General features: G+C 40.5%; 3 protein-coding genes across 8 annotated transcripts; 2 read left to right on the top strand and 1 right to left on the bottom strand.

Moving 5' to 3' along the window:
- Positions 1 to 9599: 9599 nt before the first annotated feature.
- On the top strand, positions 9600 to 29892 carry TWF1 (twinfilin actin binding protein 1). 2 transcript variants are annotated; one of them, XM_086610367.1, is made up of 9 exons: positions 9600 to 9624; positions 12968 to 13045; positions 15539 to 15717; positions 16997 to 17092; positions 22382 to 22486; positions 26979 to 27104; positions 27303 to 27453; positions 27893 to 28014; positions 29722 to 29892. In XM_086610367.1, exons 1-9 carry the CDS (start codon positions 9600 to 9602, stop codon positions 29890 to 29892), a joined length of 1053 nt encoding a protein of 350 aa, XP_086466493.1. The 2 variants fall into 2 exon arrangements, with proteins under 2 accessions (XP_086466493.1, XP_086466492.1); XM_086610366.1 differs by having other exon boundaries at positions 22382 to 22525.
- A 5730-nt stretch (positions 29893 to 35622) lies between these two features.
- Positions 35623 to 53908, bottom strand: IRAK4 (interleukin 1 receptor associated kinase 4). Of its 4 annotated transcripts, none has more exons than XM_086609830.1 (12): positions 53848 to 53908; positions 53350 to 53519; positions 51936 to 52081; positions 51413 to 51610; positions 50451 to 50611; positions 49691 to 49755; positions 49251 to 49365; positions 42091 to 42200; positions 39368 to 39551; positions 38448 to 38510; positions 36145 to 36303; positions 35623 to 36054 (listed from the first exon to the last, which is right to left on the bottom strand). In XM_086609830.1, exons 2-12 carry the CDS (start codon positions 53508 to 53510, stop codon positions 36022 to 36024), a joined length of 1395 nt encoding a protein of 464 aa, XP_086465956.1. In that variant the 5' UTR covers positions 53511 to 53519; positions 53848 to 53908; the 3' UTR covers positions 35623 to 36021. The 4 variants fall into 4 exon arrangements, with proteins under 4 accessions (XP_086465956.1, XP_086465958.1, XP_086465957.1 ...); XM_086609832.1 differs by lacking the exon at positions 53848 to 53908 and adding an exon at positions 53758 to 53805; XM_086609831.1 differs by lacking the exon at positions 53848 to 53908 and adding an exon at positions 53763 to 53805.
- A 491-nt stretch (positions 53909 to 54399) lies between these two features.
- On the top strand, positions 54400 to 68990 carry PUS7L (pseudouridine synthase 7 like). Of its 2 annotated transcripts, XM_086609910.1 has the most exons (9): positions 54400 to 54636; positions 54739 to 55320; positions 56128 to 56287; positions 60279 to 60474; positions 62514 to 62612; positions 64180 to 64261; positions 65745 to 66022; positions 67692 to 67745; positions 68379 to 68990. In XM_086609910.1, exons 1-9 carry the CDS (start codon positions 54423 to 54425, stop codon positions 68700 to 68702), a joined length of 1989 nt encoding a protein of 662 aa, XP_086466036.1. In that variant the 5' UTR covers positions 54400 to 54422; the 3' UTR covers positions 68703 to 68990. The 2 variants fall into 2 exon arrangements, with proteins under 2 accessions (XP_086466036.1, XP_009981640.2); XM_009983338.2 differs by having other exon boundaries at positions 54400 to 55320.
- Positions 68991 to 103937: the final 34947 nt, after the last annotated feature.

Genomic DNA, 103937 nt, shown 5'->3' with positions numbered 1-103937 from the left:
GATACACTGCTACGCCTAGACAGCGGGTTTTTTGCCGTCAGATTTTTAGTTCTGGACAAGTGATGAGAAGACCAAGCTTTGTGACCTTTCTTTAAAGCTTCTTCTCATCACGTATAGGGATATGCATTATCTATTATGCAAACAGATATTTTTTCAATGGCCAAAGAATAGCCTGTGACAAATGCCTGTTATTTTTAGCTCACACTAATGCACTGTGAAAAAGCATAGTTATGCAAAAAAAAAGAAATTACAATGATAAATGTAATAATTTATTTAGCAGTTGGAAATCTATTGAAAATGGACAGGCACTTTGAGTAAGTGCCTGAAAGAACAAGTAAGAACATACCGTGCAGTCAAAACGTCCTTTACTTGTTTACTAATCTTTTTTCTCATTTATAAGAAGAGCGGTGAGTGCACTGTAGAATCTTTTGGAACGCAAATGAAGTCCTGGAGACCTTCAGCTTATGCTGAGACATAGCATATATATGAGTTTGTGCGTGTCTGTCTGCTGGAGACTCAGTGCAAGGAGCTGAGCGCTAACAGAGCAGTCTCAAATACTAGAAGGGAACAATGCAACTACTTCAGGTTTCACTGCAAGTCTTCCTCCTACCCTTCCTCTGCATCTCTGCCTATTTAAACAGTAAGCACTACAGAGCAAGGTTCTATGGAAGAGTTTTATTCCGTCACATCTCAGAATGCTTTCTGCAAACAATTAGTAATAAAATCCCCAGTTGGCCTCATGGAGACCTTTTGGGATGAAACTTCCCATGTTTTCTTGCTACTACTTTTTAATAGTAATTTATGAGTAGAAACAGGGTGTCACTTGTGAGTGACTCAGGAGAAAGGCGTGTCTGACTGAATTCCTCTACTGCAAGTGGAACCCCATGAGTAGGAGGAATTTTTTGTCCTAGGTCCTCCCATTCTTTCACCCCAGCTTCAACATCTCTCAGAAGGTCTTGGCTGCCCTCATGATGCCTACATCTAAAAGTAGAATTATATAACAACAGTTTAAACCTTTTCTTATTCTCCTTGGGAATTTGGATAAGACCATAAAACAGCAAGGAGAAGCACACAAGGAACCACTAGAGGGAACCTGATTTTCAGTGGATAAAGAATTGATTGGATGGTTGTATCCAGAGAGTCGTGGTCAATGGCTCAATGTCCAGATGGAGATCAGTGGCAAGCGGTGTCCCTCAGGGGTCCGTAATTGGACGGACCAGTACTGTTTAATATCTTCATCAATGACATGGACAGTGGGATCAAGTGGACTCTCAACAGGCTTGCAGACGACACCAAGCTGAGTGGTGTGGTTGACACACCTGAGGGAAAGGATGTCGTCCAAAGGGACCTGGAAAAGCTTGAGAAGTGGGCCCATGTGAACCTCAGGAGATTCAACAAGGCCAAGTGCAAGGTCCTGCACATGGGTCAGGCCAACCTCCAGTATCAATGCAGGCTGGGAGATGAAGGGATTGAGATCAGCCCTCCAGAGAAGGACTTAGGGGTACTGAGGGATGAAAAACTGGACATGAGATGACAATGTGCACTGGCATCCCAGAAAGTCAACCATATCCTGGGCTGCATCCAAAGAACTGTGGTCAGCAGGTTGAGGGAGGTGATTCTGCCCCTGTACTCTGCTCTCATGAGACCCCACCTGGAATTCTGTGTCTAGCTCTGGAGACCTCAGCACAAGAGAAGGACATGGACCTGTTGGAGCAGGTCCAGAGGAGGACCACAAAAAGGATCTGAGGGATGGAATATCTCTCATATGAGGAAAAAGCTGAGAGAGTTGAGGTTGTTCAGCCTGGAGAAGAAAAGACTCCAGGGAGACCTTACTGCAGCCTTTCAATACTTAAGGGAGGTTTACAAGAAATATTGGGACAGACTTTTTAGCATGGCCTCTTGCAATAGGACAAGGGGTAATGGTTTTAAACTAAAAGAAGGTAGATTCAGTCTAGATAATAAGGAAGAATTTTTTATGATGAGAGTGGTGAAACACTGGAACAGATTTCCCAGAGAGGTAGGTGGTAGATGCCCCATCCCTGGAAACATTCAAGGTCAGGTTGGATGGGGCTCTGAGCAATCTGATCTAGTTGAAGATGTCCCTGCTCATTGCAGGGAAGTTGGACTAGATGACCTTTAAAGGTCCCTCCCAACCCAAACTGTTCTGTGATTCTATGACTCTATTAGATCTAATATGTCCACAGCCATACATGCCATGAAGAAACAGGCAGGAACCTGGGATCTCATGAATGATAGGCAAAATGTCAAAGAAAACATAAGACAAAAGACTGAATTTTTCAAATATTGATACTCCTAGGCTACAAGGTAAACAATCTCAGCAAGGCCCAGAGGCTCTGCAACACTCTAATTAAGAAAGGAAGTGACTTAGGACTTCCCGTCTTCAACATAGAGTACAAACAATGCCTTGGCCAGAGTTGTGTCTGCTTCATCTGATATTAGTTTGTACTAACTGTACCTCATCAAGAAAGGAACCACCATCTCTGTAGTGACGGAAAACAAGATAAACAATTGCACATAATCAGCATTGTGCTGGTGTTTCAGCTGATAGTATTTCATAATGACTCAATGCACTCATCTAAAGTAAATACTAAAAGAAAGTGGAAATAGTTACGAAAGGAATGCTGCCCAGCATCTCTCTTTTGAGTTCACCAGGAAAGTGACTGGATCCATGCTAGTGCAGTGTATCATCCTAGACGATCTGTCATTAAAAGCAGTTCATGTACTCCCTACTAGTAAAGCCCTGTCTGTATCAAAGTCAGTGAGAGAATTCTTAATGATTTCAATAGGGTCATGATGTAATGTTAGGAAATACAGAAGTATAATTTCTATTTTTTGTAATATGCATTTTCACCACATCACTGTATCTGTTTTGTTACTATTTTTTAAATATTTCTAATAACAGGAATATTTGAGTGAGGAAATCTTTGAGAAAATGACTACTTCCCAGAATACTCAAAACTACCTACCAGCTCGTTAGATCATGCAAACTTTGAATACTGCTGTATGCTCAGACAGGACTACTGGCCAGACGAGCCACCCACCTGCAGGAGGTAATTACCAATCTTGGCAGATAAGGTCTACTCTAAATCTAGACAGCATTGTGTTTGGTGGCTCTCTGCCAGGACTCACTAGCTTTCTAAAAGGGGCCCTTCTACAGTCACCATGTGCTGGGCTGTCAGTATGATCATCCAAAGGGGACTGAAACAGTCCCCAGCATATTTTCTTTCTCATCAAGAAATAGCTAGCAAATCCAATGGAGCAGAAGGTAGAGTCGCCCTAATTGACATGAAAACGTGAAAGGAGAGGCTGGTGAAAGACATTGAATGTGTCCAGTCTCTTCAAAAATAAATGGATACCAGAATGATTTTTCTAGACTGAGATCCAGAGGAAAGTTTTTCATGAACACAAACGGCAGGTCATGTTTGCCTTGAGTTTTTTCCAACACAAAATTTCATTTTTAATGTAAGTGTTACTTAAGTGGAGCTTCTTCTCGGTGGGAAGAAGATTTCATTCTTGTTGAATGAAGATAATGATATGGCTTCAGTTACTGCTTTGTTATCATCTTCAGTCTGGGCTACAGCAATGTAATACACCTTGCTGTACAAGTAAGCACATCTCTTTAGCCACTCACCCTGCTGAAGCAGATCATGTCCTGCTTCTGCCTTCTGTGCAGTCTTCCCCTAGAATCCAGTAAAATTTAAAATCTTGGTATTTATGGCCAGGCATATGATGGTCTGGGAAGAGGGCACATGTGCACTAGCTTAGTCTTGATAGCTTGAAATGGAAATTGTGACTTATAAATCTGTTCCAAAGGCCTGAGGGAGCTGTCCACGTTTTAGCAAAGTTTTTCTTGCTTTCTTTGACACAAGAATCAATTTGCACGTCATATAAGATGATTCCTAAAAAGCTCTTGTGCGCTCTACACATAAGGAAACTTCTTGGAACCTGCCATCAATAACTGACAAAGCAAACATAGGTTTTAAATAATTAAAATAATTTTTCCCACTTGAGAGAAAAGGCAAAATCGAGAACCCCAGATACCAGTCATACTTCTTAATGCACTTCAGAAGTGCATTCAGGTAACACACCATGGAGGTAGAAGAGAGAATCTGAAAAGAGTGGCTGAAAGGGTGACTTTCATCTTGCACTATGATTTTGCAGTGGTATTTACATGTTGGTTTGTGTTGGGTTTATGTGGTGGGGTTTTGGTAGCGAGGGAGGGGCTACAGGGATAGCCCCTGTAAGAAGCTGCTAAAAGCTTCCTCGGCTCTGACTTGGACCCGCCTCTGGCCAGGGCTGAGCCCATCAGCGCCTCTGGGAATAACATTTAAGAAGGGACAAAGAAACTGGCACCGTATGGGACCTGCAGTGGAGAGAGGGGTAAGGTGCGGGGGGGCCTGGTCCCCAGCCTCCCGCGTGGGCAGCTGACCATGCTGGGCCACTGCCGTTCGACTGGTGATGGCCGTGGCAGTGCGGCTTGGAGAGCTTCGGCAGCTGACCATGCTGGGCCACTGCCGTTCGACTGGTGATGGCCGTGGCAGTGCGGCTTGGAGAGCTTCGAAGCGCCCTGCTCCTGGGGTGCCCGCTGGGTGGAGTTCATCCTGCTGCGACTGCTGAGGTTCATCAGGCCTGTTGGGCCCAGAGTGGCTGCAGCAAAGAGAGGACTGAGATCTGAGAGAAATGGCTATGCAGATACCAAGGTTAGTGAAGATGGAGCAACAGGAGGTGTGCTGGAGCTGAGATTCCCTTGCAGCCTGTGGTGAGAAGGCAGGCGGCCATCCTGCTGCCTGGGCAGATTAACAGTGGAGAAGAGACCCACCTGGAGCCCGTGGAGGATCCCATGCCAGAGCAAGTGGCTGTGCCCAAAGGAGTTCGTAGAGAACTGTCTCCTGTGGGAAGGACCCCATGTTGCTGGAGATTAATGGTGAAACAGAGATGCATCCGCAGTCTGCGGAGGACCCCACACTGGAGCAGGTGGCTGCACCCTTAGAAGCTGTGACTCCATGGGAACACTCATCCTAGAGCTGTCTGATGGGTAAGGACCACATTCTGTGGGAAGGGCTCATGTTGGAGAAGTTCATGGAGACCTGTGTCCTATGGGAAGGGATTTCATGTTGGGGCAGGGGAGGAGCATAAGGAGTCCTCCCTCTGAAGAGGAAGGAGCAGCAGAAACAATGTGTGACAAACTGACCTGCAACCTCCCATTCCCTGTCCCCCTGTGCCACTGGAGGAGAGCAGGTAGACCTGGGAAGAAGAGAAAGGTGGAGGGAAGGTGTTTTTAAGATCTGGCTTTGTTTCTCGTTACCCTCTCTGATGTGATTGGTAATGAATTAAACTGATTTTTCCCCAACTCGAGTCTGTTTAGCCCATGACCAAAATTGGTGAGTGAGCCCTCCCTGGCCTTGTCTCAAGCTTCGAGCCTTTTGTTACATGTTTCTCCTCTCCATCTCACTGGGGGCAAAGAGTGAGCCAGCGGCTCTGTGGTGGCTTAGCTGCCAGCTGGGGCTGAACCATGACATAGTTAATCACTACTATTGGTGTAAGTATATGAAAAAACAAACAACATTGGAGAAATTTCATAATTTAAAAACTACTGAGAGTATGAAACAATTTGACCATCATATTGCCCGTTACGCTGTGCATAGAAAATGCAGAGATGCCATGTCTAGAGTCTACAGATTTTACAAGATCAGAATAAGGACTAGAAGTGGACTTATTATTATCAAAGCATACTAAAACATGACAAGAATAAGTCGTCTACAACTTTTAGGATGGCAAAACTTATTGCTGCAAATCTGGTTTTGTCTATGTCAGTGGGTAGGAAAACCCCAGTAACTCAGACTTGGCTATCTACTATATCGTAATTCAGTTTAAAATAGTTGTCCATCTAGCACGTTCCTGGGCACCCACAGACAACGCCTACTGTGTCAGCTGTTTAAGTAGCCGGAAAGAAAAGTCCCTCAGATTATGAATATTAAGAGACAAGAGTTAGATGGTTTATTTGCTCTTTTATGAGAAATGAACAGAAATACCTCAGAGCATAAAGAAATTATGAGATATATTCATACTGTTGTAAAGACTGATGAATATAAAGTGAGAGCTGTCCATACTGTAATAAAAACCACTTGTTATAATGGCAAGAGAGTGACAAGTTCTCATAGCAATACTTCTTGATAGCAGACTATTCAGGAGCTTCAGCTGTGTGTTGGTTGATTGAAGCTACATATACTGAGACTTACAAACAGGTAACACGGGCATGCTCAGAAATCAAAGTCCATTTTGCCAGGAGCACCTTTCGCACATGTCCTTAAAGCTACAAGCACATTTGACTCTAGGAGTGGTGTGATTTCTGATTTCTTTGTTTAGCTACCTATGGATGTATGGGAATGTAGATTACTGGAAGCAGAGTTGAAGAAATTAAAACTTCACGTATTTCTGAAGGAAGTAGTTGATATTCCTTCTTATTCCATATTGAAGAAAGTTCACCTTGCTGATGGACTAACTCTCTAATACTATAATTATCTTGTGAGAATACAGTTATTTTTGAAGAACATGTTGATAGGGGAAAAGAATAATCTAAACTGGGGCTTTGAAGAGTGTCAGAGTAGAGATCCACAGCCAATGGAGCTCCACAGCAAGAAAATGACTTGTAATATTGCCCAGTAAAAAGGTTTTCACTCTTCAGCTATTGGAAATGTGTTTAGTGTTTGAAGTGTCACCTCAAAATAGGTATGGACTGCAGTAGTAAAAACTGTTTGTAAAAAAAATTTATGGATTTCCATTGTCAAGTGGACAATTATAGTCAAACAGGCCTCCCTGGCAACATCACAACAGGAGAAAATGTTTGCACACCACTTCGGAACTACAGTTAACTGAGGATTCCATAGAGATTATAACCACAGCATTCAATAAACTAGCATAAGTGAATAGAGCAGTTAAATCAATGAAGAAGTAAATATATAGAGAAAGACAAGACAGACACTGAAAATGAAAACAAGACCCAGAAGTCACATAGGAAACGCTGTACCAAAGTCTATTAAAATTATTTCCATTTTTTAAATGTCATTTATTATTCAGCTAAAAGAATCTTACTAAAATTTGGGAAACTGCAATATGCTCTCTCTACCAAAACAGCCTTAGTTAGATACGAAACCTAATGTATACTAGAAAAAATAAATTCAAGTACAGGGAAGAAAATATAACTAATAAAAAGACTTTCAGTTTGTCTTTTTGGCAAAAAGGTGCTATGAAACGCCAATGCGTACCAGCCTTGTTTCATATGAAGCAGCTGTTAAGATTCCACTTCTGTACTTTAGAGCCCTGTGACAGATTGGTTGGAAATGATGTGATGTGACATGAGCTAGTCTAGGTGATCCCAATAGGATGTCAGACCATATATGACAGACGATTATAGACTCATATCACTCTGATATTTCTAGCCTAAGCATGGGTTTCTGTTGAAAGCACAGTTCTGCAGTCTTAGCTACACATCCTTGTTACCACATTGTGCCAATAGCAGTGCTCCTGGGGACACACAACTAACAGGATCAAGGAATTGATCTTTTTAGGACATCTATTTATCAAGGAAAACTTCCTCTCCCTTTAAATTTTCAAGCAAATCCATCCTTTACAAACACTAATACCAACACAGGGGAGGAACTAGGAACATATGACCTGAGGCAGACTTAAGCTCAAATGGTTTAAAGTAATTGTGATAGCACCACATCTTTGGTTGCCACTCTGGCTGGATCTCTAAGACTTCTTTCCTCTTGGAAAAGCTGTTCTCCAAGGGTTGCTTTATTTTTTTTGTAGCCTCTGTGCTCCTGGAGGCTGATAATAAGAGGAATTACAGCTGACTTCTGGGTACCTGGGAGGCCCCTCCTGTCTCTTGTTTCTCGGTTTCACATAAAGTCTTTTCCTTGTGTCTTTCAACCTGCTTGCTAGAAGAAAGACAAACTGCAGCTTCTCTGTTTCCCTGGCTGCCGCAGTCCTCACAGTTAGTCCCAGCTCCCTATCTAGTGACGTGTCTCCATAGTGACTTTGAGTTTGCTGGACTAGCATTACACAGCACAGCTCACATACTACAGTTACTGTGCTATTTCACATTTCCCAAATAGGACACTAAATCCCTCTCCTGATGTCTTGAAACTGGGGATCTGACAAAACGCAGGCATCCACATGCATCAACACAGCTGACTTCAAAAATTCCTGAGTTGCAGCGTGCTGGAGGCTGGGAAGGTGAGCCAGGGAAGGATTATCGTGTGCTTGCCTTACTCTTCTATTCTTGCCTGGTCCACTGGGCTAGATATTTGGTATGCCCTGTTTCAGCATTTCTTATGTTCTCAGGTTGAACAGCGACCCATAAAACCCCTGCTAACTCCCAGGAATCTGAAGGAATTGTCAGCATCAGGACATTACATTAAGTGCCCACAGCCCTGTTACATCTACAATTGCCTGCACGTTTCGCCTGTGCAGTCTAATCCAGACCACAGCACAGATTAAAAATGCTGGCTACAGGACACGGAAGACATTTTTAAAGAATAGATAGTAGCTGTCTTTTTGTTGTTAGAGGCTGGTGCTTCCCAACCTGCAGACAGATGTCCCTGTGAAAGCCAGCTAGCAAAAGCAAACCTACCTTCAGAGCATGCTTAAATTCCTGACACAGGACTCTGATTCACTAGGGACTTTAAAAGAAAAAGTTGAGGGAAACTTTGTCAACACAGGTTGAAAAGGTGAAAAAGCCTTTGAGTGCACAGCCAGGCGGCTCACAGAGAAGCAGGCGCACCCTTTCCCTGCCTGGATCCATGCCGCACCAAGGCAGACGAGCATCTCAACCGCCAGATCCGTGCTGAAAGTGAAAAAAATCTTCACTATTTCTGTTGATGCAGTGCCACCAAGTAGCAAACAAGATAAAATTAGCAGGGAAAGGCTGCCTGGGCAGGGGCTTGAGCTGAAAGAGATGCGGTTCCAGCTCTGCCCCCGGATTCTGGGCTCTTTATCAGGTGACTGTTAATTGCAAACCTCACAGTCCCACCCTGCGGCCCCAGGCGAGAGCGGGAGGTCTCCACGTCAGACTCCCAGAGAGCAACTAAATTCACCTCAATGATTCTCCGGCGCTTCGGCCAAGAAACCACCCCTGCGGGGCACTCGTCCCCTTCCGCCAGGGAGAACGACGGCAGGCGCAGGGCCGGCCGTGCCCCGCTGCCGGTCGCGCCACACGCTCTGGGACGGCAGGTGAAGGCGGGGGGAACAGACATCACAGGAGAGGAGAGGGCGGCACCGCGCCCCCGTTTTAGAGCACCCAGAGGAGCCGCCCGGGGGCGCCGAAGGGGGTAGGCGGCTCGGGGGAGGCGCGGCGCTGCCGTAGGGGGCAGCAGCGGAACAGCCGCTACCCCCGGCCGGGCCCTGGAGCTGGCTCGGGCTGACGGGGCCCGGAAGGCGCCGCGCTCCCTCCCGGCCGCTGAGTGGCGGCGGCGCGTCACGTGTGCACTGCCGGGCCGGGCCGGGTTGGGCTGGGCCGGGCCGGGCTGGGCTGGGCTGCGAGGCGGCAGACGGCTCTGCCCCGGGCGCGGCGCGACATGTCCCACCAGACGGGCATCCAAGGTACCGGCGCGGCTCTCCTCCGCGAACGCCCTTCCTCGCCTCCGCGGTGCCCACCTGCCCTTCTTGACAGCCGGGCCCCCTTCCCTGCTCTCATCCTGCCAGCCGGGCGGGAGGCGGGCGGAGCGCCTTTCCCCGCGGGTCGGGGCGCGGGGGGAGGCGGCCGCTGTGGCCGTTTAACGGGCCGTTCCCCGCGGAGTTTTCTCTCCCTTGCCGGGCTCTTTGTTCGCTGCTGGACGAGCCCGTCCTTTCCGCCGCGGGATGGCGGGGGAGGCGAGCTGAGCGCAGGGGAGGGGGCGAAACTGCCGCTGGCGTCGGCCCCGGGCGGCCGCCGCTCCTCTGGGTCTAACCCAGAGCTGCGTCCTCGGTCGGGCGGACACTCGCAGGCTTTATCCGCGCCGTTAACCGCGCCTGTCTGCCCCAGAGCGGCAGGGGAGAGTGCCTGAGGAAACTATTCACTGCAGAAACCCGTAAATGGCGAGGAGGGCTCCCCCTTGGCTCAGGTAACTTCCCTGAGCGCAGGTTGTCCTCCTGCGGCGGGGAGACTGGTGAGGCGGGAGCCGGCGCCCGGGGCTGAGGGGGATCCCCGGGCACCTCCCGCCCTCCTGGCTTTTGGAGAAGCTATCGCCTACTCGGGGTCGCCGCAGTCGGTTTGGGATGGGTCGGGCAGCACGGGAAATGCCGAGGGTCGCCGCCGGGCCCGTTATAGCGGGCGCCCTGAGGAGAACCGGGAGCCCCGGCGTGGGGAGGTCCGCTGACAAGCCCGTCACTGGCAGCCACAAAGGGGAGAAGTGTGTGGGATCCTTTTTCCGCCCCCACCACGTTTCCAGGCCTTGGAGGGTGCGAGGAGCAATTAGAAGACGACAGCCTATTGTTTGTCAGTATTAGCGGGTCCCCCCCGAATCACAGAGTTGCTAAGCAGGGATTATACCGCAGGATTATGGGGGGGTCGGGTTTTACTGTCTCGATTCCGCAATCTGCTCGTTCGGTGACTCGCGCTGTGTACTTTGCCTGCTGTCCCGTATTTATTGTTGAAGGTGACTTTTGTCCCAGCCGCGGCAGCTCTTAACTGCTCTTCTGTTCCCTTTTTTGTCTGTTGGCTGCATTTGGTCCGCACCCTTTCACCTCTCTTCTTTTCCTCCCCTGCATGCCAATCTTGGGTTTGTTTTTTTTTTTTTGCTGCTGCTTGTTCCAAGTTCTTCAACCCTTCTGAGGCCACAGGTGTGTCTGGGATAGCTTTTTTCCCAGGCTGGGGAAACATTTTATAGTGGCTCTTCATTCCCTTGTTCTCTCTTCTGGCAATGCTGGAGGGAGGAGCAGAAGAGTATCCTGTTGCTTACCACAGGCAAGAAGAGTGGCTAAGCCTCTTCTCCTGCTCTCCTCCGTGTCTTTGAGAATAGTTTGCCCTCTGAGGAGAGATGTAGAGAATTCGGCAGCTTTCCTGCACGGATCCTGCCTCGGCAAGGCGCTAATCAGAGGTCCTGTTTGCAGCAAAGCATCCGCTTCTGCAATTTGGAAGAGGAGTAGCACTTGTTGTGCCATTGCTGGCTTTAGCTACAAACAGGCTACTGTCACTCATAAACAATTGCAAGATTTGGCAGCATGGGCTGCTCTTTTCTGGAAACAGAAATGAAGTCATGGGGACAGTGATATGTACCAGGCAGTTGCTAAAAGGATTGGACTTCCAAACAGGCCAGTTCAGGTAAATAGTGTAGGAAGTCGCAGAATGCATTGAGCTGTGGGAAAATGCACTAAAATATGTTTACAGTCTTCTAAGTAATTTTAAAATAATATTCCCTGTAAAATACTGTGAAATAAGACCAAATTTTAAGTCTGTAGGTCTCTGCTATGGAGAAAGTTGAAGCAGAAAATAATCTTACTTTGTGAATTTTAAAACCTTTATGAGAAAAAAAAAAAAGCATAGATCACTTGATAGTGAGATGTTTTCTTAAACATCTTGTCTCAAAATGTTACTTCAGGGGCTGTCACAGTTCGGGTATTGGTGCAGGGTCTGCTGTATTTTGGTCTTGTTTGGGTGTGTGGGGTTGAAATGAGAGAATAAAGAACAAAAAGAAAATAGACAAGGAAAGGGCAAAAAAAAAAAGTCCTGGGAGAACTGAAAGGTCTAGAAAGTGGCGCAGTGTTTGCATGCTGAGTGGAATGATGAGGACTGGCAGAGACCATTAGGAAAGCTGGCAGCGAATTACAGTGAGTGTCTGCACAGTTAGTCTTCCAGTAACGTGCTAACTGGGATGAAGCTGGGATTGGACTGGTAACCTGGTGCAGTTCAGCTTGTTTAACACCTCCTTTCCCTCCCACTCCATTTTGGAATTCCAGAATGGGCCTGGGCATCACTCGGACCGGCATAAATTTAAAATGTTTTGAGTATGGACAGTAATGTTGCTGGATACCATCTGACCATCTGTTCTGTTGGCCTCAACCTGACTATAAATAATCCATTTTATTTGTTTCCTGGTTTGGTGTTTGTTTTGCTGGTGCTGTGCTGTATGCTGTGGGATTACTTAAAGGACCAGCTTGCAATAAATATTCTTCAATAGATGCTGTACAACCCCTGGCTATGGTATAATTAAGCTGATTTGCATTTGGATTATTTAGCAGAGCAGTTGAGATAACAATGATTTTCACATTACTCGGGCACAGTTCTTCAGTGTGCTTAAGGAATTGAGTCTGTCATGTTTGCAGTGTAGTGTCAATGTGAATTACGGACATTTAAAAATGGTTTTAGTTACTTTTTTGTAAATTAATTACAAAGCTGTCCTGTTGCAATAGGTTGGTGTTTGAACAATGTCATGAAGATACATACAAGATAAGGAGATAAGGTGATACGAAGGATGAGCAATGAGTGGCAGCCTTCACTGCTACTCTTCAGAGAGGTGTCCTCAGGAAAGACTGACGCTTTTGCCAGAGAAGCTCTAACATTTTCCTGGCAGGCCTAAAGTTTCTGTCTGAAAGTTTATACTAAGCCTGTAGACTTCATGAAGCTATTGTAATTTGAGTTGCGTCATATTTTTACTGTGTTGCTGTGTAAACTCTGAAACCTGGGAATGATGATCATATCACCTTTAATTTTCACAATGTTGAAAATCATATGGTATGCTAGAAAGCAGGGCTGTTTTGTAATGTTGCTTGTCATCTTTTTGTGGCGTGCTGGTGGCTGGAACAGTATGCAGAATAGCGGGAACATCGCTCCTGTGATCCGTTTTCAGTGCAACTTTGTAGTGAAGGACAAGTTGTTTTCTTTTCCAGTGTTGCTCTTACCTTTGTGAATATTCCTTGTCCTAGGGAAGTAAAATGTGTTAATTTGGTTTTATTTTCTCTTTTTCAGCTAGTGGAAGTGTTAAAGACACCTTTGTTGGAGCCAGAAATGGACAATACAGGCTTTTAAAAATAGTCATTGACAATGGTTAGTCAAATTTAATCTTTTTCTCTGATTCTTTTAGATATTTTCCTAGTTGTTTTAGTGACCTATGCGTGCAATTGCTTAAAAATCAAAACTGCAAAACTTAATGTTACTAAGGTCTTTCATATACGGAAGATAAGATTTAAGTTTTGGTGATACTAAACTTTTCAGTACAATGCTACTGTATTTTTGCATTTGAATTTTTCTTCTAAATGTCATTTCATATTTTACCAACAACTGCTGTGTATTTCATATGGATAATAGAAATGAGCTTACTCTTAAGTTCTTACTAAAGAAAGAGCAGAGCAAAAAAAATTCCACAGCTGTGTACTGTTTTGGCACTTTGGTTACTTTTATTAGACAGAGAGTTTCTTACACAGCAGCTAGTCACGTTAGATGAAGTATAAATGTTATCTGCCTTTTATACTGCGATCAACTGCGTGTAGAAAGCAGGTGTTTAAGTAGTAGTCTGGCTACGTAAAAAATATCTTTAAGAATCTGTACTTCTGTACAAATTTTCAAAGCTGAAACTGTTCCTTAAATGTCATGTATATGTATAAATATAAAATTATGTAATTTCTTACAGAACTTGAGTTTGATCCTTGATCTTCTTGGCAAGTGATCAAGGCTGCAAACATTGCAAGATAGAATGCATAATTACTTTTTTAATAGCAATGCTGGTTGACTGTGTAAGACGTTTCATAGTTTAGTCCATTTTTTCAAGTGCATCAAATGCCCACCTTGAGTGTTTTGCTCTTTATAGAGTTCATTCATTTCCAGTACACTGAAATACCTGTTAGCTGGAGAAATGTACATGTATCTACATGTACATACACATACATACTTTAATTGTTAGGTAAATAACCTACTGTAACCTTCTTTGTGTTTGCTTTTCTTAGGAAGTCTTCTGACATTTAAATATTGCGTTCTTTAAGGAAGTGGCAGTAGTAACATAATAGGCAGGTCACTGTGGTAAAGTCTCACTAGCACAAGGTAGCAAATGCTGGCATACCACTGAATTTATTTATTTTCCCATTAGGCAAGGTAAACCAATATGCTTTTCTGTGTATGCTACTTTTTAATATGAAACGAAGCCTAGAAATAAGACACAAATGGAAGACATTCCATGTTTTTTTCCTTTTTGTGTGTGCGTATGTATGCATTTTGTCTCTATGTAGAAGCAGAATCCAGTCTTTGATATTGTTTTCCACAGCTCAAAAAGAAACCTCTAAAATTCCCAGAATACTGGAAGAGGGACAGTTGCCTTATCTGTCTACAGGAGCTGTCAGCAACTGCCCTAAGTCAACAGATAGCAGTCAAATTGAGTTCTGCTAATCTGAGTTAGTAAGAGAAGAGGTTTGCTGCTGAGCAATAGAGTTCCTCTGATTGTATTTGTCTATCTTAAATCCAAGCGAGTGTAAAGCCACCTAGAGTTCAGAATTGACAAGTACATTCTGAATGCTCTAGTCGGGGTGTACAACCTCAGCTATTTTGCATCTAATTCAGAGAAGGGCCAAACACCCCCTCCCTGAGCTGCTCAGGATCTGTGACTTATTGTGGTAGAGTGCTTTGCTCTGAAAGTTTTGCTGCTGAGGCATTTATATACTGTTGTACTCTTGTCTGAAGTTTTAGAAGTTAGGTCGTAGACTCTCAAAAGATATTTTGTATACTAGCTGCTATGATGGTCCTCAAACTGTTGTAGGATCCCATTTAGACAAGGTATTTCTGTTTTGATTGTGGAGGCTAGTATTTATTGAGAAGCTGACATATATTTTGAAAGACACTATACTAATACTTTCCTTTGGAAGCTGAGATGTGATTTATAAATAAGAGAAAAATCTTGTTTCTGCAGCTGTTCACATAATTAAATCTCATCTGAAGTATTCTGACTTAAGCCAATTATACATAACAAACAACTTCAGTCATTTAAAGAGACCATAGTTATGAAGCTGTATTGGAAAGAGGTTTATCTACTTACATAGTCAAATTAAAGTGATTAGTGCAAACATATTCATTCCAAACTCTTTTCACTCTATAACTGAGTTATTAACTCCTTACAATGACTACAAACACTAGTGTGCAAGAGCATCAATAATCGTAGTTCTAAAATTTAAAAGCTTACTCTCATCTTGTTTCTACTTAAGTATTCCAATATAAAAGTAAACTAACTGGAGAAGACAGTTTTTATTTCCCCTCTGTGTACATTATGGTAAAACCACTAACATCAGTCTTATCCCTTCAGAACAAAGAACTTCATGACAACTGGCACATTACTGCTCAACTGTTTGTATTTAGGTTAAAGTAAGTTAGAGTTTGAACATATACAGCTTTTGTAGGAATTCACCTGCTTTCACCCTGACTGTTCTTGACTTCCCTTCTTGTGGATGTAATTATGAAAGTTGAAGTGTCTGATTAACTGTTTATTGTAATTGCTAATTTTGAAAAACAGTATTAACTGTATTGTTGCTAACCTGTAGCTTTGGTTATTGGTTATAGAGCAGCTTGTTGTGGGATCCTCTAGGCATCCACTTGGATCATGGGAAAAGGATTACGATTCCTTTGTCCTTCCCCTTCTTGAAGACAAGCAACCGTGTTATATATTATACAGATTAGATTCTCAGAATGCTCAAGGATATGAATGGATCTTCATTGCATGGTCACCTGATCACTCTCCTGTAAGTAATGGTCATCAGAGACTTCATGTTAATAATTTTTCAACAGTGTCATTTGATCTGAATCCTAGGTATGAAGGAAAAGGATTCGAGGAATGAAGTGTTCCCCAACTTTCCCCTTACTTTCCCCCAAGAAAACTGGGAAAACATCTTTCTTGAAGCTGATTGAGGAGCAGTGGGTCTAGATGGAGTGGAGGTGATCCAATTTATTTTTAGCCCGATTGGAGGAGACAAGACAATGTTTTTGCCCTATTTGTTTGTCTGTCTTTCTGTCAGCGTTTCATGAAAATTCATGGAAGGATATGGGACAGAAATCTTAATGAGTGTTATCATAGAGAGAAGGATTATAGTGTGAGCTGAAGCTGTTTATTCTGTTTGGCTTGCTGGCTGCCCAGCTGGCACTCGTGAATCTCTCTAACTCGTGAATAGTTAGAGAATATGGGAGGGAAGTGAGGTTAGAGTTATGGATTTCTAGGAGAAACTAGGATACTAGGAATTAGGATACTAGGGAATGCAAGATAAGGGAAGACAGAAAGTAAAGCTGTTCCAATATTCCTACTACTTTCATTAGTAGTTAGGAAATAGTGAGACAGCAAGAGGGAAATAGTGAGACAGCAAGAGTTGGAGTGTATAGAAGAGATTAGGTGGAAAAAGGGAGGTATTGAGATGAGGATGGCATGACGGTGAAGTAAGGTGAGAAGTTGGGACTGTTGAGAAAGGAATGTGACTGTTAGACACAAGTTGATAGGGAGCAAACATTATTAGATCTTCTGCCCCCAGAAAATTTCATTTTTCCACTCTGTAGTTGAACCAAAACGATCTGGAATCACTATCAAATCAAAAATAATGATGAGTTATTTGCAGTCTGCTCTTTCTTTGTCTGTTGTATCTGTTAGTACACAGACCAGTGACAAAAGATCTAAATAATTGTGGTTTTTCCCATTTAAAATTAGTAAAGATTATGGTGACTTCCCCCCCTGTTTTAAAAAAACCCTCTCTTACTAAAGCTGCAATTTGGTTTTGGAATTACTTCGATAATAATGTGTAGTATCCTGCTCTTGAGATTTTAATAGTGTGTGTTAGTATCGCGATTCAGAGGTCATTCCATGGAGTTTATTCTTTATTAAGAATTACAACTTCATAATGAAGTTTCAACACTTAAAATATTTGTTCAAGAAAGATGTTTGTTGATGGACTAGGTACACCAACGTGATAGATTCTCTGTGTACACCAAAAAAAAAAAAACACCAAACCAAAACAACACTGTTTTATAACATGCTAGGTTCGTCAAAAAATGTTGTATGCAGCAACCCGAGCAACACTTAAGAAAGAATTTGGAGGTGGTCATATTAAGGATGAAGTATTTGGAACGGTACAGGTATGTTTTCAAGTCAGCACACTGACTTTAAATACTAAATATAGTAACTGGTGTTACTGGTACTAATTTGTGTTGCATCTGCTGTCTTTTGCTTAAGAAAAAGAGAGTTAAAAGCTATGTGTGTTATTTCAATGTTAAAATTTAATTGCTCTCATTTGAAGTAGTAACTAAGTAGATTTAACAACTTTAGTTAAGAAGTCCTTGCTTCAAATAGTTATGAAAACTAAATCTAGAAATAGTAGGAGAATCTCTTAATCTCACTGCATGTATGTGAATTCTCTAAAAGCTGTAACACAGTAACTTTTGGGCCAATTGTATACATAAGCCATTTTGGATGTATGGTTCTGAATCAGAAGTGGGCTAGAGCAGCAATCTGTAAGCTGTTAACATCTGAAACCAAATGTGGTTTATCTTTATCCAAGGTTATTGAGCTGTCAGTTCTTTAGAATTTGACCCTAAAATGTAAATCAAGTCCAGGACTTATGGAAACGGAATTTTTAGTAACTACCGATTTGTATAATGGAAATACTAATAGTTGACTGTTCACTTATGTAAGATAATTGGAAGGTGCAGATATGAAGTCTAACAAGCCTGCAAGTGCTGTTCATAAGGAAATATGAGGCTATTGCGTTATCTTAGTTTTCTGGGAAATAAGTCTTACATGGTTGTGATGTCTGCCTGTTTGTCAGACAGACATCAGGCAGTTTTGACTTGTTAATCCATTGCCAGTTTTAAAGAAATACAAGTTAGAGTTCTCAAAGATACAGAATTCATATCGCTTTCATGAAAACTGGTGATTACTTAGAGATCCAAATTATCTTTCCCCTTTTCCTCCTTCAGCAAAGACAGAGACTGCAGCAGTTATCTTCTGCAGTTCTTCATATGCACAAATCTGAACCAAAGCACCACCACTAATGACACAGGGAGCTGGTGCTGAAGGAGGGGAAGGAGCTGGAGATTTGGGGAAGAGTAAAGGAGTCTGAGAAAGATAGACAGATGGTGTCATGCTCTGCCCAACCTGAGACAGAAACAGGAAGAGCCACAAAAAAAAAGCGACATGAAGGGGATTCTGTATCCTCTCCACCAGGCTGAAGGCAATAGCTTAAAGGAATGGAGTGAATGGAGGCAAGTCTGTGCTCAGGGTGGGAGGTGAACCCCCTCACCTTCCCAGGTGCCTCTGTACAAAAGGTATGAGACTGGAGGTGGAAGACCTGTTGATGGATGATATGGGTGACAGTCCATCTACAGCCGACATGTTGCCAGGGTCAGAAAGGCCTACCCCCTGCATCATGACCACCTACATGAGGAAGGAAAGACAGGTAATAGTTACAGGTGACTCCCATCTGAGGGGAACAGAGGGTCTGATATGCTGGGCAGACCCTGCTCTTAGGGAGGTCTGCTGCCTCCCTGGCACCTGGGTTAAGGACATAGCTAGGAAATTTTCTACCCTCATATGGCCCTTTGACTATTACCTGTTACTGCTCTTCCATGTGGGTGATGATGAAGCCGCAACGTGTAGTCCAAGGGCAATCAAAAGAGACTTCAATACCCTGGAACAGCTGGTAAGGGAATCTGGGGTACAGGTTATCTTTTCCTCTCTCCTTCCAGTTCTGAGCAGTGACATTAGAAGAAACAGACCTGCACAGTCTGTTAATACATGGCTCCATGGCTGGTGTCATCGCCAGTTTTGGGTTTTTTGACAATGGGATGGCCTACACGGCACCAGGTTTGCTGGCACTAGATGGGATTCACCTTTCTCAAAGGGGAATGAGGGTCTTTGCATATCAGCTAGTGAAGCTCATTGACAGGGCTGTAAACTAGATTTGAAGAGGGAGTAGGATAATATCAAGCTTGATCAAGACAAGCTGAGAGCACCTGAAGAGCAGCAGAAAGGAGTTCCAGCCAGTAAGTCAGCTTAATCAGTTCCCACTGACTAGAAAAGGGGAAACAGCCACCATTTTTTAAAAAGGAAAAAAGAAGGACCAGGAAAAAAGAAGGAATGCCATCCAGGGGGACCTTGACAGGCTGGAGAGGTGGGCCTGTGAGAACCTCGTGAAGTTCAACAAGGCCAAGTGCAAGGTCCTGCACATGGGCCAGGGCAATCCCAAGCACAGGTACAGGCTGGGGGGAGAATGGATTGAGAGCAGCCCGGAGACAGACTTGGGTGTGTTGGTTGATGAGAAGCTCAACATGAGCTGGCAATGTGCGCTTGCATCCCAGAAGGCCAACCGTATCCTGGGCTGCATCCAAAGAAATGTGACCAGCAGGTGCAAGGAGGTGATTCTGCTCCTCTACTCTGTTCTTGTGAGACCTTACCTGGAATACTGCATTCAGCTCTGAGGTCCCCAACAGAAGGACAGCGGGGAGGACCATGAAGATGATCAGAGGGTTGGAGCACCTCTCCTTTGAGGACAGGCTGTTCAGCCTGGAGAAGAGAAGGTTCTGGGGTGATCTTATTGCAGCTTTTCAGTACCTAAAGGGGGCCTACAAGAAAGCTGAAGTAGGACTTTTTACAAGGGCATGTAGTGATAGGACAAGGGGCAATGGATTTAAACTGAAAGAGGGTAGATTTCGATCAGATATAAGGAAGACATGCTTCCCTCTGAGGGTGGTGAGGCACTGGGACAGATTGCCCAGAGAAGTTGCGGCTGCCTCATCCCTGGAGGTGTTCAAGGCCAGGTTGGATGAAGCTTTGAGCAGCCTGATCTAGTGGAAGGTGTCCTTGCCTATCGCTGAGGGTTTGGAACTAGACGATCTTTAAAATCCCTTCCAACCCTAACCATTCCATGATTCTATATTGTACAGGGAAAATGCTGTGGAAGAGATATGGCCTGTTGTGGTGGACACACAAGTCCGTAAGGACATGAGCCTAATAATTCTGCTATTTACTGAATAAATAATTTCTTTTATTCAGCGTTAACCTGTGATGGAGGCTTCATTATCCTAACAAACACACTAACAAACCTCTCTGGAGAGGCTGTATTCTAGAGAAGTAGGAAAACGAGTTGCTAAGAGGGTTTACTGGTAGAGGTCATGGTACTTTTTCTTGCCCATTCAATCAAGTAATCTCTCACTGCCACTTGCACCAAACCGTTAGCAGTCTGTGTAATATGTAGAATTTGCGTCTAGCCCTACAGCTCAGAGCCAAAGTCTGAGCTTCCGCCTCAATTGTAAGGAAGGTGCATTGCATTTGTCTATTACTGTTATTTCAGAATGCTCTCCGGGCACTTAGAAGATGGAGTCAATGTAAATCCCTTTTTCCAAGTCCATTAGGGAAGTCCACAGGAAAGCTGGAGAGGGACTTTTTACAAGGGCGTGTAGTTGATAGGACAAGGGGCAATGGATTTAAACTGAAAGAGGGGAGGTTTAGATTGGATATAAGGAAGAAATTTTTCACTCAGAGGGTGGTGAGGCACTGGAACAGGTTGCCCAGAGAAGTTGTAGATGCCCCATCCCTGGAAGTGTTCAGGGCCAGGTTGGATGAGGCTTTGGGTAACCTGGTGTAGTGGAGGGTGTCCCTGCCCATGGCAGGGGGGTTGGAACTAGATGATCTTTGAGGTCCCTTCCAACTCTAACCATTCTATGATTCTATGATTATGTTACAGCTTAATATATCTCTAAATTATTGTTTTCAGTGTCTTTATAAGCTTATTAATTGTAGCTAGCCTCTAACATTCATCTGTGTGAAAATCACAGCTTCTTCAAGCTATTCAAGTGTCGTGGGTTTGGTTGAAAACTTCCTCCCCCACACAGCCGGTCACTCCCCCTCCCCCACCCCCAGGAATGAGGGAGAGAATTAAAGGATAAACGGGAAACCCGTGGGTTGAGATAAGAACAATTTAATACAGATGATTTAATACACAGTGTAGATGCTCACCAACCCCTCGTATGCGAAGCCCGTCTCGTCCCGAAGCTGCAATCCCGGACGAACGCGAGGCCCCGAAATAGAGAGGGGCAGAGAGGGAGAGAGAGAGAGAAGAAAGAGAAAAAACAGCAGAGCAACAGCGCAGCAAGCGCAAAGGAGCAAAAGCGCAAAAGCCCTTCTTCCCGGCTGACCCTCGCTTTTATACTGGGCATGACGCTGCATGATATGGAATACTAATTGGCCAGTTTGGCCCTCAATCTTAAGTTCCACACAAATCACAAGGGGAATCGTGTCCCCCTTGTCCCAGCTATGCTCCCCCGTTATCCCGCCGTGCTTCTGCACTCCGGCACACTGAAAAGTCCTTGGCAGCTTGTTATCAGTGTTCTTCTCAGAGTGAGCCTCTGAGTAAAACCAAAACATGGAGCTCTTCTAGCTGTCAAAAAAAAAACCTCTGTCCCAGCTAAAACTAGGACATCAAGTTTCAAACCTCACTCAGAATCTTGATCATCAGATCCAGTGGGTTACTCTGTCTTTATTTTGTTAGACACGAGGGTGGTTTAGTTGCAACCAGCTCTGTTATCCTGGTGGAACCTGGTTATGGTCCCACCTGCTACTTTACATGTGTTAAACTCAATACTTCTGGGCTCCTGAAACAAGGCATAGTGGAATATTTGCACTGGAAATTGTATTTGGGAAAGTCTGTCTCTTTCAGGAAGAGAAGAGCTAAGAAGGAGCTTTCTCTTCCTCCTCAGAACTTGACTATAAAATTACATTCATATGATTGTATGAAGTCCTGCCTTTTTCTGATTACCTTAATAATAAAAACACAACAGTATTTGCCTCTGGTATCAACCTCTTTGGAGAGGGCCACAACTGACACTGAGTATTAACAAATTCCCCAAAGTGGTTATCAGAATTCATCACTTCTGTGACGCTGCATCCTAAACTATTTGCAGTATCATGTGCTTACTCCCTGTCCTAAGGTACTGTTTCTGTCTCTCATTTTTTAGGTAGAAAACTACCAGTAAGCTACCAGTCTGAGCATGCAAATTTTATAAGAAAATAGATTTTTTTTTTTAATTGTTTATTAGAACTGTGGCAGTTTTGTGATGTTTTGTCCAAGAAGGCTGAATAACTTCATGCAGAGAGTCTTCATTAATGCTGATTTTTGAATTAGCAAGGTAGTTGGGGACTGATGGTTGAAATGCTGCCCATGGTACAGTTGAGTACAGGAGCAGCCCAGTGGACCCTGCTGTACAGGAAGATGAGCTGAATTTGCAAATACACCTACACTTGTGATCTGTTCAAATAATGTGATCATGGCTGTATGAGATGTAACTGCTCTTTTTTTATGCTGCATAGAACATCTTTGAAGAAAACTTTTATTATGAAAAAAATGGTCAATATTGATATTGTGCTTTCAGGATGATGTTTCACTGAGTGGATATAAAAAATATTTGATATCACAGTCCTCCCCTGCACCTCTGACTGCAGCAGAAGAGGAACTTCGACAAATTAAGATTAATGAGGTACCTACAATGTCTTCCAGCATGGGTGGGAAACTGGGTGCAGAGTTCCAAACGTATTGTAGAGAAAAAGTCTTTTAGGGTAAAAAATGGCAGAACAGAAAATGGAAAGTTTCAGAAAATTTGAGTGGGCAAGAATATAAATTTATTTCTCAATGAGTTTAGACTGCAGCATGATGATGGCTGGAGTCGAAGTGGCATGACCTTGCTGAGTTTGTGAGGCCTTGTGTCTGAGATGCCTCACAACTGTAGAGCTTCATTGTTGCAACTTTGGCCCTTAACATGCTTTGATATCGCTCAGTGTGCTTCATTGTGAAGGGTGACTGAGCACTGGCACAGCTTGCCCAGAGAGGTTGTGGAGTCTCCGTCTTGGAGATATGCAAAAGCCATCTGGACACAGTCCTGGGCAACTGGCTCTAGGTGGCCCTGCCTGAGCAGGGGGCTTGGACCAGATGACCTCCAGAGGTGCCTTCCAACCTCAACCATTCTGTGATTGCCCACATGTATTTCCCATGGTGGCAGAAATTGTTGAGAAAACACAAAATAGTAACTGTTGCAGTGAATGATGCCAGGAGTGTTTTGGCAGCCTTATTCCTAGAGGAAATGTACTTAGCTTCCAGCACCAGTGCACTTGTCTTTAAGACCGAGAGGAAGTGAATGGAATTCCAGTAAAAATAAAATAGAAATCCAAACCAAGTAGCTAGTCCTTTTAAGAGACGGATTTGCTTTTGCTACAAATGCTTTATAGAAAAACCTCTAACAAATGCCTTTAACCAAATAATTTTATGATTGCCAGCTAGCTAGTGACTGAAAAGTTTCAGAGGGTTCTTTTCTCACGGTTTTCCTTCACTTATTCACTGTTTGTGTTCAGACATGTATTACAATAGTCATGTGCTGATCTTATTTCTTCTTTAGGCTTTTATTTTACAGCCATGGTACATGTGTTTGAAATATGGTTTGTTTCTGCAGCGGGATACCTGCAAACTATCACGTTAAGTGCAGCTCTGTATCTTCTCTTATGTTTTCACTCTACCATGAAAACTACTCTACTTTTACTGCAATTTTGTTGTTTATGGACTTTTTTTTTCCAGTGGTGTCTTTTGTTATTTTCCATGTCTAATTTTGATTAATCCAATGTAGAAATGCATTCATTATCATCAGACACTTCATTTTACTTGAAGAGCGTTAAAAAACCCACTAATGAATGTAAAACTTCTGTGGTATCGATGATCACTTCTGATGATTAGTATTATCCCCTATGCACTACATATGTTGTGTTTAATAACTGATCCATGCAGATTAAAACTTTATGTGCTATTGTGAAACTTCAGCAGCAGTAGTTGTGCTTTTCAGAGATACACAAACTGTAGATTGCTGCCATTTTGGCTTTGTTTGAAGCATCTTGCAGTACATTACTGCATTACATCATTTTTCTCATCATGGTTTCTCCTATTATGAAGCCTGTAATTAGACTCAGAAAACCAAAACTTTCTGATTTAAAAAAAATAAATTTTAGTTTTCCATATGTATATTCTTTGGTAATTACCTGAAGAAATATTTTACTGTGTCAGATCAAAGGATCTCCTAGACTGCTGTCAAGTCCCTGAGTGAACAACAGCCAAAATCTAGGAAGAGTGTAAGAGCAGGGCAAGAAGGTCATGATAATTCCCTTGAATACTTTTCTCTTGCCTCAATGTTCGTCGGTAGGGATCTTCCTGAGAGAGAGATGCATTGTTCTTAATGGGGTTTTTCATCCATCAAGTCTTGTCATGTTTCTTGGCTACAGATCCTATGGCAGTGTGTTCTACAGCTTGACAAAGTACTATGTAAAGAACCACTGCCTATAATGTACTATTTTGTTCTGATATCCCTACACATTGTATGGGGAAGGCAGAGAAAAATTTTCCTCAGTCTTCCCCTCCCCTTTGATAAAGCCAACCGTATCCCAGGAAGCCAACTTTATCCTGGGCTGCATCAAAAGAAGTGTGACCAGCAGGACCAGGGAGGTGATTCTGCCCCTCTACTCTGCTCTTATGAGACCGCACTTGGAATACTGCATTCAGCTCTGGGGTCCTTAGCACAGGAAAGAAACACCTGTTGGGGTGGGCACAGAGGAGGGCCATGAAAATTGTCAGAGGGCTGGAGTACCTTTCCTATGAGGAAAGGGTGAAAGAGTTGGAGTTGTTCAGCCTGGAGAAGAGAAGGCTCTGGGATACCTTATTGTAGCCTTTCGGTAGTTAAAGGGGGCTTATAAAAAAGATGAGGACAGACTTTTTAGTAGGGCCTGTACCAGTATGACAAGGGATAATGGTTTTAAACTAAAGGAGAGTAGATTCAGACTAGATATAAGGAAGAAATTTTTTTATGATGGGGGTGGTGAAACACTGGAACAGGTTTCCCATAGAGGTGGTAGATGCCCCATCCGTGGAAACATTCAGGGGCTCTGAGCAACCTGATCTAGTTGAAGATGTCCCTACTCACTGCAGGGGGGTTGGACTAGGTGACCTTTAAAGGTCCCTCCCAAACCAAACTATTCTATGATTCTATATCCATGGACCTCTGTTGTGTTTCTTATCTGTTATCTCTTCTGGGCTGAAAAGTCCTAATGTAGGTAGTTCTTCCTTCTAAAGAAGGTACTCCATACTTCTGATCCTTTCACTTTTCTCTGCAGTTTTTGTTTTTGGTTTGTTTTTTTTTTTTTTCAGTTCTGCTGTATAATTTATGAGATGGAGGGATGGGGAAGCCAGAACTGCATGTGGTTTTCAAGATGCTGGCATGTTACTGGTATCTACAGTGCATAATGTTGTGTTGTCTACTCTTTTTCTAACAATTTGTAACATTGCTTTTTGTTTGTTTGTTTGTTTTCCAAAACTGGTCACTGAGCTTATATTTTCAGAAATATTGAGTGTGACCTGCAAGATCTTTCTCCTGAATGATAGTAGCTAGCTCAACCCCATCACCATACAAGTAGAAGAGAGATTTGGTTTTGTTTTGTTTTTTTTTTCTCCTGTCTACATTACATTTATTCATAGGAAATTTCATCTACAGTTTTATCCACCACTCAGCAGCCATCACTAACAAATCTTATGGTGTGAATTTAAATATTTTTAAGTGACTTAGGTGGTTTTATTTTGTTTTAATGGTCTGAAATATGTTGCAGTATAGACAAGTAGATTTTGTTCATTTTCTTAAACCTGGAGTTATGCAGCATTTTTCTCTTCCCTTGCCTGTCCCCACAGTTCACAACTCACTTTTATGTCTGGGTTTTTTTTCTACTTGTATTTTAATATGGGTTATGTAGTCTGATATTTTATTATGGTTTGTTATTTTTGTGATGCCTATTTTATGTTTATTAATCAGGCTTTTATGCAGATATGTTTTGCAAATATTTTTTTATATAACCTTCTTCATAAATTTATCAATCCTTATACAAAAGTAAGGTCTTCCATCTGATTTCTTCTCCTCTTTCCTTGTTGCTGACAACATGTTCCTTAAAATGTGGAGTATAATTTAGTGTTGTCCCAAGTGTCTTTGTTTTTTTATTTTTTTAACAGTTTGTTTCATATTTTGTTAGCATCTGTTTTTAATCAAAGCTGAACATCTTCTAGTTCATACATCTAAGTCTCACACTTTCCATTTTGTACACTTTTCTCACTTTTGCTGCTTCATCACCAATGTTAAATGTATTTGTGAAATTATAAAAGGAAGACAATGCGTTAAAAAGCTAATACTTAGACATTGAGTTCAGACTTGGGAAAACTGGAGGCCGGAGCTCATTTTGAGAGAAACTGCGTGAATGTTGATATAAACATAAATTCTTGAAAAACGGCTTTAAAATAACTGTTCTTTTCTCTCAAACAATTTATGACTAATGTAACTGGATTATGAACAATTGTCTAGCTTGCAGTTAGTCTTTTTTTTTTTTTTTTACTCGGTGTTAGACTTTCTAGAAGTCAAAAATTAGGATTCTGTTTGTTTTGTTTTGTTTGCTTTCTTTTTGATATAGGCTTTTGGAGGGAGGGTGTTGAAGCAAGAAGGGGAGAAGTTGCTTTGCTTTTCCTTCAAGAAGATCAGTTTGTCTCATAAGATATAATTTCTGTCTTCCTCTGAATTTTGACTCCCTAGAAATGACATTGGTATGTTTTGAGAAATCAAGCTCTTTCCTCCTGACTCACTGTATCTTTATACCAGAATTTAACTTAGAGCTTTTCACTGACACCGGAGCCAGTTTTCTCTCTGATCGTTCTGTTGGCCCTGCAAAGCTAGCTATTTGAGAGATATGAAACTGGTTTTAGGTTAGCAAGCAAATTTGACCTGTAAATTAAAAAATGCAAATCTAATGTATATGGGGATAATGTTTTAGGGTAGTTTATTCTCAGAATAGCTACTGCTGACTGTGTGTGTAAGCATGTGCAATGCATTGTCAGTTACCTTATTAAATTAAACGAATGCTTGAAAAGGTTTCTGTTTACATCTCAATTGACTTGTGTTCCAGGTACAGACGGATGTTGGTGTAGATACCAAGCATCAAACATTACAAGGAGTAGCATTCCCCATTGCTAAAGAAGCTATTCAGGCTTTGGAGAAATTGAAAAATAAGAAACTCAATTATGTACAACTGGCAAGTATAAAATATTTTAACTATTTCTTAATAGTGAGTATAAAATAGATTACCTGCGCATTAAACAATGTGCATTGGTGATGTACACTGATAAATTACCATTCTGTATTAGATTAATTCAAATTTTTTTTCCATCCTGTCATGTTGTCTGGTTTGCTTTCTGTGTATTAACTATATTCAGGTTTGCTTTGTTAACAGCAAATTGATATGAAAAATGAAACTATTATTTTGGCCAACACACTTCATACTGAACTTAAGGACTTGCCAAAAAGAATTCCAAAGGATGCTGCGCGTTACCACTTTTTCCTGTATAAACATGCCCATGAAGGAGACTATTTGGAATCCATAGGTATGAGAAAATTTCCCAGTATGAAACTTCATTGGTTTGTTTTAAGTAGTTTAGTAATTTTGAGGCAGAGAGAAAGATGTGTCATAAAAGTAACTTTTCTGTCAGCATGATCATAAATTTCAGAGTCATTTGGTTGTGAAACTGACTTCTGAAGAGTCCTTATGTTTAAGAAGTAGTGAGCTATCCCTTTTGATTATGAACATCTGTAAATCAGTTGTCACATGAAAACATAAAGATAGTGGCTATTCTGTCATCCTCCATTTGAAATGAAACACTTGCTAAAACAAAAAAGATCCAGAGTAATATTACTTTTTTCCCTTTCAGACTGCATAGGTGATTTGAAATGCCTCTCTGCTGTAAATGATTTTATGATACGGGTTTTGATGGAGTGTAGTTATGGTCTGATTTGTGTGGTTTTGTTGTTTTTTTTTTTCTGCAGTTTTCATCTACTCTATGCCAGGGTATACCTGTAGTATACGAGAACGAATGCTCTACTCTAGTTGCAAAAGTCCACTGTTAGAAATTGTAGAAAGACAGTTGTGGATGCAGATAATTAGAAAGGTAAGTACACTGGCTATGATGGTGTTTTCTCCATCCCTCTGTTCCCTTCTTAACATCCAACTATAACTGTCTCTGCCACCCCCTTCTCTAAATGATGAAAAGTGTTGAGTAACTATTAAAGTTTGTCCTGAACAAGAAATACTGTTGATAAAGCTCCAGATACAAAGTTAAGTCATGGAAGCTTTTCTCTGGTTCATAATTTCTACACTTTCATAGCTTTAACAAACATATCCTTGTGCATCAAGGGAGTGTTTGAGAGTACTTTGAAGGACTATTTAAAACTAACATTATTTCTTAGTAAAAGCCAGTCATATTTTGGACCAGAACACATTGCTGTTGTTGAACACTGAATTCCTTTAAAGCCAAGGTTATTTAAGGATTTTCAAAATAGTTTCAAGCTGCAGTTCTGGAACTTAAAACTGCTATCTTAGGAGTCCTTGATGGGGCAAACGAGGATTTGCAAATAAGCTGGTCTTTCCACATTGTCTACATTTTACTTCTATGCAATAAATTGCTCCTCACCTCCAGAGCAGAGATCACAGGAATGGTCTGTTTGTGGACTCTGTGACCTGTGGTTACATGCTTAGCACTTGTGCTGTAAATTTAGAAGAACTTTTAGGCTTGATTCCTGTGAGGATTATGTCTACCTAAAAACCAGCAGAGTTAATACTAACCATTTTTACTGAGGTGACATAAATTAAGTAGATTATCACTACATGTTTTTATATGTAATTATTTCTCAGAAATTTCCTTTCTACCATGAAATAAATGCACCATGTGACTCTTGAAATTCCTGTGGACATATTTCTGAAGCATATACTTGTAGCAGCAATACCGTGGCAGGCAAGCCCATCAAGTGCTGTAGTTGGCAGGCGGTGAAGTGTTGAATGCTCAGCAGAGCAGGGCCAAAGCATTTCTCTGAATTCTAAATTCTTGCAATTCAAAACAGTGGGATTTGGCTTGAGAATAGTATTTTCTTTGCATTCAGGTTTATATGATTAAATTTTAAAAACCAAAACAACCCTCCCTTTGGTTTGTTAAGCTTCTTTTAGCTTCTCCCTGGCTTGAATACTTGGGGAGTTGCAGTAGCCAGCTAATCATATAAGCTGCTTGTACTCCTCCCCGTCTATCTCGAGAGACAACAACATGTATGCACATTGCTTTTAGAATTAGTATTTAAAGCATGTTTTAGTGAAAAACTTTTAGTTCTTAAAATGTGGGGATTACTTTGGGGCAATGACAAGTTTTTATTTTAGAGGAGAGAATAAAGAAAGGAAATTGCAGTTCTGAAAGATCCGCGTGCTGCATTCTTATCTTTTTTTAAGGAAGTTACTTTACAGATGAGTAAGCAAGCACTTGTTTCCACATGGAATGTGTACTGCTAGTTAGTATTAACATGTACACTGTGCTAAAGGTTGAGACAGGATGTTTCTTGGCATACATACTGTGTAGCTGTGCTTATATTTCATGAAAAAAAAATTAGGTCAAGTCATACTTAATACTGGTAAGAGTATAGTGGATTCTCAGAAAAACTATCCAAGATTGCTCAGGGCTTTAGGCACAAGTTGGAGAATGTTTCATGCTAGACTCTGAATATTATTGCACATATGGTTTCAATATATTATTTAGAGCTTCAGCAAAACTTTGAGATGTTTTTAAATATATCTTTAAGATTAATATGATAAATCCTGTTTTTTTTTTTCACAGATTGAAATAGATAACGGTGATGAGTTAACTGCTGACTTTCTTTATGAAGAAGTTCATCCGAAACAACATGCTCACAAACAAAGTTTTGCTAAACCGAAAGGTCCTGCAGGGAAGAGGGGAATACGAAGACTGATTAGAGGTCCAGCAGAGACTGAAACACCTAGTGATTAGAAACTGTTGTTTGCATTTGTTATAAAGTATTACAGTAAGAAATGAAATTCTGGCTTTCGGTAATGAACTGAGATCATTCCATTCATAGATGCTAGAGAAAAAAAAAGGCTCTTTGTACTCTTCTCTCTTCTGACCTCAATACTTTTTATATTACTACATGATTATATTTGTTGACCATGTTTTATGACATGTGGAAGAGCTGATTATTTTAAAGCTAGAAGAGGAAAACTAAGCTAGTACTCCTTTATTTTAAATTAGAATCCATTATTTAATAGCTGTACATGTGATTGTAAACTTTGCAGACGTCAGACTATTAAGCCCATGTATTCTGTGGGTTGGTTGCAGCTGTATGCCTAGATAACAAACCTGTGTTCTTATGAGTAGCCTATTGAAACCCATCAGACTTTCCGTATGAGAAGAGCTGAAGGACTATAAAGCATTATCCCAGATAAATCTTTATTTTTCCTCGTAGCTCTTATGGACAATAGTATAATAGAAGGGTTTTTGTGGGTTTTGACATGGTGCATTGTTGGGTTTTGTCGTTGTTTGGTTTGGATTGGGTTTTTTGGTAATAGAAAAGATAAACTAAAATCAGTTATCCATCAATTAATGTAAGCGTTAAGGAATAGCTGGATATTTTCCCATGTAAAAGCATGGTCATTTCAAATTTATAACTAATTTTATGGAATTGTCTTTTAAAGAAATGTGACATAAAACCACTATAGCTTTTCCAGACTTCTATACCACTCCTAAGCCTTACACATCAAGTACTGAATGACCAAGTAAAAGGTGATTGAAAGTGCATGAGTTAGTATACTCAGTAGATTATGGAGCTGCTTTCGAAGCAATATGTTTAAAGTTTCTAATAAATAATTGATGATCTGTGCACTTGGATCTAAAACTGTGTAAACTCAGTGAAAAATGAAATAGACTTGCTTCACAATGGTGAGTTATTCTTGAGATCCTAGTGTGTTTGCAGTATCAACTGCAATTTTAACTTTCAAGGTGTTCTGGAAAAGACTTTTCCTAAATGTTTGAACTTTAATAGTAACTTAAATCTGTAACAAAATCCAACTAGGTCTGAATAACTGCTGGCAGCACCTGGTTAGGATTTTGTCTTCCCACCCTCCCTACCTCCCCTTCCCTTCTCCAGAATACTGAAATCAGCCAGAATAGTCTAAACTTGATTGAACCATGAGTAATGTGTTTAATAGGAAGAGTAAAAATAGATTATTTTAATAAGTGGATTAAAGAAGAATTAGATGTGGAAGTATTGGATGACCTTAAATATTTAAAATTCTGTAATGAGGCAAATACTAGTGGATAGATTATATTCCCCAGTGGAGACTTGCTTTTTAGTGTCTTGTATGTGAGCTTTGTGGTTTTTGATTTTTATTTTTTTTTTAGAGCTCCAATGAAGTTGCAAATCTTGGTTCACTGCATATAATTATAGGTGCTGGGTGCACACGTTACGTAGCCGAGTCGTGTTTACCTGAAGAAAAACATGTTTTAACCTAGTTTTGTAGGGAAATAACGCTTTGACACTACTCGTTCCTGATAAAGTTTGCTTCATCTTACATATTATTTTATTCAGAGATACTAGCTTGTTATTGACATCTGAGGTTGCACTATATAATGTGAAGATTGCAATAGTTGTTGGTTTTACTGTGGATTTTTATATGCAGTAGAAATTTGACACTTCAGATTTTTTTCTTGTAGTCTTATACACTACATCAATCCAATTCAATAGCTCTTGATCCTCAGCTAATCTCCTGCTTGCCCTTAGCTACTGTGTTGCTTTTCTGCCTCTTGCTTTCTCCCTCTAGGGCAAGGAGCTGGTCTTTGAAGAGGTTCTTCTAGGTACTACCTGTCAGGCAGGCGTCATTGTTTTTTAAACATGGCTAATGTGCATGCAGCTCATTGAGCAGTGTAATTAAATGTATTTTTAGTTGAACTCTGAATCTTTTTGGCACACCTAATTCACTGTTTTTTGGTTTGTTTTTGTTGTGTTTTTTTTTTAAGGAAACCTTTTGAGTGTAGCAGTTAAAAATTACTGCTAGAGGGTTTTTTGTTTGAATTCCTGCCCATGTCGCAGAAGGTCGTCTAGTCCAGCCTTCCCTGCAGTGAGCAGGGACATCTGCAGCTATATCAGGTTGCTCAGAGCCCCGTCCAACCTAACCTTGAATGTTTCCAGGGATGGGGCATCTACCACTTCTCTGGGCAACCTGTCCCAGTGTTTCACTACCCTCATCATAAAAAAATGTTTCTTCTATCTAGTCTGAATCTACTCTCCTTTAGTTTAATATCATTACCCCTTGTCCTGTCGGTACAAGCCCTACTAAAAAGTCTGTCCCCATCTTTCTTATAAGCCCCCTTTAACTACTGAAAGGCTGCAATAAGGTCTCCCCGAGCCTTCTCCTTTCCAGGCTGAACAACCCTGACTCTATCAGCCTTTTCCTCATTAGAGAGGTGCTTCAGCCCTCTGATCATTTTTGTGGCCCTTCTCTGGACCCACTCCAACAAGTCCATGTCCTTTTTCTGTTGGGGACCCCAGAGCTGAACACAGTACTGCAGGTCGGGTCTCACAAGAGCAGAGCAGAGTAGAGGAGCAGAACCAACTCCCTTGACCTGCTGGCCATGCTAGGAGGTAGAAAGCTTAATCTGGAGGATGGTGACAGCTGGTTAAGTGATTCTGTGAGGGAGTTTATAATGAGCTGCTTTAGAGTTTGGCCCAAACCAGACATTTCAAGTTACCTTATGTGAAAATATTCTATGTGGATGTACAAACCACTGACCAGCCAGCAGAAAGTAATGTTCTGAATGTGTTTCCCCCCTCACCTTTTCCCCAGAAGAAAATTGTATGAAGTCTTGCACTGCCGACTGCCTCTCCAGGCCTCTCATAGCTGTTCTCCTGACAAAGCAATAAGAAGCATCTGATCTTTTTGTGAGATCTGTCACGTTTACGTCTGCGTAGTTGCCTCCAGTAACACTACTGCTGCTAATGAATGTTCAGAGCCAGCACAAAATGAGGGCATTAATGAAAGTTACTCCTTTCTAAACTGTCTCTGGTCATTTAATAATTCGAAGTGTCCATTCAAATTGTTGTTGGCCTTCATAAAGCCTGAAAGCAATGCAGCTGCTTGCAGTTAACTCATGAGCTATTAAATAGTTAATTAACATGACAGGTAATTATTTTTGAAATGTTTATGTTGCAAGGTAGGGAGAATTTGATCTTTTAAAACACTCCTATCAGAGGTTTGTAAAATTAATCAAGGTAATAATTGCTCTTACTTGGATAAGCACATTGATAAAGGAAACTTCTGATTTATGGTGTCTATATATTCAATGAAAACCACCTTCAGATGCTAAAATTAACTGTTTACCTTATCTATTTTGTAATTTACTTTATAAATAAAGATTGATGCTTTAGTTTAGTGTTGTCTGAATCATTTCATAATCTCTTTAACAAAGATCTATGTTAATGATAGAATGGTTTGGGTTGGAAGGGACTCTTAAAGGTCATCTAGTCCAACCCCTCTGCAATGGGCAGGGACATCTTCCAACTAGATCAGGTTGCTCAAAGCCTCATCCAACCTGGCCTTGAACACCTCCAGGGATAGGGAATCCATAACTCCTCTGGGCAACATGTTCCAGTATATCACCACCCTCATTGTAAAAAATTTCTTCCTTATATCTAATTGAAATCTCCCCTCTTTCAGATTAAATCCATTGCCCCTTGTCCTATCACTACACGCCCTTGTAAAAAGCCCCTCTCCAGCTTTCCTGTAGGCCTCCTTTAAGTGCTGGAAGGCTGCAATAAGATCACCCCGGAGCCTTCTCTTCTCCAGGCTGAACAGCCCCAACTCTCTCAGCCTGTCTTCATAGCAGAGGTGCTCCAGCCCTCGGATCATCTTTGTGGCCCTCCTCTGGACTCGCTCTAGCAGCTCCATGTCCTTCTTGTGCTGGGGACTCAGAGCTGAACGCAGTACTCTATGTGAAGACTGAGGCAAAGAAGTCATTGCCCATCAGTACTGACTTTACTGTTTGAAGACCTCAAAAAAAAAACCCCAAAGTTAGGGAAAGGGGAATTTCCTTCACCTTGCACCCTGTGTATTTTTTTTGTTAAAAGTTCCCACGTCAGTTATTTAGATTTACCTAACACTTCCCATTTTCACTCCTCACTAGAATAATATTAAATGAGTTCTTGTATGAAATAGTAGCTAACGCTTCATTTTCAGTAAGTGAGGGAAAACTACTGCCAAAACTTAGGTGCTGACAGCAGCACAGCAAATAGTCATGGTCTACTGTGACAGAAGAACAGGAACTAACGTGCTTGTCACTAAGATTCTCCCAGCGCTTAGAAAATCGCAGCTGGTACATAAACAAAATTGTTCTCCCGCACCAGAGGCGAACAGTGCTGACTGGGGAGTTACCACAGCAAACAGACGTCAGGACATCACTACAGATGTATTCTAGTTCCAGGGAACAGTAAAAGCAGACGTGATCTAATAAGAAACCTTCACGTAACAGCTGGAGACGTTTAAAACTGAAGAACGGCTTAAGCAGACTTTATTCTGATTTAGCTTTATAACAGCTTTTTTCTCCCCAAGCCCAGGTTCAGCTTTATTCCACGCAGTGAGGTTAGCATAATGTTATCAGAAATGAAAGCAACGTAAAATGACAATAGTTTCCAAGGCTCAAAGTTTTAATAGCAGAAATAATAATTGTCTGCAAAGATGATGCAGAGTTTTTATTTATGTTAACAGCTTTTTACAATTTATGCTCAATAAAACTAAACGCTGTTTAGGTTGATGCCTTCTTCTAAATTAAACTATCAGTTTTAAAAGGCAATACAGAATGAGTTACTAGCCAGAGATCTAATGATATCAATACAAATGTTAGAAATCACATGCTTTCTACAAAAAGATATATAGAGATATATATATATCTGTGAATGCAGTCAGATCATTTCTCAATGTTTCCTTTTTCTTTGATAATCATGGGATTTCAAATTTAGCTGTAAGCCAGACTGTTTTCCTACTCCTAAGCTGTCAAGAAAGAGTTCCTGAGGTGCAAAAAAGGTTCACATGAAAATAACCTCTTTCATTTCCAATGGCAGTACTTTCATACCTACTTAGTCCAAAGTATCTGGGATCTTAATAATCACTTTCATTCCATTTTTAGTCTGCTTTGATCTGTCAGTGTATCTATTTTCGAAAGCTTTCCATGTCACCTTTTTAAAAGTGTATTTTAATATTTATTTATTAGTATACAGACATACATGTATTTTTTTTTAAAAAAAAGCTTCATTATTTGATTTTTCTGGCCCCTTTAACAAAATATACCATCTGCATTTACAATCCATATGGAATCTTCTCCTAAAATGTAAAATATTCAAAGTAGCTAAGAGTCTTCCTGTGAAGAAAAATTAAATGGTTTGTCATCATACAGCGCTCACTGGAAGAAAGCCATATGTATTTTTGCATTTGCACTGCAAGGTAATTATTTTGCTCGTGAATCCTTGAAACCAAAAAATAACCTAGAATATGTCTTGCAGCATTTATTTAACTAAAACCAATCCTGAGAAGACTTTTCAAAAAAATAGTCACATTCACAAACACTACCAGTCCATTCACATTAATATGAATTCTCAAGTTAAAATGCTAAATGAAGCTTGTTTTAAACGGGTACCGCTACTGTCTTTTCCTCAAAAGACAACTAAGTGCCATTAAGTGTTGTCTTCAATAGAAAAAGGTTTAGTACACCTGATCCAGAAAGCAATTTGCAGAAAAAGCATTCTACCCTGTTACTGTCATATGCCTTTGCAGCAGAATTACTTGATAATTGGAAATCAAAAGAATCAAATAGATTCTAATATGGAAACGCATTTTAAAAGCTGTGGAGAAGATGTACCAGCTCTGCAATTTGTTAATGCAAAAAAGAGTTTTCTCATGTTGAGGGCCCAGTGGCTAAGGATATGTGAAAAGTCTGCACAATGCTGACTTCTATGCAGACCAGGAAGTTCTGGAAAGCAGAAAAGCTGATAATGTCAAACTAAATACTAATAAAATATTTGCTACTGGTGTCTACTCCATTTCAAAACCATTTATGTATCAGAAGAAATATGTATCAAGTTTTTATCTCTTCTAGATGCTGTTGAACCTGCAAGAGAACAGATACAAAGATAAATGGCTGATTCTATAACCATACACACATATTCAGAATAAGCCTTTTATATGAAAGACTACATACCATCTTAATGTCTGGCCTTCTGTTTTTTTTCTCATTCAGACACTGATCAGCAATTGAATACATTTTATGAACTGAAGGTGCATCCCAGTCGCACATCTTTTCATCAACATAATCCTCAATAGTTGCTTCCTCATCCTCAATATCATCTCTGATACTTAACTACAAGAGAGTTTGAACCAATGAGCAGATAACATTGTATGCATCTGAACATTATGTATTCCACATTAACACTTTGAAAACTTGATTTCTATTCTCAACCACTTTTCTAGACAAAGAATGATGATGATGATTCAGCAACATAATTATTCATCAATATTTGCAGAAACAGCCTATAAGACTATAAACAGACTATACATTTTTATTATAAATATCTTCTAATTGAGTTAACACAAAATTGTAAAGCAATTTTCTTTAAACTGCATCATACAGATTTAACTTTCTCCCAGTTCAAGGCTCAGTTTCTTAGCAGTCTCTTTTTTAAGAAAAGCAGCATGATCAACATAAATTATTTATGTTTACTTAATAACCCACAAATATGCAAGCTCAAGTGTGAATTTTTTTTTGTCAGCTTTATAAAGCCTCTTTCTGTAAACTAATGCCTTTGGTCACCAGCCTTGGTGGCTGCTATATCTATTCTAAAGGAAACTTCTTGCCTGAAATAAACTTTTAAATCTGACTGCTTTAGTCCAAGACTCTCCACCTCCAACACACTTGAAACACATTATCTTTAATCACAAATACTGTTCGAGGAATACCTCAGGCAAGCCAGCATGGTAAATGAAGAAAGAAGTAAAAAGTCAGAGAGTAGAGGCAGGTCTTCTGCCTTCCTTTATGGGTCAGTCTGAAATTGCTGACTAACATTCAACTACCCCAAAATTTTCAAAGCTAAGGATGCCACATTATCTTGCACTGACCATTCTCTTTACGCTCTCAAAAGTATGTTACAAAGATAAACTGTACCAGTAAAATCATACTTTGTATTCCTTTTTAGATACTATCTCTGAAAACCCCACAAAACCTCAAGATTCACTTTGACAGGGACTGAGCTCTCCAAGGTCTTTACAGAGCTCAACAGGATAATGCCACTCCAGAAGATACAGCTCAGAGGAAAATATTCTATTAATAGTACACAGGTATTCCTAAAGTGATCTGCTATCAAACAGCATGGAACAAAACCAATCCAAACCTCAATGCTACTTCATGCTCCATAAATAAGTAAGTCTTTATGTAAAACATATTCTAGGAAAGCCTTGGATTAAGTAGTTCAGAATTTAATTTTAAGCTAAATGAAAGGCTAAATTAAGAACAGCCTTGTAAGATTTTTAATTCAAGAGAGTGAACTCTGAGACAGTAGTTTGCCAATTAGTAGACTTGAGTTACTCATTAAATAGTAAAAACTGAAACAAAATTCAATCCAACCCTCACTCTGAAAAAAAAAAAAAAATTCCTTACATTCCAAGCTTCCCTGAGGTTAAAAACACAAGGTATTTGCAAACTATTAGTAAAGCTGAAGAGGATGAAAATTGATACAGGACTGGTAAGAAGTATAAAGACGTATAAAGAACCATAAAGAAACAACTGAGATGAATACTTTAAAGTGTTCTGGTGAATGAGGAACTACCAGGGTATCTGGGTGTACGAGGAGTACGCTGATAAAGCATAATGGTACTACAATAAACAGCAGTACCAAAACACAGAGAATTACAGTATCAGATAGGAAGGAGATTGTCGGAGTGCAGATCCTTGAAGAAACTGCACAAAGAAAACCTTGTGTAAATAAGGACTGGAGCTCTAAAGTTAGGCCTCAAGGGCAGAATGCCCTTGAAGTTAAGGATAAGAAAACTATGCAGTATGATAAGGGAGTAGTGTTTGCTTAGAGCAGAGCTTCGCTAAGCGGGTGTCTGTTTGAAATAAGCTGTTAAATATGACAAGCATATGTATCATCCAATAATGGTGTAGAAAAGGTGTGGTCTCAGGATTATTGGCAAATACTGTCTATATAAGCAATAAGAACTGCGCAATAAACGAGACTTCCTGCAGCTAACTCATATTGAGTCGTCTCAGTACTTCTCCAAATCCCTTCTCCGCAGGAGATGACCTCGGGGACTGAACAAGCTTCTACCAGCCAAGAGATAAAAAGTTTCAGCCTCACCTCTAAGACGAACATTGACAGATGAGCTGTTTTCATAACTATGTATTTTGATGACTAATTTGATTTGTCTCAGAACCTGTTAACTGACTACAATTTTATATAAAGTGATCGTGGAGCAGGGGAAGGGGAGAAAAAAGCAGAAGGAACACACCAGTAACTGTGGCTCCCGGTTTTCATCTACTGGAGGAAGACCCGTTATTATTTCTAGTAAGACCTAGGAGAAAAAAAAAAAAAAAAAAAAAAGGAGAGAAAATGAAGCATAGAATAATCCCTAGAATACATACCATTTGCAAAAAGGAGCATGACCCCCAGTCTTTCAAACAAACACTCACAGGATCTGTGTTTGTCCAAAGATAGCTCTCTACACAGTACATTGTTGTTGGTGTTCCTACCTTTATTTTCATTAACTGTTATTAGCAGTATGGTTTATGAATTTCAACGCAAGGTTTTTTTCACCCTGCATCGTATTGCTTCAAAGCAAAATGGAAGGATTTCATTCAGACACAGGATCTGGCCTTACCTCTCCATGAAGCTAAATGCCATGAAGGAAGAGGTCAGTAGCAAATAGGGTGTTGGAGTTATTCAGAATGGATTCATTATTCTCCCAGATATTAAGCTCATGTCTTTTTTTGTACTCAGCTTTAAGGCAAATCCCACATGGACAGCATACTTTTTGGGGCTTAAAACCAGTAACACAGACTTAATTTTGGAACATCTTTAGATTTTTTTTTTCCAGCCCGAGTTCATTTTTGTGCAATGCTATGCAATGTTCCACATTACTTCAAACTGCCTTTAGCTAGAACTTGGAATGTTATTTTACTCTGGTCTTTCACATGCAAATTTACACTTTAACAAAATTATTGTAATCATTAGCAAATTCAATGTTTTAATCCACATATTCAAATCATTTTAAACCAATCAAAGTTTAGAAACACTATCTTAAGAGGACATCTATTGAGAAAGGGAAAAATGATAGATCAGAGTAGATTATTTTATTTCAGATATTTTTGATTTTGTATGCTTTTATCATCAATGAAAAAAGTCATATATTGCTTCCCACATTCTACTTACTACTCCAAAACTGAAGATATCAGATTTAGGTGTTATCTCTCCTCGTAGAGCTTCAGGTGCCATATAGGCTGCTGTTCCAACAATTCTTTCAGTCATGATTGTTTGTGTGAATGTTACAGATGCTCTTGCAAGTCCGAAGTCAGAAATTTTGGGCATATATGTATCAGTTAATAAGATATTTGCACTGGGGCAGAGGAAAGAATAAAAAAAAAAAACAGATAATTTTTCAAACCAGTACAGTAATTAGGTTTTATAACAGACTAATAACTCTTTAGTAAGTAAAGACAAACTGCTATTTTGACTGTTTATTAAATTCTAAGATATTTATTTATTATTCACATAACAAAAAATGTATAAGTTAATTTTGTTGGAAATTGCTCAATTTCAAAATTAATTGGTCCAAATAAATCAAGAACGGACTGCCAAGATCCATCCATGCTTTTTCTTGTGCATGCATGCATGCATTAAAAAAAAGAAAAAAAAAAGGCAAAAATCCAAGGGAAAAAAACAAACACTCCCCTACCCTCAAATAAAAAAAATTCTTATAAGAGACAAATTATGTTACACCCATGTTTTGGATCTGAATACTCTTTCTTCAAGAAGGATAACAGAGCTCTGATCAACTGATACTGGATCACAGTACAATTGTTAACTGTCTAAATCTCTACTCTGAACTAACAGCAGCAGGTTTTTATACCTATTATCTAATACTATGTTAACCATTACAAATTCACATGCCAAATGAATACTAATATTCTTATTATTCTCCTAGAAAAGAAACAGAAAACTTATTAATGCTGGAATAATATATGTGTTATGTTTCCACTTGATCTCCAGCTTTTACTTCCCTTAAAAAAACTCTGAAGAATGAAGCTTGTCTAAAAGACCTTAACACTTTCATAAAATACTCAGTGGGATGAATTGCAGCATAAATGTTCTGCTGTTTTTTAGACTTGTAGCACTTGAAACTATTTTAATTAAAATCACTCGATTTAACATTTCTGTAATCCTCCTCATCTTCTGACTCCCGTAATGGAACCATAAAAAAAACCACATAGCCAGACCCAACATGTGACACTTAGTAGACACTTCCCCTTCTTGTTCACCAAACCTCTCTACAAAATTAAAACAAATGTAAGTTACAACAGATCACTTAGTATGGGAACTACTGCAAATACTGTTAAATGTACGACCACTGCAAAAGGCCAAACACTAGTCAAGATGCCATCCACCAATCAGTTCCGTATTTAAAGCCCAACTTCTAAAAGAAGGAAGAATAGGATCACGACTCCATAAATCTGAGCTTCTTATCAACTTGAGTCAAGCCCAAAGAGTGGTCATTTTTTTGATACACCACAAAGATCACAATAGAGGCAAGTTTTACCACAACTATCAAGTTTCAAGAGATAAATGAACTATTTCCTGGGCATAATCAAGCCAAAAAAAACCTATGGACAACTCTGAGAACATCCATTCAATCATTTCCCCTCTATCCTATAGAGAAGCTGTTCTAGTGCCTACGTGGTGATGAATTGTCTCCATACGTCACAGGAAAATGAAGATTAAAGTAAACCTTCTTAGATGTCTCTTCATCTAAGCTTTACCTGGGAGTGGCAGCACTATTAATAACACTAACCAAATGTATTGAACCATTCACACTGCAAGTGCAAGAAGCTGCAAAATGCAACCCAAACAAAAGAAAAAACACAACAAAAATAAAACCCAATCCTGTAATATGATCAACTCACAGCAGTTAGAAGGGCAGAGTAGCGTAAGGTAAAGAATGCGTCCCTTCCAGTCATTACACTTGTCCTGAGGCTTAAGCAGGGAAGAAAGAAGAAACATAAATTGTCAAAGCAGCAAGCACATTGTATGAGGCAGCTGAAGCAAAACTTGTTCCTCACAAGCTGGAAGGTCACAAAACCAAAGCAGCCTACATTCAGCAGAGTTGCCAGAAGGCAGAAAGTTATTGAAACATTCATCCATGACACCCAGTCAGACAGTTGCTCCTTCTTAACCCACAGGAGGAGTAAGGCATCTGGGACTTTTCTTCAAAGATTTGGACTGCTTTGGTATTTGAAAAAAACAACACAACAAACTGTAGCAAGGAGGAGGGGAAAAAAGAAACAAACAAAAACCACAAGAAAAAAACCCACCAAACCCTACAACAAAACTTCCACCTTTTCTGAGTTCTGATTATAACAAACAAGTGAACATCCGTTATCCTTGAAGAACTCTGAACTTCGTAAACCTGACTGAAGTAATTTTACTGTCTTCTTAACAAACAGCAGTAAATCAAATGAGACACTGTGAAGAAACGTTATAGGAAAAAGGAAAAAAAAAAAAAAGGTGGGTTTTAATCTGAAAAATTCCCCATTAATAAGTCATTATGTTCTCTAACAGCAGCTCTTTCATTAGCAGCAGTTGTGAAAGAACAGAACTTCTGGGTGTCTTCGCAGCACTCAAATCACTATCTGATAGTAACAGATTACAATAGCCTCATAATTATCTTTAGAAGTCTGTACTGGTCATGTCCTTGTGGTACAGATAAGATTACTGTGATGGATGGCACTTGCAGAAAAGATTGTGCCCTTGACTGAAGTAATGCTTCTTGCAGTTTGTTCCCTCTAAAATTACTTTAACAGAGGGAAGAAGAAAAAGGAAAAAGAAATTAAAAAAAATGAAAAGGGAAAATGCAGCCAGTGACAGTCAGCAGCTTTTACCTTTTAATATCTCTGTGAATATGATTATTTTCATGCAAAAAGTTGATACCATTTGCTGTACCTTGAACAATTTTACATCTTGTATTCCAAGAAATTGGTGGAGTGTCGTCCTTGAATAAGGAGGGAGAAAGGCAAGTAGAAAGGTGAAAATCTGATATACATATGCTCACATAAAAAAACCCCAAACATACAAAAACCCCACAATCCAAAATCGACTTCTTGCTATGTTTAGTGGTTTTCAAGTAAATGATTAACAAGACTAATAGCACACATTTCTTAACTTACTTGGGCACAAATACATGCATTTGTCACATTCAGTTCTTTCCCTTGCATTTTGCCTTAAATTAATTCACCCATTGCAAAAAGTGTTCTTGATAATATTCAACTCTGACCCTACAAGACCAGCTACACTGCAAAGAACTACCTGTATCTACTGCATCTTCCACTTTGCACCAGCACTGATACCAGAGCCTTTTAACCTGAAGGAACTAATCCAAAGCATTCAAAACTCATTTAAAGTGTTTTTTTCTAACAATGAGAAGTCAATCTTCCGGTGTTTTTGGATTTATCACTTCTCAAGAGTTTAGCTGGATTCATGTTACTAACTAGACTTTAGAAGTGAGGACACTTTCATTTCAAACCCACTTCTTAAACATGTCAGTGGCCAAGGGAAGAGGATTAGAGTATCTCATCATTCTAGCACCTCCCTCACCCACTCCTCAAAGTCAAGACAAGAAGATGATGACATAAGCAAGGGTCCATGCCTCAAAGACATCCAGTGAAGTCACAAAACGAAGTCAGCAACAAGAACACACATTCAGTAAGCACATTCCTCACCTATTTATCAGAAGACTCTTTCTGATTTACAGATTCTGATTTAGATTCCTTATGATTTATATCAAAAGTTTGTCTCTTCCTTGTAAAGGGCTCAGCTATTTCTACTTTAGCTTTGAATTACCACCAATCTTTTAACCTCACTTGATAGTGGCCAAAGGTACATGAACAAATATTTTCATAAACGTGCTTGTCAAGCACTGCTCACTTCTACAGATAAACTTGCGCTACCTTGAGTAAAACTCAGTCTCTCTTCTGCCCTGATTCAGCTAAAAAAAATAATAAAATTGCACATGTATAAGTACATGCAAGCAAATCAACCAAACCAACCTGAGATAGCAGTGCTACCAAACACAGCCAGTCCTTTCCCCAACCACTGCTACTCATAGATTTCATAGATTTCATAGATTTCTAGGTTGGAAAAGACCTTAGAGATCATCGAGTCCAACCATCCCTAATCCCTATTAAACCATATCCCTAAGTAGATCATCCACCCTATTCTTAAACACATCCAGGGATGGGGACTCCACCACCTCCCTGGGCAGCCTATTCCAGTGGCTGACAACCCTTTCAGAGAAGAAATACTTCCTAACATCCAACCTGAATCTCCCCTGACTAAGCTTATGCCCATTTCCTCTTGTCCTATCACCCATCACTAATGTAAAGAGCCCTTCCCCCACCTCCCCACCATCTTTTCTCAAGTATTTGTAGGCTGTAATCAGGTCTCCCCTCAGCCTCCTCTTCTCCAGGCTAAACAGCCCCAACTCCCTCAGCCGCTCCTCATAAGTTTTATTTTCCAGCCCCTTGACCAGTTTAGTCGCCCTTCTTTGGACTCGCTCCAGGAGCTCAATATCTCTCTTAAAGCGAGGGGCCCAAAACTGGACACAATATTCCAGGTGCGGCCTCACCAGTGCCGAGTACAGGGGCAGGATCACTTCCCTGTTCCTGCTGGTTACACTATTCTTGATACATACCAGTATCCCATTGGCCTTTTTGGCCACCTGGGCACACTGCTGGCTCATATCAAGCCGGTAGTCAACCAAGACCCCCAGATCCTTCTCCGCCAGGCAGCTCTCCAGCCACTCTTCCCCAAGCCTATAGCGATGCTTGGGGTTTTTATACCCCAATGGAAGGACTCTGCACTTGGCCTTATTAAAGCTCATGCCATTGGCCTCAGCCCAACGATCCAGTCTGTTCAAATCCCTCTGAAGGGCCTCCCTACCCTCGAGCAGATCGACACAGCCTCCCAGCTTGGTGTCGTCCGCAAATTTACTGAGGGTACATTCAATCCCCTCATCCAGGTCATTGATAAAGATGTTAAACAGAACTGGACCCAGCACTAAGCCCTGGGGAACCCCACTGGTGACCGGCCTCCAGCCGGATTTAGCCCCATTTACCACCACTCTTTGGGCTTGGCCATCCAGCCAGTTTTTAACCCAAAGGAGGGTGTGCCTATCCAGGCCAGCAGTTATCAGTTTCTCAACCAGAACACTATGAGAAACTGTATCAAAGGCTTTACTGAGGTCAAGGAAAACTACATCCACAGCCCTTCCCTCGTCAACCAGGCAGGTCACCCTGTCATAGAAGGTGATCAGGTTTGATTGGCAAGATCTGCCTTTCATAAACCCATGTTGACTGGGCCTGATCACCCGGTTAACCTGTATGTGCTCATTAATAGCACTCAAGATAACCTGTTCCATGACTTTGCCCGTCACTGAGGTCAAACTGACAGGCCTGTAGTTCCCCGGATCCTCCTTCCGCCCTTTTTTGTAAATGGGGGTAACATCCGCCAGCCTCCAGTCCAGCGGAACTTCCCCAGTGAGCCAAGACTGTCCAAAGATAATGGACAGGGGTTTGGCAATGACATCCGCCAGCTCTCTCAGGACTCTCGGGTGGATACCATCAGGCCCCATAGACTTGTGGGCATCCAGCCGAAGGAGCAGATCCTTGACCCGTTCCTCTTGGATCACAGGAGCTTCGATTTGCTCTCCCTCCCTGCACTCAGACACCAAAGGCCAGCTCACCTGGGAACTGCTGACCTTATTATTAAAGACTGAGGCAAAGAAGGCATTAAGGACCTCAGCCTTGTCCTCATCCCTAGTGACTAACGTACCCCCTGAGTCCAGTAGGGGCTGGAGGTGATCTTTAGCCCTCCTTTTGTTATTAATACATCTATAGAAAGACTTTTTGTTGTCCCTTACGGAGCAGGCTAGTCTAAGTTCCAATTGGGCTTTTGCCCCCCTGATTATCTCCCTACATGTCCTAACTTCCTCCCTGTATTGATTCCTGGATGCCTGCCTGTGGAGAAACCTTTTGGCTGCTGCAGCATCCTGTGAAAGTTCTGCCCTGACTCTCCGAGTGACCTCGGACAAGCTTCACCGCTTCTCCACACCTCCATTTCCTGCACTCATCAGCAGAAATGTTGGTCCTCAACTGTATTTACAAATCATGGTAGGAAACACCACGCGCAGTGTTAGCAGTTTCTAACTTTACTGGTGGTAAACTTGGTTATTGCAAACAAGAGGCGCTCAGACCAGAGACGTCCTTCTCCTTTCGCATCTCTCTGCCTGCCCCAGGAGGTTGATTATAGAGGTGCAAGCGTGAGAATTACGGTGCCGTTTGTTCTTCTGACAAATTCTCAGGTGTGTTTGGGCTTGTACAGACATCTGATGTCTAAAAAGCAGACACCCTCCCCATGTGACTGGAACATTGTATTCCCAAGCCTCTGAGTCCTGGAAGGCTACTTCCACTTGACCAGATCTTAGTTATAACAACTTTTTGGTTATTTGTTTTTCTTCTCAATGGTACATAATAACTCCTCATGTGCTTTAACAATTCTGAACTGTTGTGTTGCCCAATACCACCAATAAAATAAGATGATAAGTTTTATTCAGTTGTGCATGAAAGAGAATATTTAGTGATAGAACACTAGATCTAGCATACTTGTATTAAGAAGTTACTGTTCAGAAGAAAGATACTGTGTCATTAGTGATTATTAACTGGGTCATATAAATGGATCAGAATTTTACTATTCCTATTTCTCCTACTTGATTCTCTCCTAAAAAAAGATTTGTCTCACCCCATAGGTGACCACTGGGAGCATTCAAGTCCTTTTATTTATGTATTTTATGCATAATTAAGTGGTTCTGTAGTGTCGCAGCTGGAAGGCTTCAGGCGGCTCCAAGCAGACCAATGTTCTAATGCGAAAGCTTTAGGCTCTACTCTAAGGAAGGCCCCTTAGGAGTAAACGCCCTGCCTTAAATAGTCAGGAGTCACATGGTTTGCTAGATGGGTCAAGGCTATTGGTCACTTGACCATCCATCTCCCAGAGTGATTGGCTGAATGCTACAGCACCTGTTTCAAGGTAACTTTCCCAGTGTAACGAGCTACAGGTGTTTCTTAGTTAGCCTGCATAGGGAAAGAACTTTCACAGGATGCTGCAGCAGCCAAAAGGTTTCTCCACACCTGCCCATTCTTCCAAGACTTATAGACATCCCTTTTTCTTTTGAGATGTTCCCAAATCTCCTTTGTCATCCAAGCTGGTTTTCTACCCCGGCGACTCGACTTCCGGCACACAGGGACAGCTCGCTCCTGTGCCTCCAGAATTTCCTTTTTGAATAGTAACCATCCCTCCTGCGCCCCCTTACCCTTGAGAGCTGACTCCCATTGGACTTTGTTAACCAGACTTCTAAACAGCCCAAAGTCAGCTCTCCCAAAGTCCAGCTTGGCCGTTTTAGTGTTCCCCCTCCTAACGTCCCCTAGAATTGAGAATTCTATTATCTCGTGGTCACTATGCCCCAGGCGTCCTCCAACCTTCACATCTCCCACAAGACCTTCTCTGTTCACAAACAGCAGGTCTAGGGGAGCACCTTCTCTAGTCGGTTCACTGACCAGTTGTGATAGGAAGTTGTCCTCCACACTCTGCAGGAACCGCCTAGACTGTTTCCTGACTGCCATGTTATACTTCCAACAGACATCAGGTAGGTTAAAGTCACCCATAAGGACAAGGGCTAGTGAGCACGAGACTTCCCCCAGTTGTTTAAAGAATAGCTCATCAGTCTCACTGTCCTGATAGGGTGGCCTGTAGCAGATTCCCACTACAATATCCGCCTTCATAGGCCCCCCTTTGATTTTCACCCACAGACATTCTACCAAGTCATCCCCAACATTTAACTCTAAACAGTTTAGACCTTCCCTTACATACAGGGCAACCCCACCACCCCTTCTACCTCTCCTATCCCTCCTGAAGAGCTTGTAGCCATCCATGGTAGCACTCCAGTTATACGAGTCATCCCACTATGTTTCAGTGATGGCAACTATGTCATAGTTTCCCCGGATAACAAGAGCTTCCAGTTCCTCTTGTTTATTGCCCATACTGCGTGCGTTCGTATAGAAGCACGTAAGTTGGGCTTTCGACCCCACTGCACCCCTAGGGGGGGAAGTTTTATTACCTGAGCTGTTATTTTTGGGAATCTCTTTTACCTCAAGGCAACTTGTGTGTTGCTCCTGACTACACATATCACCCCCTGCTATCACTGAGGCAGCAGGCCGAAGGCACCTGCCTACACTCCTTTCATCAGACAATGGAGGGCCGTCCTCGGCTGTTAATCCTCTAAGTCTGACAATATCCCCCACCCCCTTCACATCTAGTTTAAAGCCCTGTTGATGATCCCAGCTAGTTCTGTAGCGAGCAGCCTTTTCCCCCGTGGAGACAAACCCGCCCCGTCCCTACATAGAAGATCTGGCATTAAGGTCAGCCCGTGGTTAAAGAAGCCTAGGTTGTTTTCCTCACACCACTTTTGCAGCCAATTATTTAAATCCTCGATCTTTGTTTTCCATCCCGTGTCATGTCCCAGAGCCGGTATGATAGAAGAGAATATTACTTGGGCCCCCGATCCCTTCAACATTCTTCCCAATACCCTGAGATCTTTCTTAATAGTCCGGATGTTTCTTTTCCTAATGTCATCCATACCAACTTGGAAAATAAGAAGAGGGTAGTAATCGGTGGGCCTGGCTATAGATGGGAGTTTTTTTATCACATCCCTAATTGTTGCCCCAGGAAGGGAGCAGACCTCCCTATGTAAAGGGTCAGGTCTACAAATCTGGCCCTCCACACCCCTCAAAAGGGAGTCTCCTAAAACAATCACCCGCCTTTTCTTCATAACGGAGGATGTCTTGATGATATGTGTGGTCCTAGGGAAGGATACTAGCGTGTGTGTATCGACATCCTCCCTGGGTGTTGGTTCCACTTGCAGAGCTTCATATCTGTTGTGTAACGGAACCTGGGAGGTAGTTGCGGGAGCAGAGGGGGCAGGCTTGCCGCGCCGGGCAGGGACCTGCTCATTCTCATCCTAATACCACTTCTTTCCTGTTGGGGCAGAAGCATTTGTGCAGCCTTGCAGAGGAAATGCCTCCAGCTGAAAACCAAAATTTTTTTCACCAAGTATTTTTTCAGCCTGATCAGTTCCTTAACCCAGCTCTTTCTCCAACTACTAAATGCTTGAGTCAGTACAACAGGAAGATCAGTGCAGAAAAAGGTAAAACGACATTTTTTAGGTCTGGGGGCATGGGTGATCAAAGTAGCACCATTTTAAAATGTTCACCAGATTATAACCTCAGAAGCTGCATTTGCTTAGTATGAAGCAGATTTAACTCCTTCGACAAACTAACATGGAAACTCAACTACTAAATTAAATCTGGCTTACTATTGTTTCACTCGAAAAAGTGACCTTGCCCTTTATACACAGTTGCCTCACCAGAAACAAAGTAACTTATTATTTATTACTATTAGGCCAAGGCTAGAAGACAGGTCATTTGATTAACTCAGAAGAAAGCACTGCATCTATGCAAAATACTAATTAAAAAAAAAAAGTGTTTCCCATTTATTTAGGCACTTCAGAAAGAGATACTCAGGCTACGAACACAGTGTTATAACCACTATCGCAAGGGCAATGAACAAAGGGTGATTTCACAACACAGAATCTAAAGAAGCAGCAGAGAACGTGCCAATGTCAGAACCAGGAACAACACTGGAGCACCCTCTGCTCCACCCCACGCAGGCAGAGCAAGTCCAAGCTCCTGTGCCACTTCAGGTAGTGGTTTATGACACTGTATTGTCAGCCCACTTTGACTTTTACACGTCTAAAATATTTATATCAAACATTACTGGAAGAATACTTGTATGTCGTATTTGTCTTCTAGAACACAGAAGAAAGTAGTAAAATATCGTTTGGCCATTACAGTTCAGTACTGTTTCAAAGATATTTCGTAGCTACCTATACTTCAGCAAAGACAGACAATGGGAAGCTAGAAAAGATTTTACTTACCAAACAAGCAAGTCTGTCGAGCAACGAACCGTTGGGCATGTATTCATACACCAGACACGGCTGAGCACCATCACTTGAGAAACCAAGCAATTCTACTAGATTCTCGTGCTGACACCTATAGCAAAAGAAAATTAAGAATCTATTCATACGAGCTCTGAACGACTCCCAACATCTGAGGAAAATACAAGACAGAGGGAACTTGATCCCAAATCGAGGGAACTTGTTCCAGCCTTACTTCACATAGCCAGGTTTCTGCAGTGGTGTTTTAAAACGAACAAAATACAGTCAGTCATGTTGTATATGAAACATTCTCACTTAACGTGAAAATTGTTAAGTTATGCCAGAAAGACAAAACCAAGGGATCACACTAGCTAATGTGTTATCCGCCAACTTAAATTCCCACAAAAGGCTATAATGACATTGTATAACACTGTACTCACTTTGCCATCATTTTTATTTCTTGATCGAATTGCTGTTTCAAGTCTTGAACACTGACATCAACCATCTGCAAAAAGAAGCATTTGACGTTAATATCGCTGGTCATATTAAAATGCACAGCTGTTGACAAAAAAATAATCGGAATTGTAAGTCTTTCTTCAGATTAGTTACATGTAACAACTACTTAACTGTTTACAGTCTTTTTTTCACTCAACTCAAAAATAAAGATCAGAGCACGATTTTTAATTCCTTGTAACACAGTATTATAGGACAAACAGATCCGGTTTCAGCACAGTCACCAACTTACTAATTTTATTTGACTGCAGTTACCCACTAATAGCACCTACCCATTACAAAATTAATTAATCACACTAACCATTGGTTATGAAGACTAAAATTCTGTGGCAATACCTATTTAGCTTGTGAACAGTTCATTTGATTCTGAAAGGGAAACCTCCCCAGCATCCCTTCCCTTCTGCCACTTCTTGTGTGCAGGGGAGAGAGGGGAACTGGAGGAGCTCTGCTTTTCCAGAAAACTTGCTTGAGCCACTCAAAGGAGAGCTACAGAAAGGGCAAGACTTCATCTTTCGTGACCGTGCTGATGACACCACTCATGGGACTACAGGATAAGGATCTCAACTCAACTAATACTTAACACAGTGATGCTTTTTCAAGTGTATCATTAAACACTTTCCACAGATACACAAGTCTATACTATGAAGGACACAGTCATTAAAAGGAAAAATGCCCAGGACAACTCACAGCAACAAGCTTCTTGACAGCCACGTTTCTGCCATTGATGTAGCCTTTGAACACAACGCCAAAGCCACCTTCTCCCAGTTTATTACCTCCCGCTGATTCTGGCCGTGCATCAAAATTATTTGTAATACTTTCCAAGTCATGAAACCAAAAATTACAGAAATCTGAAAGACACGTTTGCCATTTAGCACAACTATGTTTTCACTTAAGAACAAGTCCATTGAATAGATTCTCTGCTTCAGTTCTATTAAACCAAAAGCATGATACCATGCAAATCCTGACATAGTGGAGCCCTACTTCCAGTACTGTGATGAAGATACCAGAAAAAAAACGAAATGCAGATAAATAATACAATCAGCTACACATAATTTTCTTCACAACCAGCCCTGTAGCAGCTTTCTGATTGTATTTTTTGTTAATACTAGTAACACAGGTAATAGAAGTTAAATGTGCAGCAGATCGCAGAGAGCGCCATGCTGTGTCAGATGTAAAAATCACATCATGTTTCTGGCAGCAGTCCAAAAGTGGAACTCTAGGAAGGAACAGACCAATCATGCGCTTTCCTATAATGCTTTCTTTAATCATCTCTTCTCCAACATTCTTAGTCATTTCTGATATACAAAATTCAGCTTTGAAACACAAGATGCTAATCAGTCTACAAAATCTAAAAAGGGCAACAGGATTATCTGTAGCACAAAATAAATTGCAATTTAATTAAAAGTCAGGTTTTCCATCACAGTAGTTGCCTTAGTGGCAAGGTGCAACTTGTATTTAGATGCCTTATTACCCAGGCTAAACTCACGGTCACACAGAACAAGAGCAAAAGCAAGATGACATTTCCTATGGCTGCACAATGATGGGAACATAATCATCACTGTAATGCACTCCTATGACTTATTTCAAATGGGGTGAAGGACAGATCAGCAAAAAAGATTGTACTTAATTCTACCAAACTAAGCACCTACCTGTGGTACCTGACTGTGAGTCACTGTTTTCTTGACTGAAGCAGGAAGGAGCTGAATGTTGCTTCTCAGTACTCAGAGCTAAAACAGGCTTTACAGATGCCACTTCTTTTTCCTGTACAGCCAGCTGCTTCTCATGTATAGGCAAGGTTTCCTGTGAAGAAAGAGGTAATGTAACTTCTTGTGCCATCCTTACAGCTTCTGAAAATGGAATTTAGAAAAAGCGTTAACTGTACTAGGAATCAGAAAAAACAAATAACATTAATGCCAGTAGTTACTAAGATTAAGAGACACATAAGCATCACGAGAAGGTTATATTCTGCCACCGTATGTAAACTGTATGGCTCTTACTTAAACTTGAAACATACTAAACAGTTTCTATGAAACTGTTATTACAAATAATGGGAAATACATCCATTTCCAGTTGTTTTCAATTAATGCTTTCTGATTTTCAAATTACTGTGAAGCTCTTTAGCATCATAGAAAACTGAGAACACAGTACAAAATGTAAAAAAGTATCAGTTACCTGGAAGTAAGAGGTTTGCTGGTGCTAGGAATTGATTCCTAATCAGCAGATCCACAAGATCACCAACAGTACAGTTTGTCGTTCCCCAGTCATAAAGCAATTCGCATGTGGGGCTCTTTCCCATTTGTACAAATGCCTCAAATCTCCTTAAAAGATAAATTAAGACAAACGTTAAAAAAAAGTGACCTTGAGAACCATGAAGGGAAAGAGATTAAAGGTATACAAAAAGACACTAAAAAACATTTTAAAAAAAGAATCAGAATGTAGTGTGCAATTATTTGCAAATGTTCTGAAAACACAGCTAAAAAAACATAAAGACATTCAAACTCAGGGGAAAAACATGGGGAATATGGGGAAAAAAACTCAGGGAAAAATATGCTTAGATGGTTTCAACATTTTGCCCAGAAACCATTATACATCAGCATGCAGGACCAACAGAGAATACCAGTGAGACAACAAGGCAAGTGAGAGCCGGATCAAATGGAGGAAAAAAAAAAAAAAGAGTTTTTCCATCCATTTGGCATTCACATTTCATTTTGAGAACTTCAAAATGGGCATTAGGCAGAAATTGAGATCCACTGTTCTCACTGATTTATTATTATTCTAGAAAGGCAAACAAAGATTTAATGGTAACATCACTAGAAAGACTGTAAACCCAAGATCCTATGTGAGGTATTTAAAATCTCACAACTTTTGAAATGGCTTAAGGATTCAACAAGCCCTTCAAGCAACATGGAGTTAATAAAACACTGCTTACGTCACTTCTCAATTAAATTGGACAGTTTTAGGTCTTGCACCCCATATTTGCTGGGCGTTTTCTTGGGAACAGAAAATTAGGAGTTACACAGTCCAGTTGTCACTTCTGCTGTTCTCGTGCAAAGACGCACAATGAAGTCACAGAGCTACACAACCAGTGCTGCATCACCAAAACCGCGTATGTCTGGCTCTGATTAATCTAATTTCCTTAGTCAATTTTCTTTGGCTATAGCTTGTCTGAAGGCTGAACTACAGAACTATTAGGACTAAGAGGGTAGATTTAGATTGGATATAAGGAAGAAATTTTTCACTCAGAGGGTGGTGAGGCACTGGAACAGGATGTCCAGAGAAGTTGTAGATGCCCCATCCCTGGAAGTGTTCAAGGCCAGGTTGGATGAAGCTTTGGGCAACCTGGTGTAGTGGAGGGTGTCCCTGCCCATGGCAGAGGGGTTGGAACTAGATGATCTTTGAGGTCCCTTCCAACCCTAACTATTCTGTGATTCTATGACTAATTACTTTGAGTTCCCTAAGGAAATAGTACTGTCCGACGTAAGTACCTACTGGCACACGAACCGCAACAAGTTGCAATAACGGGACGGACAACGGAAGTTACGTTCAACAGCAAACAGGGTTACGTTACGTGACTTCTGTGTAGGACCTGATATGCATTTGGCTGTATCTGCTTTCACCGGACGGGTCGGTTATATCCACTGCCAATTTCTTCCACCCTTCTTGCGGATCGAGGAAGTCTGCCAGCCGCCTCATGAGCCCGTAGCCAATGCAGCGGACGTACGTTGAAGCCGTTACGGGCCTGTTCATCTTCGGCTCCTTCGGGACACAAACGGCGCCGTTACCGAAGCGGTCCGCTCCCCGGGGATGCGGCAAGACGGTAACGCGGCAGACCCGACACCGCGGCTGCTTCGCGCCCCGCTCGACAGCGGCCGCCCTCGCCGGCCCCCCTCACGGCTCCGCCAGACGGGTCCCGGCCCGCCCCCGCCCCCGGCAGGCGAGTGCCCGTGCCCGTGCCCGTGCCCCCGACCCCGTGCCGAGCCGTGCCGAGCCCCACCACACCGCCGATCCCTGTCGCTTCCCGGCGGCAGCAGCGGCGCCACAACACGACCCGCCCGCCCCGCCCTGCTCCGCGCGCCTTGCTCACGTCAGGCGTTCCCACCGCATCACTTCCCCTTTAAGAGGGAACGATTCGATCGCTGACGACGCTGCCGTCACCGGCACGGAGCCGGCAGCCCGGTGAGGTGAAAGCGGAAGCGCTTTCCTCCCAGGCGCCCTTCCCATAGGCTGCCCGGGAGCTGCCCCGCCCCGTGCGGCGCGCCCCATGGCCGGCCGGGAGCGGGGGGAGGTCCCGCTCTCGCTCTCCCCGCGCGGCTGGAGAAGTTGGTACGGTCCGCGCGCCCCTTCCCCCGTGGGGACGGGGACAGGGACTGGAAAGGGGCGGGGGGGTGGGGGTGTGTGTATGAGTCCTGGCGCCCCCTGGCGGCCCTTCCCGGGGGCGCGTGGCGGCGGTCCGCGGGGCCGGGGTCGTGTGGCCGTGCGGCGGCACCGGCTCGTAACGGCCGTTCAGGACGGGGGCGGTGCCAGCGCCCCCCCCGCCCCCATCCCCTTCCAACAGCTTTTGTTTAGTAGCTGATGTTTTTCCTTCTCCCCTCCCCGCGCTGATTTTCTCCTCCTGCAGGTGTGGCGGTGCCTGGCCGGGAGCAGGGAGGGCGGGCAGCCATGCTTCGTGCCCTCGGTTACCTGACCGATCACACCGGCTTCTGCGGCACCATCAAAAACGCACCGAGGGACTTCGTGGTGACGGAGATCGAGGTGCCCGGGCGCTTACTGGGGGACAGCGCAGCTGAGTTGCTTCAGGAAAGCAGCGAAGCGCGGCTGGGACAAAGCAGCCCGTGCCTGCAGCCGCCCAAAAAGCCGGGAGCGGAGCCCCCCGGTCCGTGCACCGAGGGCTGCGGCGGCGGCGGTGCGCCCCGTCCGTCAGAGCGTGACCCGAGCCCGGCGGGAGGGGACCGTGCCGCGTCCCCCGACAAAAACCGGCGTGGGGGTGAGCCCGAACTGAAATCTGGCCTCGAGGAGGCCGATGTGTTGGATTCCTTACTAGGGAAACCCATGAGCGAACAGCTTAGGAAGTTTGCTCGTGACGTGAAAGATGCGTGGGACTTGGAAAATAACGCCCATTCTAGCGCTGGGGAGTTCCCGCTGGGACCTGTGCCGGACAAGAAAAATCGAGCTGATTTACACAGTGCCGTGAGGCAGAAATTCCCCTTTCTAGTCACCGTTACAAAAGACAACAAAATGATCGTAAAAGGAAATGCTGATTACCGAGAACTTTGTCGGTTGGTGACTGAGAAGGAAACAAGTGATTTCTTTAAATTTTTAGACGCAAAGCTAGAAAATTCTACCTTTTCTTTTGAGCCTGATGGTAACAAAGAGCACAGAAAAGTAGTTCACCACTTTATCAACAGAAAATTTGGAAAACTTCTGGAAACAAAGGCTTTTACTGTGACAGGTGTCAATGATCAGCCAAATATGTCAATAATGGTACGATTTCGAGAAAAAAGCTGGTCCAGAAAAAGGTCTGCTGGTGGTTTCCAGGAAAAACAAGATCTCTATACAGGTAAATGTTACATTTTTAGTGAAAGTGTCAGGTATTATGGTGTTCTTCAGTAAGGTTGAGACCCATAATCGTTTTTATGTGAGATATATAGGTGTGGTTGACCCATTGTTTATGCTGAAATAAATCATTGTTAATGCAGTGTGGTTAGATCAGTGAAGAGTGAGACGGATGAATCAAGTTACTGCAATCGTAGAATCATAGAATGGTTAGGGTTGGAAGGGACCTCAAAGATCATCTAGTTCCAACCCCCCTGCCATGGGCAGGGAAACCCTCCACTACACCAGGTTGCCCAAAGCCTCATCCAACCTGGCCTTGAACACTTAATGATTTTACATAAACTCTTCAGTGATCATGGCTACAGTTCTTTTAGTTGTAGCACTAACTCTGTGTTATTCCCTGTGTGCTAGATTTTCCTTGAAAATAATTGGGAGATTTTAGGAGATACATCTGGGTGTTGGACAAGTTAGTAAGGTCAAGTTTGATTAAAGCAGTTGGTTTCTGATATAAATAGTTCTAGCAATAAGTCTAGACGTGCTCATTGAATTGTGTTGCATTTTATCAAGTACTGTTTTTAAAGGTAGCAGAGCTTTCTGGTTGTTCCAAGAGTTTTGTTTACTGTGTCTTTATTTTTCTCTTTCGATACTGAAAAAGGCCCATTTCCTTTAGTTTTGTGGGGTGGGAGGACTGTTTATTTGCAGTTTCCATGCTGTTATAGTTTGAAGGGAAGAACCTACCCATCTGTCATGGCAGAACACCTGTATGATTTAGAAGTGCACATTCCTAATAATTCTGAGATGATCGTTTCAGCTTTCACCCTTCAGAAAGAAAATCTAGAAACACTAGAAGCAATCGGCTTCTTGGCTGCTGAACTTGGCGTTCTCCCTTCAGACTTCAGTTACACAGGCGTCAAGGACAAGAAGGCTATAACTTACCAACCTATGGTTGTGAAGAAGGTGACTCCTGAGAGGTACTTACAATCTTTGTGCTTACAATCTGTAGTTTAGCGCGTGTTTGTATATATTAGTAAGTCTCAACATGGTACCATCTTCTGCAGTGTTCTTATTGATGTGTCTTCCCTTCTCCTGTATTTGACCACAGTAGTGTTGGGGGTTAGGCTGATTCGGCAACTAAACTCCACACAGCTCTCCCATTCCAGTAAAGTGGAGAGGAGAAAAATATAATAAAAGAGCTGAGGGTCAAGACAGGAACAGAGGAGCACCCACCAACCATGGTCCTGGGCAAAAGAGGCTCAGTTTCCTTTAAGCAAAACGGTTTATTAACAGCTACCTAAAAAGAGAAAAGCAAATAAAAACGATTACTTGAGAGGATAACAAGAAAACATGGCCAGATCTTAAAATCAACACCTCTCCTCCCCCCTTTGCCTTTTCTTCCCGGCTCTACCTCCTCCCCCCAGCGGCGCAGGGGGCAGGGAATGGGGGAGTGCAGGTCAATTCATTCCATGCTGTTACTGCCGCTTCTCTTAAAGGAGGAGGAGTCCTTACACCATTGTGCCTTGCTCCAGTGGATCCCCTACTCACGGGGAAAGCGTGAGTCCTACCCGCAGGATGCAATCCTTCCCCATCGGATGCTTCAGGTGCGGGCTTTACCACAGTCTCAGATTCTTAGGGAGTTGTAGCCACTCGCTCCGGCGTGGGTTCATGGGTCGTCATATAGACCTTAAATGCGTCTCCATACAGACTTTAGATGCGTAAATGCGCCTCGACCTGTGCCCATGATTCACAACAGTCTCAGGCTCAGGCATCTCCTTTAACAAAACACCTCCCCATCAGCGGGGGTTGTCCCACAAACTCTAGATGCATACTGTACTCAGGCTCTGGCATCTCTTCTCGATGTGGATCTTCCACGGGCTGCGAGTGGGTCTCTGCTTGCTCCACCGAGGACTGGTTGCAAAGGGGCCGCTTGCAAGGGGGACTTAGCTGCGGCACACGTTGTCCCGTTCCATCTTGTCGTGGTTTTAGGCTGATCCAGCAACTAAAACTCACACAGTCTCTCCTTCTCCAATAAAGTAGAGAGGAGAGGAAAAAAAAAACCAAAAGGACTGAGGGTTGAGGCAAGAACAGAGGGAGCACCCACCAACCATGGTCCTGGGCAAAACAGGCAGCGCTTTTCTCAAAGCAAAACAGTTTATTAATGATTACTTAGAAGGACAAAGGGAAATAAAAACCGATTACTTGAGAGGACAGAAAGAAACAAAACCAGATCTTAAAACCGACACCTTCCCCCCCCCACCTTCCTTTTCCTCCCGGCTCTACCTCCTCCCCCCAGCAGCACAGGGGGCAGGGACTGGGGGAGTGCAGGTCAGTTCATTCCGTGCTGTTACTGCTGCTTCTTTCTTAAAGGAGAAGGAGTCCTTACACCCTTTTCCCCTGCTCCAATGGATCCCCTACCCACGAGGAAAAATCCACAAATTTCTCCAACGTGAGTCCAGCCCACTGGAAACAATCCTTCCCCACAGATTGCTCCGGTGTGGGCTATACCACAGTCTCGGGTACTTAGGGAGCTGTAGCCACTCGCTCCGGCGTGGGTCGTCACGCAGACTCCAGATGCCTTTCTGCCTTGCCGTGCCCCCAACACGACCATCCTCGGGCTCAGGCATCTTCTCCCCACGGGCTGCGAGTGGGTCGTTGCTCCACCGAGGCCGTCCTGGTTGCAGGGGGGCAGCCTGCTATCTCACCATCAGCCGCAGGGGAAACTCGGCTCCGGCACACCTCCTCCCGCTCCATCCTCACTGACCTGCTGTCGATGCAGCTGTTTCTCTCAGATCTCAGTCCTCTCCAGGTGAACTCAGCCCAGTGGGCACCCCGGGAGTGGGGTGCCCCCGAGTTCCCCAGCTGGCTCCGCCGCCGCCATTCTCCGTGGGCGGCGCCGGCCCGACGCAGGCAGCCGCCCGGCCGGGAGCCAGGGAGTGGGGGCAGTGCCCTCCTCCCTTCTCTGGTCGATCCTGGGCGAAGCACCTTTTCCGGTTCCCTTGTCCTGACTTAAATAGGGCAATTCGCAGAGGCGCCCTATTGGCTCAACCCCGAGGGGGATGGCAGTCTGATCCGGTGGCCAGAACTAAGCCTAACCCGGATCCAAAACCGGGGAGGTCGCAGGGAGCAAAATCCCTCTCCTGCCACCAGAACCACCCCCCCCTCCACATCAAACCATGACACATCTTCACTGACCTGGTGTCTGTGTGGCCGTTTCTCTCAGATCTCAGTCTTTTTCTGAGTGAACTCGGCCCGGTGGGCACCCCGCGTTCTCCTCGCGTTCCCCAAGCGGCTCCACCGCCGCCATCCTCAGTGGGTGGCACCGGCCCGGCTGGGTGCTGGGGAGCGAGGGCCGCGCCCCCCTCCCTTCTCCTTGCTCCTGGGCAAAGGCACACCTTTCGACGGTCTGATGGGCAAGCTCTGCCACCCGGACCTCCCCCCCCCATCAAACCATGACAAGTAGAAATGGCTTTAATATTTTGTGGCGTTAGGGAATATACAGCTTAGCACTGAAGTCCCCCAGTGATGGATTTTAAAGAAAAGTCTTGCCTTTCTCTGTATTTTTCATAGTACAAATATACTATATCATTTGGGACAGGGTCCTTCCAAGTCATGCTCATGTGATCCACTGTACAATTTCTTAAATACCATCCACTAGCTGGAACTGAGAAGAAGCCTGTACTACATGACGTAACAGGTTTCCACATCCTATCAAAGTATTGTCTTGTGGTCCACAGACAATGACTTAAAAGCTTTATACAGCTACAAAACTGAAGTAAATAATTACAAATATACTTTGAACAGATGCTGCCTTTGGGTGTTAGGTATAAACTTCTGTTGTATTGTCCAGTTTAGAAATAAGAGACTGAATAAAGAAGGTATCACCAAACCTGAGGGGCAGAAAACACATTCTGAATAAAGTGTCAATAATACAAGATTTACCTTCCCATTCCTCCTTTTTGTTACTGTCTGTAGCCAATTCAGTGGGTTAAAAATATATATTAAATTCTGCCATAGAAACAGTAAAAAATTGCTGGAGTCAAAACATAACTTATTTCTTCCCCAGCTTTAACTTTCTAGTGGGTTTTGGTCTTAGCAACAAAGTACATTTTACAAATGAAAGAAAGTAGAATTTATGTTTCTAAGATTTATTACTAACATAAATGTATATCAATATTGAAATTCCACTGCAAACTGGGCTATAAGGCCAGTTGTTCAAGAGACAGTTAGCAAAACTTTGCATGAATGTTTAAATGATTAAGCAAAATAGTTAAATGCTTCCAAGCCACTAGCATAACAGGGAAAATAAATAATTTTTTAAATAAATAATGTATCAAGTCATTAAAATATTGCTTAGAATGTAAGATCTTATGCTGCAAGTTTACTTTGATTTGAATGACTACTACTTACACGTAAGAACAAAGAGATTGAGTGGATACTTTAAAGGGCAAACACGTGAACTGTCAGCTGTGTTTCCAGTTACAAGCTGTGCAGGCATCCACAGAGAATCAGTGCGCTCAGTTTGTTTTCGTTAAGGCTGACTAAGAAAGAGCAATTGTGTTTTGGACTCTGCTACAGCGCATTACTTTTTATTTTCTTTTTTTTTTTCTTTTTATTTTTAATGAAAGGCAGATCTTTAGGACTGAAGTGTAAATTATTTGTTTTTCAATAAAAAATGCAAAATTCCTAGAGGAAGTTCAATGACTTGCTTCATTCCGATATCTGTTGAGCTGCAGAATATAAGTGCAAATGAAGCAAACATTTTAAAAGTGTTTCTGGACTATAACTAAATTTTAAGACTTCTGTCTCTGCATTTGATTTGGTTTTCTCATAATGATTTGTTTTAAATTCCTTTTCATTTTTTTTTAAATGTTGTTAATTCTAGTGCAAAGGTGAAGAAGACATTTATTAGAAGTCGGATAGTTTTAGCAGATGATGGTTCATAATTTCTTCTAAATATTTATGCAGGTTGAAAGAAATTGGAAGCAAAATGGAAAAAAAGGGCATCAGAATCCACAACATACGTTCAGCATGCCAGCACCTTAGACTTGGTCAGCTGAAGGGCAATCACTTTGATATAGTTGTGAGAGATCTCAAACACCACAGTCATGACTCTTCTGTGGATTTGAAAGACAGAATATCTGAAGCAATGGAAAACGTTGAGGTAAAAAAGCCTTATGGTTGCCAATAAGGAACAGAGTCTTAATTCTGTGCTGTAGAAAAAAAAAAGTAATTTTAAAGAAAATGCTCGTAATAGCACATTAATGGCACTATTTCTCAGTTTTGATGCTTTTTGCTATTTTACGTCTTTCCTGCATTGCGGAGAAGGGATTTGGAGAAGTACTGAGACGACTCAATATGAGTTAGCTGCAGGAAGTCTCGTTTATTGCGCAGTTCTTATTGCTTATATAGACAGTATTTGCCAATAATCCTGAGACCACACCTTTTCTACACCATTATTGGATGATACATACGCTTGTCATATTTAACAGCTTATTTCAAACAGGTACCCGCCTAGCGAAGCTCTGCTCTAAGCAAACACTACTCCCTTATCATACTGCATAGTTTTCTTATCCTTAACTTCAAGGGCATTCTGCACTTGAGGCCTAACTTTAGAGCTCCAGTCTTTATTTACACAGGATTTTCTTCGTGCAGTCTCTTCAAGGATCTGCACTCCGACACTGCATTACTTAAAGAATCCTGGGAGTAAAGCTGCCTTTCCAAGGAGGGACTATAAGTGAGTCCATTCTGTGTTACAGACTGCAGACCCCAGAGTGGTGCAGCAAGACAGATGGGAAATTTGGTAGCAAATGAGTGTGGCCGTACGAGCTATCGCTGCACAGACCGAAGGGCAGCCCAAGTGATGTGTTCCACTGTGGCAGTGGACAACATGAAAGAATATAGTTACATGTATCAACTGGTCGTCTTTTTTGGTCATGGTTGGCTCAAGTGAAAAATGTGTAGTTTTGTGGCATAAATAGATGTGAAATGTCTGTAGCAGAGAAAGAAGATCCCCTGAAATTCAGTGGATTTTGATTGCTGTTATCTTTAGTCCCTGAAGAGAACCCTATCATCAGACATTCTTAAATCATTAAGGAAAGTAAAGGAAAATAACAAAAAAGAAAAACTTCAGATGTTTTGTGCAGCAGTAATTTTCTTGCCCCATCTTTCTAAGTAATAACCATAATACAAATTACTTTAAGAAGATTAATCCAGGAATAAAGACTTGAATGAAAACTACCCAGTGTAGAAAACCCATATACACTACATGTATTTTGGAAATTGATTTTTATAATTGAAAAAGCATTCAACAGGTACTTTAATGCTTTTTTCTCTCTCTCTGCTCCATCTGACTGAATTTTTGTTTTGCTGTTTTCAAAATGAATGCAAATTCCTATGATCATGTGTCTTGCTTTATTAGATTTTTCTCACTGGTCAGATGATGAATGACAAAACTAGCATGTGTGTTAATGCAAAATACAGATTTTCCATCTTCCATGAAAACAAAATTGCACATAGGACCTAAGGATGTCCAAAGCAAGGTTATGTAATTTGAACTGAGTAATCATTTCCAAAACAAATACTGTGTGTTTTTTGCTTGTCTACTCCATGCATACTTTCTATTTGCTAGAAAAGGATGTTCTCGTTGGGTCACATGGCTGTGATTTGACTGCCCACATGTGATCTAGAACTTATCAGAAGACTTAAAATCCCCATTAGCAGAAGTGCTTAATCTTTACTATTGCAATAATAATACAAATGATCTCATGTGAGAAAAGATCACTATTTTTCAGAAAAAATGTCCAGCAGTGGTTGCTGTTCATTACCTGTGCTGTGCGGTGTTTGCTTGAGTAGAGATTTCATAATTTGGTGCATATAAAATGCTTGATTACTTTGATTTGACCTGTAGTTGTATTTATAATAATTGACTATATAGAAATAATTTTGTTTCATTTACCTATTTTTTTATGGAAGTGAAGACAATGATAGAAATTGTTTGCCTTTTTAGATGTTTCTGAATTAGGTACTAAAATATTGTAATGAATCATAAGTCATAATTTTATTACTTATTGTTTCTGATTAAAAAAACAGTTTGTATGCGTTTTAGATGTAAATGTAGATGTAGGTGTGCTATATGCTTAGTCTTACTTATTGTACCTGATACTTCCATGCTTTTAACATATTTATTCTTTATCATTCTAGACAAAAGGTTTTGTAAATTATTACGGACCTCAGAGATTTGGACAAGGACAAAATGTTCAGACAGATCAAATAGGATTGGCTTTACTGAATGAAAAAATGGTATTTTCATTTTGTAATTTAAGTACTTACTGTCAAGTTAATTTCATGTTACTGTTGCAATGTCTAGCGCTGGAGTTGACCTTCCCAGCGAACAACTTCACTTGTGGGATAAACCCATATTTCTGCTGGAAGTAATTGCCAGATCAGTTTTGACAACAACGTAAGCATGAAAATCTTCATACTGAAACAATTTTTTTTTCTAAACAGCAGGTGCTGCTTTAAATAGTTCAGGAAGTGTTTTTTCTGTGATTGGTATGTGATCGTAAACATCGTCATGCCCCTTGGTAGGAAAGTGGCTGCATTCCGTACAAGGTTTGAAGATTGAGATGAAGCAATCCTTATACAATATTTATTCATGATGCTGATTGCCTCCTAACTTGTAGCCTCTTTATCCTGCTGGGGGTCTATATGCTTCTTAAAAATGCCACAGGATATTATGTAGGATCATATGAAAGGACTTGCTTTTTCAATACCACAGTCATTTATCTGATATATAGAAGAGATTGCTGCTTTCCATTATTCCTTGGCTACTTTCCCAAACTCTTAGTTCTGAGTGATTGCTCCCGTGTAATCTAAGGAGAGCTTATTTCTTAAGTAACAATTCATAAGGTAAGAGTCATATACTTTTCAATGTATATAGTATAATACTTGGCACAGGTCTAAAGCAGAATCAGACACTACAAAGTCAAACGAATACTTGAGTGTCCTTTTCTTCTAATTTTGTTTCGATTCTGAGAAAAGTCAGCAAAACTTATCCTCAAAGTATAAGAAGCATCAAGATTTGAGTGAGGCCCGTAAAAGTTACTGTGGATGTATCTGACATTTTGAATTTTGGTACACTAGCAATTGGTACCAGGTGCCAGTCCTTGAAGAGTAATAATTTAAATCTCTAGTCTTAACTCGGGTACTTTTTAATATAAAACATGTAGGAACTACTGTTTATATTGAAAATGTGCCAGTATGTGCTTGCACAGTCCAGTACAGAGGATGAGAACCAGGTGTCACAGATTGGTGTAAGTGCGAGCAAATTGTGTGGCTCCTCTGGTGTTGCAAGTAGCAAGATTAGTGTAGTGTTTTCTCTGTCACAGTGTCATCTAACCTAATACAGATCAGTGTAAAAAAAGAGAAAGAAAGATTGTTATCCCACTATGTGAGACTGTGGAAAGTGTTCAGTCTAAATTTTGCAAGAAACATGCAAAAGGGAAAAAAGGAGCCTTCTTGTTCAGGATAGAATGATGGCATTACAAAGTGGAGGAGTTCAGTGGAGGAGTTCTGACTGGATGTTCAAGAAGAGTGACTGATTTCTACAGACCTTTGAAAGCTGTCTTATGTCTTCTGTGTGAGTAAAACTTTTCTTTAATCTGGGAAGGAACACAACCACATTAGTTTGCTGTTCATGGCATCTTCTGTGTAAGGGAAAATTTGACTTTGACTTTAAAGAACTGATAAAATTTTGAGAGGTTGCAGAATATGTTAACACAGAATTGAATGCATGGTTGTCTGTTTAGTTGACAAATAGTTATATTTAAATGCAAAAAAAATAAATTATTAACATTGTTCTTTAAAGGTGAAAGCTGTGAAGTTGTTCTTCACACCCGAAGATACTGATGACCCTGTAAACAATGCAAAAAGATACTTTCTTCAAACTGGTATGTCCAGTTAAATTGTCCATACATTTATTCAGGGTCAGCATTGTGAGGGAATAAGATGTTGCTGCACAGAGAGATACTTTTTATTTTGCTGTTGGTACCACTTAATAGCTTATTCTGCAGAACTCAGTGAGTTGCACTGTTAAAAATTAGGTGAGGACAAGGCCCCAGATGTGCAAAATAGCAAACAAACTAATGTACTTTAGATGCAAGACAGTATAGAAACAAACACTGTATAGCATAATGCTGGAAAGGACTAAGATAGTTTTATCAAAGCAGTTTTAGCCTCGTTCTATCTCCCTGCTTTTGGAATATAAACTTCTCCTCCCTAGTAAAGGAAGTATACAGGAATGAAATACACAGCTCATACTCAGCACTTACCACATGTGGGCATCTAATTTTCTGAGACTTCTAAAACAATCTTAGCTCTTGGTTTTTGCATCTCTGGGCTTTGCTTTTACATCTCTTTAATTATATATCTCTTCCATGCTGTCTTGTGTTTTACCTTCTTCCTGTCTTGAACTGAAATCAACAAAATATGTCAAAGGCAGAAGCGTGCTGAGTAAAATGCTCTTTTTGTCATACTTATTGTTTTTATCATTCAACTTAACTTTCTCTCCAAAACTAAAAATTTGGATTTGCTCTTGCCTTCAAATATATTTGTTCTTTTCAATTATTCCACATCTATTAGCCTGCTTATCACTGTAGATTTACAGAACAACTATGGTAGTTAGCTTCAAGAGACACACATACGTTTCATTTCACACAAAAAATACAATGAATCATTCTGTGCTGTACATTGCTGTATGCTGCATGGAAAGACATTGATGTGGACTCTGAAAACAGCTGCTTGCCTTTTCCTGAAAGCAAAAGGTAAAAGGCTGTACAAAAGACTTCATCAAATAATCACTTGTAACGAGAAAATATGTAAGCCATAAAATTTTAAATATACAATATTTATATAATGCAGTACAAGTCTGAAAAAATGTATTTTCGTCTTGATTGAGGCTCAGACTTCCCACTGGCCAATGCAAACTGTACCTATAAATAAAGACCTTTTTTTTTACCCCCTATGAAATACATGTCTTCAAATGATGTAAAGTAGAGGTTTAATGTTCTTTTATAGCTTGGTTTTTACTTTCAGTTACCTGATCTAAAAAAAACTTTGAAGTGATGAAGTAAATTTAAAAAAAAAAATAATAATAATGCAAACTAGGCTGAGTAACTGAATGACAGCTAGTTTTTATACTGCATGAAATAGAATACAATTCATGGGACTGTGTTGATAGACATCTAAGATGAGATTTGTCTAACATAGCAAATTGAAGGAAAGGGAATAATAACCTAAAAGTCAGCATAAAGAGGTTAGACTGATACCATTTTTCCCTACCTGATTATTTCATCTTCTTAAGTGTATTTTCTCCTGACAGGTAATATTTTTAAAATCAGGGATTACTTATATGGTTATTTTTGTTTATATCAGAAGATGCAAAGGGTGCGCTCATGATGCTGCCAGAATTTAAAATGAGAGAGAAGATGTTGCTTCGAGCTTTAAATCGCTATGGCGTAAATCACGAAGGTTGTACCAAAGGATGGCTCAATATTCCTCATTCCATGCGCATATTCTATGTCCATGCTTATTGCAGTAAAATTTGGAATGAAGCAGCATCATATAGACTGAAGATCTATGGTTCAAAAGTTGTTGAGGGTGATCTTGTCTTCTCAGAAGAAAACGATGAAAGTGTTTCCCTGAATGACAAGGTGAGGTTTCACAAATAGTTCTTGTAAAAAAGAATACATAGCTTACTGCTTATTTTGGTTCATTCATTAAAATATTTAATATTAGTGACAAAGGTGAAGAAAGTGATGTAGCTTTTTTTGATTTACCATAAATAGGCATATAAGCTAGATATATATTAGCAGTTTTTATCTGTTCTGACATTTTATTCAAGTGGGAAGAAGGAACAGAGTGTCAGAATTGATGTATGTAAGAATTTAGCCTGCATGGTATACGATGCTCTTAGGATCTGATTGGGGAAAACCTTCAGCGTGAACTCTGGGTGTGCCTATGATATCAGTCAGTGCAGACCTGAGTCTTGCTCTCCAGGTCAGACCTTCCTGTTATGTGTATTAATGAATGTAAGCCCATGGTGAAAGGTGACTGAACTGATAATCTTGTTGCAGCTACCTGGTCAAAGCACACGTAGCACAATTTCACTCACTCAGGCAATTAAAACAGGTTGACAGTGGGTCGCTGTCTAAAGTGTTAGCAGCTGTTCAAAAAATGCAGCAGTCTTCTTCAGAAGTAGTGAAGGACAAGATGGTGGTTCTGCTCAGCCACAGCTCAGCCTGGGTGCTGTGCGTGAAGCCACGGGCGAGCCAACAAGCAGAAGGTAGCAGCGGAGGGTATGCTGTTCCCAGGTCTTGGCATGCTGAAGTCAGTTCTGAAGTCATGTCTTCTTCCAGGGTTAGCATACCCCTTTCTTAGTGTGGAATTAGTTGGGTCTCTTCTCTCAAGTAGTGAGTGATAGGACAAGAGGAAATGGCCTCAATTTGTGCCAGGAGAGGTTTAGATTGGATGTTAGGAAAAATTTCTTCACTGAAAGGGTTGTCAAGCATTGGAATGGGCTGCCCAGGGAAGTGGTTGAGTCACCATCCTGGATGTGTAGAGGTGGTGGTTAAGGACGTGGTTTAGTGGTGGACTTGGCAGCATTAGGTTAACAGTTGGACTCGATGATCTTAAGGGTCTTTTCCAACCTAAATGCTTCTATAATTCTATCTTTCTCCTGATCATCAGATAAAGTGTAGAATTGCAGTATTTTACTGAGTGATAATAGGTGTGTGCACAGGCAGAATGTATCTCGTTTCTTTTGGGTGAACGTCTTACAAATTTGGAAGCAAGAACACTTGGGGGATTGCTTAATAACCTCCAGTCCCTGTAGAGTGGCTTCTGTTTCCATTGTGATTTTTCTTCAACAATATTTTTGAGAGTGCACATTAATAAAACAAGTAGATCAAATAAAATGAAAAGCAGAGGTATCAAAGTCAGTATTGAGTTTAATATAGATATATTCCTATTTAATATGAAACATTTTTCTTAGTATTTTTACTTTTGCTGATGTAGCACAAGATTGCATTGGCACAGTTAACTTCAAACTCAAAGAATATGAGTTTGTAGTGATAGTTTGCTAATCAGTGGTAGCTAGCATCAGTAAATTTTTAATGCAATGCCATTTACCAGTAAACAAGTTACTTTATATTAAGCACCTCTACTATTTTTCATACCCGACATAGATTATTGTCCTTGTAGTAGTCAAACAACCTTAGAATCCTTTATGAGTTCGTAAGTACAGTGCATAATTCATAAAATAATGTGTATATTTTATTTTTTAAAAAGTTTTTTTTCTTAAATTCTTTAATGTCTTGTCAGGTTCATGTAGTCACTGCTCAAGAAGAGTCAGCTAACAAGTACTCTATAAACCAAGTAAGTCTGTATGAAAAATAGAGTTGTTGGTCTCTTTATTTGATTAAAATGTTTTGGTTTGAATTTAATGTGATTAAGTGGTGCCGTCTTCTTCCTTACCAGAATGCACTTTAAAGAAAACACATGTGAACTAATCTCTATTCTCATAACAAGGAGGAGGAAAGAATATTTGCTTTGTAATGGGAATAAGTACAGTGTCATTTGCAATATGGCAATATTTATCTTGAAGCTGAATGTAAATACTTGGAGAATTTTTTCAGTTTACTGGACAAAGCATTCAAGAGCACTTGATGTTCTAATTTTTGAAGGTTCAGAGTGTGTAGTTGTGATATCTTACATGGACAACTTAATGTCTTTATTACTTTATCTTTCCTGACAAGCACGAAAATTCATGTTAGTATGTTGCTAGTTTGTTTTAGAAATCCTGGTACGTTGATTATTTTTTTTCCACTTTAATTACATCCAAGATATCTGCCTTGCACAGCTTTGTTTCACAAGAGAAGTTGCTGTTTTACTATTTCAGGCCCAAAACACAAGATGTAAACACATTTAAAATTGTAATCACATTTATTTAAAGGGGAATTGTTAGTCTTTATTTCAAGTATGTTCGTTGTTTTGTTTTTTTCTTTGAAGGTGGTTCTTCCAATGGTGGGACATAGTATCAAGTATCCCAGCAATACAGTTGGACAATGGTACCATGAAAGGCTTTCTATGGATGAGCTGCAGACATGCAAATTCAGAGTGCCTCCATTACAGCTGAATATACCTGGATGCTACAGACCCATTTTGAAAAACGTTCAGAATCTGTCATATTTTTTGAAAGGCAGTGAAAAAGGAATTGAAATCGAAGACAACCATCTGAATGAATCAGAAGTCTCTCTTCATATATCATTTGACCTTGATCCTTCATGTTATGCAACAGTCTGTCTGAGAGAAATAATGAAATGTGACTTTTAAGATTCCAGTTAATTAAAGATTGCAGGAATATTATACAATGGTAATATTTTGTATATAATACCAAGAAAATAAGGGAGAATAACAAGTTCAAGCCAGAAACAGAAAAAAATTGTGGATTGAGATTCATACTCATTAGGAAAAAAAACCACAAAACCCTCTGGAATATTCCAAGAACATTCCAAACCCTAAAAGCAAACCCTTGGATGCCTTGGAGTAAAGCTATGTGTTATGCTAGACAGGTTTAACAGAATTTAAAGAAGCCCTGGGCTTTTATATTTGCATAGACATCTGACTGCAAAGTTAAATCATGGAAAAATGTTTGCAGCAAACATATATTTTATTAATAATATTTTTTTTTAGATGGTCAATACTAAATGCTGTTCAGGCAATAATGTTACAAGTTTGAAGCCTACAGGTATCTGGCTGAAAAGTTGCTGTTCTGAAGTTCACTAAATGTGTTGTGTTTTTGTTGTGTTCAGGCACCAGGTGTTAAAAGGTAAAAGTCCTGAGTCAACAGTGACAAATCATCTGATGCTTTATCAGACATTTCATGAATCCACCAATTTACATTAATGCTAAGCATTCCAGGATGAAGTAGTGCATAGCTGTTAGTTAGTGCCTGTTCAAGTATGCTCATCAAGATGAGGTGAGTAATTAACATAACTACAAAACCATTTATAATAAAACCAAACCACGGTTTTATTGTTTACAGGATGCAGACTTTATTCTTGTTACTGTAAAGCCTTATGGTGGCAAAAAAAAAATGTTAATTGAACCACCTCTGCAAAAAAACTTTTGTATTTTTTTCTTAGTCAAAAATAAAGACAGTTAACTGCAATAAAACCAGTGGATTTGTGGAAAAGGGAAGAGCAGAAAATGTCATCTACCTTGACTTTAGCAAGGCTTTTGACATTGTCAATTCAATATTACTGAAACTGAGTTAGGACATTATAGTCTGGATGGGTGGACAACCAAATGGGTAAAAGAGTGATTGGATGAGTAGTGGTTAATGGGCCCCATCCTGTTTAATGTCTTTGTCAATGACCTGGAGGAAGGGATGGAGTTTACCCTCATTAAATTTGCAGATGGTACCAAATTAAGAGAACAAAGGGATACACTGGAGGATCAGGCTGCGGTTCAGGGCAACCTAGACATGCTGGAGGAACAGGCCAACAGGAACCTAATGACATTCAGCAAGGACAAACACAAAGTGCCACCCCTGGGAAGGAAGCACCCCTGCAGCAGCCCAGGCTGGGGAGGGACAGGCTGAGGAGCGGCTCTGTGAGACTGGCCCTGGCTGCCAGTGGGCAGCTGAACATGGGCCAGCCATGTGCCTTGGCAGCAAGGATGACCAGCAGCCTCCATGGATGTGTTAGCCGGGACACAGCCAGTAGATCAAGGGAAGGGATTATGTCTCCTTATTCAATGCTTGTTAGACCATGTTTAACTTCTGCGTCTGGTTTTGATCCTCAGCACAAGAAACACATCAATAAACTGGAGCAAGTTCAGCAAAGGGCCTCCAGGCTATTTGGGAACTGGAGCACTTGACATTTGAGGAGAGGCTGAAGGTACTGGGCTTCTTCAGCCTGGAGAAGACACTGTTTTGGGGGGTAATGAACAGCAGCTCCCCAGTACCAATGGGGAGGTTAGCAAGAAGATGGAGCCAGGCTCTTCATAGTGGTACACAGCAGAACAAGAGATAATGAGCGTAATTTGAAATGAGACATTCAGATTAGATAAAAGGAAATACTTTTCCCCTGTGAGGACAGTCAGGCAGTGGAACAGGCTGCCCAAAGGATGTGCAGTCTCCATCTGAGGAGGTTTGCAAGACCCAATGGGATAAAGCTCTGAGCAACCTGGTCTGATCTCAGAGGCAACTTTGTTTTGTGCAGGCAGTTGGACTAGAGACCAGAGACCTGTTCCAACCTGGATTACCCTGTTATCCTAAACAGACTATTGCAAGTGTTTATTCAATCTGTAGATGGCAGTATGACTTAAAACGAAAATGGAAAACGCTACTCATTTTTACTGAGAGAATTAATAATATCAATTGAATTCTGTTTATAGCATCCGTCTTTCAGTTGCTGCTAACAGCTGAGTGATATAAATCTCCCAAGGCTGATAAATAGACCTAGAATTGTAGGAGTAGGAAGAATAGAAATACAGAAATATAATTCATATGATTTCAGTGCTTGTATATAACTGTGTAGCAGTGAAGGATGCAGATAATTCACTGCCTTGAATAAGAGGATTACTCTGTAAGTCTGTATAAGTAATTCAAAATTTGACCTCTAGCTTTTACATGGGAAAATAGACCGTCATGCAAACAATAGCTACAGAGCCACTGTGGGTGACTTACAATGCCTGCTGCATCAAGTCCTTGCTGCACTCTACACCTCAAGTTTGTGTTATACAGCCAAACTGTTTGAAAAATCCATTTCCCTGCCACGACCCAACTGAGACAGCTTTGTTACTGTATAACCTCTTCTGTCCTCTACCTGCGCTTAAAAATACCCCTCTTCTGGAAAATTATTTTTAACTCACATCATTTTGATGCAACACAGCTCAAAAAGAGTTGCCCTGTCATCACTGACACCTTAAAGTGCTCCAGTGCAGACAGGAAGCTCTGTGCAGTTACAATGACCAGAAGAAATAAATTAGCACTGAAGTTCCATTTAAAGAGACTATTGTGGTCGTCTTCAATGCGGCTCAAAACAGCCTTGAAAAACGTCTCATCACATACAAGATTTGAATACACAAAGTATTAAAAGTTGAGCCTTGATTTAGAGATATACAAAAGATCAGATTAAAAGGTTTCTGACTGAAAGGCATGCTATTTTAAAATAAAAGATCAGAAGATGGTGTTAAAAGAGTTCCCCTATAATCATTTTAGGCTCATTTGTCAGTACTTCTATTGAACACTAAAAGGACTAATCTTCTTAAGCAAATGATTCTTTCAGCAACTTTAAGGTGAAAGAGCTAATTATGTGTGTCCATGGGTTAAATTCCTATAGTAGAAATATCCTACTAGGGAAAAGTCACGTTAGCTATTAGAGTACTTATATAGTAAACATCCTTCTTATTTCAGTGGGTGTTTATGTGTAATTCATTCTCTTCGTTTTAGCAGCTATTTTACAGGATTATGTACATGAACGGTTGAATTCAGGGAGTTTTGTATGAGTGCTCAGCTCCCTAAGTATAACCTATATAAGCAAAACATCTGTGCCCCTGCATTTAGAAAAGATAGTCATTGTGCACTGATCTGAGTTTAAGGAAAAGATTGATGTGTTAGTCCTCTCTCATCTTACTCTGTACTTCCATTGCTACCATCCTTTTCTGATAAGCTTTAAAGCACTTAGCTAATACTAATGAAGACAGGTCTCTGATTCTGTTTCTAACAAAAGGGGTTTTAAGCTCAATGGCCAGTTGATTTTTTTCAGCACAGATGATAGATAATTGGGCATTTCAATGGGAAAAATGCAAATGTTCTTAATCTGTGAAATCCTGTTACTTTTAATTCATTACAAATTTGACAACTAGTATTATCCTTAATGAGAATATACAAATTTTCGGATCTTTTAGAATGAGATGGCTTAAAATTACATTCCTATCATAAAGGCAGTTCAGAAGCCAGGTAGATGTGTGATTATTGGCCCAGCAGCTCACTCATTAAAACTCCATTAACTCCTCTCTTAGTGTCAGTGCCTGTCAGCTGGTGATTTGACCTCTTACACCCAGCTGATGAGCACAAACCTCTTTTCATTTCTCTGCAGTACTTCTGCCCGTAATAAAAGCTCAAGGGAACAAGCTGAGAAACTATTAACACTTCCCTTTTTTTCTGTCCACAGTCAGGCCTTGTAGCCAATTAGTTCAGATCTAGATTCCTTTTAGAGAAAACGAACCCAGAAAGTGAGCTCCAGCTGCATGCCAAGCACACTCTGCATCCAAATGAAGGAACAGGGATCCAAACAAAAGGTTGGTCATTTGGACCCCTTCAAACCCTGTACATGGGTGTGTTCTGTTGTGGACCCTGGACAACATTTAGCCCAAAGTAAAGCCACTGAACTGCACGTTGTGTAAGTGCAGGGGCTTCACTGCTCCAGTATGTTCATCTGCTTCTGTTACACCGGAAAGCTTGCTCATGTAGACACTGTCTGAGAATGCTGTGTTTGGAAGGAAGGCAGAATCAATGAAGTCAGATGTTTGCACCATCTGAAGTTACTTCACTCTGCTCAGCAGAAGTCAGAATCTTGTATTACAGTGGTTTAAATGTGTTTTAAGCTTTTATACAAATGCTCCTACCTGCTTAGAACAGTTAGGGTTTTAATTAGCTTTATAAATGACTGATTTAAAAAGTTGATTCTATCTGTCTTTCAGTATGTTCCTGCACTTAAAAACCCAGGACACCGTCTCCCACCTCCAGAAAAAGACACTTTGTCTTTTTACCTTCTCTTGGTAAAGAAGCTTTTACCTTCTCAGCTCTTGGCTGAGCTCATGAGCCAAATTTCAGAACTCTGCGTGAAAAGAGCTGTAATAATACACGGCCAAGCCATTGACTTGTGAAAGAACAGCAGGAAACATTTAGTGGTTTTTTAAAATTGATATTTTTATATAGAAACAAATATATAGAATTAAACTGAATTTTGATTTAGCATTCTACAACTGCAATGATTTGGATCAAGGTTCAGTCTTGTACCTCATCCTGTCTGCAACAGTTCCTATAAGTGGACATGTAGGAAAGAGTAAAGCAAGGGAAGCATATACGATATTTACCCTCGAACTATTTTCAGTTTAGGTGATTTCCTGAGCCTGAGTGATTTTGCTATTTAATACATCTCAATGGATTTGTTTCCCAAGTATTTCTCATCTTCCCTTGAATATGTTCAAGCTGTTCTCAGAGTTCCATGTTTGCTGCCTGTGATATGAAGATCCACCTTTTATTTTTTTTTAAAAACTGCCTCCTTCTGACTTAATTATTGATCCTTGGCTCTTGTATTTCAATACAAGCAATAGTAAAAACTTCATCCCTGTCCATCCCATTGGTACCCAGCTGTTTGTATGCTTCCCATATGTATCCCCTAAATCAGTTTCTTACCCAAACTGAGCAGCTATGCAGTCTCTGCTCCTATGGAAGCTATTCCATACTTACCACACTTGTCCCTCTGTGAGCTTTTCCTGGTTTTTAATATGCCCTTTTGTAGATGAGGGATCTAGAACTGCACCCAGTTCCATATTTATACCATTGATTTCTACACTGACATAGTGGTTTGTTTCGTCCTGTACCTCTCCTAATATGTGATTTCCTTTTTGGCAGGCCCTACTTCCCCAAGCATTGAAACAATGTATTCTTGGAACTAGGTACTGTAACCCCAAGATTCCACCCCTGGAGTCAGGTGAAAGCTCATTATTTTATGTGGGAAGTTGGGATTTGTTTTGTCTGTGAGTCCAAATTTCATCTGCCATTGTATTCTCCTGTCATTAGCATCATAAGGATTTTCTGCAGTTCTCACACTCCACCCTTATCTTTGGTACCCTGAGTAATTCAGTATCATCATCAGTCTCAGTCACCTCTGTGCTCCACCCTTAATGCATACACTGAGCTGCATATAGTTTACAGTTATATAATTAAATAGTTTAGATATCTACTGTATCATAGAATAACAGCAGAAAATGCCTACTGTTGTTACCAGTAATGTGAAGTTGAGTTGAAGGTATGAGAAATACACTGAAGAAGGCACACCAGCTTAGAGTATTTTTTAGCCTCCTTAAAATGCTCCTGGGTTTTGAAAGATCTTGGTTTGGATCTGTACTCTGCTCAGTTTAAAGCAGAAATTTGAATCCATAATTCATCATAGCCTGTTAACCACAGTTATAACCTGTAAAAGTAACTGTTAATGAAGGTAGTGTCAAAGTTTGACATTTTTGTCTGAAAGTAAGAGAAAGGCTTCCTTGAAATTTGAATATGGGAGACACAAGGTCAAGTTCTAATTCAGGTGTGAAAGACTTTGAATCTGAGTACTGTAGTCACCAGATTATTCTGCAACAAGAGACTGACACAACTGCATGCCCGTGCTCAATGTTTCAGGTCCTAGAGATATCAGAAAGATTCTCCCTAATGAGACTCTTGCTTCTGAGCATCAGAGGTTTGGGGTGGGAAAATAAGGAAATATGTAGTTCAGTTCCTATGTGCCCAGGAACAGAAATGAGCTAGTGAAGGAATTCAGACTCTTCAAGGATTTGCACATGCTAAATAGGACATTTGGGAATGTTGTTAATACCTAACCACTGCTGAGAACCCAAGCCTTAGAGGCAACATCTCACAGAAAATCAACTTAAGCACCTAAATCAACATGTCACTTTTCAGAGTTTGGCCTATAAGTTTGAGCTTAACTATATCAGTTAAAGAAACTTTTTTTTAATCCTAAGTTTATACTTAAAGGTCTGATACAACATGCCAAAACACATGGAATTGCCCTCTGAAGCAACGCACGCACTCCCCTTCTCTCCACAGCGCAGGTTAAAATGAGTGGGGAAGGCAGTACCTACCTCCACCCTAAACTGCCAGCAGACGCATCAGGCATTTCTGATCAAGTCATTTAGCGTCTTCTGTGGGATACCTAGCCCAGTTGACAACCATCCCACAAAGGCAGCTAAAAAGGTACAATTTTTTTCCCCGTGGATAGGAGTTTCAGGAAGGAGGCATGGAGCCCTTCTGCTAGGAATAAGAACATGCTTTGGATTCAGTGCTGAATCTGTCTGCAGCTCTGACTGGCCATGACCGTCCCCTTGCCAGGACTCCCCCAACCCTGCCCATGGCCATCCCCAGGGAAGCAGCAGATGCCTGGGTTTGGGGTTGCACCAGTGCCCCTGTCTGCCCTGCTCTTGGCTGGGGTGGTGGAACAGGCTCTGGCCATGGCATGGCCGCCTGACAGAACCTATCGCTCAAAAAATGTTCTCTCTCATAAAACTCTGGTTGCAGTATGCATCATTTATATGAGGCACACTGTAACCAGACCATATAATTAATCCCAAGACTTCCTTTGTAAAGCCACTTTCTTTTACACCTTGCAAATAATGCTTGTAAGCTAAATGATGACAAATTATTAAGCTGTGTTACTCAAAAAAAACCTAGAAAACTACAGGGCAGAGTTCACAATCTCATACCGGCTGTAAGCCCTACTTTTTGGCTAGACATCTGATTCAGATAGTGCTTATCTCCTACCAGCGTGTCCAAGGCAAAGAGTAGTTTTCTGTTTCACAACATTTTCCCATAAACACTCAGATGTTTTAGCAATGCCTCCAGCAGTTACTTATTCTCCTGGAATAGTGTATGATATATGTTAGAATGTTACTGTAAATGAACTCTCATCTATTTGTTTTTCCCAAGGGGAAAAAAACAATATACTTCATCAAATTAAAAAGCTCTCTTAAAGATTGAGAGTCCTCCACCTCTCTTTTACTCAGACAGGTTCTCACAGCCAAGCTGTGGAAGTACATCTCAGGGTGTGTAAAACAGCGTAAGATCATTTTCTAGATGAAAAAGAAACTTTTGAATGCTTTCAACAACTGGTCGAAGAGAAGTGTGAAGAAGAGATGATTTTGGAGGCTGGGATGACTGCTATATCAAAAGGGACTATTGATAAGATTGAGACTCTGTGGAGTGGTGTTGGGAAAGGCAAGAATGGAGAAAGAGATGGTCTGAGAAGGAAGCAGTGCTTGTAAAAGAATGGTATCAGGAAGTGAATAACATGAGAGGAGAAAGTAAGACAGTAAGAGATAAACAATTAGATCTGCTTGTGTAAATTGACATAGCCCCATTTAACTCAATATTTCTCTGTACGCATACATCAGTTCAGAGTGTGACTTGTGCTGATCCACTATTGCCTTTGTTTTAAGGAAGAAAACCAGTTTCTGAAATAGCAGTTCTGTTAAAAGCTGGGGTAGAGTGGAGTAATGAAACCAACAGTACTTAGAAAAATATACTTATATGCTTGATCTGATGCTGCCTCTCAATTTGTGCAGGCCTTTATCCCTATTCCAAAACAGACGAGATAAGAGATAGTTTTGCAGCTGTGGCACAGAAGAGTGAGTGACTCTGCAAGTCTGGAAGTACGCTCTCAGCACAGGAGCAACTGGCTGCAATCAGGACCTGGGGTCAGATCCTTGTCACTGTGATGGACAGGAGCCAGTTGAGATACTGCAAGGAATATCTAGTACAGTGGGGTGTGGCGTGTCAAGGAACACACTGATTAAAGGGCAGTTTAAAATAAAAGACAATCTAATGAAGGAAAAGCATGATTTTGGCCTATCTCACTGCAAGTGTAGCCCCAGTGTGATTATAGTTATTCCCAGCTTCAAATGGGCTCTAAGGTTTCCGTTTATGTCACTTGTTTTCAAAAGACTGAAAGGTTTTGTCCTGCTCATAATTTATAACTGCTTTTTAGTACTTTTTAATCAGTAAATATGATAAAAACATTATATCACAATCTTCCCCCTTCTGTCCTCCCCATATAGTGCATTATTGTGGTATTTTACTCTTTTAGTTAGCCCTGGCTTCTTCATTTCTCCTTCCATTTGAAGCCTTTCCTTTCACCTACATGCTGAGAAGCATCTTCATCATAGCAGCAGTGAATAACTCATGCACTACTAGGCTAAAAATGTGACCTTTTAATGTTAACCATTCCAGTCGGAGAACCTACCATGCTCCTTCAACACCTATCCCTACCTTCCCCTGCCCTAGGACTGCCATTCAGCTCTGCGTAGCTGCAATAATATCCCTTTCTCATCTTGACGATATGGAAAGGACTGTGTAAAGTAAAACTGCGGGACAGAGGTTCAATTTCACAGTAGGGGCATAAGTTCAGAAAGTCACTGCCTCATTTTCTTAAGGAGCTCAGACCTTCAACCCTCAAGAGCTCTCCAGTACAGGCTCACAGATGTCAGGCAGAGCAAGGGGAGACCCAGTAGTGCCCAGAACTCGTCCTACTTGAATTTACACAATGAAGACTTTAACAAACATAAGAAAAATAAGCTTGCAGAAGGCTGGTATATTAGTTTGGGCAAAGCAGCTGACCTACAGCTGGTACATTTTCTCTGAGGACCTTTTTGATGCTGATTTTGTTCAGGAGCTGTGAAGTAATTTGTCATCTTCAAAGGACAGGTTTTTCTTTAGTGCTTTTAAAACTTAGTTGAGCAAACAGATGAAGTGCTATTCCTAAAATGCAGTAAGAAGTGGCATTCTGCTTAGAGTATAAAATATTCTAATGAATTGAAAAATGAGAATCAGGTGAATGTGAAAACTTTTCATCCTTGGAAAACTTCTCCCTCCTGCCCCATATATTAAGGCAGGGAAGATGCAGAAGGTAAGTTCCTTACTGTGTGGGATAACTATGTTTTATTCTGTGGTCTCTTAAGCTAACATCAGGAAGGAGTTGTAAAAATATTATATAAAAGATCTTTCTTTTGTCACATACAATCTTTACTTTTTTACATCATTTTCTTCCAATGTTATAATGCTGAGAAAGGATACATGAAAAGAACCCATTAGCATTTCTACTGTCAGAAGTTCAGCTGTCTTCTGAAACACTGGTATTTACTAGCCCCTTTTATGTTCTCCATTGTAAGATACGAGCAATTTGCTATGTCTTCTAACATTTCTGTTTTCAGACAGACAAACTGTGCAAGTGAAACAATAATTCAGTTTATTATCAGCATAATAGTCCGTCCAAGGTAAAAACAGCACAAGAAATTTGATTCCAGGATTTAAACTGCTTTTAGGCATTAAACAGGAGATTTTCAGACTGTCATATTTTTAACGAGCTAGTAAAGAATGAAACAGCATATTGTGCTGAGGTTCTCGATGAAAGACCATCATGTGGCTGTGTAGGAATGCTGAGGTAAAATCAGAGCCAGACAGACAAATTCACCAAAGTATGTGTGTGGGAAGAGCATTTGATTTTACATGCCACGGAGTCTAGCCACAAAGGTTATGAGAGACCAACGTAGGCTTGAAGTGCACTGAAACAAGGTGTTGAGTCAAAAGAATCACTGCTTTCTGGAGATACACGTACGGAGGAGAAGCTGTGAAAATAGTGAAGTATCACGTTCCTCATGTTCGGTGTTTCAAAAAGCACATTGACACATGCTTGCTATAAAATAATTCAATATGAATTCCTTTTTTCTGGAACATCAGATTGATACAATTCACACAAATTGAATTCCAGTAGAGGCTGCACATACAGACACACATGCACATGCACACTTCAGAGAACCTTTCTGCCCTGTTTCTGGTTCCCTAGAACATCTGAGGCAGAAGGGCTTCTCTAGGGCTCTTTGTCGGCTCTTCATGGCAAGATCTCTGCATTGGATCCCCACATTCATGTGGTGCTGCTTATTCCAGCTATGTACAGATTATTCTTCTACTGGAGTATAACAATTTGCATGATATTACCTAATAGAAATCAGAATGTGGGTATGATTTACTGCATTTTTTCCTTTTTTTATGACTTAATTACCTATTTAAAAACAGAGTTAAACAGAGTTAAAAATAAAAATAAATTTGTATTAATGGAGTCTGAAATGAATATTCTGCTTTATGAGGTTCACAATTAGTATATCATACAGCTTCATTCCATAGGTGTTTCTTTTGTATCTGTTAGCATGCACAATAGATTAAATAGAGTTTACTAGAATTTACTAGATTATTGTGGTACCTTTTAGTATTGAGATTGGCAGGAAATATGCAAGAGACTATTTTACAGGGCCTTAGATATGATATAGTTTAAAGGATAAGGGGTAAATTCCCAGGGCAAAAACCTGGGAGGAATAGAGAAGAATTAAAGACAAAATAGTGAATACTTTCCTTTAAAAACTGTGATGTTCCTGACATTCCAGAACCACCTCTGCAAATCAGGCCTGCCTGGAAACCTTACACGAAGCTGGCTGCAGAGACTTCCCAAAGGAGAAGGTTTGGATGTTCTAGATGTTTTAGAGTGGAGCCAAGCTCTTTTTTGCCCAGTTCATGTGGGTCAGAATTATTCTGAGCCAAGCACACTTGGCTAGCAGATACCCATCCACTAGCAGATACCCCGAGGCTGGCTTTTTCTAAGCAGTTTTAATGTTCTCAGCTGAGCTACAACAGAGTCCACAGTCAATAATGTGGGCAGACCAGGCGTGGCTTTCCCAGCCTTAAGCCTGCTCTTAACCTTGCTGTGTATGTAGGGAGGTTATGTGTAGGCATAATTTGCAATTCCACATTAAAGAATTTTTGGGGTTTGCGTGTGCTTTTCTTAAAAGCCTAGGAAATTACTGCCTAGAAAGTGCATTAAAAGAATATTATGGTAGCAAGAAGAAAAATACTGAAACTGAGATTCCCTGTGCAACCTCAGTTCAGTCTTCTTCTGTGTCTCTGTTATTATACAGCCCTTTATTAATTATTTTTCCCACAGGAAAATGTGAAGGATGGATAGAGTTCTGAGGAAGACTTAGAGTGTTGTAGTGAAAGAGGCTTTGTCCTGTGATCTCTGCTTATGATGGAGGGGTCTATAGAGAAAGGAAAAAATGGTCTTTTGTTTCAGGCAGTTGAATACAGAATTGTAAAATGTAGAATTGCAGCAGCTGAGCATTGTGGGACTAGATTCTGTCCTTGCCTCCAGCACAGAATTCCTGTGTAATATTTGTCAAGGCATTTACCCACAGAGTTTTTACAAATGTGTCCTCACTTTTAAGGAAAGCTTTTTTGAGACCGTAGGATCGAATCTGTAAAGTGCTGAGCCATGAACTGTAGTTGAAAGTAATGATACCTTGGCTTTCCTTTTTGTGAAAATTCAACTGTAAGAATCAGATTTGGCACCTAAAGTTGATGGAGAATGTTTGCTTTAATTTCTGCTCCCCCATCTGGAGATAAATGATTCTTTCATTGTCTGAAGTTTTTGTGATAAATTATTTATTGTTTATGAGGCATGGATGGTACTATAATATAATGAAACGCCCATGAGGAAATCAATAAATCTCTTCAGAGTGGAATTTGAACTTTTGCATGGAGCCTAGAACTGTGCACTGAATGCTGAATGTTAAAGGACACTTTTCATGGCTGCCTGTCCAGTGTTTATGGCTATTCTATCCCTCGAGTGAGACTGCAGACCCGTGGAAACACAGGGTATAACAATATTATTAAAGTTATTTCCTAACACATTGTCACGATGGCATTTAGTGGCATTTTCTAACTCTATTTGACCTTAACATTTTTGATGCAGCATCTTCTGTGCAAGATTGTTATCTTCTGTTATGACTGAATGCTGGCATTGATAGTCACACAGTTTTAACAAACAAATAAAATATCTAAGGCAACTAGATACTACATCTCTTTTGCATATATGCTCTCTTTTTAGAAGTAGCCCCAAAGGAGTTATTTATTTTGATCGAACAAGCATTTGTTATTCAGAGGTAGTCTGACAACCTGGTCTAATCATCACTGACATCAGCGTAAATATCACATTTGTTCAAAAAATGTGATGGAGCTGACTGCTATCATGTGGCCCTCAGTTCACAGTTTAATTTGTCTGAATGTATATAGTCATTATCTCAGACAAAAAAAAACTTGCACTCGTAAAATGGTTACTTTCATTTGCTGCCGATTTGGGCGTAAATTCAAACAAATACTCTGAAATTTCTGTATTTTTCCCTTGGTCGCTAATTTCTTAGCCACCTGCAGTATCTGTTTAGATGAGCTTTTAATTACAACAGATAATTGAATGAAAGTGACTGACAGGAGCAGTTGGAGCTAAATGCAGAATTCTGAAGGTGAAAATACTCTTCCCTTGCTCTTTTGATCCAAATTGTGGCTTTGTCAAGCAGAAGATGATTCAAGAAAATAAGAACACCTGATTTAACTGAATTATGAGGTAAACTGAAACAGCAGGTGAGGAAACTCCCATCATTATGAAAACAATGCCATCCCTTGTATTTATACTACAGCTGTCTAAATCTCCAAATGAAGGTATTAACTGAGATCAAAGATATTCACACAAATGGAAAGGGAAAGCCAAAACTCAAAGTAATAAACCAGGTAACTATACACACTGACAGCACAATGATTTTAATTTAAATCAGCAATAGCACTGGTATCTTATTTCTGGGGGGCCATAGCACCTTTCATTCAAAAGGATTTTCTGAAATATCTAGAAATGAATCATTTCAAGTGCTTGAACCACTGGAAGGCTGACACCAGGTTATAACCCAGCCTGCAGCAGGGTGTCAGGTTGCCCTCATGTAGCTCTCTTTGAAACCCATCCTATTCTCCTGTGAGAAACAGAAAGGATGAACTGCAGTGAAGGCTTTGGATTGGGACTTAGCAGATGCAGGTTCCCAAATGTTATTGCTGTGACCTTTTGGCAGCTCTCCTAAATACCTCTCAGTGCCCAGCATTTAATCTTAGTGCCTATGTTTCCTTCTCATGTTTTAGAGGTAATAGAAAGCCTGTTCTCTTCACAGTGAGGAAAAAATGGAATAGAGAATCAACATGAAACCTCAATCCATTTAGTATTGAGATCAAACCACAAACTCACTGGTTTGCATAAAGTGGTCATTTTGAAGAGGAAAGTCAAAATAACACTAGTTGCCAGTGAAAGAAAGAAAAAGGAAAGAAAAGACACAAAATAGTGAATCAGCCTGATAGTGATTATTTCAGTCAGTTCCCTGGTTCGTGTGCAGTTAGATCTGCAGACAACATTCTGCAACTTTTTGAAGGAGAAGAAAATGGTGGCCAACTGAGCAAGCCCCTGATTCAAAAGTGGATGGTACAGTAAGCTGAGTATCTCAATGTACGTGGCTCAGAAGATAAGGAACAGACTTGACTGATGCTTGAAAAATTAGTTTGTTAATTCAAATATTTTTATGTGATGGATAGCCTTGAATTAATTTCCATTTTTTAATTACTAAAAGACAGATATCTCACAGTGAGCAGTGCTGGATGGCACAACATGACAATTCTTACATTTGAATGTGTTTCAACGAAAGAAACTTCTATGTGATTAAACTAGAGCAAATCTAAAAAATTAAGGCCTGGCTTCATAACCAACTTAGGCAATGTGATGTTCACCTAGGAATATCTAACGCTGGGATATGTGGCTCTCAGCATGGAGCCTATGTGCCTGAGCGAGCCCTTGCAGCACCTTATGCACTGTCTGAGGAGAACCAAGCAACTCAAAATGAGGTCCCTGAAAGGCAAAAGCTAGAGGTGTTTCAAAGATCCATGTCCTTTGATACCTGATTTGGGGCTGTTAAGTGACACATACTGGGCTGCCATTTATTGCCTATACTCTGTATAAGTTCTGCGGTCAGCTGCCTACATGGTTTCTTCAAAACTTATGGATCAACCATTCCTTTCTTTAAAAATGCAATTGCGAAAGACAGACCAATGACCTGGCATATTGGTCCTCCTTGACTTGAGAGTGTTCTATCCCAGATCTCCCATCTCCTGGTTATCCTGGAGTGGATTTGTCCTCTATATCTCAGTCAAGCATTGCCACTCTGCTAATAAAGGATTTGTGATTCATTGTAGTAATAGATGGCAACAACAGTGAGCACTGTTCTGTAGTTTAATGACAAGATATTCCTCTGGAAAGGATGATACCTGCTAAAAAGATCGCTTATGGATTTCACTCAGGGATTATTTAATTACAAACAAAATTTATTATCTTATGGTTAGTGTGGGAAAAAAAGCAAGTGGATGGGAACTATCAGAATAAGGACAGGTCACTGGTTTGATGACTTGGTTAGCTGCAATGATGGGAACAGCCTGTTTTATCATGAAAGGATTAAAAAGAGACAAAATAATGCAAAAGAAAACTTAATAAGTAAACTTAGGAATAAAAAATAAATCATCATCTGGTCCGAAAGATGTTAGAAGTCAGTTTTCTTTGGCATTTACTTAATGTGAACCCATTATTATGTGGATGGAGTAGGCGTAGGTTAAAGGCTAGTAAGCTCTATTCCCATGTAAACTTAAAATGAGAAAATAGGAATGGCATATTAAGATTTTTTTTATTAGCACAAACCCCTTATTTTTATGACGATGATAATGGTGCTGCACTATTGGAGGAATTATTATTTATAAGTAAAGCAGTGGGCTTCCAGTGCCTGGCAGTCAGCTAATAACAGGCTGCCAGGGCACCCTGCCAAAGCATCAGCACACTTTGAGCCTGGGCTAAGCCCAAATCAAAGATATGCTTCAACAGAAGCTCTTTTGACGTTGTCTTCCTTCCAGTGTTGCAGTAGGTAGCTGATAAAAGGTCTTGCTTTGTAGATAAAGTCAGCCTTTGGCTTTGGTTTCAGCCCACTGGATCCATTATCAGGGCAACACGTTAGAGAAACTGATAAGAATTCCTCCCATCCTAGCATCCATCAAGGAAATTAATATGAAGCCAGCAGTCTGAGAACCTGGGCACAATAAAGATGAATATGTCCTCTTACATCGGAATTTGAATTCTAGGGTCTGGCTCTGAAAGGCTACGGTTGCATCTGAGCTTGTGCAATTTACAGTACAAAGTTTCCTAGAGAAGACACTGAAACCAGAAATTGTAGAGAAAAACATATTGTAGAAGTACATAGCAGAGGACCGATATTGCTGAAATGATAAAGAGATATAGGGATATTGCACTGCTGCTGAGGACATGGAATGAGATTTCTAGATTGCACAATAAAGCAACTACGTACTTCAAATGGCCACCCACTGAGCTATGATGTACATGTGGAAAGTGACCTGCTTGCGGAGCAATTTCTTGTAACAGTTTTGGATTTAATTATGGGTGCAAAAGAACAGCCTGTAAAAACTGCTGAAAGATTTGCACACATAAACTACTCCAGCAGAAATAGAATGGAAAATAGAACAAAAATAGAATTTTTTAGTGAGAACCATGGAAATCTTAGAAAGATTAAAATTATCAGCTGGCAGAGATGATGAGCGAATATTGCAGGCAGCTGTGAAGAAAAGGATTTTCTAAATCAGAAGCTGGGAAAACGCATTCAAATTCTGCAGAGAGCTGGAGAGGGTTTCAGTTAGTTTACCCTCATGATGTTGAAGATTAATATATTTCTGTATCTTTAAGACCTCACAAAAACTACCCAATTTGATAGCTCGAATGGACTCAACCTTTACAACTCCATCTCCTTTGATCCTTGTCATTAATTCCCAGTTCAGCCTCTTGCATTGCCTTAGCTGTATTCTGATGCTGGAGCAGAGCAAAGCATTGCTCCCTTTCACTTAATGTGTCACATTGGCTTCGATGGAGCCCAACTTGATTTGCAAGGAGTGGGTAAATTGGCACTCTATTTTGCTAAGCCACAACATTTGGTTTTGGATGTTTCAAAGACTGAGGTCTGCACCAGGGCAGAAAGTTCTGCTTGCCCTTTATCTCTAATTGAGAGGATTGGACTTACTTTAGGCCCTGATTTTGCGCTCATGTTGGTAATCTTAAAGTCGTTGTCGATTTCTACAATTTTTCCTCTCCAAAATCCTCTCTTTGTATGAATTTTCTCTGTCACAAACTTCAGAAAGTTGATTAAATACAGTCATCCTTCTGTATTGGTTCACTTACAGTAACCCTACATAATTTTTGCCCCATTATTATTTCTTTTTATTGTCCTTGAATCCTTGGTCTGTAAGTATCAATGGATTAAGAATGCTGAAAAGAGAGAGGTTTGTGCCTTCCGAAAGTAACTTTTTATCTACTGTGGAAGCACGCAATTGTCTCCCTTGCCACACTGTATGAAAGAAGATAATGAATTTTCAGAATATTTATAGATTCCTATACCACAGGATCTTCAGATTATATGTGTAATGTCTTTTGGGAGACTATGGGATTGTTCCTAATCAGCATCTCTAATTTGAAAAATCTTTTTTTCTGTAAATTAGAGGATAAGGGCAAGCTCCTGGGAACATGATCAGCCTTGGATACCAAAATGTGCCCTTAACTCCTGCTGCAGGTATTTGCCTGCACCTTCCCTTGATTGCTTTTCTCTTCTAGGCCTCCCACATGGCAATGTTCTGTGTCTTCTTTCAGTTCTTCAAACTACAGCTGTGCTGCCATCTGGTTTAGTTGAGAAACACACAACTGGTAGCAAAAGCATCAGAGACACTACCCAGGTACCCATGCTACCACAGGCACTGAAAACTGGTGGCAGCTCCTCTTTTAGAAAAAGAAAAAAAGTCTTTTTTCCTCAGGCTGAATGACTTTTAGTGAATTCACTGGAGTTAGTTTTCTTTCACATATAATGGTCCTTCAGTCTAACAGATTTTTTTCTGCAGCTCGCACTCTAAATTTTCAAGTACTTTAATGGTCTTCAAATTTTTCACTGAATTTTTAATTTTTAATTTTACTAAAGTAGTATTGAAAGGAGATCATTTCAGAAGAGAAATCAAAATTCCAGAAACTGGTCATATAGATTTCTTGATAAAAACATTTCATAATTGTGTCAAGAGCATTATGAAAAAGAGGTTAATTTCTTAAATGCCCAGCATAGTCAAGATACCAAAATCAGTGGAAGAATGTTTTCAGTCATTTTGATGATAACAAAACTAGTATGTTTATGTTTCCCCTAGTGTGACTGATTATCTTAGTAACTGAAACAAGAGTTTATATTCACAAGAAAACTATATTAAATGATCTTATGGGATTTTCAGCTGATACCTTTTCAGGTGTAATATAGTTCTCACAGAACCACTTTTTATCATGTTGTGACTTTGGAGTATTAAGCCTTAGAAAATCTGTTGATTCAGTTCTTAGAATGCCTTTTGTAACAAAATACAGCATTAATTCACTGTCACTAAAAGTTCTATCCAGTTTAGGAATGGCGTTATCTAGAAAGGTTGTGTTTATCTTAAGCTCTATGTAGCAAGACACTTAAAAGATCTGCCGTGAACAAGATAATAAAAAAAGCTGTCTTCTTTTCAATATGTGAAATTAGACACTTAGAAATTACACACAATTAGATGTCACTCATCTATGATCTTTGCTTACTGAAGATGTCAGGGCCATAATTCAATATTCGTTTGAGCCCAGGAAGAATTACCAAGGCTCCACACTTAGCATTTAGGACGTTCACAAGGCAGTGAAGCAGATCTGAATTCTGTTCTCATCACCAAGAACAGTTAACAGCTTTCATCAACAAAAATGTGGGAAGAACCATGGCAAGTTAGACCACAGACTCGTCTAGCCCAATAGCCTACCTCCAATAGTACCAGATGCCCAACAAGGTTAGAAACAAGCTAAGGATGTAGTAATAGCTCCCCAGAATATTTTCCTAGCCCTCAAGAATTTGTGGCTCAGGGACACCTCTTGCCAAAGATACTTTTTTCTTAATTTGTCTCAGTTGAGATGTGTTTCATTTGTTCACTTTTCCTGGAGCAGTTGGAGGCTTTTGTCAGCAACCATATCTTGTGGCACCAAGTCCTATGGTTTCCCACAGCTGTAAGCAGTGTGAAGAATGATGTCCTTGTTTGCTGTGAGCTTCCCTCCCTCATTTGAGGCCCCGTAGTTCTGTGGTAGAAAAGCAGTAAACAGTAATTCCCTATTCACCTTATCCAGGCCACTTAGGGTTTGTAGTCCACTTCCATATCAATCCTTGGTCATGTCCAGTCTGAAAGTTTTTGTCTGCTTAGTTGTTTCCCATAGGAAAGTTGTTCCAACATCTTTGAAGATCCTTGTTATTCTTCTCTGACCCTTTTTCATTTCGGTCTAGTCTGAGCGGAGCTAATTGTCTTTGATGGCTGACTTTCATCAGGAAAATGAAAATTAGCTGTATTTATTTGCTGCACATCTAAATATCTAAGAAGAAAGGAGTTCTACTCCCTTTTCCTGCCTCTCCACAAAGGCATTCAGCTGCTGCTGTTGTTATAAAAAATAATTAGTTGCTTTCTAACCAGTATAAAGAAATTTCCAGTTGGTATTTACAACTGCTTCTCAGTGATCTGTTCCAGAGGAAGTGAGCTGTTGCCAGTAATAAAATATCATAATTTACTTTTACTGTGTTTTCAGTTATATATTTTACTTCACAGCAATTAAATTTTGTAATCAACATCAAGACAACTGAAATTGATACAGTAAAAGCATAAAAAATAAAAGAGTAGATTATAAAATCCCTAATATTTTTTCTGCAGTTCAGCAGAAATTAAATTAAATTTTCCAATGCCCTTCTTGAAAGGCTATAACCCATAATTTTAAAGATTCTGCACCAGGATACCGTACAAAAGGCCATGAATACCCTTCTTTGTGTCTTTTTTTTTTTTTAATTCTTAAGAAAAGATTAACTCCTCTCCCTACCTTAGGAACGTATAGGCTATCTGTGTCCATCGTGCTGCCGGGGCTGAGGGCCAGGGAGCCAGGCAGCGGTGGGACTGGGGAACTGCGTCGGGTGTTTCGATGTTCCTCTGCGCTGCCTTTGAGGGGGCCAAGGGCCTGGATTCCTCTCTGGGGACCAGATGCTGAAAACTAGTGATGGTGAAGTTAGCAACTGAGAAGTTTTATCATATTTCAGTGCCCAAGTTCCTTTTTGGATCTAGCCCTCTCTCAGTATGTACAGCGCAGGGTAACAGTTAGCGCGTTCATCCACAGAAGCTTTGATGTATCTCATGCAGCCTGCTTAGCAAAAGGATGGGGAGGGGAGGTTGGCTGGCCTTAAAGCCTTTTGAACTATTTCCATGTTTAAGTATCTTTTTTTTGTAAACGTTCCAGATATGAAGCATGGCAAAAAAATACAAAGAACTACATTATCTTAAGAGGAAAAAAAAATTAAGAATTTATTATTTCAACAAATGATAAAGGTTGGAAATCAAAGAACAGACTTGGTTTTGAACAATGTTAATGTTTTCTCCCTCCAATATTGCCTGTAAATGTTGATATATCACGTCTCTGAGGAAAAGGTGATATTGCAGCTGCTGGTAGTGATTATTAGATAAAGGTTGCAATTGTGTGCTCACTTGCCCCCCTCTCCCCGAAGAGGGTCTGATTGTTAAAACATTCTCTGAAGAAGCTGTTTCAAGATTTTCTGCTATGCTAGACTTCATCCTTGGTGATTAGCAGCCTCTTTGCTTTGAAGATTTAGTGCAAGCAAACTATACTTCTGTGACCTTTCATTTATGTTCTGAACTCTGAAAATTCTTGCTTGGCACAAAAGGAGCAACGCACATGCCAGTCTGACAAAAGGAAGGCAGCTTTCTGAAATGGAAAGATATAAATCAGGAAACAATTCTTCATCCTTGCCTATTTAGATATTCACTTTTTCTTTATCCCAGAGAATATAATTTATTTTTATAAATTGCCAATCAGAGATTGTCCTCACAGTTGAGGCTTTGGCTTGACACAACAGAAATCTGTTTTCAGTTTGTGGCTCTGATTTAGATTTGCTGTACAGCCTGTCAAGTGACCAGAGACAAGAGTAATCAGCCCTAACAGGCATCAAAAGATAGACTTTTAAATCTGAGTGAGTCACTGACAGACTGCTAATCTGAACTGGTTTCTCTTTATAGGTACGAATTCATTTTCTCCTAACATAGACAGTTAGAATAGGCCAGATGAGCTGCTTCGTGATGGTGCGTATTTGTCTCCTTTAGCTATGAACGGACTCCAAGGTGACACGATTCTGCGTAGCATTGGACTTTTGAAAATAAGTTGTCTGGTTAAAAGACTCCTACTTAAAATCTCTTTATTTTCCATCTGTAAAATGTAATTATCATAGTACTATTCTATTGTTTACCTCTTCTCTTCAAATAGGAGATTTCTGGGGAAAAAAATCAATGTTTTATTGTGTGAATTTCTGGTGCCTACTCTGGATGGGGTTGGAGGGAAGTCATAGCAAGGCAGGGCTCTTGCTTCTCAAAAAATACAGAAAACAAGCCATAGCTACAAACTTTAACAGAAATAACATCCTGAAATATGATGCATCTCAAAGGTACTTGCGGGATTGTTAAAGGGTGACAGGAAAGATTGCGATGCTCCAGAAAACATTCCTGATATCTGAAAAGAATTCTACATTCTGAATCTTTGGAAACCTTAACATTTCATCAGTAAAATTTTTGTCCATTTGATTTATGGAGGTCAGAAACTTGACCTAACATCACTGATGTACTGGTGAGTGGTTGCTGAAAATAGATTCTCAATCTCCAGTACTCAATTGCTGAAAAGGTGGGAATTACCTGGCCTGAACCAGCTCACCTCTTGCCACAGGTAATCCCTGTCTAGCTTTTTGAGAATGGACCACCACCTGTGATGGATAAGCAAAGATATTCTATAATTGTCTTCCTTTTAGCAGAGCTTTGTTCATGGCAAAAGATTTCCAAATAATTCCTTTGCATTTCTAAGATCTTGCTCAAAACAAGAAGGAAGATGACACATATGTTGAAAGCTTTTCTGGTGGTTTTGTACAGTTGTTAGTTAATGATTCTTCCCATTAAACTGCCTAAGTCTTGTTTCCAATCTCCAGCATTGGATTGAATTCATTTTTTAACAAATTCTTGTCAAAATAGTTTTCATTTTCTTTCCTTTCTGTTGATTTCTAAATAGTTCACAATTGCCTGGGTGATATGCTTGTTGCTATCTAGATTTTCCCTTACAGAGAACCAGCAGAATACTACAGTTAATGAGTTTTCTTTGACATTATTCCTAAACAGATAAATCAAATCAATGAATTCCAGCTGACTTTCTCTCATCTAACTGCAAAAATCGGCATAAGACAAACTCAAAGTATTTCTAAACAATGAAGAGAGTGAAGTTACTGAAGTTCACACACATCTGCTGTTTGCCTCCATTACAGAACTGGGTTTAACTGGTCTGGACCAATCCTGGTAGAATTAGTGCCTGAGAACATGCTGGGTGGCTGGTTAGTGCGGTTTGATAGATAATATGTCTTCCTCTCAACTAGCAGATGTTGTCCTTTCTCTCCTCAAACTTCACTCTCTCAAAATAAAAGGCTGTGGAATCATAATTCTGGTCCAGGAGGCAATGCTTGCTCCTGACATTGCAACGGATGCAGAAACACTCATTTTGACAAAAGAAGAGTTCTGGGGAGAAGCACTTCACCTGGTAAGGTGAAAAAAGATTTTTTAAAAAGCAAAAAACAAACCCAAGAGATTGAACTAGGAGAAAGAGAGGATGGGGAAAAAATTAACACTGATGTTCAGGAATGAAGTGACACAGAAAGGAAATAAACTAAGTGAAAGAGCTAAAGAGAAAGCAGGATGTGGAAATTACTGTGCAAATATCTGGAAGACTTCTCAGAGGGAAGACACGGAAAATATAAATACACATGAACAAAGGAGATTAAGCCACGTGTTCCGAGGTAATTAGAGATCATAGTTCCATGCAACATGATGAAAGCTTTTATTTATAATGACACACTCTGCCATCACTTAAATAAGTCTGAGCTGATTCCATTGACATCATTGGCTTTCCACGTAAGTTTTCAAATTTAAAAAAGTCAGAAGAGTCAGATGACTGCCCTGGAATTCATGGGATATGCAGCCGTGTAAACTGACAGCAGAATTTAGCGAAGTAAGTTGAGTCAGTGCCAGTAGTAATAATTCTATGTGATATGTTATTTTGGGATTAGTCTCACAAAGACATGAGTTTTTTTCTGAGTAAGTGTTCAAATCTTTCTTTGTGGTGTTTCTTTCATCATCCTAAGAGGTATGTTTTCTTGAAAAAAATCATAAAAATATAAAAAAATAAGCCCAGATCTGACCATTTTCATCAATTTTGTTAGTATAGTGATATAATATACACTTAGTAAATACATATTTATAAATCAGTTGTCACTCAGCTAGTTATATACAATCACATTTTAAGATATAAACTACTTTTTCTCTTCACCTTTTTTAAAAATACTACTCGTAAAAGATTTTAATGTGCGCTTTTCCCATGTTTTTCTTTTGGGATCAATAGTGCCCTGAGGGTTACTGGGCGCAATTTGTCTTTCTTGCTGAAGGTTACTACAGGTCCTAGAGACCATCTTTCTGAAGTGGGAACAAAGGCGATACTTGAGCATATCCTTTCTAATTGAAACAAAACAGTGGGAAAGAAAATTCCAGACTCTGGGACTGGGGTGAGAGGTTGGAGTGTAGGAAGAGTGTAAACTTCTCTTTATACTTTTTGATACACAGAACAGAGATAAATAAAGAGCAGCTATTGTCCGACAGATGTACTTTGAGCTAAGCCTTTATCAATCCAATCATCCTTGCATTAATGAAGCGGGATAAAGAGTTTGCCCTGCAAAAAGTGACATAAGTCCTACCCTTTTCCCAGCTCCCTAATAATTTCCTTCCTTGATTTTCTTTTATTGCACCGTCCCTATTATTAGATGCCAAAAGTTCAGAGGATTTGGCAGACTGCTGCTATCATGTGGCAACCCCCTTTGGTGCGCAGTAGATATGTTGTGGGTTTACATTGTGTATCTCCTTTCCACATGCTTGAATCAGAGGACTCTTTTTATCCTGTACAATGCTGAAACATTGCCACAAAACTGCAGCTGGAGCTGTAAAGAACACCATAGGCTCAAAGGCCAGGCCTCAGAGCAACTTTATTGGAGAACAAGGCAAAATTTTAAAAAGAAAAAAAGAAAAAAAGACAACAAGCACAGCAGGATTTTTTGTTCCATTTAGCAAAAGCAGAGTTTCAAAGTGAGACTGCAGATTTTACTTGCTAGTGGGTCATGATAGTTTGCCAACTGTAAGCACCTTTAATACCTCCAATGTGACTATGAAAAGTTTTATTCAGAATATGTCAGATTCTATCATTGTAAGAGAAGATGAAATCAGCTGTTCCCCAGACCCTGCATGGAGGGATGATATGACTATTTGCAGCAAAGTGACGAGCACATCCATTAACCTCTGCTATGAAGATAGGCTAAAAGAGTTGGGGCTGTTCAGCCTGGAGAAGAGAAGGCTCCGAGGTGATCTTATAGCAGCTTTCCAGTACCTAAAGGGGGCCTACAGGAAAGCTGGAGAGGGACTTTTTACAAGGGTATGTAGTGATAGGACAAGGGGCAATGTATTTAAACTGAAAGAGGGCAGATTTAGATTAGATATAATGAAGAAATTTTTCACTCTGTGGGTGGTGAGGCACGGGAACAGGTTGCCCAGAGAAGTTGTGGGTGCCCCATCCCTGACAGCGTTCAAGGCCAGGTTGGATGAGGCTTTGGGCAACCTGGTGTAGTGGAGGATTTCCCTGTCCATGGCAGGGGGGTTGGAACTAGATGATCTTTGAGGTCCCTTCCAACCCTAACCATTCTATGATTCTATGATTAACTCTAAAATCTTCAAGTGAGGCATCTTCCATCCTACACCATATCTATTTTCAAGAGAGAAAGTAATAAAGGAAAGCATTATCAAAATGGTAAGAACAATTCTTATATTTAAGAATTGAAGTATTTATTAAGAAGTACTTTAAAAGTTCAGGGCAGCAAGAGTGTTTAAATCCTTTTCTGAAAGACAAGGAATGTATTTGTACTTTAAATGAAGCTGGTAGACAAATCCAGCTGTGGGCATGGATAGATTCTCATTTATGCTATTATCATCTGGAAAACAAGGTATTTTGTGTCAGAAGTAATTCCGTATATGACTGGAATCCTCTACTTTCCTCTCAATAGTTATTAGGAATCTAATCTTTCTCAAGATTAAAAATAAATCTGTTTGCAGCCTTCTTATACTGGAATAGGATTTTCGGAAAAGAGATTTTAACTGCAAAGAAAGTAGTCCTTACTGTGTGCATCTCTTCAATCTCATTCTTATTGTACTTGAGGAAATTCAGTTTCCTATAGGCATATAATCTATTGATGAATAGGCTGTAACCCAGTCCGGCAATTGCATTCAGCCTTTCTCCTCAGCTTCACTCTTTCTGGAGGAAACAGCCACATAAAGAGAGACTACAAACCTGAATACAGGCTGAAGGTGTACAAAGTCAGATTTTAAGAAGGAAGCCTAGATTAAATACAATGCTATAATAACAGTTATAATACAATGCTAAAAATTGCTTCTGAGTTCTCTCAGTGATTGAATCAGCTTGACTCAGCAAAATCTTAAGTATCATGTTCATTTGACCCTGGCAAATATTCCTGCAATGGAAATGAGTATGTCAGATCTGTTTTTGAGATATTCATGTTATAGAACTCAATTGTACCACTACAAATGTTCCATGAAGAAAAGACCTGGATAAATAAATACTGAACACACTTAATTCTTCCTGATATTTTCTGAATCTTGTTTATGCTGGGGATACACAGAACTTCCTGCAGTACAAACTTTTACGAAATATTTTACCAGCAGGTCGAGGGAGGTGATTCTGCCCCTCTACTCTGCTCTCGCGAGACTCCACCTGGAATACTGTGTTCAGCTCTGGAGTCCCCAACACAAGAAGGACATGGAGCTGCTAGAGCGGGTCCAGAGGAGGGCCACAAAGATGATCCAAGGACTGGAACACCTCTGCTATGAAGACAGGCTGAAAGAGTTGGGGCTGTTGAGCCTGGAGAGGAGAAGGCTCTGGGGTGATCTTATTGCAGCCTTCCAGTACTCAAAGGGGGCCTACAGGAAAGCTGGAGAGGGACTTTTTAAAAGGTGTGTAGTGATAGGACAAGGGGCAATGGATTTAAACTGAAAGAGGGCAGATTTAGATTAGATATAATGAAGAAATTTTTCACTCTATGGGTGGTGAGGCACTGGAACAGGTTGCCCAGAGAAGTTGTAGATGCCCCATCCCTGGAAGTGTTCAAGGCCAGGTTGGATGAGGCTTTGGGCAACCTGGTGTAGTGGAGGGTTTCCCTGTCCATGGCAGGGGGGTTGGAACTAGATGATCTTTGAGGTCCCTTCCAACCCTAACCATTCTATGATTCTATGATTCTATGATTTATTTTTAGCTTCTGTCACAGCTAAGATACGGTTAAATTTCAGCAGTAAATTTTTCTTTCTTTTTTTCTTTGAACAGAAATTTGTTTGAGAGCCTATGACTGCAATGTGCTGGGATCCTTCAGCTCTCTCTGGATTTGAGGGAAGTCTCCCTTTGGAAAACTGGTCAGAATAGCTGAACATAAGCTCTGGAAGGACAGTCTAAGAAGATAATGGGGTGGACTTTAACTTTCCTTAAATGAGTATTGTCCTTTACAACATCATGACTGAGAATGATCTCAGACTGCAGACTAAGGAAAACATGGTTTCTTACCTTGAGAGCTGCTAGCCCAGAGGAAGAAGCCAAGAGAAAACTTAGCTGCCGGGATCAAAAAAAATTTAAGAAAGGGCTAGAATAGTCCATGCGGTAGAGAGATGTCAAGATAAAGCCAAAATGTTCCCCAGTGCTCCCTCCTATAATATGAGGTGACTGGAAAATGGGTGGGTGTCTAGAGATTGACTGAAGATGTCTCTGAAGAACACTTATTTTTGCATTAGAAGAGGATCCTACCCAAGAAGGAAAACCTTATGGACCTTACTTTGTTGGCCTTAGATACCAGAACAGAGATTCAAAGGATGATTTGACCCTTCTTCTCACATATAGCAGTGCCTTGTTTTTGTGATTGAAATATAATTATGGACGTGGATTTTCTTCTCTCTCTCCCTAGAGATATCTGGAGAATATCTTCCAAAATGATGAAAGAAATGCAGAGTGCTATTCACAAAAGAGCTGAAGAACATCAGGGTACCATCTGCACAATATTCAACCAGCAGAATGCCATAAAAAAACACTGAAGAATATGTGGAGGCACTTTCCAAAGGGAAGTGACCATCTTTTATTTTCTCCTGCTTTAGGAAAAGAAGCAGCTTAAAAATTCCAAGCTTCTGCATTCCCTCCCTTCTAGCGACTCTCTGGCTCCCAGTCTTGTGGTTAACCTGGACACTGTGTAGATAGTGAGCACCAGGCCAGTAGGGTAGCCAAAACCACTATGATGTCTTTAACAATTCTGGATCATGCTGGAAAAAATTAGGAAAACTAGTTAAAATGTGGTGGCATGTTAAGGAAACCAGTGAGAACTATGAGTACCTGACTCAAAGAGCTCCTTGCCCCGGCCTGAGATACCAGCAGAACAGCACAACTTATATTTTCAGCTGCTGACAGGGGCCAACTGAGATATTCAGCCTGTTATGCTGAAGAAAGCAACTGACCACTACGTAAACCTGCTGAAATTGCAGCAGACACAGTGGAGTTCTGAGGCACCATACCTGGGTTCACAGCCTCTCTCTGCTCCACTGGGCAGTGGGGCTGGGGGAGGATTTAATTCCCGGGAAACAGCCAGAAGCCAGTGCCTAACTCTGGGCAATTGCTTTAAAAGCAGTTAAGAGAGAGAGGAAAAAGGAGACATGGGCCCAGTGGGTCACACCAGGAGCGTGGAATCCAGACATCATGGATGGATTCTGCAGCCCTGTCTTAGGTGGAGTGAGAAAAATAAGCATTGGGAAGGAATAAATACCCTTTCAATCTACACACCGTAGCTGAAGAGGTGGAACAGGTAGTGTATGCAGGGCAGTCTGGTGCAGGGCCGTTAGCCTTAATGAGGGGATGCTGCCCACCGCCCAGCTGCGTGGCTGTGGCCTCACAGGAGAACATGGTCGTGCCGGGGCACCCTGATTTCTGAGTTACGCCAACTCCGCAGACCCCAGGGGCGGGCCGTGTGCCAGCGGCCAACGGAGCCCTTCCTCCTGCCACCCGGTCAGGATGCAGCCGGTGTTAATGATGTGGTCACCATCCTTTGAGGAGAATCTACATGCCCCAAGAGTCATATGCATGCCATTGCTGGAGGCGGATTTGCTTCTAGAAAGAAAGAGATATGGTAGTTGGTGTACCTGGGGAGGAATAGGCAGACAAAACCACTAACTGACATCAAAACTGACTTAAAAGTACCAACAATCAAGAACCAGATCTGATCTTTCCTAGATCATAATGCATGTATTTCAGAGTTAAAAAATCTAAAATATATATCAAGGGTCTTCTAAAAAATGACGTTTTTCTTTGTCATAGAGTAGCTTCTACTAAAATATAAATTTTTTAAAAATGTTTTTCAAGTTGACTGTGCAATCAGTTACTGCTTATTGGGTGAAATAGCCAAGCAAAACATGAAGTTAGTAGGATAAATAATGCTACTCCTTACAGAAAATCTTTGCAGGATCAGGTCTTGACCTGTTGCTGTAAGAAGTGGAATCAGAGGTTGTTCTAAATGCTGAATTTCAGAGTGATCCTTCAGAACACCTAAGGTCCAACGACATACATTAAAGATGTAGATTCAATCCTTGATCCACTAGGTATTACAAAGGCTATCGGTTTCCTGCTAGTAAAATACTAAATACTGAGGCTAAATAACAACAGGAATTTGCATTCTTTTAAATTACACCAGATGGAGCTGAGAATAGATTCTGGGGCATCGAATTTGCAAAGATGGAAATTACTAAGGGGAAGATTTAAAAAGCAGCCATCCTCAGAACACGAGTAACTGCCTGCAGTACAGGTGAAAGGCAGCCAGAAGGTCTCAGCATCACAGATGTAGAGACAATTTTAACATTACAGTTGGAACTCGGTTAGTTGCATCTTCAGAAGATGAAGGTTGGAGGCCCATTAAAAGTGAAAACTATCAGTATAGGAATTGATATGTTCACATATTGTTCCACATACATGACAGATATTTTTCAAGACACAAAATATAGATTTTTATGAGGGAAATGAAACCAGTGATGTTTTCAAAATTAAATGAAATCTGAAAAACTTTAGCTTTCAAGAGTAAAAGAAAAAAGTTCCAAGGTAGAAAAACAAAGTAAAAAATGTCAAGTTCTTTCTAAGTCAACAAACCCCAAATATTGTTACTCAAGAGTCTGAATTCTTTGCTTCTCAGAAGTTGCTTCCTGAGCATGTTTTGCACTGCAGTGTGTCTGTATAAGCAACTTTGTCCTTAGAAGAGAAACTGTGAGTCTACTAGTGGGATGAGTTATTTTACTGGATTTGTTACATGAAATGTAGCCCTTTAGAGTAAAAAGAGCTAAGTTTTATACTGTGGCTTTAGAACAACTGTTGAGAAACATAATATGGGTCACGATAGGAATACTAGTGAAAAGAATAATTCAGTGATTTCTGAATTTTCACTAAGTCATATTTGTTTGTTATTTAAATTCATTGGCAGGATGAGACATCTAGAAAAAACACTTAATTTTCAGAAGAAAATTTATTCTATCAACGCACAACAGTAAAGAGATCCACAGAGAGAGGATTTCTAGATATCACAGTAAATCTGCTGAGATTTCAAGAAATAAATTAAATATCAGAGCTGAAAGACTCATGCAAAACTTGTGTTGTAAAAATTTTCTATGAAATTAATGAATATCTTTTAGAAAAATTTTAGTTCACTTTGATAAAAAATTAAACACAAAGAACTGCACTATGACAGTCAGGAAAAAGACAACAAAATTACATAATTGGTCGTTTTGTGAAGTGTGCTGTAACAGATAAATAGGCGATGTCAGTGCCTATCTGAGTGTCTATGAAAACCCTTCAAAGACCCCAGAATAAAGACTCAGCCTAAATAATTTCTGGAAATTGAAATTCCCTTGTATAATGATTTGACTTGCCATCAAAATCTACAGAAGCTCAGCCAAAAAAAAAAGTAGATTCTGATGCTTATATTGCATGGTGTCTCTTTGACTTCACTATGAATTAGTTCTCATTTTTTACTTTCAGAGCAAGTCAGCTCAACTATGCTCATGCCGTAATGTGAAACATATTGAGGGCAAAACCTGCATGAATTTAACAAGCTTAAGAGCTATCTAAGCAGCTTGGAGCCCTGAATTAAAACCAAGTTCAGTACATCATATATCATTTCCTTGATTTATTTGAACTCTATTATTGTTATTGTTAGTATTGCTCCTTTGGAAGATTAACTGCGTGCTTGCTAATGCAGAAAATGTAAATTGAATATTAGTGAGAGATGTGACACTAATAACACTTCCTAATTATTTCCCTATGTGATGTTGTTTCAGTACTTTCTTTGAAAAGGACATGTCTTAGCAATACTACGGGCATTGAACTAGCATTGTGTTTTGCTGGCAGTAACCATCAAGGGTTTCCAAAGATGCTCACTGGTAATTGCAACATTGCTTATTATGACATCTCATTCATCAAGCTGTTGTTTTTAAAATGCTATCTGCTGAATTACAGCAATGTGGGGGCAAAAGCTCCACTAGTCACCCACCTTATAGAAACATTAACAGAGAATTAATTGGAAGCAGGATTTAATGCTACTCTAATGGTAGAAGGCAGTGTCTAGAGTTTCACGTGCTGGAGTACGGGAGTTTGGGAGCAACCTGTGGAGACAGAGACCGCAGCTGAGGATGAATGAAGGAGATGGAGGAGAGACAGAAGGACTGGAGAAGGAATTTCTCAGAGCGAAGTCAGAAGGAAAATGCTGAGGATTGTGGGAAATGACTGGGAGGCTCTGGGTCGTTCTTCAGTCAGCCTTTCTACAACAAGACGGTCCCAATGAAACCCCTCCTGAAGGTCACCAAGAGGTAGGGCCGGGAGATTTCCAGCCAAACCAAATCTGTCTCAAACTGTTGGCTTGGAAGGTGCCTTATAGGTCACAAGTGTGTTCCACAGTGATGCTTTCATTATGGGTCTTTCTGGTTCATTTTTTATTAAAATCCAGTCTGGTCCCTTTTGAATCACTGTGATATTTCTGCCTTTGGGTTTTGAAGACAGGGGGTGAGAACAGCATTTGCTTCACATTTGTTTCCTTTCCTCAGACACTGTTGGGCACAGAGCTATGCAAAAGGAGATGTTTTAGTTTTGTGATCTTGTCAGAGCTGCTTCCTCGGGTCCATCTCACCCTTCCCCGCACAGTTAGCCCTGATCACCCTTCTAAGAGAGGAGAACTCAGGGAGTATGGCGATCAAATGCACATAGAGCACAACATACGCAAAGCCACATCATTCCTCGGTGTAACCTCCCTGACAAAACAGGATCATCTGTGTAACAATAGGCATTTTAGGTCAAATACTGGCTTTGCCGGAGTGAAAAAATCCCTGATGAATTCATGGAGCCAGAATGTTTCATCTTCATGTTTTCTTATGGGAGCATTATATAAGGAGAATTAAGTTACTGCCACAGAGGTCAGGGTAAATCTTAATGTGATACAAGTTAAAATTAATAAAAAAAAGGGATAGGAAATATTTTTTTCCTTATATTTTTTAACTGATCTGGCAATTTAATAAAACAATTCATTATGATTTAAGAAAATAATCTGCTCTAAATAACAGCTCATCTATTTTTTTTAATAATAGATGGGGTAATTTACTGTCAGAAGACCCTAAAAATACATTGCAAACACTGTCAAAGAGAACTACCCAAACGTCCAGAAGTCTGGAAACTGTTGTTAGCATACAAAGCTGTGTTCATTACAGTACTTTTTTATACTTGCCTGGAGTACTAGTATATATAATACTCATCCATGGAACAATAAAGAATTTAGTTAACAACTTTTGTTAAATTGAAACAATGTGCATATAAAAAATTGCTTACTCAGTCAAAGAAATGCAAGCATCCACTTCCAGAAACTGGAATTTCAACCATACTTGGAGACTAAAGCTTGGAAACTGTTCCAGGCGTATTTATCTGCAATGCTATTCTTCGTTAATAGTTCAGCTCTGGTTCACTTTAGCAGGTCTGCTCAGGGGGAAGAACTGATCACCACTGATTTTCATTACCTACAGCACACATGAAGCAAGGGAGTACTGAATGTGAACAGCATCAACAGAATCGGATCGGTATTTGAAAACAGACTACGGTGAAAACTGGAAACTTTTGTTACTGCATGCAGCCCATTTTGTCATTTCTTTGTAAGCAGCTGTATATCCTTTTTTCACTTTTCTTTGAAAAATTTAGTAAAAATACAAATAAAGAATATGGAAAAATCCTTTCTTGTCTATCTCCCATTAAAATTACAAGGCCTTGAAAAAGAATAATTAAAAAGAAACTTGAGAGTGTAAAAAAGTTAAAAGGGAAGCTTTGTCAGAGTAGATCAAATGACTGCCTTGCTTCACATGAAAGATCTGTAGCCTGTTCAGTGAGAGCTGCTGTCTTTCAAGTTACAGCCCGCTCAGCCCAACACAGGCTTTGGTTCACAACCAACCTCTTAGGACACTGTCTGGCAAAAAATAATACTAGTAATTGCTTGCTATAAATAGCACTTGCTATCTTGCTATGTCACTGATTCTAGCCTATAATGATACTTACGTATATTTCTTCATAATACGTAAGTGAATATCAAATCACTGAAAAGAGTGAACACCTCAAGAAGAGCTGTACATCTGACTTGCAAGAGACAACGGATAACTTCTGCCAAGACATCGTCTCCCATGCTCTTAAATCCATTCCAGAAGGGTTGTTTCTTTCACAAAAATGCAATGTAACATTAGCAGCTAACAATAAGAAGCAGAAATTCTAGTGATATCCTCTCAACTTGCCTTTTCTATGTCTTCTGAAGACAATAGACTCTTGCAAGAGTCTATAACATACAGGGTTAGAGGCCTTCTCTGAATATACCGTTAGTGCTTAATAATTTCAGACAAGAACAGAAGGAAATTTTAATCTGTCAGAGGGATGAAAGATTGAGCTGGCAAAACTGAATGACACAAAAGTTATGAAGTTCAGCAATCCCCATGAAAATAACAGGCTCTCAGAAAGTACTAAATGCTGTTTCCAGAAACTAACACTGTTAGACTACACCAATGTAACAGCAATCTAAGCTCCTTTGAGTCAGCAATAAACAGAGATGAGACTCTAGAATAAATCCAAATAATGCTAGAGGAAGAGAAACCGACGTCAACAGGAGCAGAGCTGCATGCATTTCTTTGAAACTGCAGTGATCTGTGAGGCCTGGGGATAAGAAAGACAATTTCTTGGAAATGGCAACGATAAAGAGAGCTACAGCCAAGAGTGGGTATATTTTGTAACCTATCAGAAACGGAACTCTGCTCTGTCCCTTGATTTTCTTTGCAAACTGCGTTACAGTGTAATGGATCAAAGTCTCTGCTGCACTGTAGCTTCACTCACCCAGAAATATGAGGGTCACTTCTATGCCAGTACAAGTCCCAACTACTGCAGAGCCAAGAGCTCCTCTAAAGCCTGACAACTTCCAAAAGCTTTTCAGGAGAAAAGCTGGTTGCAGCAAAACATGCCTCCTCCTCTGTGAAACAACATGAGTCCATCTTTGCCATCAAGCTCAGTTTTAAATTCAGTAGCCTAAATACAGTTTGGAACGGGCATCGGTCGTTGGGCATCCAGACTGCTCAAAACACTACAACATTGCATCAGTGAATGAGTGATCCCAGAGGGAAAAGAGAAGGCAACAACACTGCCTTCTGCACACACATGCCTCTCCTATCAAAAAAGACAAACCCATTTTTGTTCACTTCTGCAGAGCATAAGCTTCTGCATTTTTTCACTACGTCTTCAAATATTTGTTACCTTTTAAGTGCTTTCAGCTAAAGTGTTAAAAAAATGTTTTCCCTCTTCTGCCCTAACTTAATTAGCATATAAATGTTGCCTTGACAACTCTGAAGAATGAAATCTGCTTGTCCCCAGAACAGGTACAACACAGCCAGAAATGCTGCATTTTTTCCACATTGCTGTACCAATAAATCTCAGCTGTTGCTCAAACAGAGTACTTCTAGGAGTGAAAGGACAGTTTAATCTCCATGTCCATTCAATTTTTGGCCTCTGTAAAGAGACTGCCAAAAAAGTTGCCAATTAGTGCTAATTGTGGAGAAGGTTTTTGTGATGTGCACCCTTGTCCACTGAAAATTGGATTACAACCATCAAACTCATTTCCTATGCTGCTGATATATTTTATTCAGGTCACCACCACTTCTGCAGTTAGCTTTTTTTTTTTTTTTTTAAATAGTGTCTGATCATACACGAAAAGAACAGAGGTTGAAGACTCATCATTACATTTCACTCTCTTTTCTCTCAGTGTGTTAGATTTACTTTGGGGGGGTTAGTCGAATTTTCTCAACCACAATACACAAAAACAAAATATGACTTCAAGAGACTTTCGGTTCTCATGTGGTTATGTAATAATACATTAATATAAAGTATTTCCATTTTTAGACATCAAACCCTTGACAGATGTTTTTGGATCTAGTTGCATTTAGTTAGTCTCCATTATTATGGCACACTTTGATCTGGAGCATTCCTTGTCTGTGATCAAATGTAAAATGAATTCAGATTCATTCCCTTTCATCTCCTGTGAGCAAGACGTGTGAACCATTTACTTAGCCCTGCGACTCTGTATGATGAGTATTGTCTTTTTCACTGGTTCCTGGTGGGATTTTTTTCTTTTTCTGGTAGATGAACCAGCTCCTTTATATGATCTTACAAAAGACACTGGCAGAATGTCACTTCACATTTGTCAAGAGCAAGCTCCACAATCTCTTTAACAAGTGATGTTTTACAATGTCTTGCAGGAGATTTTTGCAAACTGGTGTTAATTAGCCCAGAAAAAAAAAAAAAAAAAGATAGCAATTAAGGCATCAAAACTGTCTTCGGAAAATGTGAAAGGTTTTACTCAACCCCGAAGAGGTAGATATTATGAAGGCTAACACTACAAAAGACTCCTTAACTCATCTCCTTATAACTAAGCCTTGTAGTAACCAGACAAGAAAGATTACCCTTGTTTAGGAGTCTTTGCTGCCACTATTAAGGCTCAACAGATTGTGATGAAAGAGAATTTCAGTAATATTGGTTTCCTTGTTTCCACAGATATTATAACATAACATTATAATATTATCATATATTTAATAACAATATTAGTATTATCATAATAATACGAACATAATATTGATAATAAAAATATTATCATGTTCTTATCATTATTATAATGTCATATTATTATCATAGCTGTACGCATTTCCTATGCATATGCTGTTACAACAAGGAATATGGAAAAGGGAAATAGGTAAATCAAAACCACTCTTCCCCTCACACTTCTACCATCAGTAGCTTATAATAAAGTGTTACTATATATGTTGAACATCATATGTCAGTCGTTTAAATTCTGAGCTCTCAATTTGCCCATAATCTTTTGGGCAAATTTCTCTTTAATTTGCTCCTCTAAGAGCAGCTGATGTTCCTACAAGCTCTGAAGATCAGGTTCTTAACATATTTATTTTGTACATATGATTTACTTTACCCATTTAATTGAACACTATTTTATAACTGACTCTTA

This window comes from Tauraco erythrolophus, chromosome 4 (genome assembly GCF_009769465.1).
Source record: "Tauraco erythrolophus isolate bTauEry1 chromosome 4, bTauEry1.pri, whole genome shotgun sequence".
Lineage (NCBI taxonomy): Eukaryota > Metazoa > Chordata > Aves > Musophagiformes > Musophagidae > Tauraco > Tauraco erythrolophus.
This window is presented reverse-complemented; position numbering and strand designations above follow the sequence as displayed.

What these genes read in the sequence shown, in the direction of transcription:
- TWF1 (XM_086610366.1), top strand. Translation starts at nt 9,600, where the DNA reads ATGTCCCACCAGACGGGCATCCAAG. An exon ending in CCACCAGACGGGCATCCAAG is followed by an intron (nt 9,625 to 12,967) that starts GTACCGGCGCGG and finishes TCTCTTTTTCAG; the next exon opens with CTAGTGGAAGTGTTAAAGAC. An exon ending in AAAAATAGTCATTGACAATG is followed by an intron (nt 13,046 to 15,538) that starts GTTAGTCAAATT and finishes TATTGGTTATAG; the next exon opens with AGCAGCTTGTTGTGGGATCC.
- PUS7L (XM_009983338.2), top strand. Translation starts at nt 54,423, where the DNA reads ATGCTTCGTGCCCTCGGTTACCTGACCGATCACACCGGCTTCTGCGGC. An exon ending in AAGAAGGTGACTCCTGAGAG is followed by an intron (nt 56,288 to 60,278) that starts GTACTTACAATC and finishes ATATTTATGCAG; the next exon opens with GTTGAAAGAAATTGGAAGCA. An exon ending in AAGATACTTTCTTCAAACTG is followed by an intron (nt 64,262 to 65,744) that starts GTATGTCCAGTT and finishes TGTTTATATCAG; the next exon opens with AAGATGCAAAGGGTGCGCTC.
- IRAK4 (XM_086609830.1), bottom strand. Translation starts at nt 53,510, where the DNA reads ATGAACAGGCCCGTAACGGCTTCAACGTACGTCCGCTGCATTGGCTAC. An exon ending in GAAATAAAAATGATGGCAAA is followed by an intron (nt 49,366 to 49,690) that starts GTGAGTACAGTG and finishes CTTTTGCTATAG; the next exon opens with GTGTCAGCACGAGAATCTAG. An exon ending in ATTCACAGAGATATTAAAAG is followed by an intron (nt 39,552 to 42,090) that starts GTAAAAGCTGCT and finishes CCTCTGCCCCAG; the next exon opens with TGCAAATATCTTATTAACTG.